The 144,179-nt window shown below is 37.0% G+C and overlaps 1 protein-coding gene across 2 annotated transcripts; it reads right to left on the minus strand.

Moving 5' to 3' along the window:
* Window positions 1-260: 260 nt before the first annotated feature.
* On the minus strand, window positions 261-72,202 carry LRP12 (LDL receptor related protein 12). Of its 2 annotated transcripts, XM_072774197.1 has the most exons (7): window positions 71,990-72,202; window positions 37,154-37,210; window positions 20,739-20,874; window positions 11,977-12,179; window positions 8,825-9,929; window positions 7,187-7,319; window positions 261-2,545 (listed from the first exon to the last, which is right to left on the minus strand). In XM_072774197.1, the coding sequence occupies exons 1-7, from the start codon at window positions 72,066-72,068 to the stop codon at window positions 1,679-1,681; spliced, it is 2,580 nt and encodes an 859-aa protein (XP_072630298.1). In that variant the 5' UTR covers window positions 72,069-72,202; the 3' UTR covers window positions 261-1,678. The 2 variants fall into 2 exon arrangements, with proteins under 2 accessions (XP_072630298.1, XP_072630297.1); XM_072774196.1 differs by lacking the exon at window positions 37,154-37,210 and having other exon boundaries at window positions 71,990-72,196.
* Between the last annotated feature and the right edge of the window lie 71,977 nt (window positions 72,203-144,179).

Below are 144,179 nucleotides of genomic sequence, written 5' to 3' on the forward strand. Positions count from 1 at the left end.
AAAAGAGAACTGACTGAGTTATTGCATCTTATAAGAAACAAGCAGTGTTCTCAAAGGCAAATATATTCAGTTCCTTAGGAATTTTTACCCTTGAACGCTGGTGTAAGCTACTACTTTACCATAAAGTAGTTAAAAAAGACTATCCACCACTTCAGTTTTTCTTCTAGACACATTGCATATCTTATGGCTGGAATCTGTAAATGCACTAAAATGCAACAAAAATGTATAGCAACTTTGATTTAAAAAGTACCTCAAGGCAATACAAAAAAGGTGATTTTAATTCTTGATACATATTAAAACATTTCAGTCAGTTCTTCCTGACAGCATAACACGACAAATACACAAGACCTCAAACATGCTTTAAAATGACATTCAGCAAAGTACTGAAAATTTAATAAATAGCAATAATCACACACAAATACATTTTTCATACTCAATCATTAAGCTACTAAAACAGACAGCTAAAGAATAAATAAACAAGAACTGACAATAAAAAAATACGCGGGGTTTGTAATTCATTCTACTTAAAAAACGGGGGGGGGTGGATCTGAATGATTTCTTAAGTTGCTTTTCAACATGTAGCATGATCCCCTCCCCCATGAATAAAATATATTGAGAATCACTCTTACAATAATGCAGTCTTTAAATACAACAAATAAATATGAAACCAGCAAAGCAATTTCACGTTGTAATAAAAATGCCCCCCCCACAAAGCTATGGAAATATATAGTCATTGTGATAGCAAATGACAGTATTTAAAGTGATAGTGCTTGTGCACTAAACTCATCTGTGACCTTGATATGATTTTAGTGCAAATCCCCAGGGTTCAATACAAGCATAACCCTGTACTAGGGAAGGATATTACCAGTTAGAACTTATCTTGTACAATTTTTGTACATATTTTATAAAGTTCAAGATTTAATGCATAGTAGAATATTTTCATCTGTTTAATTCTGTCCCTAAATAGAGATGAAAAAAGAAATGACTTGGGGTTTTACCATTTGGCTTGTACCATATTAGAGTATTAAAGTCAACATTAGAAAATCTATAAAAGTTTTGTTTTTGCCATTAATTTATCTAACTCTACCTAAATTTAGTATCACTGAATGTTAAACGTAAGAGAAAAATTTTTAGGCAAAGGTTTTTCCCTTTGACAAGCTCATATTATGATGAAACCCAATAATACTTAGACAAATGTTACACTGATAAAAACACAGGTGAATAGAAGGGGCTTTTTTTGTACATTAACAACCTTAACATCTGGTATATTAAGTTGCAAGATGTATTGGCAAAAAGCATAAAGTGTTCAATGAAAAGAAGGTATTATTTTGTACTAACAAATTCTAACATAGGAGAGAGAAACTGACAGTCAGATGAGTTTCAGCAGCCATACTTCTACTGTGAACTACAGTACCAGGATAAAAACAATTAGAAACAAATGGAAGAACATTATTGAATAATGAAAACATAATGCAATTTTAGCTGCTAAAATAGTAAACTCTAAAGTTCATAGAGTTACAAGTTGTTTAATTTAACCATGCAGGCTAACATATGATAGTAAGAAATCATCCTGCATCTTTTTTGTTTTTAAATTAAAACTAGTTTAATTGTAAAGTTACAAAACAACGAATGGATATTGCTCCAACTTGTACACAATCTCCCTCGCTGTGATTCGTACCTAACAAAGTAACAAAGCCTCATCATCACTCGTCTCATGTTTCAGTGTTGCTTCCAAGCAAGTGTCTGGAATCTGGGCAGTGTGAACAATACCACAGCGCTCACAGGGGCCATCTCGATTACTTGGCCTTACTCCAGGGTTTGTTGCACTAAATGGCTGTCTAAACCCTTGGCCTTGATCTGAAGCAAGATCGAGAAGAGGTCTGGAGCAGTCGTTCACATCAAAGTCTGAAGCTCCATCAGAAACTGGGATCAGCATTTCGACATCGTCGTCATCTTCTCTTCCATGTGCCCCATTGTCAAGCTGTCTCAAAGGACTCTGGCTCTGATTTCCGGAGCTGGATCGCCCTAGTGTAAAGCGCACCCAGCGCAGCCCCTGAGTCATGCGACTGAGTGCACTTGTGAGTTGTTGACGTGCAGGACTCACACCAGGGGGCTCCACACTGCTCACATCCCTTCCATTATCTGTGTGACCACCTCGGGTACTTTGAGTTGAGGAACTTCCACTTGCTCCCACTGTTGCTGCTACTGCTGTTGTGGGAGGGATTTTTTGGGGCAAAGGAGCTGCAACCCCACCAGATGCTCCTGCTGTATCTCTTCTCTCATTTTCTGTGTCTGTGTCATCAGACTCCACGGAAAACAAACTTCTGTGAGTATGATTTCTTTCAGGTTCTCTGCTGGTACTCTGACTAGGTACAACCTCATCTCCATCTGCTGATACCAAAGCCAATGACCCTGAATGACGTGATCTTGCAAAATTAAAAATACGACTCCAAATGTTGCTGGATCTGCCTGCCATTGGAAGCCTGATTGAAGTAAATCCAAGCTGGGATCGTACTGCTAGCCTCAGGTTTTCCAAAACAGAAGCCTACAAAAAATAAAAGATATTAAGATAGCTAACAAAGAGGTATTAAAATAAAAAACACCCTTCTAAATAAGAATGTGTTATGATGAAAGATGCTATTACTCATTGTTAGGGTCTATGAAGGATGAATTAACGTCTCTCATCTATACAGGTTCACCCTATTATAAAATCTAATCTATAACTTGTACCACTGTTCACTTGCTTTATTACTTTTTTATTTTTAAAGATTTTATGTGGGATCCCTGGGTGGCGCAGCGGTTTGGTGCCTGCCTTTGGCCCAGGGCGCGATCCTGGAGACCCGGGATCGAATCCCACGTCGGGCTCCCGGTGCATGGAGCCTGCTCCTCCCTCTGCCTGTGTCTCTGCCTCTCTCTATCTCTCTGTGACTATCATAAATAAATTAAAAATTAAAAAAAAAAGATTTTATGTATTTATATGACAGAGAGAGTACAAAGCGGGGGGGGGGGAAGCAGCAGGCAGAGGGAGAGGGAGAAGTAGGCTCCCTGCTGAGCAGAGGACGAGGGCTCAATCCCAACACCCTGGGATTATGACCTAATCCAAAGGCAGATGCTTAAAGAACTGAGCCACTCAGGTGCCTCTGTTCATTTGCTTTGATTTTTCTTGACATTTCATTTTATATATGCAATTTTAAAGTGATATTTAACATCAATTACAACAACTATTTTATTTCTTTTATTAAAAAAATATTTTATTTAGATATTCATGAGAGACACAGAAAGAAGCAGAGACAGGAAGCAGGCTCCATGCAAGGAGCCCGATATGGGACTCGATCCCAGGATTCCGGGATCACACCCTGAACCCAAGGCAGATGCTCAATCTCTGAGCCACCCAGGCATCCCAACAACTATTTTATTTCAAAACTGCACATTGTAATCCAATTCTAAAAGTGCACCAAAGCTGTGAAACAAAATTATCTGATACTTCTCCAGTTAGGAAGGTAAACTACACCCATTATCTGCTTTACACCTTTTTTTTTTTTTCTTAAAAACACAGAAAGACTGATTCATTTACAAGACTGAAACTTTCCAAAACATGTGAAAGTTATATTTCACAGTTGGTTCTCAAGGATTTGTTGAATGGACAGTAAAGGTCGGTTTTTATTGACATAAATAAGATAATTAATTTGTAATATAGCACAGGAAACAGAAGCTAAAAAACTTAATTTGTTTATAGCACTACACAATGGTATATATAGTGCTATAAGCTTTTCGGACATTTGGATTTGAGACATTTGGGCTCTTCTCAATCTTTAAAGATTAAGTTTTATTTTCTACAGCTTAGCGTTAAGCATAAATTGTCATATCCTCATTCTTTGAAGAGTTACTTTTTCTTAGATGGATACGTTTATGGATTATTTTTGAGGCATACAACATTTATTTCAAAGTCTTTAGCTCCATCTAGTGGTTATAAAAACAAGTATTCAAACTTGGAACAAATACATTTTCACTTATGGCATCTGGTACTTAAAACACAGTATTTCCAGGAAAGAATAGTGAGTTGATATACTCCCTTTTCAATGATGATGTAATTTCCTGATGCCAATATGAACAGTTAGTTCTTGCCTTTACCCTCACAGAAGAAAAGAAGGAAAGGAAAGATGTGATGGTATGTGTTCTCCATCTCTCTTCAAGATGGGTATTAAATTTACTTATAAAACATAAACTCAGGAATATAATTCAGAGAATGCAAAGAAACTTCTTTCATAAGAGTATTTAAAAATCTAGTCTTAGTAAAGCATATTGTCAGTAAGAAATCTGAATATCAGCATATACAGATTTGTTATACAATTTTCACCAATTAAGAAGTACCTAATTATAAATTAAAAAAAAAACAAAAACAACCTAAATGGTTCACATCCCTAAGGAACTTTTCCATACACATGGTCCTCACCACTCAGCATTCAAGTTCTAAGGCTTTTGTGTGAGCACTGTGTTACACCCAGCCATGAACAGAAGGTTCTGCAGATAAGCTTCTGCAGCTATCTTCCATTAAGATCAACAATGCTGACTTTCACATTACAGTCCATCATAGTAAAGTGAAGCTTTCTGCTTAAAGGTCTGTTTAATTAAAATTAATTTAACATTAGATTTCTATAAGGGGATCACATGAATGTTTAAGGAATAATTTTATACATGTCTTCAGTTTATGAAGCGTAAGAAGGCATTCTTCAGAAAGCATTTCTATTTTTTAATGGGATGGTAATTTGGAATATTATTTTTCTTTTTAAAAACTATTGTGAAAATATGAGAATTTGTTACCAAAAATTTTAAACTTGGAAGTTTAATCTTATAAACTGAATAAAATCTAGCTTACTATTCATAAACCTATTTTATTTTAAAACTTCGTTGAAGCAGAATTCCCTCCTAAGGGTAAATTATAAACCTCAAGAATGGTATAGTACGTAGTAAAGAAACCTTATCCAAGGTGAGGTCTGACTTTTGCCCTCTATTTCTGGGATGTGATCTCTAAGTCCTTACAATGTCATCTCTGACAGGGATGTCCTGGCCTGGGGCCTGGGGCCAGCCAGATACAGATTATGCTGTGTCTGAGGTGGAGGCTCCAAGCCACACCAGCAATGTGATGCAGGGCAGGTGCTTTGGATCAGCAGTATCAGTCAAACTCTGTAGGGGCTAGAGACTGATCAACCACATTTGCAATTAATCCACCTATGTGATGGAGCTTCAGTAAAAACTCTGGATCCTGAGTCTTGGGTGGCTTCCCTAGTTGGCACTATTCTGTGCACACTGTCATACACCTGACAGAGAGTAACACTACCTTGACTTATGGGGAGAGGAGAACTAGAAGGTCTGTGTTTGGTACCCTCCTGAATCCTATTCTGTATGTCTTTTCCTTTGGCTGATTTAATCTAGGTTCTTCCTTGTAATAAATTATAACCATGAGTATAACAGTTTTCAGTGGGTTGTATCTAGTAAATTGTCAAAACTGAAAGTCATTTTGGGAAGCCCTGAACTTGTAATTTCTATATAGATGAGAGCTGTCTTGTGTAGACTGTGCTTAACTCTAACTCCATAATTGGCTAAACTCTTGAAGGCAGCCATAAAGTATAGGGGTGGTGGGTGGCAGATGGTAGAGTGGGTGGGTGGGTGGAATTAACCACTGTTTGAGTTCCTACCTAAAAGAAACCTTCCACATATCAGGGTCAATAGAACATAGCTTTTTCCTATTTTGTACACAAAATTCCAACCAGTGGAACTTCTGAATGATTTACTTAGCAAATTACATCCGAAGAAATGTTTTTAAAACCACAAATTCTAGGGGCACCAGGGCGGCTCAGTGGTTGAGTGTCGCTTTTGGCTCAGCTCATGATCCTGGGGTCCTGGGATCAAGTACTGCAGCAGGTGCCTTGTATGGAGAGGGGGGCTGCTTCTCCCTCTGCCTATGTCTCTGCCTCTCTCCATGTGTCTCTCATGAATAAATAAATAAAATATTTTTAAAAACCCCACAAATTCTCACCAGATATTTCCTAAAAGACTCAAATAAAGGTGATAGACTATAATAAGAAATCTTATTTACCAGAAAGGAAGTGGTCTTCCATTTTGTACAGAATTAAATCACTGGGAAAACAGTGTTTATCGATTTTTACAAATATTTCTGGATGAATTTACATCTTGAAATATATGCATCCTTATGCATTTATTTTTTTTAATATTTATTTATTTGAGAGAGAGAGCAAGTGCATGTGGGGGTTGGGGGGTGGAGAGGGACAGAGAATCTCCAGCAGACTCCCCACTGAGAGAGGAGCTGGATGTGGGGCTTGATCCCATGACCTGAGATCATGACCTGAGCTGAAATTAAGAGTTGGACACTCAACCAACTAAGCCACTCAGGTGCCCCATCCCTATGCCTTTATGAACCCTGGTATAATTTATGCATTAAAAAATAAATTTTAAATTAATTAATTAATTTTAAGTAGGCTCCATGCCCAGCATGGAGCACAGTGTGGGGCTTAAACTCATGACCCTGAGATCAAGACCTGAGCTGAGATCAAGAGTCTGACACTTAACTGACTGGGCCACCTAGTCATCATTCCTGAAAAGGACTTTTTTTTTAAAAAGTACTAATAGAAATTTAAAGAATTCAGAAATATTAATAAAGAATGAGTTACTATTTAAAGAAAATGGTATGAATTCTTAAACACTTTAATATAAAATCTAGCAGTGAAGAAGTTTTCCCTCAAGTCGGGTGGAAATGTCAACTTCATTGCAATTACTTTTACTTATTAACTAGCTAATCTAGCATGTTAATTAATCTGAAAACAGGAACTGGTAATACATTACTAGCATACTAATTTTAACATTCATTCTTAATCTTTAGGTGTTTAGTGCAAATAGAAAATAACTTACTAAACTTTACTTCTGAATTTTAGTGTACCAAATCCTAACAGTAAAATGCTTAAGAATCACATAATCAAATCAGAAGAATGAAAGATTTTGTATTTTGTAGCATATGTTGAAATACAATGACATGATTAAAATTTCAAAATTTCAAAATTTCCTACATATTTAATCCTTGACTTGATTGCAAAAATTGACTAAAGTCCTTTATCATACATATAAATACAACATTCATTTTATGAAGCAGAAATCATAAACTGCAACATACCTGATTAGGTGAACAAACAGGAAAATCTTCAACTGGTGGAATTAAACCCTGAGCAATCAATTGTCCATAAGAGGGAGGAGCTTCTCTTCTTAGCAATTCTGCTTCTACTCTTGACAACTGTGTTTCAAATGACCTTTGAGGGAAAACAGGGGGATAAAAATGGTTAAAAAAAAAAAAGGCAAGTCAAAATAATAATTCTTTAATCACCAATGGAAACAATCTGAACCTATACATACTTGACCATTTTTAAAGCTTAGTCAACCAACATTTATTGAAAATCTAAACCATTTCTACACTGAGAATACAAAGATGCAGTAGACAGTCTATCCTCATGGGGCTTTACACTAGGACACTGGATCACTAAGTTTTAATGAATTAGAAATCCTCATAAAAGATAAAGGTATTAGATCTTTAAACCCCTAAGAACATAAGGGGTTAGGATTTTAGGTGAAAGTAATCATCAAGTTCAATACATTTAGTTTTATAGATAAGTAAAAGAGTGAAATGAGTCGCCAATACACTTTCTGACATAGCTTGTTCAACTCAAGACCTTGGACTCTTCGCTGAGCTCTTATGCTGCAAAGAAAAGATGCAGCATGATTACTTTGATACTGTGCATTTGTGTGCATCTATTAGCTTAGCCGTATGGGACATGAAATCTTTAGCTAAATCCGTTATTTGTAACTCTCCTGGAACATAGGGTCACTGTCTCCACAACAGCCTCCTACGTAAGAGACCTCTCGTCCATCATCAATGTCTCCCAGGTCCAGTCTATCCTGCACCACATGGAAGAAAACCCTCCCTGAAGGTCACCCTTTAATACTTAACCATTTCTTACTTGAGAACTCTGACACATGGCTCTCATGGTCCTCCACAATATGACACTAGCCTTATCTTCCAAGTTTTACCTTTTAGCCCTTCATATGTATCTTAGCCTCCAGACAAGCTGAATTATGTGCTACTTTTCCAAGCAATGCTGGGCATCCCTACTTCTACGCATTTTCCCAGGCTCATTTTTTCAACTATAATATCTTTCCCCTATCTACATTCTTACAAATTTCAAATGATACTTCTTCAATAAAAGCCTTTCCATATCCCCTCATCAGATTAGGTATCTTTTGACTTTTATACCACTTTGTTTTATAGCTCTTACAGCATTTATATTTTTGTCATCTTATTGCACCCACCAATGCCTTCCTCCTAACTGTAAAGTACCTATGAGATTATGCCTTATTCATTTTTCTACTCATCTGTTTAATGCTTTGAACACTGTAGGTTCTCAAATATTTGCAGTTGTTGAATTCATATTTATAAAAACACAGATTAAAAAATTACAACTGAGAACTGCAGCTTGCAAAGTTCCTATAAAACAGATTAATCTGAAAACAGGAACTGGTAAATACAGATTGGTTTTTCTCACCTCATAACTCTAAGTATTTATTAGTTTATAAAATGTGTTTAGCCTCTTGAGTCTTAGTATTTTCACACTAATTTCATAAATCATGAAAGATATTCATCTATTTCAAAAAACAGTATAAAACAAAGTCTATTGCTGATCATGCTAAAAATTCTGTTGCAAATACTGGGACCATGTTTATTGTGAAGTCACAACCACTATAGTTTTGTCTTGATACTGACCTTCGTTCAAACATTCTCAGAGAATAGAGCTTACAGGTACATCCCAACGCAATGACCAGTAACAGTCCACAGATAAGGCTCCCTATGACGGCTGCAGTTATGACTCTGGTAGGCACAATAACTGGGCAATTCTCCTCATCGCTGCCATCACCGCAGTCATCCTGAGAATCACACACCCAGCTTTCAAACACACACCGATTGTTTTTACAATGAAAATTTCCTGGCTGGCAAAAAAAGCAGTTTTTTTCATCTGAGCCATTTGGGCAATGATTCTGGTAGTTGCAGCGATCAGAACGAGGATAACAGACACCGTTTCGGGAACAGGGGAATTCTTCTTTTTGGCACATGGTGCAATTTATCTCATCCCTTCCATTTGGGCAATGCCAATACCCATCACAGCGCTGCTGTTCTGTGTAACACCCCCAGTTACCCCCACAGGGTATTTCCCAAGGCAAACAAAAGCCATCTACTTGGTAAGTAGCATTAAATCCCCTTGCAGCATTCACTTTGTCAGCACAAAAATGTACCCTGATCTGGCCAGAAGAAGAAACAACAGTAAGGGGTGCATGAGAATCAAAAGCGGTTAAGACACGCAAAAGCTTGTGTGGATTTTCCTCTAAACCGTCGTATATTTTGACATAATCACCATAACCAGTACCATCAAGTTTAAAGTCGGTAAAGCGCAGAATGACTTTACGATGATCACCAGTGTCTATTAACCAGGTGCAGTTGCTTCCAGGAGGATAGAAGTCTGGATAATTGGGGGAACTGAAAGTACCATAGAAATATTTTAGCCACTGCCCGCAGGTTGGCATGTCACAGTCGATCTCGTCTCCGAGGTCCAGGCAGTCAATGTTGCCGTCGCATTTTAAAGATTCAGGGAGGCAAGTGTAGACCTTGGTAAATCGAGACAAACACTGGAACTGGTTGTAGGCACAAGGTTGGAAGGAAGAAGATGCTGGGGTATCAGCTTCCCTGGCGCAGACCTCTTCGTCAGACCCGTCCCCACACTCGTCCATGCTATTGCATTTCCAGGCTTCGGGTATACACTTGCCATTGCCGCAACGGAACTGATCACAAGCGCAGTTGGCTTCTTCAGATTTCCCTGGGAGGGCATGGGGAGGACGGAGATGGAGAGGAAAGGAGAGGGAAAAACATACTCCTTAAAAGATACAGAACAGCAAGTGGTATTTTTATAATAAATATTAACTATTGAGCCCAAGTGATAGAAGTTTTAAAAAAATCTAAGAAACAGATTAGATTCTAAAGGCAAATTGATATTCTAAAGGCAATAATTTATTAAACACCTATTGTTTATTCCTTGAAGACCTCTGTATTTTGACTTTAAGTGAAGAGAGCACAAACCAGAGGCTGCTGGAGGGGAGGTAGGTGGGGGATGGGCTAGATGGGGGATGGGTATTGAGGAAGGCATTTGCTATGATGAGGGTGTTGTATGTAAGTGATGAATCACTAAATTCTACTCCTGAAGTTAGTAGTATACTGTGTATTAGCTAATGGGAATTTATTTATTTATAAAAAGATTTTATTTATTTATTCATGAGAGACAGAGAAAGAGGCAGAGATACAGGCAGAGGTAGAAGCAGGCTCCCCACAGGGACCCCGATGCAGGACACGATCTGGGATCCCAGGACCATGCCCTGAGCCTAAGTCAGACAACCATCCACTGAGCCACCCAGGTGTCCCAACTAATGGGAATTTAAATAAAAACTTGGGGGAAAAAAGGGAGGAGAACACTTCTGCTTTTGTAGAGAGCTATTTTACTGCAGAACATTTAATAATCTAAGATATACAAACCAACAGATTATACTGATTAAAAATTTAAAATTTTTATTGTATATACATCAGAGTGACATTGAAATAAAAAATTCACCCACAATAATCACCTTTTCAAATTATTTTTTCATATTTTTCATCTTTTCTAGTTCTTGTTTATGTATATACAATATTTTGCTACTTGTGTCATACAGCATATGCTATTTTGTAATCCTATTATTCAGATCCAAATTTCCGCTAAAATTATAAGATTAACTTTATATACAGTTGATGTAATGAAATGTTGTGTAATAACACTCACATTTTATAATTCTACTGTTTCACATAAATGCAAAACACTGCATGTAACTGAGCTAAAGGTATAAATTTATTCATCAAAATAGTAGGGAAAAAAAACTTGAAATGCCTATAGAATTCCAATTATTGTAGTGTACCATCCTAAATATACACCAAAAATGAAGCAGGGGAAGAAAATCAAACATTAGATCCTATGGTCCTCAAAAACTAACAATGTTTAGGACAATACTTCTCCATTAACAATTTATTTATTGGTAAATAGGGAACAAAAAATGTGCTTCAGAAGCTAAGTATTACAAAGACTTTTTTAAAAATAGTTTTATTTATTTATTTAAAAGATTTTATTTATTTATTCATGAGAGACACAGAGAGAAGGCAGAGACACAGGCAGAGGGAGAAGCAGGCTCCTCCCAGGGAGCCTGATGTGGGACTCAATCCCAGAACTATGGGATCACACCCTGAGCCGAAGGCAGATGCTCAACCCCTGAGCCAATCAGGCGTCCCTTACAAAGACTATTTTTAAGAGAGAAGAAAAAGCATATTTTCTGAAAGACAAGTACAAATTTTAGAAGACGTAAAATGATTTTTGGCAAAACGTATATATGATTCTAATAATCTGACTTATTCACATATCTATGATCTGGTCACACTTTTTGAAAGAAAAGATTCAGAATAATAAAAGAAGACTTCTGATACTAGAAACCATGAAGATGAAATGGAATATGTCTTTTCTGTGAAGCTGTAAAGACCATGGTAATTCAGACACAAAAATACATTCTGAACTAATTTTCAGGGTATCAGAAAACCCTTGAGGGAAAAATAAGTTACTTTTAAAATAAAGGTATTTAAATATTTAGAAAGAAAGCTGACCTTAGTTTATAAAAATAATCATTTTATTAGAATATACAAAACACCTTTTTGAGATTGTGCTCTAGGGCACCTGAACCTTCTTCAGTCTCAATTGCCAATTAAATGGATACTGTTTTAGAAGACTAGCCAAAGTGACTTGGTACTTAATACAACACAATTCTGTTACCTTTCTCCTTTTTAAAAAAACATACCTGAAAAATACGCCAGTCTGAAACCCTTTCTAGAGATACTGTCATCAGAATGGAACCTGATCCAGACATGATCTTGTGAAGAAATATATGGTGGTGGAACTGTTGAACCACAAGCTCTGTAACTTTCAATATTCTTGTATGTTTCTATCGTCAACCAGTCCAAACTGCATCTTCTGGACCCTTGAATATCAAAATCCTGAAAACTAGAAATAAAAAGTCAGAAAACGCTATTAATAAGGGTAAATTTGGAAAAAAAAACTGCATAATAATACAATATAACTGAGGACTTTATTATAAGCCTCCATATTTGCTGATTCTCCTGTGTTTTCCAGGAGATACAATCAGGTCATCAGCAAACAACACTGTTTCTATGTCCCTGATGTTTATATCTCTTTCCTAGACTCTCATATAATACTTCTTCATAAGTAATACCAGATTTTAAAATAATTCTAATAAAATCCCCAGTCAATATCTGGCACCTTGTGTCCTTTTCTTCTGTTTGTGTTTAGGAAAAATCACTTCTAATTCAGAATATCCTAACTGTCCTGTATTTGAACCAGAGACACCACTCCATAATCTGATAAACTAAAGTACACACAGAGAAAGTCAGCCTTCTCTTAGATTAGACTGGTTCATCTGCTTGCTTAGTGAAAGGTTACAGCTTACATTTTCAGAAGAGCAAACAGCACAACTCTGAGCAAAGTAAAAATGAACACTCTTTATCAGTGAAAAATCCCTAGGTTGGGGAATACTTTTTTTTTTTTTTTTTTACATAAGTTATGTTATCGTCAAACATTACCTTGTAGTTCACAAAATATGGGTCTCATACACAGCAAAAAAAGTCAAAAGCACATATAAAATTAGCTACTGCTATGAAAAAAGAGAAACTAAAATATTATTTTCCAGTATCATGTCTCTACCAAGAAGGGAATATCTGACTTTATCTCCTTGCCTCTGCCTTAAACTGTGATAATGAAATTAATTATCCAAGAATTTTTTTTTATCCAAGAATTTTTACATCAGGTTATTTCCCCTGTAAATACTCTGAGTTAACTACAACAAAGAATGACAAATAATTTGATTGTTTCCAGTTCCCCACTATTATGAACAATGCTTTAAGGAATCCTCATACATGTATCTCTACATGTGCAAATACTTCTCTAGAACAAATTTTTCTAGAAGTAGAATTGCTAGGTCAGAAGACAAAATTCCACTTGAAATATGACAGACACTGACAGAAATATTTATATCAACTCATTTTTTAAAATAAATTTATTTTTTATTGGTGTTCAATTTACCAACATACAGAATAACACCCAGTGCTTATCCCGTCAAGTGCCCCCCTCAGTGCCCGTCACCCATTCACCCCCACCTCCCCTCCCCTTCCACCGCCCCTAGTTTGTTTCCCAGAACTAACTCATTTTCAATGAGTTTTATAAAAGTATCTTATACTCCATGACCTTGGCAAATTGGGATAGTCAGTTTTTTAAAAAACTGTTGCATTTTGCATTTCCTTATTTACTGAAATTGAAATACCTTTTCCTATGTTTATTATTTCTTTTCCTATGAATTGCTTTGTTATATCATCCTTCATCCAACAGAAATTTTTCTTACTTAAAAATCCTCTATGTAGTATAAACATTTATCTATTTGGCGGCATGTCCATATGTAAGATATATGTATAGATAGCCACACCCACATTCTCTTCAGTAGCTGGTGATGTCGGTCCTCTCAACCTTAGCCATTAGTTAGTTGGTGTGAACTGACATCTCTCAATGTGGTTTTATGTGCATTTCCCTGAAGACTAACAATGCTGAATATCTTTTCATGTGCTTACTGGCCATCCTCATGTCTTCTGTGAAATGTCTGCTCAAGTCTTTTGCCCATTTAAAAAAAATTGGGGTTTTTTTTTTTTGAGTTATAAAAATTAATTTTATATTCTGGATGCAAATCTTCTGTTATATATATATGCTAATATTTTCTTCTAGTTTATATGGACTGCCTTTTCATTTTCTTCATGGTATGTTCTAATGAGCAGAGGCTTTTAATTTTAGTTTTGATGAAGCCTAATTTATTTTTCCCTTTATGTTTAGTGCATTTAGTGTCCTCTCTAAAATACCTTTGCCTACACCAAGATACTAAACAATGTTTTCTTCCAGTATTTTCGAGTTTTAGATTTTACATTCATATCTAGGATTTATCTTGAATTAGTTTTTGTGTGTTCTCAGGGACAGGTCAAGATTCTTACACTTACTTTGTTTTATCAAGCATGGAACATTTAGTCTGGTCATCCTGCACTTGTGGAGGTTTTGTTTAGCTTTGTCCTGAGTCTTAGGTGAATTCCTAATTTTAGGACATTGTCTTTACTTATAATGTATGACATTTCTGTGACTTCAATAAAATCCCAAGGTATTTACCAAATTCCTCAAACTCAGCAGGTTTCAACTCCAAACTCTGCCTCAGCTTTGGTGCACAGCCACTGAAATCTGGGGCAGCTTTTTCTACCAAGTTCCTTAGTGTCTCTTAGGCATGCACAGTTCAGAAAAGAGCAAAGAATTTGAGAATAATTTATATGCATAAGTAAGGGCTTCCTACACTGGGGCTCTCTCCGTTCTAGGATTTGTCTTTTTAATTTCCAGCTACTCTGACAGCCTCAAGTCCACCCTGCAATATACCACCTCAAGCCCATAAGACTGTGGCGGCCTATTTGAGTTCTAGCTACTGCATTCTGCATCGGGAGCTAAGAGGAAGCAAACATATCTCATCAATGTGGATTCCTTCTTTTTCTTTTTTAATATTTTATTTATTTATTCATGAGAGATACAGAGAAAGAGAAAGAGAGAGGCAGAGACACAGGCAGAGGGAGAAGCAGACTCCATGCAGGGAGCCTGACATGGGACTCGATCCCGAATCTCCAGGATCAGACCCTGGGCTGAAGGCAGAGCTAAACTGCTAAGCCACCCGGGCTGCCTGGATTCCTTCTTTCAAGAGTTTAATTTCCTCCAGTTTCTGCCAGCTTCTGATTAGTCTCCAGTACCTTTGAGTAGTCATTTAAAAACTTATATCCAAATTGGTAATTGTTTATGGGAGGGCTAGTCAGATTCAAGCTAAGGAATCCCTTTAACACACTTTTATCCACTAAAATATTTAAGATTGAGGGAAGCAGGATCCTTGTCCAGAACAAAAGAAATAATCAATATCTATTCATGTATACAGTCTTGGATTTGGTTTGCTAATATTTCATTTAGGATTGTTAAAATATATTTCAAAGTAAAATTAGTTTTCAGGTTTCCTTTTTTTATGGGTTATAGTAGTTTATGTAACAAAGACACTGTTCACATACCAATGCCCTGTGCCTGTTTAGAATACAGATCTAGAGTAGAAATTTTTAATTTCTTCATGTTTTTCATTTTAATCAGCTTTCCCTAAACTTTTTTTGAGTCACTTTTTGATAATTTAAATTTTAATAGAAAATCATTTTATTTTGATAGTAAAATTTGTTATAAAGCTGCAAAAGTACTTTCTTACATTAAAATTTTTTTTTCATATCTGTGATCTTTATATATATGCTTGGATTTTCTATGGAGATAAGCACAGTATTGGCAAATGAGGAGGGTTTTATCTTTTCCTTCCCATTTTTCGTATCACTAATTTCTATTTATTGTCTTGTTTCATTGATTCAGAGTTCTACTATAAGCAGTGAAAGCATGCATCTACATCCTGGTCCTTGGTACTAAAATTTTTTAACCGATACCTTTTGTAAAACTACTTGGGTTTAGAACCTTCTTCTGATGTAGATTCAATTTCTTTAGTGAAGAATCAATTCTTGAATCAATTTTGATACTAAGCATTTTCTAGAAAATGATCCAATTCATCTAATTGTGTAACAGTGTTACCATAAACTAATCATAATATTCCTTTATGACTTTAAAAATCTTTATTATTATATTTTTAATTCTAGACATTTTTGTTCATTCTTAGTAGTACCTTTTCTTTTTTCTTCAGTCTTGTCTTGAGATTTGTCTATTTTCCCAAGGTTTTCAGAAGGCCAGTTTTTTTTTTGTTTTATTGAATCTTACTATTTATTCTTTCTATTTAATTATTTCCTGGCCTTATGTTACTACTTTTTCTACTTAAGATTTACCCTGTAGTTTTCTTTCAAAACTCTTGAGTAAATGCTGAGCTCATTTATTTCCCATCCTGCTTATTTTTAAGCTAATGCATTTAAGCCGTAATTTTTTCGCTAAGTACTCTATCAATGTGTTCTAACAGTTTTGTAATATTTTCAATATGGTTATTACCAAAATATTTTATGAATTCCACTGTGAATTCCAGCATTAATGCAGGAGTTATTTAGGAATATGCTTTCAAACAGGGATTTTGTTGTTATTTCCCCATTTTTTATTGTGTTTCTAATTTAACTGCATTGTGGTCACAGAATACAATCTGAATGATGTAAAATCTTAGAAATGGAACTCAGAATTCCTTTGTGGTTTAATACATAATCAATTTTTTGTAAATGTGCCATATGTTTTTGAAAACAATTTATATTCTCTATTCATTGAAATAAATATAAACATACACATATATAACGCATGTTCCTACTTGTTAATTTTTATCAAATCTATCTTTACTATTTTTCTGTTTAATCTATTGAATTCTGATTAAAGGTATGTTTATAAACTTTCACTAAATGGATCAGTCAATAATTCTCCATATTTTGCTGCTTTACGTGTATTTTAGGCTGTGTTACAAGGTAAGCAAAGTTTACCATGAATCTATCTTCTTAGTGGATTATTTCATTTGTTACTAATATTTTGTGTCTTAAACTCAATCCCATTAATGTTAATCTTCCTAATCTTCCTACACTAGCTTTCTCTTTATCAGTATTTCCAAAGCTTATCTTTTTCTATCACTCTTTTCTAAACTATGCTTGTTTTGTTTTAAGTATGTTCTTAGGAGCCCTTTATAGGAGGATCATACCAGTCAATAAACCAATAAACCTGATCAGTCTGTCTTTTAAAGGTTAAACGAATTTTTTATTGAGCAGCCTTTCTATTGTAGGTGATTTTTCATTTTCCTCCTTCCTTGTGTTCTTTTGTATTCATAGGTTTCTTTCTTTTTATTTTTTACAGTTTCTTTTACTTTACCACATACTCAAGATTGCTATTTTTTCAGTAGTTATCTTTAGATGTTGTAGTTCAAACACTAAAACATACTTTTGTTCTAATAAAGTCCAAGTAAGAGTATTAGGTGTTTCTATTCTCCTCTCAAATTCCCAGATTTGGTGGAAACATTTACAATCTTATTTTCACTAATCTCTAACTGAAATTTGGCACTTCACTTACGAATATAAACAAACCATGATAGTATTTACATTACCTGTCACCAGCAGAAATCACATATAATTACACATTTAAGTTGTAATAGATATCTAGAATAACTATTTACACTCAAAATTACATTGAGATTACAGTTGTTAGAACCATCACCTACTAATATGTTAATAAGCATATATTACTATATTACATACTTGTAAAAATATCTGATAGCTATACTTCAATATAATTGGTTCCCTTTGTAATAATATGTATTATGATTTGTGAGTTTAAAAACATTTTAGGAAGGGATCTATAGGTTTCACTAACTACCAAAGTGTTCACAGCATAAAAAAGGCTAAGGAAAAAAAAACCCGGTCTACTTGTGATGAGCACTGGGTGAGGTACAGAACTGCTGAATCACTATACTGTACACCTGAAACTAATATAACACTGTATGTTAGGTATACTGGAATTAAAATAAATGAAAACTAATAAAGTTTATCATGTCTGGAGTAAATCTGTGTTTGGATTTTGTTGGCTGTTTTTGTTACTATTAATATTTTCCATACGTTCTGGAAATAAGGCTCATTCTGTAGAAGCTTTTCTGGTTCTCCCTCTCTCCTTCTAATTCACTGTCTTCTGTATTCCCCTGTCTGTGTTTCGTAGCCACTTCCACCTAGGTCTCCATTCCAGAATGGTCTTTACGTGGTGGTTCGGATGATTACAGATCCCTTCATGGAATCAGTAGGTAACCTGGTTATATTCCTATTTGTAAGGGTATGTCCTCCCACCTCTAAGCTCTCAGCCCCATACAAGTTCAGGTAGTGATCAGTGGTTAATGCAAATATTTTAGTCTTTTTATTTTTTAATTTTTTTTAAATTTTAATATTTTTATTTCAATTCAGTTAATATATAGTGTATTATTAGTTTCAGAGGTAGAATTGAGTGATTCATCAGTCTTATATAATATCCAGTACTCATTACATCATGTACCCTCCTTAATGTCTATCACCCAGTTACCCCATCCTCCCACCTCCCCTAAGTCTACTTTCTTGAGCAAAACACACTAACTCCAGTCCTTGGCTTTAAGCAGGGAATTAAAATCCAATCCTCTATATCCTCTTGATAAGACGGCTTTTGTTGATTTTGGTAAGTTTCAAGGGAGGAGAGTGAGGTAAAAATGCTCTCATGTTACCATCTTTAACCAGTTTCATAAAGGAGAGCTCTAAGTATTGCTCATATATTGTTTATATAATTTTAGTTTCCTTCTTTGATCTATATTTTAATTTGACTTTAAACTCAAGAATGAAGGTTTTTAACTTCTGTCTATTCTAGATAATCATATACTTTTTCTTTGACTTGTTAATATGGTAAATTTAAAATTTTCTAATAGTGACTCGCTTTTATGTCTAAATAAGCTGCATTTGATTATGGTATAATTTTTTTTGAACAATTTAAGATTATACCAATATTCACAAGTGAAACTTTGTGTGTGTGTGTGATCTTTTTAAAGTTTGGTATTAAATCACCATCTGATCTCATTAGGCTGTGTAAATCCAAATTCATTAACTTCTTCTGGAACTTAGGAAGTTTTCCTTTAGATGTATGACTTAAATCTAATTTTGTTCTCCATTTCAGTATTTTGCTTGGTTTTAGTGTTTCTCTGCAAAATCTCAAGGGTCCAATACATGTTCAGAATCAAATGGCAATATTCCATGTAGCCTCCTCCATGCTGGCAAGAATTGCCAAGTTTTATGGAATTGAGCTGGTAGGTGGCAAATTTGGGGGTGAGTTTTTAGGTTAAGAGATAAAAATCTCCAAAAACTCTAGCTTTATGTTGAAAGAAATCCAGTGTGTGGTATCCCTATGGTAAAAACGCTATTTTGTAAACATGTTTATACTTAGTCATATTCTATAAGTAACAGAAAATAGGCATACTGTCCCAGTTCCAACACTGGCACTGTTGCAGAAGGATAATCTTAATGGCACATGCTACCAGTTCATCAGGCAAGAGAATAACACTTCTCACAGACAACAGTTTCTACACAAGCTCAGCTCCAGAGTTCCAGAAGATGTGGCTTGGGGCAGAAAGGACCAGAGAAAAACAAACCAGTTGGTGGTCCCTGTTTTATGGCTTCCACAGAAGAAGGGGGATAGAACACAGTTGTGTTTCTCAAGAGACACTGGCTGTCTCATTAGTTATGGGATATAAATAAGGAAGATGGGTGAAATAGATAAAGGGGTTAAGAGGTACAAACTTCCAGTTGTAATATAGTAAGTCACAGAGATGAAAAGTACAGCATAGGGAATATAGTCAATATATTACAGTAACATTGTGTGGTGACAGATGGTGACATTATGGTGAGTACTGAATAATGTAGAGAACTGCTGATCAGTATGTCATACAGCTGAACTAATATAACATTATACATTAATCGTATTTCAAAAACCCCCACAGAAATAGGCTAAACTTAAAATCTTATTTTTAAAAAATGTAAGAACGGATTTGAGCCTATGACCTGCCAGGTCTCTTCTAAATCTGAAGTCCCATACTTCTTACTTATAAAAATGTTACCAATGAAAGAATGTTGAAGATGCCTTTGTGCTGTTACAGACACTGCCTCTGTGATAGGCATGACTTTCTAATTTGTGTTTCAGTTCCAACCATAGTTCTTTGTTGAGGCATAGTATTTTTTTTTTCCTCCCTTTCCGGAAAAATTTTTCTTCTAATAGCCTTGATATAATGTCCTTAGGCAAGCATTATCTAGTTCTACTGAATATTTTCTCTTTAATATCTTATTCCCATAATGCTTTTTTAGAATTTTAAATGTTTTTAAAATGAATCTTAATCTTATTTATATTTATTAGAATCTTAAACTTTTGTTTATTTCTCCTAGGAGTATCTTTCATTTTGTATCCTAGCATAAGTTCTTTTGTTTCAAAGTTATAAAAAAAGAGATTTTTCTAGACACATTATCAGCTTGTTTCAAGTTTTATATACATACATATACGTAGATAAACACTATAATCATGTTTTAGCTTGTTAAGATAGAGGACTCTACTAATGAGACTAAGGTTATGGGCTAGATCTCCAAATGGATTAGTGAGTTTTGTTTATTTGTCCCACAAAGATTACACTCTTGATCCTAACAGGCTATTGTGCAAATGTGCACCTTTTGTTAAAAGGTCGTCTAAAAGAATATGGATGGCTCAGTGGAAATCCATTACCACCATCAGAAAATATCCAAAACACCCACCCTTATAGTAGGGGAAGAATGGCTATTATTCCTACCCTTAATATGGTACTGGTAGCTATAGTTTATTACATTTTTAGAAAATTGTCTTTTTATGTAACTGCATGCTGAGTGATAATACTGGGAAACTGATTTTGTATTTTGTAATAAAATATTACATAGTAATTCAGAAAGGTATCAGAATTACCTTATAGTAATGATTTCCCCTGGATTTGCCCGTATGAACCAGCTGCAGTTGATTTTGGCAGGATATTCAGAAGGCCAGCCTGGGCTTGTGATTATACCACTTGGTGCTCGAATTTGTTCTGGAGTCTCTCCACAAGCTGGAAGAAGCCAAAGCAATCTTAGCTAATTATTATACTTTAAAACAAAGCAGTAAGTAAATCAGTGTTGATTAAAAAACAAACAAAAACAAACCCACACTGCAGACATCAAATCATATACAATAAAATACAGTATCATCAACCTTAAAGATCTTTTATTATTCTAGTAAGATATTTTATTTTCTTCCCTTTTGGTCAAATTATCTCATTCTAATTAAGTATACATTTTGGAGAGGCATGGAAGTTTTCCAACTGGACCCCTTTCAATAACAGTTTAAAGAGTCAGGATTAATTTACTAGGTTTAGCCATGGCTATTGATCAACTGATCCATCTATCTTTTTTTGAAACTCACCTTTTAAATTCATTTTCTTTATTTATTATAAACTATAAAGTTCCATGGTTACTAAACTACTGTGTTTAGATCCTTAAGAGTACCATTTTGGTTTTTGGATACTTTAAAATAGTCTTCTTAACAAAATAATTCAGGGAAGTATATACAAACACAATAGTAAGATGCTGGATTGTTAAGAAGTTAGTGGATGATTGGATAAAGACAGCAAAACATTATACTTCAAAATTACTGCAAAGTAGTTCTTTAACTTATTTTGTTCCTATTTTCAAATTTTATTACAGGGTGATAAATGATTCCTAAATTATTTTAAAAATAAAGGCTTGAAAAGGTGATTAAAATACCATTATGTTTAGATATCTGAATTTTATGAAGAAATACAGAACATGCTTAAACTACTACCAACACTTTTCTGGTTTATTCTCCTTGCACTACCTTGAACTCTCACACTGATACATACAGTGCACATCTGACCTATTCAGAAGTTAGCAGATAATGTGACAATTTATTCTCCCTCAATTTAAAAAATAGTCATTCGGCTACAAAAAAATACATGATGAATGTTTAAGCTTTCAAAAATTTAAAAACTTAGAACTTCTTACTTGATATAATTCAACATATTAGATTATTTGATTTTTAAAATAGCAGCAGATTAGATGCAGCAAATTAGAAGTGAGGAGAGTAGCTACTATGGGTATAGAGACGGTTATTAGAAGTAATGGGGGGCAATTTTCAGAATAAAAAAAATTACATGCCTAACTAAAAAAGCACATCTCAGAACTGTATAATACTGCCTATTTTCCAAAAAGAGAAGATTCTCTTTTCATAATAATTAGCAGTCATACCTAGCTAAAAGAGTTATTGAGAGAATACATGAATCCATGCAAGCAAAGTGCCTAGTGTAATATGTGGTCTGAACTTTGATGCTTTTTGAGTTCTGCTGTTTAAAAATTAGTTCACCCAATTTGTAGATAGGCAAGTATTCCTATTACGATTATAATTTGTAAAAATGGCCTTTATAACAGAGGTTACAGTCTATTCAATAAGGTTAGAATAATAAGTATATTATGCAATTTAAAATTTTTTTTATCTATAATGATCAAAATAAAGCAAGCTACATTGCTCAAAGAATCAATCTTCATTTCTGCAGAATAAACCATTTCCTGAAGAAAAAAATGTGATCTAGATTTTAAAAGTATACTTTACTGAAGAAAAAATGTTCATGTCTAAAATGGGTCTACCCTGGAATTAGGGGTACATTGCACCAAAGGGATCTTGTTTTCAATTACTTTTAGAAAATAGCCTCACAATACAGAATACAAGGATATAATATATCAAGAGCCTATTACACATATTACTGCACATCTTACTTCAACACTTAGAGTTGAAGCTTCCAATTTTTTTCTTGTTAAATTTCAATTTGAGTAAAATTTCCCTTACAAAATTTTTTTAAAAAAATTTTGATGAATGATAATTTAGAAAAGGATTGAATTTACCCTAATGTGAGCTTACTGACAATGAAGTGCCAGAGTTTTGCTTTTAACTTTGCTCTTATGAGTTATCATCATAATAATTAAAGAAAAAGATATCCTAAAGCACTTATAAGGACTTTTTTTTTTCTTCATTAGCTCTTGCCAAAGCATTTGGGAGTAGTATACTAAAACAAAACCAGGTAGGAATGAATAACTTAGAGCAAAGCAGACAATTTGTTAGCCTTTAAAAAATGGATAGAGCTGATATAGGAGAAAAGCTAGGAAGAATTTTACTAGGTTTTATTAGGTTTTGTTTTAAATTTCTCCCCCCTGAATACCTGAGAAACCCATAGGTGGTGCTCTTATACCAAAAACTAAGTATGTTATGTTCTGATAGGGATGGCTCAAAAAAAACTGTGAATACTTTACTTTCTGTATATACAACTGCCCAAGGATAAGATACACCACCCATAAATAAGAATGCATATTTTAAGATTTAGTACTTTACATTTCTAATTGAATAAGAGCTTTAAAAACAAAACTATAGTATCATGTTTCTCTCTTAATTGGTTATGAATACGTATTTTGACTTAATTTTGCACATTTGCAACATGACTGAGTTTGGCATTTTGTTTCAAATCCAGCTGGTGGCTTTTTATCAACACATTTTTTGCATGTACAATACATTGGGCATGTAGATAAATATACTCTAGAACAACCATTGCTTATTCCTTTCTCTAAGAAAGAATAAATTCAAATGCCAAGAGTAAGATTAACATTAGAAACCATTAAGAAAGTTTTCTGTCTCTTTTGGGTTAAGAATTTGCACATATATAGATCTACATATATACGTATGTTATGTACGTATCTATCTATATATATCTGTATCTGGGTAGATTTGGAATAGTAAGACCTAGATGCTATCTGTTCTAACTGCTATTCACTGGCTTTGTCATTGTATAAACTACTAAACCTCTTTGGGTCTTGGTTTCCTTATGTGTTAAAATAAGAAGTTGCTACCCTAAAGTCTATTTCAGCCCTAAATCACACCCACCCCCATCTACCATCATCATGATATATTTCTACTGCATTTCTGATGGCTCATCAGGATATACTCATAAATTTTTCCTTATTTTCTCACTTTTCATTTTTTCTTTGGCCTATTGAAACCAGACTTCCAATTCTTAACTCCATAAAAATCTTGCTAGCAGGCAAGAGCATCAATGACCTCACTGCTGAATCCCAGGGATGCTCAATCTCCATCCTACTTGATCTCTCTGGAGTATCTCAGAGTGATTTGTTTTTTCTTGATACCATATACTACCTTGACTTTGCTGACATCATTTCTTCTTGCTCTCCTATCTGTGACCATTCTATGTTAGTTCTCTAGCTCTAGATCATCCTCTTCAGCTAGCTTCTGGCAGGCTGGTGTTTGCAGATCATTCCCATTCTACTCTCCTCACTCTCTATGAAAGGTCTCATTCCCCCCTACAATTTCAGCTATAATCTATATAGTTCATGGGTTTAAGATCTTTAATCCAGAGATTTTTTTTTGTAGTCAAATGCCCACTGGACATTCTAACCTCAAATTCAACATGATCAGAACAGTGTATTTCCCAAATCTTTCTTTATCCTATATTCTAAATCTTTGTTGTCTTAGGCATCAGCTGGTTAAAGGAATAGTCACCTAATTCAAATAAAAAGGAAATTTAGTTTAATATTACAGGTGATTTCAAGGATTTCCAAGCATAGGAAATAAATCAGGACTTAACATAGACTAAAACCAGAAATTTCCAAATACTGAAACTGCCTTTATCACCACTTAGGCCTGCTTTGTCTCCCAACATCTACCCCAATTTTCCAAAAGATTTTCTCAGAGTCCTCTATTTTTTTTAAAGATTTTATTTATTCATTTGAGACACAGAGCTACCAAGAGAGAGAAAGATATGAGCAGGGGGAGGGGCAGAAGGAGAGGGAGAAGCAGACTCTTCCCTGAGCAGGGAGCTTGATGTGGGATTGGATCCCAGGACCCTGGGATTATGACCTGAGCTGAAGGCAGATGCTTAACCATCTGAGCCACTCAGGTGCCCCTCTGAGTTTATTATTTCAGTGTCTTCTAATGATTCCCCATTTCTAACTCATAGTAACCCTTCAGCTCAAATATCTACCATCACCTGTAATTTTGTTTTTCTTAGTTTATTTTATTTCTATTAGCATTATTCATTTTATATCTTTTTATATGAAAGATTTGGTTAAGTGTTTGACTCTTGGTTTCAGCTCAGGTCATGATCTCAGGGTTGTGAAACAGAGCCCCACGTTGGACTCCACCCTCAGCAGGGAATTGGCTTGAGGTTCTCTCTCTTTACCCTTTCATCCCTCCCCCCAGTTCACATGTGCATGCTCTATTTTTTTTTTTTTTTTTGGCTCTCTCTAAAATACATAAATAAATCTTAAAAAGTAAAAAAGTAAAATATTTTTTAAAAATTTTAAGTAATCTCTACACCCAATTTGGGGCTTGAATTTACAATCCTGAAATCGAGAGTGGCATGCTTTACTGACTGGGTCAGTCAGGTGCCTGAATTACACTTTTTATTTTTGATTAAATTGTTCTCCATTAGAAGTAAATGTCTTCAAGGAGTAAATATGAAGCCCAGAGGATATGGATGCAAAGTCTGGACTGATTTTAGGTATAAATGTCGGGGTATTTGACTGCATTAGCATTTGGATTGCTACTTTGTCAGGGCTATCCTTAACAAAGCTACATAGTTGTAAGTGATCTGTACCAATACTACTTTTCTCATAAGCCCTGTTAGTTTAGTGTTTAATTTTGTAGAATGTGAGATTTTCCAGAAGTGATTGTATTTGTGTTTCTTCATTTTGCTTAATAGATCTCTTAACAACCAGTATCAACTTCTGGTTCTTAGAATACAACATTTACAAAAAACATATACACGTAATTTACTCTGGTCAGTATCTTTAGGTATAAACAAGCATTCAGGCATTTTGGATGATGATAATTCACTATCTCTACTTTTGATAAATGAAACAGAAACTGCCTAAAGGGTTTCAAATGTTCATTCAAAAGACAGTAACTTTCCAATTGGACAGCATCTTCTCCTTATGATTATGTAGTAAATAGGTTATCTGATTAGCTCTAAAAAGCCTATTTAATTCATAGTGGTCCTAAGAGGGCAACTGGAATGAAAAAAAAAAATGAAAGAAAATGGCATTTTTATAATGCTAGTGGTTAAGTTATACTCAAAGGCTAAACTAAATATATACACTATTTAACTTATCCGGTTATCAATTGAGAAAGGGAGAATTAACTGAGGAATGAAGAGGTAGAGATTCTCTGATGGTGTTCTCAATAAGATTTGGTATTAGTTTTCAGCTGGAAAATACTAAGATCTCACTGCACAGTTTAGAAAATGGCAAAACTGAAATACTCAAGACTTCTTCATGTTTAACCTGATACTATTTCAATACTCTCAAAGAAAAGCAAAGAACTATGGTTTTAAGCAAGATTAATGCACCATAGTGATCAAATTTAAAGAAATCATTTCAAAATTAGGAAGTGTTAAAAAAACCTCTATTTTATAGGAAACATGGCAGAGGAGAGGAGAGGATGACTCCAACATAATGTCAAAGGAAATGCCCTTCAATTTGAGATTTCACGGTTTTAAAGCCTAAGAAAAAAGAGGCAGGCAAGGAAATGTATGATTAGAGCTGAACTACCTGTAAAGGAAACAAAAATGACAATTTCCTGTTCTACAGATGAAGAACTGCGTTTCTTTTCAAAGCTGACAAGAAAAAAAAAAAAAAAAAAAAAAAGCTGACAAGAGTTGACACTTTACAACTTCAAGTAGTTGAGACTACAAGTGACATGGAATCTTTGTGCTTTGGTTTTAGTAAACCACAAAACTGAGATGCAAATAAAAATCAACTATGCTTTACTGACCACTGAAGTACATAAAATACATATGGAAGGCACACAAGAAGAGCATTTAGAGAATTCATGTTCTCATGGAAATTGCAGTTTTGTAAGAACAAGATATGCTTATTCACTTAATCCAAGAAACATATAAACAGTTTAGAGAACATACAAAACAATATAGTCCTGAATAATATAATGCACTTTAATTTTAATGCATGACACAGGCATATGGCATTATTAAACAGACACAAAGAGACCCACACATACAAAAACACCCCTGCCATATGGAAGTATAGCACAGCGAGGGCTTACTTGACTATATTAACATAGCATTTCTTTCACAAAACAGAAGTAGGCAGTCATAGTAAAGAAAGAACACATTCCAAATCAGAAAAATTTAATGACCCAATTCCGTAGACACCAGTCAAGCCAAGGTAGGCTTCTATGAAAAGAAGTAATGTGATGCAAAGAAAGAAACTGGTGAGGCACAGAGGTCAGCTAAGAAGCAAATACAGAAGCTCCTCTAACCTGTAAAATTTTACTTCACAGAAATTTCACTAACAAGAAGAATAATATGTTCAGTCTGTTTATAAGCAAAAGATAGCATTTATAATCAGCGGTGGTCACTATCATTTGGCTGTCTCACTTTTCAGAATATGGTGTTTTTATAAATATTAACTCCATTATGGCTGATAATACAAAAGCAATTCCAAATGCTGAAATCACTATTGAGAAGAATTTAATTCCAATGGAAATGGATGTTATTAAAAAAATGCCATCTCCTAGATAAAGAAGCAGTAAGCAAAGGGGACTACGGAATGGCCACAGAGGATGTGAGAAAGAAGATTCTTAAGGCTGACGAGGAAATCACACGACACATGGAAAAAGACTGTGCCTGTGCGAGCAATACCAGGCGTTGAGACATGGAAAATTAGGATATGCAGACAGATGATTAGCATGAAAACCAGACACCTACTGGTCCAGTTAATTTAGGAGAAGGGCAGCAGTTTGAAATTTAAAGGTTAAGTATGATAACACAAGGCTAAAGATTAGATTCCTATTCCAAGTCAGAGGTTTATGGTTCATGAGTTGAAGGCCTGTGCATATAATCAAAGTGAAGAGTGTGTGATCAGGCCTGTGGATCCCATGACTAATGATAATGTTGCTGTCAGGTACTTCCCTTTAAAAAAAAATTATTTTAGAGAGATGGAGGGAGGGGCAAAAGGAGGGAGGGAGAGAATCTCAAGCTGACTCCTTGCTGAGTACAGAGCCCAACATGGGGCTCAATCTCATAACCCTGAGGTCATGACCTGAACTGAAATCAAGAGTTGGATGCTCACCCTACCTGAGCCACCCAGGCGCTTCTCAGGCACTTCCTTTTAACTCTTAGCGTTATTTAATTCTTAGTACTATAATTCTCTTCTTCTTATTCTGATTTAACAGACAATAAAAAAATGGAGGCACAGAGAAATCAATTTTCCTAAGACCACAAAAAAGCTAGTAGGTGTCACAACAGGGATACAAACCCAGGCAATAGGCTTCGGAGGCTGCACTCCTAACCAATATGACACACTACTGACCTATGAAGCTCCCTATGACACTTGGAATAATTATCAGGAAGATAGAGGGAGCTGCCTCAACAGAATTTCAGTAAAGATAAAAAGTAATCTATTTTGGAAAAAAGTTCTCTTGGTCCTGTATAAACAAATACTTACTTATAGGTAAGACATTTAGGGCATGGGGTAGAATGGCAGCGTAAGTGTAGTGAAGGCTTATGGAGATGTTTCAAAAGAAAGCAAAACAGAGAAGGGGGAAAGGAGGGAAGACTAGGGGACTAACAGAAGATGATAGTATTCTTAATGTCTATGGGCCATTGAGAATACCGGGTAAGTTATCAAGTAAGCATTAGAATCTGCAGATGAACAAAGCGCAAGAATGGCCCTTTGTCAGACTGTCCTATAGGACATAGCTAAACCCTGACAACCTCCACAGGAGACGAAACAAACCCATCATTACGAAGAAACGACTTCAGTTTGAAAGTTCTCTTCTTGGAACTTTACTAGGTTTGTTGCCCATCCCAGTGTTTTGACTTCTTTGACCTTTCGTTGCCCAGACTCCTTGAATACCCAGTATGTGAGCTGAGCTCTCACACAGTATAAATGTCAGAATAGTCAACACACTGAAGGTGGACAGAACTGGAAAGAGACAGACACTGGACATGGGGAGTATTCCCTTAGATGCACTCCACATTTCACTCCAATTTTTTCAGCAAAGTCAGAAAACTGAACTTCCTCTTTTTAAAAAAATATTTTATTTATTTATTCATGAGAGATAGACAGAGAGAGAGAGGCAGAGACACAGGCAGAGGGAGGAACAGGCTCCATGCAGGAAGCCTGACGCGGGACTTGATCCCAGGTCTCCAGGATCATACCCTGGGCTGAAGGCACTAAACTGCTGAGCCACCCGGGCTGCCCTGAACTTCCTCTTTTATGGAAACAATTACTAGCACTATAACAACAATATTTACTAGTCTAAGATGGGAAGGTTTTTAATTGTCATTTAAAAAATAAGAATCAGCACAAGCAAAAAAAATATATTAATCTATCACTCCCACTCAGGACTCTCATTATTTTCAAACCTAGTACTAGAAATCACACATTTCTATTTTGAGCAAGAAATCCTACATCCAGCTGCTTATAATTAAATGAATACTCCTTTGCATTAGCACAGATACTTAAGAATGAATGTAGGAAAAAAAAAAAAGAAGAATGAATGCAGCAATATATTTATTCCTATTATTTTAAACAATGTTTTTTGAGGACCAAAGTATTTCATGTGGTCTTTAGTTCTAATCAAGACAGGTAACTCTTTAGTTTCTTAAAGGTCACTAATGTTCAGAACAAACAAACATAATGATCCAAAGCTACATGGCAGTAAAATAAAATGTATTTTTTAAAAAGTCAAAAGAGGCACAAAATATAGGAAAAGGAGGAAAAACAGAAAAAAAAAAAAAAAAGCCATACAGTTTTTTCCAGTTCCAAAAGGGTCATAGCACAATATGAGTAAGATAAGGAGAGTAACCTTAAAAGAACCATCCAAGCAGCTTTATCCTAAAATTTCTAAGTTGTAAGAGTAATTTTGAATTTTGCCAGCAAAGCATAAGATAAGGTAAATAGAGAAGATTCAACCTTTTATACCTTTTTTTAAGGGCATAAAAGGGCAATTTTTTCCTGTAAGGACATAAAAACTATTGATATGGTACCTATATTTTCCAATTTAAGTACTACAGAAGACTAAAATGCTAAGCAAGCTACTACTTCTATTTCTTGAATAGGAAAAAAAATAATTTTGAAGCTTACTGTGCAATTCTTGCTAGAAAAATAGATGAGGTAAAGCAGAAATCAGCATCTGAGCAAACATAAATTGGCCTTGATGCTCATGATTTTCTAAGCCATCTTTATCAGTTTTGACATAGTTTTTTAGTATACTCACGTCTTTTTTTATAGGGTGTTTTAGTCTTAGTAAACTGTTAAGAGTGATACCCAGAAATAAATATACGATCCAGAATGTGTTTAGAAGAGGAGTAAAGAAGCATTTCCAGGGGTGCCTGGGTGGCTCAGTCAGTTAAACATCTGCCTTTGGATTGGGTCATGATCCCAGGATTCTGGGATCCTGCTCAGGCTCAGCAGGGAGCCTGTCTCTCCCTTTCCTTTTGAGCCTCCTCCTCACTCATGCTCACACACACTCTCTCAAATAAATAAGTAAAATCTTGAAAAAGAAGAAGAAAAAGAAGAAGAAGAAGAAGAAAAAGAACTACTACTACTACTACTACTACTACTACTACTACTACTACTGCTTTCATCTACTTTGTTCTGGATACTGTATTTCCAGTACTATAGCTTAAGATCAAATCAGCTTTAACTGACATGGAGCTATTAATCAACTGAAATTCAAAGTCCACTCTGCTCATCTGCCAAGTGACTGGCTTTTGCATAACAGCTGCATGGTACACCCAATTCAAATTCAGGCTTTAGCAAAAGCACAAATAATTAACATGCTATCATACTTTGAAAAATTATTCTCAAAGTAGAAAAAGAATTATTCTTTTTACAGTTACAGAGTAAAAAAGTTACAGAGTAAAAAAGAAAATGTCAAATGTTTGACTGCAATGTGTTAATACCTTCACTGGATCTGGCCCACTCACCCCAGTGGGTGAGATTCGCTTCCACCATCTAAGCATCACACACTTCTGTCATGTTACAAACTGTTCTGTTGATGGTCTTGGTGTTTACACTTCCTGTTCTGATGCTGAATTTATGCACTGCTTCTTATAATAATGTTATATAAAATTATACTATAAAATAGGCAATTTTGCAATTAAAGACTTTATAATACATGAAATATGATTATGATTATATAATATAGAACTATGCTTCACATAAAATATATTAGTGTATGATAAAACACTGTAATATTTAATTATATACTATGCAATGCTACATACAAAAGTACAATACATAAAATTATAATACTACCATTACTTAGTTTCAAAGAGTGCTCTACTCCAGAAGCTTAAGCATCTCATAAACTCTCTGAATACAGGCGATGCCTTTAAAAATTAATAGTATCCTAAAACATGTATTACTTTTTAAAAAATGTACTCTGTCTTGTATTCTCTATTCACTTTATTCATTTGAGGGAGAGTTTCTTGGCTTTACATTATGTTCTATTTTTTTATATTCTGAAATCCTAAAAATCCTAATGGGTTCAAAATCACCTAAAGTATAATAAACTTTCTTCCCTTTCTTCATTTAAAACATGGGTAAAAGATACACTATATAATATTGGTCAAAAGAACTGGTGAAATTCTTATTAGTAAATTTAGTAGGAAGTCTAGTATTTGAATAATTGAAAATATTAAAATCACATAGGAAAGGTACAAAGGACCACTCATACCTGCTTTATTCATGCAACTTCTCTATATTTAAAAAATAATTGAAAACTGCTATCAAATAATTATAGTTTAGGTTTTATTTTCTTTGAAAAGATCTGAAAATTCTAGGAAAACAGAAGTGTTTTCAGACTGGATGATCTTCCAGGGAAACTTGAATACGACATTATAGTATTTAAGCCTAAAACAGTAGCTAAAAACAAAAGCCACTTTACTATAGTGCTCTACACTAATGCAAAATATTACTAATTAATTTGTAAGCAAAATAATTGCAATTTAGAAAATAACATCCTAATTAAAAAGGCCACAATTAATAACTATTTGTTTTAAAGGCTTATAGGATCAGTAGCGTAGTAGGCCTTTGAGTACTAAAATACAAATTGTTAAATGCAAATACACAAAGGTGATGACTTTTTAAAAAAGATTTATTTATTTGAGCGAGAGCACATGTGTGCATGAGTGAGTGGGGGAGGGACAGAAGGAAAGCATCTCAAGCAGACTCCCAACTGAACAGGAAGCCTGAAGTGGGGTTTAATCCCACAACCCATGAGATGATGACCTGAGATTACAACCTGAGCCAAAACCAAGAGTTGAGAGCTTAATTGACTGAGCCACCCAAATGCCTCGGTGATGACTTTAATAGAATAAAAATTCTGACAAAACAAAGGGAGAAGAGTACTTAAAAACTACTTGAAGTCTATTTTATATATTCTGCTAATTCAGTTAATATGCGTATTAAGAAAGAAACTTCCAAACTTGATATTCTCTTTCTCAGCAATCAGAAATGTGGCTTTGCTTCACAAAAAATTCCATGTTAAATATAAAGTAGACTCAAGATCAAGCTAACCTCAGCTACAGATGTTATAAGGTAGGAACATTTAGAAGCTGCATCAATGATGAATTGGGAACAATGTGATAATCTTCACATGTAAAAACCTTCTATTTGAGAAAGCAGCAAGCTCCAACATCTGTTCCTATTAGCAACCAAAATCTTCTTTAAATTTCAGGGTAGTTTTGCCTAACCATAAAAGAAAGCCAATCTCATTCTCTCATTCTTTGCAATGTCACAACTCTAGGCCATGAGTTAAAAAGAGAAGTAAACAATTAAATTTCTGAACAGTCTGGGGAAAATAAAAGGTTAGGACTTCAATAGAAACATAGAAAAGTTAAATGAAAAAAAACATGATCATACCCAAGGTAAGTGTCCTCATTCACTGCAGATAGTTGTACAAATTGGTACAATCCTTTTTGAAAGCAATCTCTCAAAAGGTTTCTAAGTTAAATTATTTATGATCTTTGATTTGATAGAGTAATTTCCACTTCTAGAAATCTATGCTAAAAAACAGTCTCAGAATAAAAAAAGGGCTAGATATATATTAATATGTCCCTTGTAACATGACCCAGAGGGAGAATCCATTGGAAACAATCCATTGATATGTTTAAGAACACCACAACATAGCCACTGAATGGAAACTATACAGGCATTAAAATAATGAGTATGAAAAAAATGTAGTCTATAAAATGTTAAATAGAAAGGGCAGAAGACAAAATCAGTTATAATGCAATGCATATATAATTAAGATATGCACAGAAAAAGGACAAATACATTTAAATACTGTTATTAATTATACTAATAATGCAGAGTTAATGGGTGACTTCCTTAATCTTTTTGCTCCTTTTTCCATGTTTCCTAAATGTTTAATGAACCTGGTATAATGAATAAATAAAATTTGTGAAAAACAAGTAAAAATCTTGATTTGGAAGTAATTAATAGAGAGGGCATTATGAAATTATTTCTAAAATTACCCTGTTTGAAATAAGTATCACAGATCAAAAAGTAAAATTTAGTTTAAAGAAGATAAATTAAAAAAAATCAAATAGATTTAATTTATGTAAAGGTCTTGTTATAAATCAGTCTGACCTAAAAAATGTCTCATTTTATGAAGCAGATGATCGGGAACTTAGCGGTTTTAAAAGTTTAGACATTTAAAGAACATGAGACATTTGATTTAGACATTTTTTAAAAAGAATATTAAAATAGCCTTCCTACTCTCTCAATATATAAAATTAAATTACTTGGCAGTGTGTAGGATATAATTTCATGATTTTCACATATTATTAGATTTATAAAAATACCATTTATCTTTTCTCTTTATCATATATATGAAAGCAGATTTGAAATTCTGGACAATGAAAAGTTCTAAATAAAAAACATATAGAAAATAAAATTTTATCCAATAATTTTTCCCCATTTTAAAATCACGGAGTGTAAAAAAATAAAAATAAAAAATACATCACTCAATATATACTTTTTGAAAATTTATGTTTTCTTATGCCAAAACCCGTAGTGTAAGAACCAGCAAAAGGACTGACTGAACTCTCTTGGCAAAGATCTGAGAAGGAGGAAGACAAAAATGAATTATTAGAAATAGAAACAAATTATCCCAAGCATAAGAACCAAAAATATATTATCAATCAGAAATAATTCCCATAATTCACATGAATTCTCAAAATTCATAATGAAGAAACTAATTACTTGGTGCTATTCATAATAAAATAAGAAAAATTAATTCTGTCATTTACTACTCACTAGATATTATAAATGGGCCTTTTATAAATTCATCGTTTTACCTAATACGCTTATTATTCATCATATGATTTACCACATTGAGACATTAGAGGTACATTTTACACATACCTATTTCCTCCATTAAATAAGTTCCTTGAGACAAGAATATTTTACTCATTAGTTACTCCCACTCTTCTTGGTGTAAGGACGTTAGGTGCTTAATACCTGCTAAGTGAATATTATTCATTACAGATATGGCGACTGTATATCCTACATTGTCCAGGACCATCGTGGTTCTGTCTGTAGTGCCAGAGCAATTACAACTAGTATACCCTTTCACTTTGAAAGTGTACTGATTTGCACAATAAACTACCTGGAAACACTAACTGTAGACAAGTGAAAATTATTTCTAAAATTGTCAGTACAATTTCCAAAATGCACAGAATGACTGGACAAGAGCACTGAGCACGGTCAAAGAGAGTAGCCGAGGAAAAAAGAGACCAGGTGAGGAGCAGGAGCCACTCTGCTCCTCACCTGGACCTGGTGCCTCTGGGCTCCACCTGGGCCTCAACCTGGACCTGGTCTTTTTGGTCCCCACCTGAGCCTCATCTGGTCCTGGTGGCTCTGGGTCCCACATGGGGCTCACCTGTACCTGCTGACTGTGGTCCTCACGTGGCCCTCACCCAGACCTGGTGACTGGTATGTGAGGAGTCTGCTCCAGATTCCCCCTCTCCCTCCACCCCTCCCCACTGCACCCTCTCTCAAGTAAATCTTCTGAAAATAAAAAAAAAAAAATTGGGGTTGACGACTTCCTACACATCAATGTGCAACTGAATTGTCTTCATATATGTCAAACAAAATAACGTATTACAAAAGACTGAATGCAGAAACAGATATGAGAATCCAGCTATATTCACTTAAGCCGTTCCTTAAAGACTGCAAAATTATAAAACAATGCCATTCTTGATGTTTTTGTTTTGGAAAGTTCATTTTTTATAAAATTATTTTATGCAATATTCATGACTGTTATTTACAAATAAATTAATGCATTTTAAAACAATTTCCCAGTTTTAATTTCAAATACAGTAAATATCAGTAACTATAACCTACACAAAAAAAATGTCTTTGAAGTCCTTGTTATGGACTAAATTGGGTCCCTTCAAACTCAGTTTTTGAAGTCCAATGTTACTGTATTTGGAAATAGAAAAAAAAAAAAAAAAGGAAACAGAACCTTTAAGGAGGTAAATGAAGTTAAATGAGGTCATAAGGGTAGGATCCAATCCTATAGGACCTAGGGTCCTTACAAGAAGAATAAAAGACACCAGGAACCTCTCTGCATACTGATGAAAGGCCATGTGAGGACACAGAAAGAAGGGGGCCATTTGCAAGCTAGAAAGAAAGATCTCACCAGAAACCAATCCTTCTAGCACCTTGGTCTTGAACTTCTGGCCTCTGAAACTATGAGAAAATAAATATATCTGTTATATATACCACTCAGTCTATGGTATTTTGTTATGAAAGTCCAAGTAGATTTACATGGTCCTTCTAAGACCAAAATTTTTGAAAATCCCTGAATTAGATAATGTCATTTGATTGTGTAAGTTCAAATGTTTGTATACAATCTTCTTACTTCATAGTGACGACTTGGAAACATAATCACAATCCTCATTAGCTATTCAAAATAGAAAAAGGGAGAAAATTAAGGTTATCTTTCATATAAGCTTATTTTTGCTTGATGTGTAGAATCACACAACTGGAGGACAAGAGAACCGCGACATAAACTGTGAAAGGGTCTAAGCTGACTATGAAGGCACTTGCTTTCATTTTCAGAAAACCATACTTGTCCATGTGTTTGGCTCTGCAAATTAACTCTTAGAGGTTTTAAGTCTATTAACTTAGTGAATATAAAATCAGGTATAGGGCAGCCCCGGTGGCGCAGCGGTTTAGCGCCGCCTGCAGCCCAGGGCGTGATCCTGGAGACCCTGGATCGAGTCCCACCTCAGGCTCTCTGTATGATGCCTGCTTCTCCCTCTGCCTGTGTCTCTGCCTCTCTCTCTCTCTGTCTCTATGAATAAATAAATAAAAATCTTTAAAAAAAATAAAATAAAATCAGGTATAAAATAAAAAACTGTTTTGCTTCGTGTGTGGAAAAAATAACCAAAGTACAAGATGACATGAATAAATTAATCAGTACATTGATAAATACACAAAGTGTAATATTTTTTAACCACATAAAACTTACCAAGAGTAAAGGGAAATAATAATATAATGGTAAGAAACTCTATCTCAGTATTTGCAAAAATAAAAGACTTTGCTCCTCTAAGTAATTACAGTTGATACAGCAAAAATGGAAACAAAGCTGAGAAAGGCATATTAAGAATGAAAATTATAAACAAAACAAAACAAAACAAAAGAATGAAAATTATAATAGTTATAGGTCTATACATAATTAATAAGTTATACGGTCTTAGCCTCTGAGTGGGAAAAACACATTTATCTGAACAAGTTTCTGAATTTCATGGGTACAAATATGTTGTTGCATTGCTTTTTAGTAACATACAAATCGTGCACTCAAGAACAACAATTTTATGTATAGCAGTACTCAAATTAAAAAATCAAGCAAAATGCTTAATTTCTCAGGCTCTAGTACTAGAAATAGCATTTAAAATTACATTTTAATAAATTTCATTTCACTTAACTTTGTAAGGAAAGAAAATACTAATTCAACTTGAGATAACTTTTTTTTTTTTTGCTTCAATGTTTGTATGAAAAAATAATTATGCCATCTGTTTGGAAGAGTATAATCAATCCATGGGCATGCAAGTATCAATTTTATCTTATGAGAATTTCCCCATGTTCCAGTTACTTCATTCCTTATTACATGCTGCAAAAAGCAGTAATAATTTTTATAGCCAAATATCACTTTGTAAGATACCAGGTGGCTTTCAATATTTACCATATAAGTCATGCATGAAATTTAAACATTACAAAAAAATGACTTACCAGTTGACACTCCTGAAATATGCACATTTTCAGAATGTTCTGCAAGAGCACCATTTCCTAAAATTAAACATAATAATAAACTAATTTCCAAGATAAAATTTATAAAAGTTTTTCAGATTCTACCTCTGAAAGAAAATTATATAGTGCTACTTTGTAATATTCAGAAACTAAAGTCTCTTATAATAACTTTCAAAACAATACAATGAAGCGGCAAATTATAGTAGTAGCAGGGATAACAAAACATTTTGGAAATTGCAACAATGCAGCATGATACATATGAAGATCAAATATATACATCTGATTAATATCAGAAAAAAAATATCTGTATCAAAAGAGAATTCAGAACTATTATTAGGAAAGAGAGAATACTTTTTTTGGAGAGAGAAAGCATATGTGAGCAGGGAATGGGGCAGAGGGAGAGGGAGAGAGAACCTCAAGTAGACTTTGTACCTAGCACAGAGCTCAAGGCAAGGCTCGATCTTACAACCCTGACATCATAACCTGAGTCGAAATCAAAAGTCAGATGCTGAAGTGACTCGGCCATTTAGGGACTCCTAGAATCACATACTTCTTAAAAACAACATTCTACTAAGACCATGCATCAATCATTCTACAATGTGGTTACTGCATAAGAATGGTACATGTTGGTACATAAAAAATGTAATAATGTCTTACATTGTCTTCTAAATCTTTCAATCTCTTCTCAACCACAACTCTTAACAGGCTTAAGAGGAGGGACAGAATTGTACCCTACTCTGGTACCCACCAATTTCCTCTATCTCTTATCACAAAATTGGGGACATGGAAGCATGCAAATAACTGAAATAAGTTACTAAGAGTCACTTGAAACTACCATTTAAAGTGCTGAGGATATTCTCCTTCAATGAATGTGAACAGTGTCCCTTCAGGTATTCTTGCTTTTCTTGTACAAACTGCTCATCTTTACTTATAAAGTTTAGTCTCCCTCCAATCATTAGGTGAATTTGGCATTACAACAGCTCAGGAATCCAGCTAGTAGAGAAAGAATTCTTGCAGTAGGGCAGGGGAGGAAGCTAGGTGGGAGAAGCTTCAGAGGGCTAAGGGGAAGATTCTTTCTGATTGTTGAAAGAATAGAGACAATAGCAAGCATAGTAAGTAACAACTTGTCTTTTACAACCATGGCACTTCCATGAGTGCTTGATGACTATACAGCACCCCCCAGTGCACTCGGCTCTAGGAAGGCAGAACCTGTGTTTACTTGGCTCACCACTGCATACACTGTTCCTAGAGCAGAGCAGGTGCCCAAAGAGCTGATGAATGAATAAATGAGGGAGGTCATGATGATGAAGTCAAGTCATGTCAATTAAGCACTTGATACAGTGCGTGGCACACAGCACTGAACAGGTATTTACTTTTATAACTGTGTAAAATATGTTATTACTAAAGAAGAAAATAATAGCCATAAAACAACCTTTTAGTTCAACCACAGTGATGGCCTTCAAAATGAAAATAAATGTTTCCCTTCCATTAAAAATGACACAGTAGAAATGGTGACATAGATGTGTAAGCTGTAACAAGTACATAAATAAATCTGATTACAGGTAATTAAGTATTGTGCATTAATACTACAGAAGCCACGATTTATTTTTCCCAGCAATGTTAAATGCTACATACACAGAATTCAAACTAGAAACTACTCACCTATTTCTTTAGCACGTATAACTTATAAAAATTGGTGGCATAAATAAAATGATGTAATAACTGATTCAATAAAACAACTAACAAGATTTGCCAGAGGGCAGTATCAATTGCCAAAAGTTTTGCTATTCAACAAGCAGATCAGCAGTACTGGCATCATCAGGAACTTATCAGAAATGCAATTTCTGGCCCCACCCCAGATTATTGAATTTGAATGTACATTTTAACAAGATGCACCCCTATTCCCAGAGATTTGTATGCACATTAACATTTGAGTAGCATTGGCTTAAACCTTCTACTTGTATGTTAAATACAACCACAAATTATAGCTGCATAATCTGTGACCCTAACGTTTCCAATATCCTTAAGGTTGCATATTAAATTATCCTCAGGAAAGTTTTAATATTAAATATATTTCATATATTGATTTTTTAAAAATTTCAGTAGATAGACTAAGGATAGGCAGAAGGAAAAGAGTAACATAACGTAGTATTTACGACTGGACTCTGGACTGGATTGGCAGAATTTTAATATTAGCTTTACCACTTACTTGCTATGTAATTTAATTTAGGTCAAGTTACCTGACCTCTTTATGTCTTAACTTCATCTCTAAAATGGAGACTACCTATCTTATAATGCTTAGTAAAATTCTCTAAAATAGAAAAACAAAGAATTCAATTTAAACCTACATCAGCATTCAAACGAATAAACTAATATAGCTTTATAATAAAATATTCAGGGCAGCCCTGGTGGCTCAGCAGTTTAGCGCCGCCTTCAGCCCGGGATGTGATCCTGGAGACCCGGAATCGAGTCCCACGTCAGGCTCCCTGCATGGGGCCTGCTTCTCCCTCTGCCTGTGTCTCTGCCTCTATCTCTCTCTGTGTGTCTCTCATGAATAAATAAATAAAATCTTAAAATAAAATAAAATAAAATATTCAATAAACTGGATGGATTATCTATGTACTAACTTGGAAAGATATGTACATTAAGCTATATGTTTCAGAGTAACATTAAAATGTGATCTGATTAGAAATGTGATCTAATTTTAACGTTAAAATGATATATGCATAGTTAAATGCATATATTTATATAAGCAAATTATACACACACACATATATAAAAGAGTCTTAGGGTATACACAAATTGTAGAAGAAAAACTCTGGAACTGGAATTAGAGAGGAAGATCTAGTTTCTACACTTCAGCATTGACTGAATTTGTTACAACAGGTGTGGATTTCTTCAGTTTTTATTAATATTACTAAAAAATTAGGTGAAGAGAATATAGTTCATCTCCCACCATTCTAAGTAAACAAAGGTCTCATAAATATTGTGTCAAATAGCAAAAAATATTGTAATTTCATAAATGTAATATTAATGATTTTTAAAACTGATAAACAATAAAACATGATACTGCTAGTTTCCCGTAGATTTATTCTACCTTAAAAAAATCCTATTTGGAAGTTAAAAAAAATCAATGAAAATTTCTGTTAACATCAAACAACTATCCTCTTTCTTATGAGTATCACATCGAGTTAAGTGAGTTACTTTATTTATACTGCCATTCTAAAAAGTATTTTTACAAAGATGACAGTTATATAACACAACTATTTTGATATTATAAGCAGACTGCTCCCCCAAATCAAATTACATTCTAATGCCCTTCCTCCACCCCCCCCAAGAGAAGACAACTCCACACATATGAGGATATACACATACTATCTCCTTACTATACCTACAGTGTTCAAATGCAGCCATGCTAGATATTCTTTTAATTTTTTTAATTTATTTATGATAGTCACAGAGAGAGAGAGAGAGAGAGAGGCAGAGACACAGGCAGAGGGAGAAGCAGGCTCCATGCACTGGGAGCCTGACGTGGGATTTGATTCCGGGTCTCCAGGATCGCGCCCTGGGCCAAAGGCAGGCACCAAACCGCTGCGCCACCCAGGGATCCCCATGCTAGATATTCTTGCAAGGAGTCCCTTTTAGAGGTAGGTAACATGTACTAGAAAACATATAGTCTGATAAAACATTACTTCTATAACTATACAATAGTAACCAATTAATTAATGGATCAACAAATTAACTAGAAAAAAGTTTTCAAGTAAGAAAAAGTTTTATCATCACTTAAGTCAGAAAATAATGTATTACTACTTAAAATTTTTAGTTCCACTAACCAAATACCAAAGGTGATCAAGCTCCCTCTTTAAGTATTTTTCTTTCCAAAATGCAAGATGGCTTTCAGTTTCTGACTGCAAACAAATGGGAGAGAAAGAGTCTTCCAAAAGAGATACTGTTTTAGAAAAGAGGCCACACCACATACGATGGTGAGCCTGAGCTCTGGAACCAGAAATTATCCCTAGCTCTACTATTTATTTAGTCATGAACCTTAATTAAACTACTTCTCCTAAGATATGGTTTACTCACCTAAACAATCAGGATGTCCTTATTAAGAGAATGCCTAAATTTATGTTCTGCATCCCTATTACTTTGTAATGTTCTGTTTATTTATTCTTTTTAAGAACTGAAGTTCTTAAAGAATAGCTAATAAACACAGCTAAGATTTGATAAATATGTGCCAGCCAAATCCTAAGTGCTTTACAAACCTTCCCTCAGCTCATCCTTAAAACAGTTAATTTTAGAGATAAGAAAACCAAAACTTCTAGCAATTTAGAAATTTTTCAAAAAGCTAGTAATTGGATGAATTGAAAAGTCAAATCTACAGACACTAAGAAGTTTGTGTTCCTTACTTTTTAAAAAGAATTCAGAATGAATATATTTCTTGTTTACAAAAAAAAAAAAAATAGTACTTAGCTTTCAGAATGAAAGCCCACCTGCCACAGAGATTACAGTTTGTAAGTGGTAAAGTCATTGGTTCAAAAGTTAATGAGCAGCATTTACAAGGTATTTATGTACTTGGCAACCTACAATCTCATTTTCTATGTGCAGTTAGAACAGCTATCAAACATAAATACATACATACACGCAAAAGCAAACATCATTTCTATTTTGCAACTATACTAAAGGAAAAAGCCCAAAATCCTAATAGGGCTTACCAGACGCCACAGTCTGGTTCTTCCAAACCACTTCAAAAGCTTCATCTTGTGATCTGCTTTTCTATTCTATTTCTTCTTTTCAGAAACGGATTTCTCTTACAAAAGTATCAGCTGTCTCTCTCTTGTCTTTAGACTTTCCTTTAATACTATTTCTTTAGACAGGTATCTCCAGATTTCCCCATACTAGATTAGGTCATTCTGTTAATTGGCTCCTATAGTATCTAATACTGTTGCTTTTTGAAAATCTACCACACTTGTGTTATCTGTGTCATATCTGTATTTCCCACCAGATCTTAATCTTGGCAGCAGGGCTTGGGGGGTGGTGTGATGTGGTGATGGGAAATAGCTTGGGTTTGTTTTGTTTTGCTGACAAGTGACTAGCAGAGAATATAACATATAGTAAGAGATACCTAGTCCATATCTGATACGTAGTCCATATGGGCTCAAATAGACGAATAGGTCAGTACACAAGAAAGAGGCATAGTCCTAGTCTCAAAGAGTCAACAATCTATTGAGAAAATAACAAAAAATACATGAAACAGAAACAAATGTATAAACACGAAGTAAAATTAGCAAGCTTCTTATTCAAGTGGGAAGCCCTAGAGACTTTTCTACTAAAAATAGGAATGGAAGACAGGTGGATCCATCATAGTTATTACTATTGGCTAATGCAATTAGACAAGAAAAAGCAATTATAAACCTAAGAATTGAAAAAAAGGAGGTAAAATTGCATCTATCTGTAGATGACATAATTGTATATATCTATTTGGAAAACTGAAAACAGTCAACAGAAATATTTTTCTGTTTTCAAACAGTATTATTTTTCAAACAGTATTAAAAATTAGTAAAGTAGCAGGATATAAAATACAGCATACAGAAATCAAGAGCCTTTTTAATACAAACAAGAGCCAGTCAGAAGATAGAGACTCATTTTTAGTAGCAACAAAAAATGGTATTTAAAAACTCTGACCCAGAACTCCTGCTATTGTTCATGACAGAATAATTAGTGATGGGATCAGTAATTCTGCTATGAACAACTAAAAAAGTTGGAAAAAAACATGAAAAAATTTCAGACACTGGACAACAGACAGTATAAGACTATAATCTCTGAGAGAAGGGAAACAAATTAAAATGAGTCCTATTATTATACTAGCTTTCTGCCTGGAGATTTTCTGACTGCTGGTACATTTCAGGAGAACCTAAGTTCATTGTTCTAATATCCAGACCAAATTTTTCTAATTGTGCAAAGAGTATAAGACAATTTCAGGACCCTTGTAAAAATTAACAAGCATCTGTCTTCAACATTTCTACTAATTTGATTATTAATCAGAAAAGGAAATAGTTTCTCTAAACTTGTTCTTACAAAAATAATATAACTTAAAGATCTATTTCCTCTCCTATAGACTCTTCTATATTCTCCTATATTCTATTCTCTATTTATAATCTTCCCTAGAGCACTATAGCTTAATTGCTGGTTTATGGAATTCTCATCCTTTTCACTCCCTGGTTTGGAAAATCAAAATTGCATTTTCTGTCTCCAGTCTTCTGACCTTTCTTCCCTTTTCTCATTCCTTGGAATCACTTTCACATCTAAATCAGAACTCTTAAAGTTGTTTAGAATACCTGAAGGAACTCCTATAATCTCTGCACCTGTATCCTTCAAGAAGATTTTAAAAAATGGTTACTCAGTATTATCCTTTGGGATTAAAGAGCACATGTTGTTAGAGGGGATGTAAACATTACCAGCATTAACTATCTGCCTAAGCAATAGTTCTATATACCTTTCTGTTATTCTTTATTCTATAAATAAATGTCTCAAAGACCATTTTGTTGTTCTTAGTTATTTTTGCTCAACTCAATCCTGAGTTTTCTCTACATTAGTAACACTTACAATCTATTATCCTTTCTCTCTTGGGAATATGTTCATTAATCTGAAGTCATTGAGCAACCACTGAATTTCTTTATATTTCTTTGCCATTCATTACTTTTGGGACTGTTTGGAATTTTAATAACCAGAAATTATTTCTGAGATCTTAATAACCTCCCTAGACTATCTATCTTTCTTTCCAGATTTTCATGTTGTGAAGGCATATTAGTATTTTTCTAAATTACTTTTGTTTTCTGGTTTTTTTTTTTTTCTAAATTACTTTTGAATCTTTAGGTGTTAAGCTCTGATTGTGCTCAATCTCATGTCTTCTAACATAGGGCTCAAATTCATTACCCCAAGATCAAGAGTCGCATGCTTTACCAACTGAGGCAGCTAGCTGCCCCTCTTTTCTTTTTACTTAAGAAAAAGCCATTACAACATGGTTACCTTTTTTTTCAATTAAAGATTTTGAGAGAGAGAACAAGAGTGAGAGAGAGCATACAAGCAGGGGTAGGGGCAAAGGGAGAAGAAGCAGCATATTCCCGCTAAGCAGGGAGCCATATGCGGGGCTGGAACCTAGGACCCTGGAATCATGACCTGAGTCACCCAGGCACCCCAATGGTTACTTCTTTCAGTCTGGTCAAAGTAAGGTATAGACTAGCACACTGTTCTAAAACTGAATTATTTCACCCAAAATCTGTATGTCAAAGCCCCTACCCCTATGTGACAAGTGGGATAATTAGGGTTAAGAGTCATAAAGTGGTCACCTAATCTAAAAAGACTGATTTCCTTAAGAGATATTAGAAATCTCTCTCTCCATCTGTGCAGATAAGAGGTCATGTGAGGACATGCTGAGAAAGACACTGCAAGCCAAGAGAGAAACCTCAAAAGAAATGAACTCTAATGGCACCTTGATCTTAGACTTTTTTAGCCTTCCAGTACTGTGAAAAAAATAAATTTGTGTTAAGCCTCTCAGTCTGTGATGTTTTGTTATGGCAGCTCAAGCAAACCAATACACACACTTTTCCTAAATGTTTGCTAGACCAAGGTGTTTGTAAATTCCTTCAAAGTGTATGAAAAATTCAGTACATTCTTCTCAAGAGAGGCTCTATAATGTCTAACAAAGACCTATAATGAGATGTTTCATGGAAAAAAAGGTTAAGAATCCACTGGGAGATAAAGATGTTTTCCTGCTTTGTTTACTGGTATTTGGATAATATTATTTCAGTCTTTTTAATTACAACCATTCATTATGGATTTAATAGTCCATAATTAAAGGTAAAGGTAAATGAACTGGTCTGAACCTACCTGCTCCTTAAAATAATAGTAATAATCACTTATAAAATTACTTTTTAGAAAAAGATACTTTTAATTTTCAAACCACATTCTTAACAGACATTTGGGAATATGAAGTTTCTGTATGTTTAGACTTCCTGTGGTATTAGTAAGATCTTATGTTTGAAATGTCTTCAAAAAAGGGTATGATAACAATTAACTATTAGTCAAAGTATAAATACTAAACTAACACAAGTACTCAGTATTCAGAAAATGAATCAATCCCTTGAAGAACATGCAAGATAGTTATGAATCCTACTGTTGAAAATCTCAGTGACATTTGCTCATATAAATGGAAACAATTTTTATTCTAAAATAGCTTGAATCACTAATGTAGGAATTCACAAAATATACTAGAAAAGAACCCTAAAGATTATCAGAATTCAAAAGTTCCTACCTGTGACTCCTGTGGTTCATACGAGTAAATATGAAAATATGAAGGGATTCAGAACTCCAGGAAAAAAAAAAAAAGAAACAATTATACACCTATATTTCCTTTTTTAAAAATATTTTATTTATTTATTTGACAGAACAAGTGCAGGGAGAGGGGCAGAGGGAGAAGCAGGGAGCCTGACACGGGACTCAATTTTAGGACCCTGAGATCATGAGCTGAGCCAAAGGCAGACGACTAACCAACTGAGTCACCCAGGCGCCCTGATTTATACTTCTTATAAGAGACTGAGATATATACTTCATATACCATAAAATTCACCCTTTTAAAGTATACAATCCAGTGGGTTTTAGTATGTTCAAAAGCTATGCAACCATTGCCATTATCACTTGCCTGTTTTCCTTCCAAAAAAGAATCTATTAGCAGTTTTTCCTTTTTCTGTCCTCCTCTAGCCCCTAAGAACAACTAGTTTCTGTCTCTATCTCTATGGGTTTGCTTATTCTGGACATTTAATATAAATGGGATCATATGTGATTTTATATGTTGGCTTCTTTCACCTAGCTTAATGTTTTCATGATTTATCCATATTGTACCATGAATCGATAATCCACTCCATTATGATGGTCAAGCAGAGTTCCATTGTAGGTATAAACCACATTTTGCTCAGCCACTCATCAGTTGACAAACATTTGGGTTGTTTCCACTTTTTGTGAATAATGCAGCTATAAATGTTTAAGTTTTTGTGTGTACATATGTTTTTAGGTCTCAAGTATATACATAGAATGAAAGTGCTTGGTCTTTTGGTAACTCTACATTTACCTTTATAAGGAAATGCCAAATTATTTTCCAAATAGCTATACAATTTTACATTCCCATCAGCAATGTGTGAAGAGTTCCAATTTCTCTGTATCTTCACCAACACTTGTTATAGTTTGTCTTTTTATCTTAGGTTTCCTTATGGGCATAACATAGCATCACTGTGGTTTTGATTTGCATTTCCCTAATTTAGAATAATGATGCTGAGTTCTTTTCATGTATTTACTGTTTTTTTACATTCTTTGAAGAAATGTCTATTTCATATGTGACTGGATTTGTCTTTTTTTGTTGAGCTGAAGGGGTTCTCTATATATCATGGATATTAACCTCTTATCAGATACATGATTTGCAAATATTTTCTCCCATTCTGTAATTTGACTTTTCCCCTTTCTTAATGGTGTCCTTTGCAGCACAGTGTTTTGTTTTGTTTTTTTTATTTGAGCCAGTCCAATTCACCTATTTTTAATTTTGTTGCTCGCGGTTTGTTGTCATAACTAAGAATCAATCCATCTCCTAATTCAAGGTCACAAAGATTTACTCCTTTGCTTTCTTCTGAGTTTTATATAGTTTTAGCACTTACATTTGGTCTTTGGTCCATTTGTAGTTAAATGGTGTATGCAGTTAAGGAAGGGGTCAAATTTCACTCTGTTGCATATGGTTAACCAGTTGTTTCATCACAGTTTGATGAAAAGACTACTCTTTCCCTGATGAATTATGCTGGCACTGTTGCTGAAAATCAACGGACTATAAATGTAAGCATTTATCTCTGGACTTTCAATTCTGTTTCACTTATCATGCTGTCTTCATCTGGTAACTTTGCATTAAGTTTTGAAAACAGGAAACATGAACCCCCAAATTTCTTCTTCATTAAGATTGTTTTTGTTATTAGGGATTCCTTGAATTTCTTTTTTTTTATTTTATTTTTTTTTAATTTTTATTTATTTATTTATTTATTTACTTATGATAGTCACAGAGAGAGAGAGAGAGAGAGAGAGAGAGGGGCAGAGACACAGGCAGAGGCAGGCTCCATGCACCGGGAGCCCGACGTGGGACTCGATCCCGGGTCTCCAGGATCGCGCCCTGGGCCAAAGGCAGGCGCCATACCGCTGCGCCACCCAGGGATCCCCAGATTCCTTGAATTTCTATATGAATTTTAGGATCAGCTTGTCAATTCCTTCAAAGAGAATTGAAATTTTGATAGGGATTGCGTTAAATCTGTACATCAATTTGAGGAGTATTAACAATACTAATTCTTAACGAATATTATGTCAAATACATAAATATAGGATGTTTTGCCACTTTTAGGACATATTTAATTTCTAGCCACAAGATTTTGTAGTTTCAGAGTATAAGATCTGCACTTTGTAAAATGTATCCTTAAGTATTTTATTCTTTTTCATGCTATTTTTTAAAGACTTAATTTTAAGTAATCTTTACACCTAATGTGGGGCTCGAACTCAAAATCTTGAGACCAAGAGTTGCATGCTCTACCAACAGAGGCAGCGAGGTGTCCCTCATTATGTACAAAGTACGTCAAATCTATAAACTAAGATAGTGTTAATTCTCCTCTTCCAATTAAGATGCCTTTTTTTCCTTGCCTAACTGCCCTGCCTGGAACTAATACAACACTGATTAAAGAAATGAGAGTGGACATCCTTGTCTTACTCTTGGTCTTAGAGAGAAAGCTTTCAGTCTTTCACCATTAAGTATGATGTTAGCTATGTGTTTTTCATAGATACCCTTAATTAGGTTGAGGAAGTTTCCTTCTATTCCTAGTTTATTGAGCATTTTCATTTTGAAAATGGTGTTGGCTATTGTTAAATGTCTTCCCTGTGTCTACTAAGATTCCCCTATGGTTTTTGTTACTTATTCTATCAATATGGTGTATTATACTGATTGATTTTCCTGTTTTGAAACTTACATTCCTGGGAAGGATTCCATCTGGTCATAGTTTATAATCCTGTTTACATATTGCTAGATTTGGTTTGCTAGTATTTTGGTAAAGGACTTTTGCATCTATAAATAAGGGAAATTAGTAGTTTTCTCTTCCTGGTATCAGAGTAATGCTGGCCTCATAAAATGAGTTAGGATGAGTGTGTATACACACACATGCATACACAATGGGTGCTACAATGTATTTTATTCTCATTTATATAATGTTTTTGCTTCTAAATTTTTTGGTTAAGTTTCATAGCTTATACTCAACAGAAGGTAATTAGCTTGTTGGTTACATTATAACATTTTTTTTCTTTTTTTAAAAAAATTTTTATTTATTTATGATAGTCACACAGAGAGAGAGAGAGAGAGAGAGAGGCAGAGACACAGGCAGAGGGAGGAGCAGGCTCCATGCACCGGGAGCCCGATGTGGGATTCGATCCCGGGTCTCCAGGATCGCGCCCTGGGCCAAAGACAGGCGCTAAACCGCTGCGCCACCCAGGGATCCCCATTATAACATTTCTAAAAAGTGACAAGTGGCCTGCTTTACTGAATGTACCAGGCACAGTACCCAAATTGATAAATCCAATACGAGGTAAGTTTAATATAACAGAATAGTGACAAATAAAGGTAGTTCGTTCTTTCTTGTTTCTAAGCAAGTAAAATCTGCAATGTGGCGGCCTATGACTGGGGTTGCAAAGGGATACTAGGAGATAAACGTGCTGGAAACGTCTTATGTCAACTCTATTTTTAATAGTTGATGGAACTGAAGTACAGAGAGAAGGGAAAGGCAGTCACCTTTTTAAAAAGAATTGGCTTTGTTGAGGTTTAATTTGCATGCAAAAAGTTCATTAATTCCAAGTATACAGTTTGATGAGTTCTAAAAAACACATAAAGTTCTACACCCACCACTACAATCCAGACACACATTTCCATTACCCAAACAAGCTCTCTGGGCCCCTCTGCAGTCAATTCCCTTCCCACACACCTAAAGTCAGACAACTACTAATCATAGGTAGTCAACATTTATAAAGCATTATGTAGTGTACTGAACTCATGAGGTATTATTTTTAATCTTCCTCCTAAGAATAGTTACTTATCCCCACATTATGGATGAGGAAACTGAGTTTAAGATGTGCAAGATTTTTTAGCTAGTAAGTGGGAAGGATATGTTCAAAACAAGATCTACCTAATTCCAACATTAAAACTTGAGTTTTTACCTAAAAATAATAAGTATCTTGGCTTCCCTTGAAAACATTTTAGTGTCTGTCTATACATATTCATGCATGCAAACCTACTGAGCTGATCTCTTTTGGGAGAAGGACACATTTTTTTCTTAGGTAACCAACTGCCTCAGGACTTTCTACTATCATTCTCATGCTGTTACCTCATCCTCCTAGTTTGTGTTACTTTCTTGATCTTTGTTAGAATTTGAATTTGTGACCTCTGGAGTATTCTGTGAGTCCAAGTTACAGTGTAAAAAAATGTATGGAAGGATACAAAATAAACTGCTATCACTGTTACCCTACCCTCTTACCCCATCTCCAAGACAGAAAGGCTGGAAATGGTTAGTTTTTGTTCTTCATACGTTTCTTTGTTTGCATTACAGTATGTATTACTTTTCTAAGTGAATTCATGTGGATTGAATATTAAGTACTGGAATACTACCTTCTAACAAAAATTAACATAAAACTACATAGCTAGTTTCAAGTTTTCTTTATAATGTTATAATTAAGAAATGATTACAGGTGATGGTTTTTTTCTTAATACTATTGACAAAATGGTACAAGAACTATCATTTAATAAAATACTAAAGCATATACAGTACCCTCTCCTATAGCAACAGCTCACTTTCAAAAGTGTTCTTATACATAAGATTCAATAATGAGAAGGGTAATGTATGGCTGCAGCTTTCCTATTCTTGCTGACATCACTGATAACACTTTGAAATTTACCCAAAGACCAAAGCAAACAAACAGAAATAGTGTTGGCAATGGTAATAACAACAAAGATAAATGCAATTTAACCTGTCAGACTGCAGGAAAATAGCCTTTTAGAGGTAGAAATAAAAGAAAGCAGAATTCATCATCAGTAACCATTTACCTTTTTAAAAATGTTTTAAAAATATTTTATTTATTCATGAGAGATACAGAGAGAGAGAGAGAGGTAGAGACATAGGTAGAGGGAGAAGCAGGCTCCTCAAGGGGAGCCCAAGGGGGACTCGATCCCAGGACCAGGATCATGACCTGAGCCAAAGGCAAACGCTCAAACACTGAGCCACCCAGGCGTCCCTAACCATTTATATTTTTAAAGTATACTTTTGACAACACTTAAAAATTACTAAATTGTTAAAATCAGAGTATCTTTTATAGATTTAAGTTTTCCTTGACATTAACTCCATATTTTCTTTGGCACCAAATATACATACTGTTGTCTTTTTCTTACCTTTATTATTTATGCAAGATGAAACAATAAGTACTTCCCTTCTACTTCTAATATCAATGACAGAGAACATGACATTATGAATGGTTTTTCACTAACTGGGAAGATTATTCTCAAGTTTATTAGAAACTCCATCACAGGAGTTGAGGATACAATTAGAAACTCCATCACAGGAGTTGAGTGATCCAAAATCACTATGGATCCTGGAGTCATTCGTTAGAGCCCCTCTTGCCCTTCCCTTCAGATCCTTCCTCTCTTCTGGTTCCTTTGTCTCCTCTTGATGACATATGTATTGAGGTCTTCCTCATTCTTTTTTTTTTTTTTTAAAGATTTTATTTATGAGAAGGGTGCAAGGGGGAGAGACACAGGCAGAGGGAGAAGCAGGCTCAATGCAGGGAACCTGATGTGAGACTCAATTCTGGGTCTCCAGGATTACGTCCTGGGCCGAAGGCAGCGCTAAACCGCTGAGCCACCGGGGCTCCCAGTCTTCCTCATTCTTAAGAGAAAACCTTTTTCTTGCTAGTTTACCTCCCCATTTCTTATCTTACTTAGTCTTTCCATTTTCAGCCAAACTTTCTGAATTTATACTCACTAATGGAGCTTTCTTACCTATCATTTGCTCCAGCCCTTCCTCTGTCTAGTTTTTAGCCGTAGCACATTTCTGAAACTCAAGACAAAGATTATCGATGACCCAGCTATCAAACACTTTACCCTCAGAAATGTGAACTCTGAATCCAGTTTTCTGATAGTTGGAGAAAATCACATAACTATGAGGAACAGTGTCACTATAAATTCATGGTTTTAACTCCTCTGGATACTCAATGTTAGGAGCATAACCTTTTAATAAAGACTTATCTATCTCTATCTTCAATTCCCTCATGAACTACATGAGTCCTTCATTTTTCTCTTTGAGCCTCCAAACAACGTCCTCAACCAATACTCTTAGTAAATCATCATTCTTGCCAACCATTCAGAGGTCTTTTGGCATGTAATCCTCTTTCTAGAAACTCTTTTCAGCATACATGTTTAAAGGTTTAAGTCCTCCATATTGGTAGATCCCAAATTTTCACTCCTAATCAGAATCTTTCCCTTGAGCTGCAAATATTTGCCTGATACTCACCACCTCCCCAACATTCACTGAGCACTCACCTTATGTCAGTCACTGTGGTTGGTGCTTTTCCTACAATATTACTAATCCTTGCAGCATATTTGTAAAATAAGTACTATCCCCATTTCATATGTGGAGAAAGTGAGAATTAAAGAGGTTAAGAGAACTGCTCAAGGCTACACAACTAGTTAAGTAGCACTGCCAGGATTTAGGCAGATTTGTCTCACTCAAAGCCTATACTCTTAAAACAAAGACAGCAACAACTAATATGAGAGGTACTATTTGCCAGATGATGGTCTAAGCCATTTCCATGCTTCAGTACATTTAATCTTCATAATCACCCTGTAAAGGAGCTGCTATTATTTTTTTTCCTTCTTAGAACCTGCGTATTTTATTCCCAGTTTGGTGTTCTTTTTGTTTTGTTTTGTATATATTTTTTTATTGGAGTTCGATATGCCAACATATAGCATAACACCCAGTGCTCATCCTGTCAAGTGCCCCCCTTAGTGCCCATCACCCAGTCACCCCGACCCCCTGCCCACCTCCCTTTCCACCACCCCTTGTTCGTTTCCCAGAGTTGAGTGTCTCTCATGTTCTGTCATCCTCACTGATATTTCCCACTCATTTTCTCTCTTTTCCCCTTTATTCCCTTTCACTATTTTTTATATTCACCAAATGAATGAGACCATATAATGTTTGTCCTTCTCTAATCGACTTAATTCACTCAGCAGAATACCCTCCAGTTCCATTCACATTGAAGCAAATGGTGGGTATTTGTCATTTCTAATGGCTGAGTAATATTCCATTGTATATTGGAATATATCAATATTAAAAAAATAAAGATTATAACATTTTATATCTTTATAAAAAAAAGATTTTATTTATTCATGAGAGACACAGACAGAGGCAGAGACACAGGCAGAGGGAGAAACGGGCTCCCTGCAGGGAGCCTGATGCAGGACTCGATCCCAGGATCCCAGGAGCATGACCTGAGCCGAAGGCAGATGCTCAACCACTGAGCCACCCAGGTGCCCCTTCCTTATGATTTTCTTAATAACATTTTCTTTTCTCTAGCTTACTTGATTGTAAGAATATAGTATGTGATACATATAACGTACAAAATATATGCTAATCAATCATTTATGTTATTGGTAAGGCTTCCAGTCAACAGTAGGCTATTAGTGATTAATATTTTGGGTAGTCAAAAGTTATACATGGATTTTCAGCTGTGTAGTGAGGGAGGGTGTCAGCATCCCTAACCTCTCTATTATTCACGGGTCAACTGTATTTGCTGAATGTATGAATAAATGATTTAGCTTGCAAGCTTCCTATTTTTGGTCTTGCAGCTCTCTGATCCATTCTCTGATACATGCTACTAGAGACTTTTTTTTGAAGGCATATCTGATATTAATCTTCAGCTTATAAAACTGTAACTGGTTCAACTCCTTATATGTAGTAAGAGCCTCTAGGACCCACTGAAATCTGGTCCTTCTCATTCTCTTGACTTAACTTTTTCTATTCCTTGTCTGCTTTTACCTCATACATACATATTCTGGTTTTCACACACTGCACAAGTATTGTTTCTGAAACTGATATTTTTGAACATGCTGTTCTCTCTCCCTGAAACAGTTTAATGCACTGCCATGTTACTTGCCAAACTCCTTCAACTCAGCTTGAGAAACAGACCTCTACCAATGGCAAGATGAGTTAAGAATCCTTACTGATGTTTCCACAGTACGACACATCACTACAGAGTTATGAGCATATTACCACCACAGTCCTTATCATCTGGTTTTGGGTTATTAACTTCTTCCACATCAAATTTTAAGTGTCCTAAGAGCAGAGAAAATATCCTTCTCTTTCTACTTTTTCTCTTTCTCCCTGCCTTCCTATTTCCCAACAACTATCTTCCAGTTTCTGACACAGTTAGATCTCAGTAAATGTTGGTTTAATGAATCAAAATTATCAGATTTTGAAATGAAGCATGAAACACTCTATATAATTAATAATTTGGTTTCATGTTATAGTTTTCTCAGACACTAACAGGAAAGAAAAGGATGGAGAAATATGCACAGGAAGACAGGCATCCCTTCGTTAGAGAATGAAGTTAGAAAACCACAAGGGGGAAGCAAGATTTCAGATCCAACTGTTCACTTGGTGCTTTAGAGCACTATTCCTTATCATTGCCCTTCAATATGTAAAATTTTTAGTAAATGATGGTTCAAAGCTCATGAGTAGCTTCAGTTTTCAGATTGCAAAGGACTATTCTGTTAGCTTTAGCAACCTGTTGGGGAGGTGTGGGGAGACACCAGACCAAAGGCTTGATGCTTTTACCATTTTTGATCTTCAATAATTCCTGGGCTCTTAACAGCTTATAGCTCATCAATCTAATGAATATGTTTAAGGAATTCTTTTTTCTCTGAGCAAATGGTTAGCTCTTTATTTAAGTCCACAAAAGCTCATCTCATAACTTCCTCTTTCACAGAATCTTAGAATAATGCTTTGCAGTTTATTCAGTTTATTCTGTCAGCTTGGCATTTCCCTAGGGAAGTATCATACATGAAATTGAGGATTATCCTTTTCACATAACTGTAAAAAATTATGCAGCATTATAAACATCTCTGATATACTGGTATGGTATGTTTCTCCAAGGGAACAAAGACAAAAAAATATTTCTACCTAGTATGTATTAGTGGCTATATTATGTACTTTCACAAATTTTAATTTATTTAATCATCAGAACAAATATTTGAGGTAGGTATTACCTCTAGTTTACAAATGAAGGACCTACATTTTAGAAAAAGTAACTCACTTAAGGTGACACAGCTATGAAATAGTACCCAAACCAAGGTGTGTCTTATAAAGATCATACATTTAACTCCCCCACAATATTTTCCAAAATATAAATGGGTCCTGTTTTGGATAATAATTTCATCAAGTACAAAGCACTTTCTTAATATACATCCTTTAATTTTAAAACAATCTCAGGAGTAACTGATATTTTCATTTAATGGCCCAGGAAGTTGAGATTTAGCATTTAGCTGAACTAAAATCTCACAGCCACTGAAGAGTAGAATGGTGTATAGAATACCAGGCTCTTCTACTAAGACCAGAAGATACAGTTTCATCCTTGATAGATGCTCCTCTGTTAATGATGTTTAAATACAGTGGGACAGGAGAAGGCCAAGGATGTGGCAAGATACATTGACATGGATTCCAAGAGATGAGAGAATTCTAAAAAGATAGGTCAGTAATAGTTAAAAGCAACATAGAAGGCAATTCTAAAATCTACTGCAGCTAGTATATAATGATGATACAATGATACAGTGCAAAGTGTATGAGCCTTGACATCAGACTAGAGTTTGACTTTTCTGCCTTTGCTACTTATTTTCTTTCGCATGTTTGTGTGAAGTATGTTAAAATACATGCCACATATCATTTCACCTCTATATGCATCTTCAACATGAATCTCTAAAAATACAGACAGACATTCTCTCACCCAACTTCAATGCTATTACTTTAACAAAATTAATAACTCTTGGTATCATTTAATCTAACTAGGCCATAATTAGACTTTCCTGGTTGTCTCATAAATGTTTTTGTTTTTTTTTTACAGTTGAAGCAGGATTCAAAGTCTCAATGTTTCATTTGGTGTATTTAAGTCTCTCTTAATCTAGAGTGATACTCCCTTATTTTCCATAGCAGACTGGTTTCAGGAACTAGATCAGATGTCCTTTAAGAGGCTGCTATTCTATGGTGTCGCTTAACTTTGTTCATCTAGTTCAAGGATTGGCAGACTTCTTCTGTAAAAGGGCGAGATAGTAAATATTTTAGGCTCTGTGGGTCATACAGTCTCTGTGGCAACTACTCAACTCTGACACTGTGGCATGAAACAGCCATAGACAAGACTTAAATGCACCACACTGGTTGTATTTGAATAAAACATTGTGAAACAAAACAAAACAAAACAAAACCCAAAAAGGCAGCAGGCTGCTTTTAAACAGTTCAAAGGCCATGGTTCCTAACTCTCGCTATAGAAGGTTGATTTGACACAGGTTCAACATTTTTGGCTGGAATACTTCAGAGGTTATGCTTTATAGGTACCACGTTAGGACGTGCACACTATTTCCTTGCCTTTCTTTTCATGAGACTGAGACTAATCAATAGGTAAAGGTAGGGCAACCTGATTCCTCCATCATAAAGTTCCCACATAACCATTTGTCTAATAGTGTCATTTACTGATGATTAGACTAAACAAATTATTTTATCAGGGGCTGCAAAATGATTTTCTAATCCTGCAATTCTTTATACATTCATTACCTGAAATTCTGCAAAAAAATTTTTTAAAAAATGCTATTTGCTTAGCCTGAAACACAATTCACACAGAAAAAGTAATGAATATATACATATACATACATACATACATACATACATATATATATATATATATATAAAGCATTTAAAGCACTGACTAGCATATAGTAAGTACTCAATAAAAATTGGGTATTATTTTTATTTTTGACATTTGAAAACACTCCAACCTTTGACCCAGTAATTCTACTTTTATGATTTAACCACAAGGAAAATAATAAAAATTAAGATAAATATTAACAAAGACATATCTATTACAGTATTTATAAATGTGAACAAAACCACATACAATCTAACGTTCAACATTACAGAAATAGTTTATGACAAAAAGTGATATGGAAAAATGCCCAATATCTATGTCAAGTAATACCAATAAACCCATCAGCCAAGAACTACCATTTCTACTAGTCAGGGAGGAATGCTCATTTCATTGCACTCTAACCACTTGGTTTTTCTGTCCTTATTAAACATTTTGAACACTTAACAGAAGTTTGATTTTTACATATTTACTAAATTAGTATGTGATACTTACTAGCGATTTCTTTGTAAAGTTAATTTTAATTTCTAATTTTATTACCCATCCAATTACCATTTCTATAAACTCTGTTTTGTCCATCTACTGAGGAAAGAAGAAAATGAATATTTTATGTAGAAAGTATTTGCTTAAGTTATTTAATAGGCTCATAAAAAACCTTGAGGGTAGGTAGCATAAAATCCAATAATCCAGCATCTTGCCATTTAGAAATCTCAATTAATAGCAAGCCAAAATTAATTCAGAAAACACTAATGATCTGGTATCTTTTGCTCATCTATCAGCACCACAAGCAGATGAGTTCCAGTAATGAATTTAAAAGAGCAAATGTATCATAAATTAATCAGTTTGCAATACAGCACATTTACTTAAACCTTTAGAGAGGTTTAAGTAAAACTACAAAGAAGTTGCTGTAGAACATAACAGTTAAGAGCACAGATTCTAGAGCCAAGCTATCTGGATTCAAATCCTAGCTCTTCCACTTACTAATTATATGAACTTGGCTAAAATACTCAAATTTCTCTGTATCTCAGGTTCCTTATTTATCAAATGATAGTATCCAGGCTGATAAGGTTGTTATGAGAAGAAAGTGAGTGTGTGTATATACATACATGTACACACACCGTATATACAGATACACCGTGATTAGAATACTTCCCAGCACACAGTAACTGCTACCTATTTGCTACTGATACAAAAATGAGTTTATAAATCAGTCTCTTTGTCTCTTGCTATTTCATATAGTATAGCTTGCTATTCAAATACTATATTGTATTGCAACTATTTAAAAATATTTCTACTTTAATAACCCATTCACAATCTGGGTGATTGAGATATGACTTTTTAAAAAAAGACCCTAATGATGTATCAGATATATCTTTTAAAAGGGAAACAATCAATATAGATCACAAATATCACAACTTTATAGAGGTTTACAAGCTACTACAGCAGTGCTTCTCAAACTTGAATATAAGGAAATCACCTGTGAATCTTGTTAAAATGGAGATTCTAATTCAGCATCTAGGGTAGCCTGAGACTCTGCATTTCTAACAAGTTCCCAGGTAGTACCAATGCAGCTAGTTCACAAATGGCACTAGCAGGGGTCATGAATGAGACTTAAGGAATTTTGGAATCACACAATATCATATACGAAATCCTCTGTGAATGTGCTTATGTGGATTATTTTCTGAGGAAAGGACCCACAGTTCTTATAATCTCAGAGGAGGGATGTGAGTAGGGGAAAGGGCAAGTACAGAGTAAGAGAATTCACAGGAAAGGTAAGAAAGACAAATGTCTGTTCCAGAGCTAATTGAAAAAAACAAAAATTGTCATTATAAAAAAGTAAAATTATTTGTAAAGACAAATACTTTATATTTTGTACAACAGACAATTATTACTTAGACTATCTGAAGAATCATAGATCATTCTAAATTATAGACAATTAATTATATTGTAGACAATTATAACTTAGAAGACTACACTGAAGAATCTTTAAATTCGAGTATAAAAACACAAGGATATAAATCTCTAAGAAATAAAAAAACAAAGCCAAGATATATAATATTCACTTAATAGGAGTTCCAAAAGTAGAGACTTTATCTGATAATGGAGTTAAAATACACATATGTACATATACATAACATATACAACATATGTATAAAACTATCTTTCCAATACACATCTAGATACGTTCAGATAAAATGACTATACCAAACACCAAACAGTAATAATGACTGAAGATACATACATAAACACATACTGGTGAAAACTGTAAACTCCAAAAGGAAATTATTACAAGCTTCCAAAGGAACAAAGAAATGAGAATCAAAATGGCAACTTAAAGTTACAAGATGATAAAGTAAATCTAGATAGAATTCTGAACAGAAAATACCAAAATCTGGAAAGCCCTCCTCGAGGCAAGGCATTATTTAAGTGTGAAGACAAAATAAAGAAACATTTTCAGCTGTGTATACCTAAATACACACACACACACACACACACACACACACACACACACAACCAATACATGTTTCCTAAGGGGAGAGAGAATACAATTCAAGAAGCCCCTTAGCAAAATTTAAAAAACCAAACTAATTAAAGACTTCAAGAAAAATAATATGGAACAAAGAAAAGCAAAGGGAGAGGGAGAAGGAAACGTAAGAAACCAAAATAATTAAGAATGGGGATGTAAACTGTAATCAATCTGGGGAATATTTTAATATATTTTTGGATTTATTATGTAAAATCTCAAACATGCACAAAATAGAACAGAAAGAACAGTACGTTCTCATGTATCATTTTCCCATATATCTGATAAGGGGTTAATATCCACAATATATAAAGAACTCTTACAACTCAATAAAAAGATAATTCAACCAATTAAGAAATGGCAAAGGATTTGAACATACATCCACAAATGGCCAATAATGAAAAAAACCTCAATATTACTACTCATTAAAAAAATGCAAATCAAAGCCATATTAAGACACCACTTTATACCTATAGGGATGCCTATAATAATAAAAAGATGGTCAATAACAAGCATTGGTGAAGATGTAGAGAAACTGGTACTCTTTTATACATTTCTGGTAGGATGGTAAAATTGCACAACCATTCTGAAAACAGCATGGCATTTCCTCAGAAAGGTGAAGTAGAATTACCAAAAGACCCAGCTACTCTATGCATATACTCAAGACAACTGAAAACATGTCCACGCAAAAAAACAAAACAAAACAAAACAAAACAAAATGTACATAAATATTCAAAGCTACATTATTCTTAAAAACTGGAAACCCAAATATTTGTCAACTGATGAGTAGATAAACAAAACGTGGTTTATCCAATCAATGAAATACCATTTGACTGTAAAACGGAATGAAGTACTTATTCATGGTAGAACATGGATGAATCATGAAAACAAACTAGATGAAATAAGTCAGACATATAAGATTACATATTATATGATTCCAGTTATATGAAATGTCCAGATTATAGGCAAATCTTTAGTGACTTAAAGCTAATCAGTGGTTGCTAAAGGCAGGGGAGGGAAAAGTGGTGGTGACCGTTAATATGTACAGGGTTTCCTTATGGTTTTGAAAATATTCTAGAATCAAATAATGATAATAGTTGGGATAACCCTGTGAAAATACAAAAAAACAACTGAATTATACACTTAAAAAGTTTGGACTTCATTGTATCAAACTGTTATTTTAAAAAAACGTAACAAACCCATGCAAATATGATCACTTAATCTTTCACAAAGGTACAAATCCTAATCTTCCAGTTCAATGGAAAAAGGACAATCTTTTAAACAAATGGTGTTGAAACTGATTTTTATTTGCAAAAAAATGGAGCCTCTTAAAATTTGCACCTTATAAAAAATACATTCAAAATGAATTTTTTAAAAAAGATTTTGCTTATTTATTTGAGAGAGAAAGTGAGAGAAAGAGAGAGAAGTTGAGCATGAGGAGGGGCAGAGGGAGATGTAGACTCCCCACTGAGCAGGGAACCCGACGTGGGGCTCAGTCCCAGGATCATGACATGAGCCTAAGGCAGATGCCCCTCAAAATGGATCTTACACGTAAATGTATAACATAAAAATAAAACTTTTAGAAAAAAAATAAGAGAAAATCTTCATGATATGGGATTACATAAAGTATTTTAGAAATGACACCAAAAGCGCAATTCATAAATAAAAAATTGATAAATTTAATTTCACCAACTAAAAAACTTTTGTTTTGCCCTCTATCCTTCAAATGTGAATTCATCTCTGCTAAGGTATCTAATTGGCTTATTTAAGGACCATTTATAAGAAGGGATCTACTTCTTACAGGCTCATCTCTATTACCTTGCTAAGCGAAACAAAGCTTAACCACACAAGGAATGGAAACCTTTCTCCTGTCAGCAGGACAAATCTTTTAACTATCCCTTTTCTATTATACAGTTCATAAACACTCTCCTCTCCTAATCTTAAAAACTGAAATAATAAGGACCATAATAATGAAATCTTTTACATTGTTCCTGACCACTGAAATCAACAAAAACAAAAATGTTTACAAATACATCTATAAGATTAGGGATTAGATCTGAAAGTCGGGTAGAGGAAGAGAGGGGAGGTTAGTTTACAGGAGAAAGAAAAGGAGAGGAGGGAGGAAGAAATTTAGGACTATGCATTGATCTCATAAATATGAACACAAAGTCTAAAAAAAAAATTACTGAATGTATTCCAGCAGATTGCATCATTACCAACTTGTTATGGCCTATTATATAAATGTAAAAATAGTTCAACATTAGGAATCACATGAATGTACTTTGCTCCATTCATGGATAAAGAAATTCACTTACTCAAGTTTTATCTGGCATTATGCTAGGTATGTTTCACTTGCATACTCCAGCCCTCATAAACATCTTATGATCATCTTGGAAATGAAAAAACTTATGTGACAAAATTAAATACCTATTCTCAAAAACTTATTAATACAGGAGCTGAAAATCTCTAATTTGATTAAAAATAACAGAAACCTATAGTAAATATCACACTTAACAAAAAAGAAAAAAAAGAGGTAGAGAACCCTTAAAGGTGTAAAAGATCTCAACAATTGCAGAGTATAGACCTTATTTGGATCCTGATCCAGTGTTTAAAAATTCCTGTTTAAGTGACAACCATTGCCATATATACATTGCTAGATATTTGATGATAATTAGGAATTGTTAATGTTTTTTTTTTTTAATTTTTTATTTATTTATGATAGTCACACAGAGAGAGAGAGAGAGAAAGGCAGAGACACAGGCAGAGGGAGAAGCAGGCTCCATGCACCGGGAGCCCGACGTGGGATTCGATCCCGGGTCTCCAGGATCGTGCCCTGGGCCAAAGGCAGGTGCCAAACTGCTGCGCCACCCAGGGATCCCCAGGAATTGTTAATGTTTTAAGTGTGATAATGGTACCAAGTTTTTTTTTTTAAGCCCTCACATCTTAAAGATACATAGTAAAATATGAATAAATTAGATGTTTGGGATTTGCTTCAAAATCATTTGTATTTAGGGACTGAGTACAAGTCTAAATAAAACAAGGCTGGCCATATAATGATAATTTGTTGAATCTGGATATTGGGTCTACCAGGTTAATTACCACTAGTTTCTCTACTTCTGAATATGTTTGGAATTTTCAAAGTACAAAGTTTTAAAGCTTTTTATTTTATTTTTTAATACTTTATTTATTTGAGAGAGAGAGAGAGAGAGCACAAGCAGAAGGAGTGGTAGAAGGAGAAGCAGACTCCCTGATGAGCAGGGAGCCGCAAGGCAGGGCTAGGCCCCACGACCCTAACTACGATCATGGCAAACGCTTTACTGACTGAGCCACCCAGGCGCCCCTTAAAACTGTTTTTAATTAGCAAACCCAAAGGAAAAACAAAAAACAAAAGTAAAAAACCAAGCACTAGAGAGAATATAAATTATCAGAAAACTTTCTATAGATACCATTATCGAACACTGTTCTATTTTTAAAAATTTTTATTACTTAACTTTTAATTGAGACATATACATAAACGCACTAATTGAAAGTTTACAGTTCAATAAGTAATCGCGATAAAACTCCATTATCTGTGTTAACTACCACTTAGGTCAAGAAGTAGCACACGACCAGCAGCCCAAAAGCTACCCTGGTAATCAGTTCTCTCAATGACAACCTCCCCCGCCTTTCCCATCAATAGGTAACAACTCAATCTTGTATTCTAACTTCTTAGGTTCTAACAACATAGTATCTTAAAATTTTGTGTCTGACTTCTTTTGATCAACATGTGAAATCCACCCCAGCTACAGGTACCAGTAGTTGGTTAATTTTCATTACTTTATAAGCAAGTTATTCTCAAAATGTGGTCACTGAATTTCTGGGACTCTCCAAGACCCTTTCAGAGTTTAACAGAATAAAGTTCACTGAGTTATGATTTCAGATTCCATGCTGCAACTAAATTTTGTTTTTTCTTAAAAAATGACTTGTCAAGTTCTGGTGTAGCATCAAAGAATATTCACATTTACCTGAAAAGGCTACTAAAATGTTTCTCCCTTTACAATAACACATTTATGTGAGGCAAGATTTCTTCCTATACTTCAACCAAAACATGTCACAACAGACTGACTGCAGAGACAGACATGAGAAATCAGGTGTCTTCTATTAAGCCAGACATTAAATCACAAAAATGTATAGCAACACCATGCTTCTCACTAATTTTTGTTTGTTTGGGAAAATATAGTTGTCATTTTACATATTTTTATTTAATATATGCTATTTATGGTCACACGTAATAGCTTTCTTCCTGTCGTTTTAAATGTAAGTGTGGAGTCCTGAGATCTAAAAGTTTGAGGACTGTTGCTGTGTAGTTTTCTCTTATGCTAATGCACCATAATCAACTCATCCATTCTACTGGGGATGGAAAGAGGGGCTGTTTTTCACCTGGGACTATAACAAGTAAGGATGCTATGAATAATCTTGTACATGTCGTTTGGCACACATTATGTACTCATTTTTCTTGAGTTTATACCTTGGAGTAGAATTGCTAGATCACAGAGCATGTTTACATTCGACTTTAACAGACACTGACTTTTTTCCAAAGTGTCTATTAAACATTTGAAATGTGGTTAGTCTATTAAGATGGGCTATAGGTATAAAATTTATACTGGATTTTGAAGACTTCAATATTAAAAACTTTACAGAATATTTCAGTAACTATTTTCTATTGATTACATGTCAAAATGATAGTATTTTAGATATACAGTGTTCAGTTAAATACTGACATTAATGACATGTCTCTCTCTTTTTTTTTAAATATGGCTAGTAGAAAATTTAAAACTATGTATATGATTTGTATTTGAGGCTCACATTATATATCTACTGGGCAGTGCTGCTACGTGGGGAAATAGATGTAAAAGAGGCCAATATCAATACTGTATATAACAAGTCTTAGATGCTCCTGAGAAGGGCACCTTTTTAGGAAGACTGCCCAAAAGAAGTAACATCTAAAGGCAGGCCAGAGGACAGGCAAGAGTTAGCCTAGTGAAGAAAGTGATACAAGAAGGAAGGTAAGGCAGCCCCGGTGGCTCAGTGGTTTAGCACCACCTTCAGCCCAGAGGAGGATCCTGGAGACCCAGGATGGAGTCCCATGTCGGGCTCCCTGCATGGAGCCTGCTCTCCCTCTGCCTGTGTCTCTGCCTCTCTCTCTCTCTCTCTCTCTCTCTCTCTGTCTCTAATAAATAAAGAAAAATCTTAAGGAAAAAAAAAAAAAAAAAAGGAGGAAGGTAAAGCCAGGCAGAGAGAGGGCAGGGCACAGAGTATGCAAAGGCCAGGAGACAAGAGAAATATGTTTAGTATGGCAGAAATATGGTGGACGGTATGGGAGTGATGAGGAGAAGTAACAAGAGACAAGAAAGGAAAAACTAGTTTGATCATAGAGGGCCTAGTGAGTTATGCCTGTATTTTAGGAACAGGAAACTACTGTTGGGTTTTAAGCAAGAAAATTACATAATGATATCTGTACTTTAGAAAAGCCACTCTGGCTGCTTCTATGTATATGACTGAATGTGAACAAGACTAGAGTCAAGATTAGTTGGGAGCTGTTAAAATAATGTAGACAAAAAAACAATGGGTCTCTATAGAAAGAGAGAACTGCAATAGAGAGATATGAACCTTAGGAAAATCACTGCTCTCAATTTCAGTTTCTGCTATACTTACCCCATGGATACTCAGAATTCAAGCAAAGCATTTCTTAGTAAAGGTGTTCTGTATTCTAAGTCTTGGTAAAAAGCTCTAGTGTCAGTAGAACAGGCATTAATAATTTCAAGAAATTGAATTCTATTTCAGAATATACTCAATCCAAAGATTCCTCTTTTCTCCAGCTTATTAACGTAAAACCTAAATGATGCTTTAATGATTAGTGAAATTAAGTCAGATAAGAAAGGGCTTACTTTCTTACTTATGTTTAAAATGTAAATCCCAACTACTAAATATGGTACTGTGCTCCATTTAATCAATTCAATGTTAAAATATTAGCACCATTCCCTATTTCTCTAAAAATGGAAATGTAAGTGAATTAAGGGTAGATATCAAGTTACTCTCATTCAGTGGTAAAGCAATTTCACTTCTCACCAAACTCATCCTAGTAGAGCACTGAGTTATTGAATACTTAAGAGTCAACCAGAAAACTATTCTGTCAGCTTCATTTATTTTGAGGTTTCAGGATCTTCTAAAGTTGTATCTTCCATAAATAAACAATCCAGGGGAATAAAAATTAAAAGGGCACTTTCCCCCCAAATTTCTGACATTCTCTAATCTACCAATACATTCTTGCCTCTTCTAAGATACAAAGCAATCTTTAATTGACCACTTAATATAAAGCATTTAATTCGGGCAAAAATATAAAATATAACTTTATCCTACCCTTTGCTTCTTGCCTCAAATACTCTTAAAACACTGTAGAAAGTTATGTTCTATAACTTATTTCATTGACAACAATGATAGTCCTTAGAACTGAGTTTAACTTAAACTTTTAAATATAACTTTTATCCTACCCTTTGCTTCTTGCCTCAAATACTCTTAAAACACTGTAGAAAGTTATGTTCTATAACTTATTTCATTGACAACAATGATAGTCCTTAGAACTGAGTTCTCCGCAGGACATTTGTTAAGCCTCTCCCCTTATAACTGAAATCCTCATTCCTTCTTGCCATGTGTTGTACAGCTGTTCACCACAATATCCCTTCTTGCGTTGTGTGTTCTTAGCCTTTTCTTTTCTGGATTAAATAACAGAAACTTCCTAAGGGTCTAACCTCCTCTACTGAATTGTGGAAACCAATCACCCTCAACTTTTTCTCCCTCCCATTCACTCTCATCTGATCCCATGTCATAGAGGAAATCTCCAGCTTCCCACCCTGAAACTTAAAGACCTAAGTACACTGGCACCAATATTTCCTCCTCCTCTGTTGTGACAAGAGAGAAGTATCCTTTTCTTTTCCTATCAAAAAGGCAATCCATACTCTCCTATCTGTACTGTTACTACCTTAGTCCAAGATCCTGCGCCTCTCACTGGGAGCACAGGCAAAACCTGATCATCCCGTATCTACTCTTGTCTACTTCACAACAATCCTCCACACTGTGGACAAAAGTGACTGTTTTTAAAACCATAAATCTTATTATGTCCACTTAAACCTTTTCTATAGTTACACTTAAGTAACCCAAACTCTTTACCATGGTTTCCAAAGCCCTGAGTTCCTGCCTGATTCTAAGCTCACCTTGCCACTCTCCCTTATGATCACTGTGCTCCAGTACATTGCTTTTATTCATTTACCTGTGACACCAGTTCTTCCACATCAGCACTTTCCTGATTCTGGGTCTTTCACAGGTATTTCCCAAGTACAAGGCTCTTTTCCCAATCATAATATGGTCAGCCACCCTTGAGGTCTCACAAACAACTAGACAAAGAAGTCTTCTAATTACACTGTGTCTATTACTATCTCTGCCCCTTATGAGTTTCATATTATAGCTTATTTACTAGACTATCAACCTTATGAGAGCAGAAACTATGTTCATCAGGCTGTTGTGTCTTACACAGTACCAGATAAAAGCAAATGCTCAATGAACACTTGCTAACTGAATGATGAGTGAAGAGACAGGATGAGGCTGCAATCTGGCCGTAGTCTACTACTTCCTAGTGGTTTGATTTTAGATAAGCCACAACCTTTCTGAGCTTCAATTTTCTCTTCCATAGAAGAGAGACCAATACCTTATAGGATTGCTAAATGAGACCTACTGAAGATTAAATGGCAATGAATAAAGACCAAGCACAGTATCTGAACTTAATTTAATAAATGTTACAAACTTAATATAATAAATGTTAGTCTCCTTCCCTTCCTTCTATAGCTCCAACAGTGAGAATTCTTTAACCCAATTCAGTACTGAAACTAAAAATAAAGAGATAGGTCTATACACGCACCTATTGTCACATATACATAAAAACACTGATGACATGTATTTGAACAGACAGACTAGTAACTTGTATTTACAGGATCTAATCCTATGCTTTAGAAAATGGGAATAAGTAGTGTACATCTGTCACTTACTCCTCCCAAAACCAGTGGGGGTGGGGAGAGTAAGGAGAAAAAGAGAAGAAACTGGAGGGAAAGGTAACTTTAGAAATTAGAGATTAACTCAACTTCAATTCCCAAGTTTAGAACAATCTTCATTTACCTATAAAGACTTGCAGCAAGAAAAAGCCTAAACCCATTATGAAATAAAAACATTTTCCATTTGCTTAAATCTATATAAATCTCACCTATATTTACTTACCTCATTTTTACTTTTCATTCTTTAAACCATAATGGCATTGATAAAAGGTAAGAAAAAAAAAGAAAGAAAAAAATCTCAACTACAAAAACACCTCAGATCAGAAACACAAAAAGGTTTCACCGTTCCCTTAATTTCTTGATAAGCTTTAAATCGTCTAACCACAAAAGTCAAGTCTTTTCTTTCCATTCTCTAACTGCTGCTCACTTTTCAGCCTGACATCACTTTTATGTTTTTGTCAGAGATTTTACTTTCTAGGAATCTTCTAAATCATTTACCATATATCATTCAAATCTCTTCCATATTCTTAGAATATGGCTAGCCTCAGAAAGTAGTCATTTAAATACTGATGGTCTAAATGGTCTGATAACCATTTAGAATTTTATGGAATGTGCTGTGTACCTTCATATTCTCCCCAGGATAATTTAGATTCTAAACCCAAGGAAGGGTTTATGTTAAGCAATTAATTCAGTTTTATTCAACATATTTTATGTAATCAAGCTTGACTTTTTTTAGAAGTAATTGGAATCTGGTTTAGATTTTTTTTTTCTCATGTTCCAGTTATTTCTACAACCTTTCTAAAATTGGAACTTCTAGTCTATCCTTAAACTGGAAATTTATAAAATGCTACTGAATGTTCCATAAAATTCATGAGAAAATACTTACCCATTATATATAAAATGCAAGGATAAAGAGAATATTTTACGTTACTACAACCTCTAGAACAGTACTATGTATAGCAAAGACTTTTGACTATAATTAGCTGAAAACCAGTTTAAAGAAGAATTTTATCACAGGACAGTCAGTGGATGCCAGGAAGAGTTCTTACTGCTATCAAATGCTCTGGCAGTAAGTAGCCAGAAACTAACCATCTGCAACTCTCCAAGGCTATTGTAAAATGATCTACAAATATCACAAACATTTGAAATTACATGTTAAGGTCTCATCTAGGGCTGTATTTTTCAAACTAAGAATTTCAATCTAGGTCCAAAATTAATGAGTTCAACCAGCAAACGAAGAAAGGAAGGGTGAGAGAATGGGGGATAAATAGAAGATAACATGTTGGAGTGCATCACAAGTAGTAAGAGTATTATTTCACAATCTTTGTTTTGTTCTGTATACAGGGAGTAACATAAAATGTATTTTAAGGTTGGGTTTCAGTTAAAAACAAAAAAAGTTAGAAAGCAGTGATCTGGGACACAAACAGAAGTGGAAAAGGATAAAGCAATGGAACCATTACGATTACCAAATTATGGCTTGGGAGATGAGCCAACCAACAGCTTCTGTTAACTAGGAGACAGTTTTGGAAACCTCCATGCACTTGCAAAAGCCAGACATCTTTATGTGAGATCCGAAGAAACACCTTCTCTTACAGTACGCCTAAAACAATGCCCAGCAAAGCTCACAGTCACTCCCACTAATGTTTTTATCCCTTCAAACTTCCAGAAGCAGAGGTCAACTTTTACTTTCTCTTAGGCAATAGTTACAATAGCTAATAAGATATAGCAGCTCTCTAAAGATAATTATTGGTTTTTATTTATTTTTATTTTTTTGTAAGATTTTTTATCTTATTTATTCATAGAGACAGACACAGAGACAGAGACAGAGAGAGAGAGAGAGAGGCAGAGACACAGGCAGAGGGAGAAGCAGGCTCCATGCAGGGAGCCTGACGTGAGACTCGATCCCGGGTCTCCAGGATCACACCCCAGGCTGCAGGCGGCGCTAAACTGCTGCGCCACGGGGGCTGCCCGATAATTATTGGTTTTTAAATAACTACTTCTAGAAAACATTAACTATATTTCCTATCACAATTTAGCGTTTCAAATAAAGCTTTAACATTCAGAAAAGTAACATGGAAGTGTAAGTCACACTATTCCTCTAAAATGCTCAAATTTAATAGTCACATACATAGACCACTAAAATGGCCATATGAAGAGAATAAACACCAAAATAAACAGAATCTTTTAAAAAGATGTATGAAATGTTTCAAAGATTCAAAATGCAACTTGGAGCCATTTAATATTGTCATTAATGGATAAGACTCATTCTGTGAAGACTTAGAACTGCCTAAATATTGGCCAACCTGTTTTTTTCCACTGAGTCTATGCTAAGGGTTACTATGAACACTCAGTTGTTTTTTAATTTAATTTATTTGAGACAGAGAGAGAGAGGGAGAGCGCATGCATGTGCACACAGGCACCCATGTCCAAGCCTGGGTGGTGGCGAGGGTGGGGGCGGGGTAGGGGTAGGGTGGTGGTTGGGGGGGGGGGGGCAGAAGGAGAGGGACAAGTAGACTCTTCCCTGAGCACAGACCACGTGAGGCTTGATGCCCCAACCCTGAGATCATAACCTGAGGTGAAATCAAGAGTCTGAAGCTTAACTGACTAAGCCACCTAGGAGACCCTGAACACTCAGTTGTTTTAAGAAGGATTTCTAATTATTTTTGAAGCCACTTTAAAAAAATAAAAATAAAAATAACAGGGACACCTGGGTGGCTCAGCAGTTGAAGGTCTGCCTTCGGCCAGGGAGTGATCCCAGAGGCCCAGGATCGAGTCCCACATCGGGCTCCCTGCATGGAGCCTGCTTCTTCTCTCTCTGCCTGTGTCTGTCTCTGCCTCACTCTCTCTCTGTCATGAATAAATAAATAAATAAATAAATAAATAAATAAATAAATAAATAAATCTTTAAAAAACAAAACACTTTTTGATGCATAAGGAAAGGACAGTCTCTTAAATCCCAGATCATATCTGTTCTAAAGACCCGCAGTGATGGATATTTCTCTGGATGCATCCACTATTCCTCACAACTAGTGCATATTCAAGTTAAATGAACCCCACTACTGTTATAGAAGCACATCCCCCCATATTAGTATTATTGTTAAAGCTTTCTTCCCCCCCCTCTCATATAAACCCACATATGGCTGGAGAGACAGAAGAGGACAAAAGTGCAGCTATAAAGAGAATTTCCCCAGTTGCAGGGTGAAGGGTACCTTTAATCTCTGCTCACATAGTTTAATGTTCTGCCTGGCTCACTACCTCCTTTTTTCTTATACTTTGAAACTTGCTGTGGTTTGAGACATCAACGCTGGCACAATTACTTGCTAGTTTTATAACATGGTCCCACACTGTTGGAAAAGGAGTTTCATTCTTTGCCTACTAACAATTCCTCACTGAACACAAATTCCAAAAAGATAAATCTTTGATAAGCACCTACCAGAAAGTCGTTTTGTGTACAAGTACAAAAGAATGTACCAAGACAAATTACAGGGTTCACAGCCTCTTATCCCTGGAGGCAAAAAGACTTCTAGTTCAAACACTAATGACACAGGTTTTAATGAAAGAGCTAAAAGAGCTCATTTATTTATCCATTCTGATCAGACATCACACTAAGATTAAATTCTGACTATAGTAGAGGACAAAGCAGGTCACTTCTAATCACCCTAGACTAAAGATGCCTTTCTGCTTTCTTCTTTCTTCTGAGCGATTACACCAAACCTAGAGCAGAACTATACCCACCTTCAGGCTAGAATAAACAACAAAATAGCTTATTGATCTCTGGTGTAGACCCAAACCCACAAGTCATCAGGCAAGTAGGGATCACAACGACTTGATGCAACTGACACACAAAAGTCATGCACAGGGTTTTCTGATCACACAGAAGCACACCACAGGCAATTACCACATCGAATGTGGATCAAACCTTTCTCCACCCCAAACAAAAAGAATAATACGTTAATCGGGTCGGGTGGCAAGCAATACATTTTAAAGCACACTGAAAAACTATTTTTTGGTTGTCCGTAAATGTTATGTTCGTTAAATTCATTTACTGTGATTTCTCAGGTCTTAAAAGTAACCATCGTTCAATTCCACAGATAAATGCTTTCAAAAGAGGTAAGTACTTGCTGGTGAATTACATGTTGCCTTAACTCCATCACCACACCGTCAGTGGAAGGAGTGTTTGTGGCAGACGACTTGGACGTTTTATAAGTGAAATTTACCAAAGAATGATAGCTTCTCATTATTCCCTCCTGAAGAAATAAAAAAACGCCATTCTAAAGAGTAAAGGTTCACCGCGTTCCCCGAAACACCTTTTCAATGCGTTTCACTGATAAACTAAGAACGATGAAGCCAGAAGTGGATGGAACTCCAGTCTCAAGCAATGAAGGCTCTTTCTAATTAATTCCATTTAGCTCTAGTTCAGACTCTGATGTAACATAAAGCTTAGTCTTCACACACAGGCTTCAGCTTTCCCTTAGCCTCAAAGGAGTATGTGCAACGCAATCCACAGACTGGAATGAAGCAACAGTGACAACATCCGCGGCCAATGACGGATGAAATGACAAATGAACTAGGAGTCGGGGCAGACACGTACACCCTACGGGAGAGTCTGAGGTGGGGCTGGAAACTATTCTCTGGCCTTCTCCCGCGTGCTGCTTCTGGGGAAGGGACAGGATCCAGCACGCCCGGGCTCAGCAGAGCCTCGGCCTCCAAGTGGGAAGAGAGCAGCAGGCGGCTTTCGCAGGGAGTGGGGGAGATGGGGGTTGGCGCGGTGGGAATTTCACTGGGGAGAGAACTTCCTGACCCCGGCAGGGTCGGGGGTGGCAGGACCGTCCCGACCGCGGCGAGGGCGACCTCCGCCCCCTCCTCGCAGCCGCACATCTGTGTGTGCGAGGACCGCGCAGGGGCCGGCGAGCCCGGGTCGGGGAGTCCGCCCGCGCCCCCGCCCCGCCCCCGCCCCGCGCCCGCCCCGCGCCCGCACTCCCTCGCCGGGACGCCCAGAGCCCTCTCGCGCAGCCCCGAGGGGCTGGAGGCGGGCAGCGGGCGGGAGCATCTGCGCGTGCGGGCACCCCTCGGCGCGGCCACCCCTCGCCGGCTCTTTGTCCCGCCGGCGGCGGGGGCTCTCCCGGCCCGGGAGGCCTCGGGGCCCAGGGTCGCCCCAGCTTTGTTCGGTCAGCGGGGCGCAGGGACGCGGACACTCACCGTACACTCCGGAGAGGAACAGCAAGACCAACGCAGACCTCCACCGCGGAGACTCTTTTGTGCTCCAGCGACGGGCCATAACCACGGCGGATGGAGGGAGCGAGGAGGAGATGGAGGAGGAGGAGGAGCCGGGGCCAGACGCCGCCGCCACCGAGCCCCCGGCTGCTCCCTGCGCGCTCCGCGGCGGCGGGAGGGGGAGGGGAGGGGCCGCCGCCGCCGCCGCCGCCGCCGCCCGCGCTCCCTCCCTCGGGCCCTCCCTCAGCAGCGCGCCGGCTCCCACCCCCGGCGGCGCGAGAGCCCTACGCGGGGCGGCCCTCCCGGGGACACGGGGAGGCCGAGCGCGCCCAGGCGCGAGGCGAGGGGGCGGCGGAAGCGCGACTCCGGCCTCGCGCCGCACAGGCTAGCCGGCGCCGCCACCCGCCAGACGGAGCGCGAGCCGGGACCCGCGCTCATCCGTGCGATCGGCAATCGCCTGGCCCGCCTGCCTTGGTGCCCGCCCCGCGCTCCGCCGGGCTTTCCCAGTCCCGGGCCGGGTCCTCCGCGCCTGGAGCCCCCGGAGTCAGGCAGTGCCAATCGATGAGCGAGCACGCGAACGCCGGCCGCGAGGTTCCCGAAGAGCTGGGGAGCGGGGCCCCGCAGCGGAGCTCCGCTGCAGTCCGAGGCCTGCTGGGCGCCCCTGCGGGTGGCGCGAGCACCAGCTGGGAGGCTGGGGATGGCCGCGCCTGCGGGGAGAGTGGGTGAACGGAGGCTAGAACTTGGGAGTTCTCTCCGCTACCGCTGCGCGCCTCGGCTTAAATCGGCCGGGAGCTGGGGCTGGGGTGGGGTGGGGGTGGGGGTGCCAGTGAGCGCCGCCGTCCGCGGCCGCCGCCGTGCGAGCCCGCACGCCCCGGCTCGAGGTGCCCGCGCTTGGCCCGCGAGGCTGGCGTGCGGGGCGCTTCCAGTCTGGGGCGGCGGCGGCGGGAGGCGGTTTGCCGTCCCGGGGGCGGGCTGGGGGCGCAGGGCTGCGGGAACTCGGCCCGGGTGCGCGGCCGGAGGAGGGGGGCGTCTTTCTGCAACAGCCCGACTGCCCTAAGCACCTTCCCCGACCGCCGCGAGTGCGACTCCCCCCTCCTTTAGCACTCCGTAGCACTTTCTAAATACTTCTGTAGTGACACCCGCACGCCTGACCTTCCGCCGTGCGTTTTTTAAAGCGTTGTCTACGCGTCTTCCCTTCCTCGCTGGATTTATCGTTGGCCTTGACATGCACTCTCTTGGCTATTCGCTGAAGACCTTCAGTGCTGTCCCATTGACCTAAGCTCTGTCTTTCTAATCCCTAACAACCTTGTGAGATAAACATTATCATCCGCATTTTATAAATAAGAAAATGAGACTCAGGTTAAATTACCCGTAATGATATAGCAAATAAACGGGTTGAAACGATTTTTCTCATTCCAAGTGCAAGAATGTTTCCCCTATATCACAGTTAACTCTGTAGCACAATGCTTAGCGCATTAATAGGTAAATGTTAAATTTTAAGATATACCTTTTGGAAGGCACATTAGGCTATCCCATACCGATTTGTATACCCTTTATAGATTTCCCCCCCAAGCATTGGTATTTCAAAGTATTAAAAGTTTATTAACAAACAATAGAACATCCAATAATTAGTAAATTTTGTATCAGCTGACATAAAGAAAACACAAAAAAACAACCAAACTCGAAAAATGTTTTCCCTTCTCATTGGTGAAAAAGGGGCAGCTTCATTTTTTTTCATTAAACCTGAAGTTGTCTTACCCAGTTTTACGATCCTAGACTCTATTTTCTTGTTTCTTCAGATCTCTTTCTAGAAATTGTGCAGGCATGATGACTGCTTAGGACAGGCCACAAACAACATGAAGAAAGCCTAGACTGCATCTTCCCCTCCACTTTCAGTGCCATTCAAGGAACAGTATCCCCAAGACATGACACACAGTGTCATCAGTCCCTTGACAGATGCATTCACATCCCTCCCACCTCTGCACTTGGTCATCCACCCAGACCTGTCTTCTGGGACTTACCAAGTTCTCAAACTGGTCTTAGGGTCCATTTGAAAGCACTTTAAATTTGGTGAGCACCCCAAAGAGCTTTGATTTATGTAGGTCATAACTAGGGATATTTACCATTTATAAATTAAAATTTGAAAATGTTTGTAAATTTATGTAAAATAAAAAATTTGTTACAAGTTAACTGTTTTCCAAAACAAAACAAAACAAAAAATTGATGAAAAGTGTGGCATTCTTTCCATCTTCTTAAATCTCCTTGATATCTGGCTTAATAGAAGACAGCTGGATTTTCATGTTTGCTTCTGCATCCAATCTGTTGCAATATGTTGTCTTGGTTGAACTATATGAGAAAAATTCAGACTCACAGCTATATAATTGGCAAAAGGAGGCTCTCATGTACCTCCCCAGGGTTCTCAGATAAAACTTTGAGAATGCAGATCTAGGTATCTATCTTAACATCTTCAAAACTTGAGTATTTTGTTTCTCATTGCAAAGAATAAATACCCATTCTAAGGTATTAGAGACTGAGCACTTCAATGTTCACCAGCCAAAGATATTTATGTTTCATGAAGGAACGTTTTTATTTGTACAGAATCTAATTCCAATAGAATATCAGACATTTGGCAAGCAACACAGGGCAGAATAGTTATTTAATATTACCGCTTTGCTTACCTAATCTATCTAATCGAGCATCTAAATGTCTACTGGGCTAATATGTCAAATAACTCATATACAAAAAAGCACTTAAAAACCTATAGTAACTGTGTAATGTGGTAAGCATTTGTAACATTTCTATCGCAGTTGGACTGCTGGTTTGGCTTGGCCAGGGTTCTGATCTGCACCCTATGAAGCATATAGTATGCTCCTAAGACCCTTGTGGTTCTTAACCTGGATCCCTGGATCCACAGATGGGCTTTAAGGGGTCTCTTAACCTTCCTGAAGTGTACAAAAATTTTGTGCTCATGTCTCTTTATAGGCAGAATTTTCCTTATTTAAGACAAATTGAGTGAAACAACTATTTGAGTTGCCTCTTAATACTTTTCCAGTAGTTCTCAAACTCCTCAAAGACATACATTCAGAAGTGGAGAAGTACATGGACCGTTTCTTTTTCTCTTGACATATTCTGAAAAGGGCCACAATTCTTCATTTTATGGAGACATGCCCTTAAATAATGCCATTTTGTTTTGATTTTAAACTTCGTTTTCCTTCTTGTTCAGTTAAAACCATATACAATGGTTTAATTTTCACTCTTGTCACCAATAAAAATTCATTTCTTCCTGGTATAGACGCTGCTCCATTTAGTAGCATTTGAAAATCTCATCAACACTGTGAGGTTAGACTGGGAATTTAAGTCTACCACTCTGAGCATCTTCTTTTATTGGAAAGAAAATTGATGATAGTGGTTTTTGTACTTGGCATGCTTCCAGCAAAGCTAAATCTTTTAACTCCTCCTCAAAGGAATATTATGTTTAAGAAAGAAAAACAAACTAGATAAACACATATAACTAAAAGGGAAAGAAAAATTTCAACTTGAAGTTAAATAAATGAGATATCTTTACAAGCAAATTGTAATTTCCATTGGAGTTGAGTAATATAAGACAGCAAATGAGATCCATCAATCTAGGCAACTTCTCTACCCGTTCCCAAGCACATTTATTGTGGTTATTTTTTATTATGTTCTGTACTCTGACAGCATACCCAGCATTGTACCAAGTAGTCAAAGACATAATCCTGGCTCTAAATTTAAGAACCCACTTCCACACAGATTTGCCCTCACAAACCCAACTTCTTAATTGCAAAGCCCAACTGTAGAACATGCATTTATAGTGCAACAACATCTATCTCTTGTAGACATATATAACAGTTGCCCCTACCAAGAAAAATGGAGGGAAGGTGGAATTAACTACAGACAGTGATACTTATAGATACTCAGAGCATTTTTATTGTTTAACTGCTAGGTTTCCAAATGCACTTCCCTGGTTTTTTTGTTCTTCCTATGATTGATTGAGAATGTGAACTAGAAATGCCCATGGAATGGAATCTTATCTCCTGGGAGCCCACCAGAAGTGATTTTGGCAATTGTGATGGCAACCTAATGGCTTTTTATTGGCTAATTTCAGATGTATATAACTTATTTGTTTATACTTTGTCCAAGTCCAAAAAAGAATTTGTGATCCCCAGCATATTTGTAATAGACTATAGTTGTTAAAAGTATATCTTAAGAGTTTAACAGAGCTGAGTTAACTTTGATTAAGTAACTTAGCCTTTTGTATCTCTTATTCCTACCTACAAAATCTGGAGGGAAATGAGGTGTCATTAAATTACGTACATGCCTTAAATTGGATACTAATAATTGCTACTATATATTGAGTACTAATGATATGCTACACATTTGGTGCTCAAAGAATCCTGTGATACTGACACTATTATTACCAGCATTTTTCAAATGAATAAACAGGCACAGAGAAGCTCAGTAATGTTCTCAAGATCACACAGATAGTAAATGATCAGCATTTAAACTCAGTCTAACTCCAGAGCACACACTCTTAATCATTCTGCCATGTAGACTTAATACAATATATGCACTTAATACAATGCCAGGTACTCGATAAATAGTAAGCTACTATTATTATACATATAAGTGACATAACAGAGGATCCCTGGGTGGCTCAGTGGTTTAGCACCTGCCTTCGGCCCAGGGCATGATCTCAGAGTCCCAGGATCGAGTCCCACATCAGGCTCCCTGCATGGAGCCTGCTTCTCCCTCTGCCTGTGTCTCTGCCCCTCTCTCTCTTTCTCTCTCTCTCTCTCATGAATAAATAATTTTTTTTAAAAAAGTGACATAGCAAAAAAAAGTTTATTCTCTCATAGCATAAAATTTAAAATAAAATGTATATAGTTAGTCACTGTCTTCCTTTTATTCCCTGGAAGTAGCTGATGCTACCTTTAGTTTGGTTTAAGTTAGACATAAGCCTGTTCTGCATTTCTTTTTAAAAATAAAAGTCATTTTAAAAAAGTTTTACTTCCTTGAATTTTAGAAAACATCAAGTATCAGTTAGATAAAGCATCCATCTGGCTTTTTGATGCTTGTACTAATTTTTTTTCAGTGACCTTGTAGTCATTATTTATAGTTTCCTTTGAAGATCAGAGAACCTTAGGTTGCTTATTGCCCTAATCTTTAGAAAAGATCTGTGACAGATTTTTCTGATCCCAAAGAATACATCAAATCATATGAAACTGCTCAGTTATCAGGCCATGAAAACAGAGGTCATTTCTACTAAAGAATAGATTACTCCAGCTTCATCATGAAAAGAATATTCTCCTTGGAAATACCCAGGTGGGTTTGCATTTTGAATATGTACCAGCTGTGATGGAAAAGAACAGTCTAATCCTTTCGACTCCTGTAGCCCACTGCCTCACTTGCAGAGCAGGGGATGTGAAAGAAATAGTGTCAGAAAACATTTCAATATAAAAATTTTATACTCATACTCAATGAAATGAATTAAGTAACTGAAGAAAAGTTAAGCACTTAGGAACATTGGTTGGTTCTAGTCACCAGGTCATTTAACTGCAGTCACCAAAACTCTTTCCCAGGTTATTATTAGCTCGGCTTAAGTACAGACACCCCTGAGATGGAAACCCCAACTTACAAATTCTCATCTCTGCAAAATTGCAAAATTTCATAAAATACTTTTAGCCCTTTCAATTGGGGGACTTAAGGGTAATTACTGGCAATTAGTAAGTAAAGAACTAGCTCCACGGAAGCCGCTTCTGCTACTGTATGAATGAGAAAAAGGACACAGTCCCAGAGCAGGTTGTGCTGACTTTGCTGTCTCTGGATTAGATTCCTTCTGTACTATTACGCGCTAACCTTCAGTACTCTGGGGACTAGGTTATGTAGGAATGAGGCTGCTTAGGACATTTTGCCCTTTTTTTCCCATGGCGTCACACAGGCAGAGCAGAGAGAGCCAGGCTGCCTACCATGCACATTTATTCTTTCCCACCCTCTTCCTCTCTCTCTATTCAGTGGACGATGTCTTCCAGAAAATCTTTTCTCAGTGTCATTCACCCTCATCAGAGCAGTTAACTTGTTCCCTCAGGAGACTCCATCTAGTACAGGCTTCAGACCTGTTCTGGCAAGCCACCTCATAGGCACTCCTCATTAACTCAGGAAAAGCATGCGAAGAATTGAGACTTGGACCAATCTCTGAAGATGGGAGAAGCACTGTGAATTGGCTAATGCCATCTATGGCATATGGACTGGTGTGCATTTGTTAATAGGAAGAGTAGAACTAGCATATTCAGATTCTCCTGTCTTCTCTGAGGGAGGTGGAAAAGAAAGGAAGAGAAAGCTCCTGTGAGACTGGGACTTTTGTTTGTTTTGTTCACTATTGTATCCTCATCCCCTAGAAGAAGGCCCTTCTCCTAGTAGGTGCTCACTAAACATGCGATGAGTGAATGAATTAGGGAGTCTAACAATGAAATAGATCCTCGGGGAAAAGGAGAAACAAAGCTGTTAGGGTAATATGGAGAGAACCAATACTTGTTTTGACATTAGTGCCCAGGTGGCCTGCAGAGAAGGCTGCTTGTGTTGGAGCTCACACACAAATGGAGTGATCCATCAATTCTTAGTCTTCTAGGAAGAGCCAATAAACCTCACTGCAGGATGAAGCCCATATCACCTTGTGTGACAATGTTTAAAATACTACTCAATGAGGTTTTGAAAAACTATTCTGGTGTTGATGCCATAGTTTTGTACAATTTTATTGCCAAAGTTTAATATTTCTGGTATACCACAGATGAAGTGGGTTTTTAATGGCCTCAATTGGCCTTATAATATCTGTAAGTTGAGCACTACTAATTTTGTTAATTATTAAGCAGGATCTTTGTTCTCCAACCCAGTAGAAACCCTCCAAAAAGAACGCTTTTTAAAATCTTCTTCAGAAAGACGTAAGCTAATACCTTGCTTCAGGTGTACAGATTCTAATTCTAATGTCTAAGTTAAGCTGAGTTAATCAGTCTAAGTGATGAAATCAGTGCCCAGTGGGATGTCAGAGTCAGAGAGCAGAGAAGGGAACCCAGATGGCCAGACCCTCACAGTATGAGTTCAAGATTTGTTCAATAGACCATGAATTTCTGGGTCCTTAGTCACTGTCATATTAAAATGTAAGTACAAGGGTGCCTGGCTGGTTCAGTCCATAGAGCTATGGCTCTTGGTCTCAGGGTTGTGAGTTTGAGGCCCACACTGGGTGTTGAAATTACTTAGAAAAATCAAATCAAATCAAATCAAATCTTTAAAATGTTAAGTACGAAGAGAACTTTCCAAGTTCCAAATAAGTTATCTTTATTTTTATCATTTGCTATTTTCCATATTCTCTCCATTAATACGAATTTGCTAGTTGTTCAGCAAAATAAAATCAATTCTCTAAGAATTAACTAGAATATTGTTGGGATTTTCATAATAATTCACTTCATATTTTTATATATTTTGAAATATGCTAAAGTATGTGAAATGTGGAAGTTCATATTACCTAACTCAATCACCTAATGAGGGAGGATCTACTCTGTCAGGCTAGTCATTGCAGATACGAAGGAGCTTATAATCTAGTGGGGAAGCAAATGTACCAATAAATATAAGCAACCCTCATTCATTACGCAAATATTTACTGAGCACCTAATAAGTGCCAGTCATTTTTCCAGATGCTGGGACTGCTCAGTGAATAAACATGGTGCCTGCCACAGTAGAGGTATACACACAGAAGACATACCACAGGGGAGAATTAGAGAGGTCCTTACACACAGAGGAAAAATACTTGATTTGAGAAAGGTGGCACTAGTAGGAGATTGACAATAAAATGGAGGTAAGCCAGGGGTGACAGAAAAATGTTCCAGGTAAAAGAATATCGAGTAGAAACGGGAGAGAAGAGTAGGATGTGATATGGGAATACAAGTAGTTTGATTGCGACATAAAACTGTGCATGTATGTATATGTGTGCGTGTTGGGGGTAGGCAAGAAATAAACATATAATCATAAATTATAAAGGGTCTTAAATCACATGCCTATATGTGTAGATTTTATACTGTAAAATGAAGAGGATGGGGAGTCTTGAAAGAACTGTGAGCAGAGGAGTCATGTTACAGTTCAGGCAGCCCCTGGAATGGGATGGGGGGAGAGGAGGAGGGATTTGGAGACAAGTCAGGAGGATATTACAACAGTGAGAAATTAGACTGCTGAGGGCTCAGTAAGTAGGAATGGAAAATAGTTAACACAACAAATAGTTGTTTGGAAGGTAAGAATCTATGATTCCTAGATTTGTAGTTTGAGCACCTGGATTCATCATTCCCCATGACAGGGAAGATGGGGAGAGGATGTGAGATGGGAAGGAGAGGACAAAGAAAAAGGTGAGTATAACTTTGGGCCAGCACATTCAGGGAAAGAAGTCCAATAAACAGTTGAATATACTGTATATCCCAGAGGAGAAAAATGGGCTAAGATAGAAAACTATCAGCATTGATAGGATTGCTTTTGGAGAGGCTGAGTTTTCCTGTAGAGAATATGAAAGCATCAGTGTTTCAGAGAATAGAGGTAGTAGAGGGAAAACAAATGGCCAGAGGGTAGGAAGAGATGCAGAAAAGCTCCAGGTCACAAAACCCAAGCACAGAGAATGTTAAAAACAAAGGAGAGACAAAGAGTGTCAATGTCAAAGAGAGCTCAAGTGATAAAAGGTCAAGATATGAAGAAGAACGAATAGAATTGGCTGCAAAAAAGTCTAGCATACATATCTGGAGGCTTCTACCAGACACCTGTGTGGCCTTTCATTTAGATCAAAGGAATTCTTGGTGACCCATGTATTCTTTTCTTACTTCACCAAGCATTTTAGCATTTCCCTGCCTCGGACTGTCATGTCATAGTATTAACCGTTTTGATTTTAAACAAGAATTTCCAAGTTCAGAATGGGCCCTGGATACAATGTAGAAGGACAGAGTTCATCTTCCTCATTTGATATTTCCTTATTTTGTTATTTCTTGTCTTCCGTCCCAGCCTTGCTCACATTCTCTTCTTCTGACCTCAGACTCCTGGCTTGTTCATGCTTTCTGACACTCACCTTTCCTGCGTCAGAAATGATTCTCAGGAAAGGCCTTCATAAGCGAATCCATCTTGAAGCCAGATATGGTTTCTCTGCCGGGAGTACAAGGGAGAAAACGTTAAACATCTGTAGCAGACGTTTCAGGGTGGAATGTCAGTGGATGGGGGAGAGATTTGGGCCAGGAAGTTTTCCCAACGCGCCTCTCAGGTGACCTCTTACCACAAGGCAATTCTTGCCTGAGGTAGAAGATACAGCTGTGCAAGAATGCCTGATTTTTCCTCCTGGAACCATGCTTAATCTTTAGAAGACTTAAAGGTCACAAACATTTATTATATCAGTCATGTTCCTTTTGGAAATTATATTTTTGGCTGATAGAATTTCAATGTACTTAGTTGCTAACATAATAGCCAAAGAACACATATCCTTTATCTTGTTTAATGCCAATTACTCTGTCACTATTTTGCTCAGAGCTATTGGAATAACTTCAAATGCGGTTTGGGACAGACAAGTTCAACTCTACAGAGGCCATGTATCCATGTCCACTGAATCAGCTATTTCCTGTTGAATTTTTGAAAGCAATATTAATGACTGACTTTTGTACAGCCAAGTAGCTTGATCACGCTTTTAATTTAATTCAGTTGTTAAGGAAAAGGAAACAATCTCATTAATCATTCTTGAAGATTCAGTTTATGTGTGTGGTACAGCTATTGCATTTCCTGCAACAGTCTCTGCTCAAGTTCTTTGAAAATAAGGTGTATCTCAGTGAGTGAAAAATTTTATTGTTCTGCACTTTGTTTCTAAAAGCAAAGGTGAATAACAAGAGGATTTGCCTATTCTGATATGCAATAGAAAACCAGATTAACTTTTTCTCAGTGTATCATTTAAAATGTGTTATGCTTTCATGGATATGTTTGTATCTCATGTAAATTAGTTATGCTCTTAATCCTCTATTTATACTTAAGCTTCAGGGAACAAGGTTCCTAATAAACACATTGTGTAAAAATATTTCTTTAGCAAAAGAGAGGAGGAAGTGGACCAGCCCAAACATATTCTCACCAGCAAAGGCTCAGTACCAGTGGCATGTGCAGATCCTGGCCAGAAAGCTCAGTGGCAAGCTTCCAGGGGCCGGAAGCAGTAGATTAGCAATGTCTTCCGCTTAGATTCAATTTGTGTTGTGTAAGAAACACAGAAGGAAAATCTTTAGCACATCCCTTGATGGTCTGACTAGAATAAATTGGGTGAACGAATAATGACTATAGTATTTAAGGAAAAGTACTCTCTAAGAAATAGAAGCATTACTCAAAGATGAGAAACTTATCATCAGAAAAGAGAGCTAGGCATAGAAATGTCAGAATAAAAATAATCTACTCAGGACCTGGTGTGATTTTATTTTCTCTAAGGTGCTGTCAAGGACCATTAAATAGAAGAGGCATTTATAGAATCATAAGACTGTCAGAGCTGAAAGGGTCGTTTCCAATCTCCTAATTTTACAGGTGAGAAAACTCAGGCCCATTTGTACAGGGTACTAATACTCCGTAAATCATGTGAGAGGATGGGCCTTCTGGGAGCAATGGGGACCTAGAACTAGACCTCACATTTGGGTGGAGGTGGGAAGAGAAAGAGGGACTGTCTTCCAAAAGGGGAGCCCAATTTCATGAAAAAGGCATGCGAAGGATATAGCAGCTGAGAAAAGGTCTTATCCTGGACAAGCAGCCTCAGCTGGAAGGGCTGGGGCAGCAGGAGGATTCTGGCAGAAGTATAGCACACCGCTGGTACTGGAGGGGGTATTTAGGGACTGGGACATCCAAGCAGATAGTGGATCCTGAGCAAGCAACTGGGTCTTAGTTATCCCTCTTCAGTTCAGAGGCAGGTGTCCCATCCCTGCCCTGGAAAGAAGGGAAGTCTAACAAAAGCAAAACAGGGTTCCAATCTCAGAAAGATACCAAACAAGGGTGCCAGTTAGGCTAAAATATATAATCAGCATTGAATTAGACTGGATGTTCAAAATGGATATTTTGCAGCTCTGGAACAAAGAGAGATTCCTAGTACCAGTGTTCAGGGCAAGATCTGATAGAAGCCAAGCAGACAAATGGTGTGTTGCAAGATGCAAATAGGGTCTTCCAAACCCCAAAGTTCTTCTTAAGGAAAAGATTATTCTAAGAACCTCTGGTATGTGGAAATCCATGATTCTAGCTGTGAGGAGAAGAGGGCTTCAAGTCCTATGAAAATACACTTAGTCACTTCTAACATTAGAAAATCAGCTTCATTTAGAATACTTCTCTGCAATATCAGGTTACTTTTCACATTTAATTGATGAACCCAGTCTAGGGATTTTACCTTAGCAGTTCTCAAATAAAACTGATATTATTAGCAACATAGAGGTGGAGAAATAGAAGAAAATTTGCCCTTTCCTTCCTTATTAAGAACACTGATCATTCTCATGTATGAATTTAATAATAGAACTTTGGATTATGGCTCTTGCTTTTGTTTTCAGCAAAAAGAAAAAAGGGAAGAACTATATAATTGGAATGGCACACAAAATTTCAAGTGAGTGGGATAATCCGTGTTGGTTAAGAATTAATGTTCCTTCGTTCAGCATCTACTGAGATCTTACCACGTGAAGGAGCTTTGAACTGAAGGTTAACATGGTGTAATAGTGTTGTATGTCAACGTGGCTAGGTTATGGTACCAAAATGTTTGGTCAAACATAAGCCTAGGTTTTGCCATGAGGGTATTTTTTGGTATGTAATTAATATTTAAATCAGTAAACTTTGACTAAAGCAGATTATCCTATGTACTGCTGGGGAACCTTGCCTGATCAGTTGAAGGCTTTAAGCAGAAAGACTGAGATTTCTTGAGAAAGGCATTTTCCTCAAGACTGCAACATTAAAAACCCTGTCTGACTTTTCATCCTGCTGCCCTATGGAATTTGAACTGCAACATCAGTTCTTGTCTTGAATTTTTAGCCTGTAGGCCTGCTCTATAGATTTTGAACTTGCAGCCCCCACAACCACATGAGACAGTTGCTTAAAAGAAATATCTAGCTAGCTAGCCAGCTATCCTATTAATTCACTTTCTCTGGAGAACCTTGACTAATACACATGGCCTGCTCTTACCCTGAGAGTCAATAAAATGCAGAAAAATCTTGAATATCTCATGTAGTTAGCTCTGATTAGGCAAGTAGCATTTGCATTTTTAAAAAGCAGTGTTAAGAAAACAACACATCTCAATACACTATACTTCAATTTCCCACACCAAGACTTGATGAGTTTTGTCCAAATTTGACTCACAATAAATCTTGCATCTGATGAATCTCTGCCATTTTTCCTTTTAGCGACTCTCCAAGCCAAGTTTTAGTAGGGACATGTGAAAATATCTGTGAGGTCATGGCAAATAGAAGAATCTGAGAATTCAAAGGACACTTTGATGAGCAGCCTAGATCATCAAGAATGAACTGTTGCCAAGCACTTATTTAAAAAAAAAATAATGTCAAGTTAAGCCTTTGATTTATCTTTTGTCGTCAATCACAAAACATTTAATTAAGCCAAGGATTAAAAAAATCCTTTTCCACTCATATTTGTATGATTTCTTAAAAGTTGAAGCAACCTAAAAGGATCTCTAATCTGGTTTATTGGTTTTGCAAATGAGGTACAGAAAAATTAAATAACCTTGAATAGTGATTTATTTTCAATAGCAGCTGAAGTGAATTTTTAAAAACACATCAAATTATATTACACTTAGTAATGTCTAAGGACTTCTCAACTCACTCTGAGAAAAAGCTAAAGTCTTTTTCAAGATATTCAGCCAATACTTGATCTCTTTCTTTCCTCTACACCTCCTGGTTCACACTTTGACCTCATCTCCTTCTGTTGTCTTCCTGCTCCAACCAGTCACACCAGACATTTTGATGTTCCTTGAACAGATCAATGACTCTTCCACTTCAGACAGAAATGAACACTGTTAATAAAATATTCAGAAGAGCCCATTCATGTAGAAAAGTTGTACATATTTGGTATAATCTAGATGGCAGGTGATTAGGGAGGGGCAGAAGAATGTTCAGAATCAGGGAAATCTCTCACCAGATTTTGAAGACCTCAATATGTAGGAAAATTGAACAAGGAATCTTAGTTTCTCTATCACTGGGAGAGTGGGTAACAAAGCTAGGCAAGATCATTCATTCAGCAAGCATACTGAGCACCTGTGAGGTGTCTAATGTTTTAGGCTCTGGGCATAAAGCAGTAAACAAAGAGGACCCTGGTTCCTGTTCTTATGGAATGTAGATTTTAGTGGAAGAGAATACACAATAAAACAGATGAGCAAATGTGGTATATGATATCATGATAAATGTTAGAGAGAATAATACATAGGAAAGAAGGGTGAAATATGGATTGTGTTGGAGGAGGTCATCAAGAAGACATGAAGGTTGACCTGAGAGCTGAACCTGGGCAGTCAGAGGCTCCTACCCTCCCCACCCTGTCCTTGGACTATACAGTCCCACACCAGCAGCCCTTTCAAGGACATAGCATTGAGAGAGAAAGTTTGTTGAGACCATCTGGACAGAATACATGACTGAACCTACTTAAGTCCTCTATACAAACTTCTAAGATTCTTGGATGTGGATGGGGAGATCTATTTGTCTTGCTGCTGCCTAAGACAAATCTTTTATGTAAGTTCCCTTGTTACCTACCATTCAGTGTTGTCTGTTTCTCACTTTGATCTCTCCTTGACCTCCAGGTGCAGGGGCCTCATTTCAGATTTCACCCAGGAAGCTCTTGAGGGTGCAATGTAATAGATTATCAGAGCTGGGAGTGATGGAGGGGAAGGTTCAACTTTATACAGTGAAAGTCCTACTGAGAAGGTGACATTTCACCTTCTGAAAAGAGATAAACAGTGAGCCACATGGGTATCTGAGGGAAGAGAGAAGAGGGTTGGGTCCTCAGGGTCAATGAAATTATCAAGGAAGTGAAGAAAAATAAGGAAGAGAGGGCCCCTTAGCCTTGGGGTCCTTCTCATTTTGGAAAAGAGGAGGAATCAGCAACAGGAAATTGAGAAGGAGAAGCCAATCAAAGAAGACCAGGAGGATGTCAGTACCCTGGAAACCAAGAGACCTTCAAGTTGGAGCAAACAATGAACTGACAAAAGGTGCTAGTAAGTCAAGGAAAATGAGGACTGAGCATTGACCAGTAGAATTACAGCAGGTCTTTGGTGACCTTGACAGGATTAGATTCAATGGAATGGCAGGGATAAAAAGCAGAAGGGAGTGGATCTAAAAAGAATAGAGAGGAATGGGAAATGGTGAGTGTAGACAACTCTTGAGGAACTGTGTTGTAAAGGGAAATAGAGAATCAGGATGTGATGAAAAGGGATGCAGAATTAGAGAGATTTTTTTAAACTTATTTTTTAAGATGGGAAAAGTGACCGTATACTTGTATGCTGTTCCCACTGAGCCCAAAGGAATGGGGGGAACTTGATGAGGCAAGAGAAAGGGGCAGAATTTCTGGGGTGAGAAGGGATGGGTTCAATGGGTAAGTGGAGGAGTTGTTCTCAGACAGGGGTACACTGGAAGGAAGGCAGGGTATATGGACCAATAGCAGATAGGTGGAAGAGTTGGGGGAAGCTTGGGGGATTTCTGGTTGCTTTTATTTTCTCAGTGAAATAGGAGGCAAGATCCTCAACTGAGTAAGGACCCATTTTCCAGCCTATTAGAGTTCTTCACATATTTTGTGGCAGCGAGTGAGCAAGAGGCCTTCTCTTGAGGAAGGAAATGCATTATGGAGATAAGTGGAGATAGGGATCTGAATTGGTTGTTTTTAAACAAAATTATGTATGACCTAATCATGGGCCCTGACTGGACATATTAGTCATGTTTCTCCAGAATAACAGACAATATGTATATAATTATATCACTGCTCACACACACACAGAGGAAGAGAGAGATTTTAAGCAATCTGCTCATGTGATTGTGGGAGCTAGCACGTCTGGAAGTTAATCTACAGGGCAGTCTGGCAAGCTGGAGACCCAAGGAGAATTGATATTGCAGCTTGAGTCCAAAGACAGTTCAAAGGCAGAATTCCCTCATTCCAGAGAAACTTCATCATTGCTCTTAAGGCCTTCCACTGATTAGATGAGGCCGACCCATATTTTGAAGACTAATCTGCTTTATTCAAAGTCTTTTGTTTTATATGTTAATTTCACCTAAAAAAAATACCTTCACAGCAATGTCTAGACTGATGTTTGACCAAATAGCTGGACACCATGCCTTGCTACATTGATACATCAAGGTAGTATAGTCTGATTTAACCAAATTAACCATCATTGGTAAACCATATTTACCAAACTAGCCATCACAGTGATATAGTCTGAAAAAATTAGATTCAATGTGACAAGGACAGGGAATGGAGGAGAGAGGGTGAAAAGTATGGAGGCAGCAATTGGGAGGGAGCAAGGAGGACACCCATACCACATTCAGTTGGACTCAGTGCTGGATCAATTAGCTACTTTAAACTAGAGAGCTTTACTGTCCCCATAGGAATGGGACTGGTCCTAGAATCAGGAACCAAGGTAACCCAGCAGGTAGGTATCACATGGTCTTCAATGGTTACCGCCAATTCGATTGCTGTGGTCATTGACATTCTAGCCAATATGCTAGATATACTTACCTAATAGAGCACTTTATCTCACTTTTTTTCATACTATAAAACATTAAATAATATATTTCCCAGGGAATAGGACAAAATAATCCTCTATGCTTATTTTTATTCGATATGTATTTTCATATTTTCCCTATTTCCTCATTTTAAATTATAAAATTTGTTTTAGAAAAGTGTCATGTGATAATGAACACTGGGCATTTGATTTTAATAATAGTAACAATGGTTAAGATTATGAGTAGTTTTCCTAAGTCACCACAAATACTATCAGGCACTGATTAATGGGCGATTTCTAAAGTGAGGTCCTATTTAACCAATTTTACTATGATAAAGAAGACTGGATATCTCATTATATAATCTCCACCCTAGCCTAGCATGCCAGACTAGGCCAACCAGAAGTTAGCATCCTGACTTTTCAGAATTATGTTATGCTACATATATATTTCCATTTTTAGCTCTGAGTGGCCAATAGGTTTGTTATGATTATGCTGAAGACCACACATTGACTAAGATTCTGATTTTCTTAGAAATCTATGTATAACTTACCAGTTGCTATTTGGCAAATTTACCAAGAAGACGACTGTAGCTCTGAGTTCAATGACCTTTCTCTTCATTTTGTGAATTTTGCTGACCCACTCATTACTTTGTTATGGTCACAGATTTGTTCCATTTCATTGTTGTTTCACTGCTGTTATTGTTTTTTTTTCTGTTTCTTTATTTTTAAAATATGTATTTATTATGCAGAGAAAGATGGAGAGAGAGAATCTTATGCAGGCTCCATGCCCAGAGCAGAGCCCCACACAGGGTTCGATTTCACAACCCTAAGATGATGACTGAGCCAAAATCAAGAGTCAGACACTCAACCATCTGAGCTACCCAGTAGACCCTCTGTTTCTTTAGAATATGCTTTCTGCTTATTCTTTCTGGTATTGACTGAGACAGGGATTTCACATTATCTCTGATATTAGTAATGTCTTATAAATACTCTTTGAGTAATGATGTATTTTGAAAATGACTTCTGTTTAATCTCACAATAACCACTACATCTTGAATACTCACTCTACTCTTTATGCATGCTATTGTTAATATTCACAATTTTGCATTTTACAATAGAGGTAACCAATGCTTAAAGAAGTGGAGTGATTTATGTAAGATATCACAGACAATAGATGGAAGGTCATGATTTGAACCCAAGTTTGTTGAACTGTGGAGCCCTTCCTTTTTCTACTCTGTCATATAGCATATACTAGTTCATTTTACCTTTTCAGGAATCAAGACTTGATATCTTTTGAACAATTATCATGTATCTGTTTTATACATTTGACAGGTATTATCTCATTTAATTTTAAACCAACCTTAAGAGGTGGGTGGTATTACTACTCTTATTTTGTAAAAGAGGAAGTAGAGGCACAGAGAGATTAAGTAATATGCCTGCCCATTTAAACAATTTTTATTACTGGTGAACTTCGGATAAGTAAATGAGATGTTGAAATGATTCCCATTTTACAGATAAGGAAAGTGAGATTCAGAGATATCAATGATGTTTATGCTTACAAAGGTGGCAAATATACAAAATTTACCCAATTCTGTTCAAATCTCATGGCTTTAATGGGAGTGATATAAAACTTACTTTTAAAAAAGGAGAGTTCTAGAGGGCTTTTGGAAGATGTGAGAACTATGTAATGAAAACTCTAGGCATTTACCATATGTAAAACTCCAGCAAAGTGAATGCAAGTAAGGGGTGCAGAGGAGACATTAAGAACACAGAAGAACCTTTTCACACCATGAAGGGTAACTGTGGACCATTGAGAAAGAGTAATAAAAAAGAGTCCAGCTAAGCATGCCGAAATCAGAAATTGGATTGCTCTTTGGAAACAAATGCCACTAGCAATTGCAAATATATTTTTTAATTTGTGAAATAAGTATAAACATTTAAGCCCACGTCTTTCTTGTTCTCTTTTTCTTTAACAGACAAATCACTGGTCAGTGATTTTCAACATTTGAAATACAAGCAATCATGACTTCATCAATATAATGCTATGAAGTTTGTAGGCCCAAATTTAAGGACTTAAAAGAGTCCATTTCTGAACTCCAAATTCTTAGCTTTTTACTTTTTTAGAGATAGGTATAACAATTTAGTATCATTATTTACTGACAACAATAAGCTTCTGCAATAAAGAACATTATCATTCAGGCAGGACTTGATCTCAGTCCTCATTAGCTGGGTAATGTGCTACAATTTCCAGCAGCCATGGAAATTTGCACCAATTCATGCACATGTCATATGGAACAGTCACAACAAAATGAGACAAAGGAAAACTAACAAATCTATATCTTATGGGAGTTCAGATTTCAATTTTAAAATTCTCCAAATAGGGATCCCTGGGTGGCGCAGCGGTTTAGCGCCTGCCTTTGGCCCAGGGCGCGATCCTGGAGACCCGGGATGGAATCCCACGTCGGGCTCCCAGTGCATGGAGCCTGCTTCTCCCTCTGCCTGTGTCTCTGCCTCTCACTCTCTCTCTGTATGACTATCATAAATAAATTAAAAAAAAAATTAAAACTCTCCAAATATTATAAGCATTTTTTTTAAAAAAGGAACTGATCAGTCTGGTAAGATATTAATGCAGTTGAAGGATTCATATATATTGTCCCTCAAGAATACTTGATGTAAATTTAGCAACATTGAGTATTCTTGAAGGACAATGTATATAACACCGAATGTATTTGAAAATCTCTGATCCTGCCCTTCCTTTCTTTCTTTCTTTCTTTCTTTCTTTCTTTCTTTCTTTCTTTCTTTCTTTCTTCTTTCTTTCTTTTTGTAAGATTTTATTTATTTATTCATGAGAGACACAGAGAGAGAGACAGAGAGAGAGACAGAGAGAGAGAGAGAGAGAGGCAGGGGGAGAAGGCTTCCCGAGAGAAGACTGATGATGGACTCGATCCCAGGACCCCGGAATCATCACCTGAGCCAAAGGCAGACGCTCAACCACTGAAGCACCCAGGTGCCCCTGATCCTGCAGTTTCTACGTGGAATCAATGATTTGAAATTCTAAATACAAACATGACAAAAGTAAACAAAGTTCTTGTTGATCTCTTCTAAGTTCCTTCAGAGTGCAAGTATGTGTCTTTTGTGTAAGTCTGACAAAATTCTAATGCTGTTTTGTTTCCTTGCATGGTTCTTATGATAGGACATTTATTTTTAGTAAAATCCTTCAACCTGTAAATGTTTCTCTTTGTTTTATTGAATATGCTAATAAAACAGGTTTTATGTGTGACTTTTGGTGTGTATTTATAGGAAACAAAGCATAGCTACTACTGCCGCAGTATGTTGGTAAGAAAGATGTTGGAATTGATCCATTGTGGATATTTAGCAGAATGTCAGAATTCTAAGAGTTTAAGGTCAAGTGGAGGAAAAGAGGTCTGTTGAGGACATTGAGAAGGTGTACCCAGAGACAGTACCAGAGCTTATCATCAAAACAAAGCAAAACAGAGTCACTCCAGAGTAAGGACATTTTAAAATCAGAGTTATTATTTAAATACTGGATAAGTGCTGAGTATACCAGAAAATTCTCAGCACAAAGAAAGATTCACAGTGGAATTCCTTAGGAACAATTACAGTAATCCATCAACATCTTTAAAACTTCATAAGGAAGATGAGCACAATGAATTTACAGGGTTTGAAGAACATGAAAAGCTTCTTCGGATGGTGAAATTTTAAACCAATTAAGATAAATATTAGGTGAAACAAGTGGCTGATGACGTAATGGGGTCGAGTGTGAGATACTAATGGTGGTATGAACAGTTACCACATCCTACAATCCAGGTGCTGATCTTCACCAATAAATACCTTTGATGGTTTCTCTTCCCCCGAGCGGCCTGAGGTGACCTCCAAAAATGGTTCGCTACTCGCTGGACCCAGAAAACCCTACAAAATTGTGCAAATCGAGAGGTTCAAATCTTCATGTTCACTTTACAAACACGCGTGAAACTGCTCAGGCCATCAAGGGTATCTGAAAAGCCACCAAGTATCTGAAAGATAGCACTTTGCAGAAGCAGTGTGTGCCATTCTGTCGCTACAATGGTGGAGTGCACAGGCCAAACAGTGGGGCTGGACACAGGGTCGGTGGCCTAAGAAGAGTGCTGAATTTTTATTGCACATGCTTAAAAATGCAGAGAGTAATGCTGAACTTAAGGGTTTAGATGTAGATTCTCTGGTCATTGAGCACATCCAGGTGACCAAAGCCCCCAAGATGTGACATGGAACTTATAGGGCTCATGGCTGGATTAACCCATACCTGAGCTCTCCCTGCCACATTGAGATGATTCTTACTGAAAAAGAGCAGATTGTTCCTAAACCAGAAGAGGAGGTTGCACAGAAGAAAAAGATATCCCAGAAGAAATTGAAGAAACAAAAACTTATGTCCCGGGAGTAAATTCTGCATAGAATAAATGCCAAAAAAAAATATCTTTAATGGTTCAGGGGATGTGTCCCATTAGCACAGGCTTGGGAGTCTGACAGTGGGCTTCCTGTGTGACACCACGTGAGCCTATTCCTGGGAGTGAGGCCACTTTTTGAAATATCTTGCCTCTAATTCTGACATGTCTCCTCTCCCATCTCTACTTCTGAAGCTCTACCCAGCGAATTCCCCCTTGAGTCAGGTAATCTTTGATTCCAAGGAACGAGATCTGAGACTGAGCTGCTTCTGCAAGTAGCTCTTCATGATCCTCATCTCTGACCTCTGCTCCTGGGGACCTCATTTCTGGCTCTGTTTTGTTATTCTTGCCAAATGCCAGTGAATTCCTCTTTACTGGGGCTGCTGTCTTCCTTTGCTTATAGGATATGGTGCACATTCTCCTGGAGTTAACTCTGAGAAAGAACTAAAGGTCAGGGGAAAAAATGGGTCATATTCAGGTAGTCAGACTAGATTTGGGAAGGAAGAGAAAGTTAAAAGAAAGTAAGGCAAGGACATGAGCACTGGATAACTTCTTCAGTAGAACCCCAGTATGAGCTTGGCTCCAGACCAGGGCTGCCTTCAGAAGCACAGGGCATCGATATAAAACAGTGCTGTACCTGCTCCTTGCAGCATATATGTAGATGGCTTGGGGCCCACAGGTGTGTAACTGCAACTGGAGAGAACTCTTCAAGGTCAGCAGAGGCACATGGTTTCTACAGAGAGCAGGAGTAGAGGGGTTGCAGTTAATGGAAGGGTCTTAGTGGATTGCACAGCAAATCTCAAGGCTATCATGAAAATCCATGCTGTCCATCTGCCCTGGAACATGTTATTCAGTGAGTATTTAATAGTTCATTATTATTAGTTAGGATTGTAGTTTGAAGCAGAATTAAATTTTGAGGTAGGGATGAACGTTGATGTAGTCAATTTTTACTGTGCTATATTAGTACCATTTTTAGACAAGGGACTATCCTTTGTGACGGTGTTTTTATTCTCCTGACAGTGTAAGGGCTACCAACTCATTCAGCAAGCTTATTTTCTTGTCAACTATGTACTGCACATGGTGATTGTGCTGAGAGTAGAAAGGTAAATAGGTTCGAGTTCCAACATTAAGGAACCTATAGAGATTTAGAGGAACTTCGAATATAGTAGAATGAGTTCTAAGTGCAGTGACAGGTTTGGGGTGGCATGACATATGTCAGCACAGAATGCAAGGGGAGTGGAAAGATGAGTCTCAATTTTATGGAGTTGGGAAGGCTAAGAAATCTGCATGGAGAAGGTTATCCTTAACATGTCCCTGAAAAGTGAGTAAATGCTCTATTAGTAAACAGGGACTAAGATGCTCCAGACCAAAGAATGTAGGTGAGTAGACACAAAAGTAGGATGTGGAGCTCGAAGTTTGGTTTGAGAAAAAATTCCAACAATAACATGGTAGATGGATAAAAGTGGTGTTATGGAAGACAGAGAGAGCCTGAGAATACTGTTTCTGTGGAATTGAATAAGGCAGTAGCCACAAGGATGGAAAGAAGGAAGCAGACTGGAGAAATAATTTTGCAAAGGTAGAATGGCCAGGCCTGAGTTGTGGATTAGAATTAAAAACAGGGAAGAGTCTAAGATGATTCCCAGATTCCTGGTTTGGATGACTGGATAGATGGCAGGCCATTCACTGAGATGGGGAAAGTTCAGAGGAGGAGCAAATACAGATTGGGGAGGACTTTGAGCTGTCTGTAAGTAATTTAGGCAATGCAATAAATACTCTGAACCACAGGAGACAGGTCTCATCTAGAGACATGGATTTGGGTGTTACTAGCATGTGTTACTAGTGTCTGGCTGTTGGAAAACAGTACAGAGATCATCACTGGCAATTAGCAACACTAGAGGATTGGGAAGGAAGGGCATCTGGAAAAAAACACCAACATGGAGTGAAAAATTAGTAGCATGGGACTCAGGGAGAGCTATTTTCTGTTACCAAAGAAGCGTTGTTCCAAGAAGGGCAGTGCTAACATGGTCAGGTGATTCAGAGAGGTCAAGATGTTGAATAAAAAGAGAGCAGTGGGTTAGGATGTCAACAATGACCTTTGCCAGAGCAGTGTGTCAAGGGAGTAAAAAGAGTAGAATCTTGACTACAATTCACTGAAGAGTCAATAAGGGAAGAAAGACTACTCTTTGGAGTATCTTGCTGAGAGGGGACAGGAGTTGCTAGTGGGGAATTAAAAGCCAAAGAATGTATATTTTTAAACAGAAGAACTTGAGCTTGTTTAGGCTTCTGAATGAAGCCTATGGAGAGAGTAAGAGGTTGAACACCCAGAAGAAGAAAAAACTTTTATAACAGGTTACCAGAGGAGATGGGAAGAAATGGATTCAGGAACCTAGGTAGAGAGTCCAGAAAAACATATCTTCTTTAGAGACTTTGGGGAAGGAGTGAGATTTGGCCTAACCACAGTTCTTTCTAGCATCTTGCAAAGCATCCTGTGAAGCATTCTGGTCCTCATTTTCCTTATTGTTTTATTAGGAGATGTTGGATCATTGGAATGTTTTCTTCAGGTTTTCATTCTTCCTCTGATATTTAATCAAACATTGATGTTTGTTTATTAGTTATGTTTTCATGTTTTTTATTTTTTTGAAGATGCAGTCTTTCTGGCATAAGCATTTGCAAATTAAGGGTTATTAAATCCACAAGAGCTGAAAAATCCTGATTGCCAGCCTTAATTATCAGCTTTAATTCTCTCAGTTGTGTGAGTATTGGTGTCATAAGGCAATTCCCAAATGTCTGCTTACAGACAATCTTATGCTATAGGCTTTAAGAACTACAAAAACTGAAGCACTCTCCTTATGTAATTTGCTCTGATGCTTTCCTGAAAATCAAACCCTTAGTTTCTAGTCACTTATAGTCTTTCTCTCTTTCTCCTCCTCCTTACCTCCCTTTTTTCTTTTCTTTCTTCCTTTCTTCCCAAATCACAGATTTCTCTCCTTTATATGTTGCAAATAATCCTATAATCAATAACCCAATGCTAATTCCTTCTTTCAGACCCTCAGCATTTCTTTTTTATTTTATTTTATTTTATTTTATTTTATTTTATTTTATTTTTTTTTAATTTTTTTTTACCCTCAGCATTTCTTGCTTTAATTGAGGCAACAATCCCAATGGTACTGCTGCCACAAGTCTCGATCCTCTTTGATCAACCTGCCATATGCTCCACCATCAGTATTTCTTTTAACACTTTATTTATTTATTTGTTTATTTATTTTAAGATTTTATTTTTAGTAATCTCTATACCCAAGATCGGGCTTTAGCTCACAACCCCAAGATTAAGACTGGCATGTTCTTCCAACTGAGTCAGCCAGGCACCCCATTTATTTTAACATTTAAAAAAAATACTTATGTAACTGTGTGACTTCCACAATCATAGTTTTATAGTGGAGTAGGGGCAGTTTTTACTGTTGGAAAGGACTGAGTTAATAAGTCATCTTACTCCCTTATTTTACAGTGACCAAATGCATTTGAAGATTTTTTTTACAATCTATCTCCAACTTATTTTTTAAGACCTGACCCCTGTATCTATCTTTTCCACATAGGTATATAACTGAAATTCTATACTTGCTATGGGAAAGCAGTTTCTTTTCCCAGGACATTCTATGTTCTCTCATCCTTATGTCCTATTTTCCTGAAATGCTTCCCTTCTTTTTTCTACATTAATAAAAAGCTCCTACTGTTCTTTTTAAAAAATATTTTTGTTTATTTTTATTTATTTTAAACATTTTAAAACTTTAGATTAAAAAACCTCCTACTTATGCTTTAGGACACAGTTAAATATTTCCTTTGTGCTCCCATAATCTACTATTATAATTTTCATCCTATTATGAAGTCATAGGAGTTGCCAGTTGTCATTTCAAAGAACATGAAGTAGGATTAAGAGAAGGGATTCTTGTGGTTTCTATCCTGCCTTATGCTCATGATAAAAACTTTTGCTGACTTCATTTGAAGGAAGAGAGGCGTTATCTCAGGGTTCTATTGTGGTTGTTTACTTGTCTACTTCTCTTGCTATGTCTTAACTTCTTAATGGCTGGATCTGTATCTTACTAACTTTTATATTCCCAGGACTTTGCTCACTAAAGATACATAACTACATAAATAGGTAGAATGAATAGCATTTAACTGCATAAATAGGTGATCTCTAAGGATGAACTTTGTTTACATACGGCAAAAGATGAAAAGGAAGAGCCAAGTAGATCAGCTAACTCTAATCAGCAAGGTTGTTTAGTTATATTTTCAAAGTTATAGTGAAATGTTTAGTAATATGTGGAAATGAGTGGTTTCTCACACTAGTCAAACCTCTCTACTGACCTAATTTTTATTGAAGTGCACATGTGATTTCTGGGCTCACAAGTACAGCTCACCAGTTTGGGGAACTTGAGAGTCCTATAAAAGACTCTGGCTCTGTTCACCTTACTCAGAGGAGAACCACTCTTTAAATCATATATTTTAAAGTCTTTTAAAATTTGCTACTGTGTGTGTGTGTGTGTGTGTGTGTGTGTGTGTGTGTACATGGGGAGCGGGAGTGGAGTGGATGTTAGCAATAATTTTGCTCACTAAAAGAAGATTAGCTATAATTCCTGGACATGTTTGTTTTTTACTGACAAATAAAAAAACTACTCTACATAACACAGACACTAAATGGACAAAAAGTGGTCTTTATTTTTAGTTCTTCTTTAGAATTACTAAAAATGGTTCTATTTATACACACTTATGGATCTGTGACTATCCCTTCTGCTGTGGAGAGACCTCTGGAGTAAATTCATGTTAAAAGAATATGAAATTAAAAAAAAGAATATGAAATTATTTTAAAATAGCTTTTGAAAAAAAATAGTTTTTAAAAAGCTACTGAAAGTGATACCTGGGTGGCTCAGGGGTTGAGTGTCTGCCTTTTGCTGAGGGAGTGATCCTAGGATCCTGGGATAGTGTCCCACATCTGGCTCTTTGTGGGGAGCCTGCTTCTCCCTCTTTGTATGTCTCTCTTGTTTTTAAAATTTGTTTTTATTAAAGTTCGATTTGCCAACATATAGTGTAACACCCAGTGTTCATCCCATCAAGTGCCCTACTCAGTGCCCATCACCCAGTTACCCCAAATCCCCCCACCTCCCCTTCTGCAACCCTTTGTTGGTTTCCCAGAGTTAAAAGTTTCTCATGGTTTGCCTCCCTCTCTAATATTTCCCATTCAGTTCCCCTCCTTTCTCTTATGATCCCTTTCACTATTTCTTATATTCCCCAGCCGTCAGAAAGGACAAATACCCATAATTTGCTTTGATGTGAATAGAACTGGAGGGTATTATGCTGAATGAAGTAAATCAGAGAAGGACAATCATCATATGGTTTCTTCGTTTCTCTGCCTCTGTGTATGTGTGTGTGTGTCTCTCATGAATAAATAAAATATATATATTTTTTAAAAAATAAAAACTTATTAAAAGATTAGAAAAACAAAGAGACACTTCAGAAAGAAGAAGTAATATGGATGGGGATGAGACCTACCATTTTGAAAAATTTCAAAATACAGTATCTAAAACTGTATGATAGTAGTGTTAGAATAGATGGTAGGATCAGAGTAATACAATGTAGAGGTCAGAAATAGATACCAATATATATGAGAATGTAATGCATAACAAAAGAGGCATTACGAAACAGCGGGGTAACAAGCTGGTTATTCAAGAAATGGTGCAACAATTGGCATTGTTGTATTGTGAAAACAATCAGTTTAATTATTCACTGTGCAGCATATACAAAAGTGAATTTCAGGCAGATAGAAGAGTTAGACAGAGTCAACCCACAGATAATCTAACAGAAAATAGAACTACCTTTTTATCTGGGTTCTAGAAAGGGAGGACTTTTTAAGTTTAAAAGCAAAAGAAAGTACCAAGGAAAAAAATTAAAAAAAAAAAACAAAACTCTTATTCCTTCAGATAAAAGTTTTGCACAGTCCCTTTAAAACAAAAAACAAACAACAAAAAACAACCCCCCCAACCTAAATCCAAATAAATTGGCAAACAACTGAGTAGGAAAAGTATTTTTAGCAAATTTAAGAAACAAAATTAGTATCTTTACTATAGGAAGAATATATACAAAACTCTCTTAAAAAATTAACTTCATGCACATACCAAAGAAATAAAACTGATAAACAAATATGACAAAATATTTGTCTTCATTAGCAACCAAAGAAATGTAAATTAAAACAAGATTGATATACCATTTCTGCATGTCAAGATAACATTAGAATTAATGAAAATATTTAGTGATGAAGAGGGTATGGTGAATAGATATTCCCTTACTTTATTGGTGTTTATATAAATTGTTTTTGGAGATCAATTTAGTAATCTTCATCGAGCCTAAAAAGATGGTCATATATTTTGACCCATAATTCTGTTTCTAGGAATCTATCCAAAGGAATTAATTGCTGTTATGGAATGAATAAGTCATGGGGATAAAAGGTACAGCATAGGGAATATAGTCAATGATATTGTAATAGTGTTTGTATGGTGACAGATGGTAGCTGCACTTGTGGTGAGTGTAGCATAACAAATACAGTTGTTGAATCACTATGTTGTATGCCTGAAATGAAAGTAACATTATATGTCAACTATACTTCAATTTAAAAGATGGCCTAATTAAAAAAAAAAAAAAAAAAAAAAAAACAAGTTTTGAGATAGATAAAAAAAAAAACAAAAACAAAAACAAAGGATTAATTGCTAAAGGCAAACTCAAAACAATCCTTATGGAAAAAGCTAAGTGTAGTATTTGTATTAATATATGTGGCTGCTATAACAAATTACCACAAACTCGGTGGCTTAAAACAGGAGAAATTATTCTCTCACAGTTTTGCAGGCTGGAAGTCCAAAATCATTATTACTGGGCTGAAATCAAGGTGTTAGCAAGCCTGTGCTCCTTCTGAAGTTTCTATGGGGAAAATCTGTTCCTCACCTCCTCCAACTTCTGGCAACTGCTGGTATTCTTTGGCTTGTGGCTGCATCACTCAAAGCTCTACCTCTGGGGTCACATGACTTTTCTTCTTCCGCCTGTAGTCAAATCTCTCCCTGTGCTGCTCTTATAAGGACATTTGTGATTGCATTTAGGGCTCACCTGAATAATCTAGGATAGTCTCCCCACCTCAAGATCCTTAGTTGATTTGCATTTGTGAGTACCCTTATTCCCGGTAAGGTAATATTGACAGGTTCCAGGGATTACGATTTGGTTATCTTTGGGGCATATTTTTTAGTTTACCATAATCTATATGCATCAGCCCCAATGAATATTTGTGCAAGACACTGTACAAGCTATGGAGATGCAACAGTGGGCCAGGTAATTGCACCTGCTCTAAGGAGTTTAGAGTTTGGTTGGAAAGCCAGAAAATAAATCAGCAATTGTAGTCTGTAGTGACAAGAAACCCCTGACACTAAGGGGACCCAGTTTTGAGGGTGTCAGAGAAGGGAGGCAAGGCAGTAACATGCCTTTCACAGCTTGAAAGATGAGTGGGAGTTGGCTAAGGGGTGGTTGGGGAGGAAGGAAGTTAAGCATACTTCCATAGTTTATATGTACCTTAAAATACAACATATTTCAGTTTTCCTTGTGCATGCTGCACTCTCTTAATTTTTAGATGCTTGTTTGTCTTTGGGTCTTTACCTGTGCTGTTATCTCTTCATGGAACACTTGCTAACTCCTCTCAACCTCTAGATTTCTCACATATGCTTTGTTTTTCCATAGCACTTTCTGCTTCCCCTTCCACAACCTTGAAACTGATTCTAACTGCCTACTTGTGCCATCCTCCACTAATTTGTTACTTCTGAGAGATCCTGGCTATGTCTATCTTGGTCATTGTTGCAGTCCTAGCTTCCTACCTCTCAGTTGAGTACCTGGCACATAGTTGATGCCAATAAATGTTTGTTGAGTAAGCAAATGAGCACAACTGGTGGGGAACTTCCATTTGGGCAGCATTCACTTACCAATCCTCCTTCTTTCATTGGACGTCTATTAAGTATGAATCTATCAAGGTAGGTTAAGATTTGGCATACATCAGATAGATGCAGGTTCAAGATTTGCTTTTATTCTTAATTGTGTGACCATGTGCCACCTAACATCCCTTGGCCTCATTTTCATTCTTGTTTTTTGGTGTCTGAAATTCAGAGTTTAAAGTACATCTAAGAGGGGCACCTGACTGGCTCAAACAGTTGAATGTAGGACCCTTGGTTTCCACTCAGGTCAGGATCTCAGGGTGGGGATCCTCTCCTACACCTCAAGGGCTCTGAGCTCAGCAGGGAGTGTGCTTGGGATTCTTTCCCTCTTCCTCTCTCCTCTGCCTCCCTTCTGCCCCATCCCCTTGCTCACAGTCACATGCACCTATGCTCTCTCTCAAGTAAGTAAATAAATAAAAACTTTTAAAAAATGTATGTCTAAGGTCTCTTTCTGCCCTGCATTTCCATGATTCTTGCCATTTCCCAGTCAAATCATTTCTTTGTTTGTCTACCTTTCTCTTTTTGAAATGCCTTTTGTTCTCTTGTCTCCCCTGGAGAATTCCTAATAACCCCTTAAGGCAGGGCTCAAATGTCTGCTGCTCCCATTTCTCCCCTGAAGCTGGTAGGACGCTTCACTTTTCTTTGCAAGCATCACTGTTATGGGATGTACCACATTGTATGTAATTGTTCATGTGTTTTCTTTTTCTTTTTTTTTTTTTTTAAGATTTTATTTATTTATTCACGAGATAGAGAGAGAGAGAGACAGATAGACAGGCAGGCAGAGGGAGAAGCAGGCTCCATGCAGGGAGCCGGATGTGGGACTTGATCCCTGGTCTCCAGGATCACGCCCTAGGCTGAAGGCGGTGCTAAACTGCTGAGCCACCCGGGCTACCTGCTCCTGTGTTTTCTATCTCACACCCCTCCTCACCCCTTCACCCCCAACTAGGATGGCAGTTCCATGAAGCAGGTATGATGTTTTCATGTTTTAAATCTATCTCCCTATTCCTGAGTGCAGTTCCAGCATCACTTAACAGGGAATGCAATTGAATTGATTCATTTATTGGTTCTCCCATGTTACATATGAGCATTTTGGAGTATAAGGTAAGAGGAAGAGAAGAGTGACATAAATATCCTGGCAAGTCAGTAGCAACTGGATACCAGCAGTACACTCCATCCTATAGTTTATAGGACTGCTTTGTTCAGCTATATAAGATCAGTCCAGTTGGTTATTCTGTGTAAATAGAATTTTCAATATCTTATAAGCAGTAGATGAACTTGGCTGAGTTGTTAAGAGTGAAGAAGAGACATAGCTAACCTCGTAAGAGGAAGTGACAGGTATTAACCTTTTTGAGCTACCTGGATCCATTTAGTAATTTACTTATAGTAAATGCTTAAATAAAACCTTAGTGGCCTAGAAAGTTAGCACATCTGCTTAAAAGTAAGCAATTTACTCTTCTCTCAGTTATAGGATTAGTCCTTAATGGCCTCTTTAAATCTTAATGACTTCCTCAGAGTGTGGAATGGTGTAGTGCTTTATGGTATTCTAACTTAAGCATTTCAAATCAAACACATATATTTATTGAGCTCTATGCAAAGCATGGTGTTTAGCTGTGGGGCACACAAAGATGAATAAGATATAGTTGTTGTCATCAAGGAGAGTACTATCTTATTGGGAACACAAGGCAGATGTGTGATAAATTAAATAATAATACACTATTTAAATACAGTTCAAAAAATTCTTTAGAAAGATTTCACAAGGTGGTAAGTCATTAATTCGGCAGATTAATTATTCAGACTACATACAGTAGGCATTCCAGAGAGTGGGGATAACTCTTTGGGTAATGTAAGGCTTTAGGAAAAAGAAAGTATTTTAGTTAGGCCTTCAAAAGTGTAGGGGAAGGGAGAAGGGGACCTAAGTGTGAATGACCTATTACCTGGTGGGACAGGTAATGCTATCAGGAAGTGGTAGGTAGTGGGTTGTCTTCGTCCATTTGGACTGCTATAACAAAATACAACAAACTAGGTAGCTTACAGACAACAGAAATTTACTTCTCACATTTCTGGAGGTTGGATACTCTGAGATGGGGGTGCCAAGAGTTGAATGAAGGTCTTTTTCTGGACTGTGGACCTCTCACATGGTTGTGAGATACATGGGTAGTATCATCTTCAAATGGTAGATAGGAGTGAGGGAGATCTCTTGGGCATCTTTCTTTTATAAGGTCATTAATCTCATTCATGAGAGTTCACCTCCCAAAGCTTCACCTCCTAATACCATCACACTGGGTATTAAGATTTCAACATATGAATTTTGGGGAACACCAATATTCAGATCATACTGTGGATCGAACACCAGGATGAGACATAGAGGTTGGTGGGAGGGAGTTCAGTTTGTGATATAACATCTAGAAGGAAACAGACAACATATGAAATGGGCTTGGCAAAAAAATCCGTATAAATAGATCCAGCATAAAAGAAAAAGATGCAAAGATAATCCATTGTACACAGATACTAGTTAATTACAGCAACAATGACAGACAACAACAACAACAACAACAATGGAGTCAATAATAATAACAATTTGGGGGTGCTTGCCAGCATATCCATTATCTCTTAATTCTTTAATCCTCACTAATTTGTAGATTAGTTACATTATAATTCCCATTTTATAGATGAGGCTATGGAGACATCGATCCGCAAGTAGGTACTTACCAGTAAAATGGCATAAGGAAATTCTGCCCACAAATAGCACTAGTATCTAGGCAAAGCCCATCTTGGCAAAGTCCCAGCCCCATGGGGGTCTGAGAATTAGACTGGCTATGAGGAGATGGGTTAGCAAGGACCTTTAATCTAGCTTGAATCACCCATTTACTGTGTACCCAGTAGACCATGGATTTAAGTCACAATTACCCAGTGGTATTTGTGCATTTGGCCTGAAATTGCCCAGGACTTTGTTTCTTTCTTTCTTTTTTTAAGATTTTATTTATTTATTTATGAGAGACACACAGAGAGAGGCAGAGACATAGACAGAGGGAGAAGCAGGCTCCCTGTGGGAAGCCTGATTTGGGACTCAATCCAGGGTCTCCGGGATCACACTCTGAGCTGAAGGCAAATGCTCAACTACTGAGCCACCCAGGTGTCCCTGCCCAGGACTTTCTTACTTGGACTATTTCCGCCTGTTTATCCTTCCAATTCTGAGACTCTGCTTTGATTGCGGCCTCCAGCTTCTGCATTGGTCTTTGAACTTGCTCTCTTCAGTCTTAAAATATGTTTACCACTAGACTTTGACTTGACTATTGTCTCGATTCTTGACCTGTTAGACTGTCTCCAGCAGGAAGTTCTAGTTTTCATTCCAACCCCCAAACTCCAAATTCTAGTTTCCATTCCAACCCCCAGTCTTGTGGGACCCAACACTGTCCTCACTCAATATTCCACATAGGTCAACCCTAGGGCTCACTCTTATTTCCCAAATAGTGGGATATGGTGTGTAGGGATATGGATGGGTTCAGATATGAAAAAAATTTGCTCTGTGTTTAGGAGTCAATGAGTTCAGCTGGAGGAGAGTCCTTTGAGGTAACAGAGGAAGACAAACTTGGCACAGTCCATTGAGATCAAGATGGGAAGGGCCTTTTATCTCAAAATACTTGAAATGTAGCATTTCTAGCAGTAAGATTTAATGAGAAAATAATTATAAAACCAATACAGCATTGTGTTTTAGATGCTCCAACTCTGGGCTATGTTTGCAAAATTAAAGTCGCACATAGGATCTATATTAGATAGATTTTTCTTTCCAGTTTCAAGGAATGTTTACAATATTAGGTTATCTTAATGTTTCTTAAGGGGTGATTCATTGGAAGATCAGGCTCAGATATATAACATGAAGATTCCAAAGTCATGCCCTTGATCTATTAGATCAGAAACTTATTGGACTTGGAGGTAGTAGACTTTTGTTTCACATCCCAAGCGATTGTTGTGCACACTGAATTTTTAATGAAAGGATGACCAATAAACACTGCAGCCACACAATCAGGCTTCCAGAAAACTAAGAACTTTTGTGATTCAGTGTGATCTGGTGATAGTTTTTGTCTCTAGCTATTGTTGCTTATCTTAATAGCTCACCATTATGACTGCTTTTTTATCCTCAGTCACAATCTCTTTAGCTCTAACAACTAACATTCTTTAATCTCCTACTTGCTACCTCCTTATTTTTTCTTAGTCATGGTTCTACTACCTTACAGCTTCTACTGCCTCATGGCTTGTGCTCCCTATCTTTTCTCTGGATTTCTGTCTCCCCTGCCTTTTCTCTCAACTGAAAATTGTGTCATTGTCCAGGCAAAAGTTGGTGCATAGGGTCTTGAATCAGAGATTAGTAGATTTCTGCCTGAGATAATGCTTTTGATTTTCATTTGTTCTTATTTTGATCTTCATGAATAATTTTAATATTTTCAGGATTATAGAAGAAATAAAACTGTGATTTACATTTTCCAAGTTATGTAATTAAAATCGTATATTCTATCATGAATCCTCCATCTTCTTCTAATGCTACATATGCTCTGCATTTAAAGTCTGCGAGAGAGATAATCTGATTTACTCCGTTAGTCACTTTCCCAAGTAGAGTAGAGTAGTTGGGCTGGCAAAGGTCTCATGCTATTTCTTATGCTCTGGCCTGCCTTTAATCAGGCACCCAGCCTTGTACAAATGAACTGTGGCCAGGGTAGTAAGGTCATATGGTCATCACTCCTTAAGAAAAGAAACTAAGAAACAGTCAAGAACTTAGAGCATAAATATACCTCTCTATTATGTGGCCATGTTGGAATTTGGTCATTTGAGACTTCTGGGATAGCCTATTGTGCTTTTATTTTTTCTTTTGCGTGCTGTGAAAACACAGCCTAATACATCATTGCCTTCCTCAAGTATTTGGATTCATATGGGGATGGCTCCGGATACAAAAGGAGCTCATGGTCAGCTACCTCACAGGGTGTTTTGTCACTGTGACCTTACAGTGGAAATGCAAAGATAAGGGCTGAGCATATTCCAAGAGTCACACACTACTACTTCTCTATTCAAGAGAGGCCAGATGCACAATAAAGATTCATGAACCTTTATTTCATGTGCTAGCTAAAAACAAAACAATAAAGTTGGTTGAGGGATTCCATAGATATCAAAAAGCCACAGATCAATAGCTTCTTCAGATCAGAGAATCAATTACATGCTAGGTTCCTTGAGAAACCATGCATTATTATTTATAGCAGGCATGTCAATTGATTATTATAGACTGTACTTAAAAAAATAAGAAGACTTGATTTATAGGCACATGTTTTCTCACTGTGGATATGAAATGCTGGTGTCCACTTATATTCATGAGACTGGAAAAACTATTCAACACGTCATGATGGCCATATTACAGGAAAATCTAACTGGATAATTATTTTCCCAAACACTGCCTATTAAATATATTAAATGGAGCATGAAACTCTTATTCAAAAAGCATTGCTCCTTGCAAAGAGGAGAGTCAAATTTTATACTCTGTAAAGTCTTTTCTACTAGCATTATTGTGAATATTTATGATATACAGGAAGTTCCCAACTATTCACTCAACAAATATTTATCAAGAGTCTATTATGTTCCAGATATTATGTGCCAGTCATGGGCAAGATAAAGTCCTTCTCTCATGAAGGAGAGCAGAAACAAAAGAGATGATTTCATATGGTGAGAAGTAGCTTTAAGAAAATAAACTAGAGTAATGGTCTAAAGAGAAAGGGAGTTGAGCACTTTAAATAGAACAGCTACTTAAACTAGAATGACCAGGAAAGGAGGCACAAAGAGATAAAATTTGAGTTGAGACCTGAAAGAAGGGCAAGAGAGACATTTATTTAATGCTGGTGAAAGTGTATATTAATATAACACCTTGTTATAATCCACGCAAAGTTGGAGACACATGCTCTATGACTCAGGAATTCCTTGTCCAGGTATATACTCTATAGAAATTCTGTTGTGTTTGTGCCAGAAATTATGTACAAAGATTATCTTTCTATTTACATCCTTAATAATGATGCTTACATCTGGGCTAGCCTCACAGTTCTCAACACTCAGGGCATGGCGTTGGGATGTGTTGTACATTCTGCTGTTGATTTACTGAAAAATATATTGCTCCAAACACCTACAGTGTTTCACATTTTCATGGCTGCAAACTCTAAACAACTCAATTGTCCACCTACAATAGAATGCATAAATAAATTGTGTCACCTTATACAATGAAATACTTTACAGCAATGAAAATCGATGAAAATGAATGAATTACATCTACATACTCATCATGGATGAATCTCACAAATAAAACAGAAGTGAAAGAAGCCAAACACAAAGGAATATGTGGTGTATAGTTCCATCTCCATAAAGCTCAAAAAGGAGGAAAAGCCAAACTCCAGTGTTTCGGGGATGCAAGCTTAGGTAGCAGGGAGGTGATTACTATCTAGTTGAGGTTAGTTGTTACCTGTGGAGGAGAGGGTTAGGACTCAGAGATGGGAGGCTTTCTGGTGCTGACACAGTCTGTTGACTTGCAGAATAATGGCCTATCCTGAAAGTCTGCATTGACCTGGATTATAGTTAGATAGATCTTCCCTCTGCAGTACTTCTTTGAACTCTACATTGTTATTTTGTGCATATAACTATTTGTTATATTTCACAGAAGAAAAAAATTAATAAATGCAAACCCATACATAAATGAGTACTACTTGTACAAATGTATGAAAACAAATCAAAGCTTACTCTTCAATATCTGAAAAACGAGAATTATGAAGATGCAATTTAAAAAGAGTATTAATGATATTTTTATGTTGTGCTTATATGTTTAAATTATTAAATACATATATGATTCTTGTCCACAATAGAGAAGTCTTTTTTTTTTTTAAGATTTTATTTATTTATTCATGAGAGACACACAGAGAGAGCAGAGACACACAGAGGGAGAAGCAGGCTCCATGCAGGGAGCCCGATGTGAGACTCCATCCCAGGACCCCAGGATCATGCCCTGAGCCGAAAGGCAGATGCTCAACTGCTGAGCCACCCAGACGTCCCCACAATAGAAAAGTCTTAGATTTTACTAATTTTTTATTTACTACCTTATTGCTGTTGACCTGTGATAGATGCTGAGTGATTTTTTCTTACTTTAAACCATATCTGAAGGTGTTTTAGCTATTAGATTAACAACAGAAATAGAAACTAATATTTTGTATGATACCTTTTGTGCTGAAAATGCCTTAAGGCACTTAACAGAGTAAACACTGGTAGTGAATAACCTTGAGCAAATTTTGCTCATTGTTATGCATTTAAAATTCTATACATATCAAATAAGGAAATGTTGACCAGAATGGAAAGGTTTTGTTATCATTAACATTTATTTCCAAGCCTACTTGGGGTCTATATTAATTAAACACCATGCTGAAATAACAAAGGTCAACAATCAAAAAAGATTTACCTGTCTACTTACCTACTTGGGAATGAGGCTCACAAGCGTGCTAACATCACAATGCTTATTACTGAGTGTCAGGAGTTAGGATGTATTATGCAATGTTACCAACAACTATTGATTCCTGAATAACTTAATGCTTAATCCACTATTCTGCATGGAATGCTTGCTAGGTTAACAGCAATCTCATTACAAAGGGAAACTGCATGTTTTTCCTTTGTTCTACTGTAAAATATGCAATTTCTTTTTTCCTGTGTGTGTGTACACGTGTCTTTACAAAAATGTATTGTATTATTAAATAGAGTTTTTCACCCAAATTGATAAAATCTATTAATGGCCTTTAGTCATACGTGTCTATTTCTGGCACCTCAAACATGGAGCATGAAGGTTGCTATGACAAGGGAGACCTAAACCACATGAGAAGCCCAGGGACCCTCGACGACAGAAGATGAGTGTTAAAAAAAACTTACAGAAGTAGCCTAGTTGGTCCTAAGTAAGGCCCAGTGGCAGAGTAGTGATAAAAATGTCAATGATAAAATGATGAGAAAAATTACTGTAGAAGGTAGAAAGACTAAAAACATAGGATTGGCCTTGGTGACAAGACAGATGGTTAAAGAACCATGAGTTTTCTAGGGTCTGTGAGGCAGTAGACATCAGAACCTCTCCATATCTACATTCAGGTAACAGACTTGGGTCCTGGGAAAGTGTCTGAGTGGCTGATTCTAAGAACTGCAGTGCAGGGAAGCCAGCCCAGAGAAGGATCTTCCTCCCTCGTCCAAAAAGAACTAGTGCAGTTCGGCCAGTAGTCTCCACCGAGGTGGTGGCTCAGCCCAGATCTCTTGCTTTGGGATGGGCCAGCAAGGGTTTATGTCCTTAGAGAAGCAACACAGAAATAAACAGAAAATTTCTTTAGACTCTCTTGGAAAGAGGCTTCTCTAAGTACAGACTTCCACAAAATAGCAGCCTTAGAGTCACCCGGAAACTGGCTAGAAATGCATGTTGTTAGGTCCCACTCCAGACCTATTGACTCAGTCTCTGAGAAAGCATTTTGTGTTTCAACAAATCCTCCAGATCTCCCTGGAAGTGTCAAGGGTTTGACAACAGGGGGAGAACCACCAGGAGTGGCCCTTTACAACTCTATCCTTGTGACTACGAATTCTGGTACCAGTGACAGTATCAACAATTAGTGACATTAGGGGTCAATGTGTTGTCTTGATCATGGAGGCAAAGCAGCATTGTGCCAACTTCTGGAGAAACCCAACCTTCATTACTGTTGGGTTTCCATCAGCCTGAAGGGAGTTCTGGCTTCTGTGTGATCTGAGAGTATATCAGTTGTAACTTTGGATTCCAGAAAGCAGTTTTAGGGGCTTTTTGAACTTTTAGGAAAGAGAATTCCAGGAAGAAGAGAGACTGAACTCTTTCTAATCTCTGGTGAGGAGGTTTCGTCATTGTACAGTGCAGTACTGGGGGCTGTCTTTTGCACCTCCATCTATAAAGGGGGGGAGGGGTCCCTAGTTATGCCAAGAGGTATTTTTCTTTATTTATACTTTCAGTCAGTTTTGTTTAAGATGTTAAAACTTGATTTTTATTGATTAATTCAAGGATCAGCATTTAACTTATGGTATTCCTGACTCCACGTTAGCATCTCTAAGATGGCCTTCTGTTTAGTAGATGTTAGCAAGGAATAAATCAGTGCTCCTTTCTGGAAGCAGCCATTTGGAAGGCTAATACAGAGTACTCAGGGGAGATAGGCTGCCTTTATTCCATCTGGAAAATAGAACTAAAGTGAACTTCACTCTCAGGAAGAAAACTTAGTACAAGAAAGATGACAGGTCCTGCATATCTACAGCTTATGTTATAGAAGTTAACATTTTAGAAAATGCAAAATAGTGTGAGGACATCATTAAGATCTAGCAAAAAACAGTGCAGAGCTGAGATCGGAGAAGGTTGAGAAAACTTTTTTGAGTTGAGAAAACAAAGGTTGAGAAACAAGTATTTATGGAAGGCCTCCTCTGTCTTTGTTTTTAAATACTTTGCAATTTCTTTATCCTTTAAGGAAGATTGAAGAAAAAAATTAATTCTTGTACCTTAATTATAAAGCTACATCTGATGGTAAAGAATGTGGTTATGGCTAAGCCTAGCACCATTATTTTATATTATACATTTTTGTAAAAGATTTTATTTATTTATTCACAAGAGACACACAGAGCGAGAGGCAGAGACATAGGCAGAAGGAGGAGAAGCAGACTCCATGCAGGGAGGCCCATGTGGGACTCGATCCCGGGACTCTAGGATCACGTCCTGGGCCAAAGGCAGATGCTCAACTGCTGAGTCACCCAGGAGTCCCATATTTTACATTCTTATTAATTTCTCTCATTCTCCCCCAGATGAGAAATACATTACATCATCTCCATATTAGAAGACAGGAAGCTATAGATTCTCTGCAAAATTTTCAAACTGTGGAAACAGCTATACTCATAAATCGATGGTGTGTAAAATGATCATGAGCTGTAAAATCGTACTTTAATGGTTCTTAGCATTTAAATGAGAGCAGAATTTGTTCTAAGTAAGTTATTGCTACTCTGGCACTTCTTCAGTGAGGTTGTTGGATTCTCTGACCGTGTATGATTGGCTATATGTTACAGTGTGAAGTAAGTTAATTGTATCTTTCTTTATCTAGTCAAAGTCTAGATGGTCTCACAAATAGTAAGTGATACTGACTTTTTTCAGAATCAACAACATGCAGGAGAGCACTATGAATAATTCTGATCTGAAACGTGGTGGGATCCCAAATCTAGCTAACTTCAAAATAAGTGAAAATCTTTTCATATATGCATGGATATATTTCCCCACCCCTGGAGATGTTCCTTTTATAGGCCTAGGAAGGAATCTGAGAATTTGGGTGAAAAATAAATTTCCATATATATCTATTATTAATCAAGCTTGACCACCAATGAAGCACTCTCACACTCTATCATCTATTGATATATATCTGTGTAGATTATATCTAAAACTTGTTCATAACTTTATAGATTACTAAATGTATTCTGAAGTATTTAATGAGCCTCACAAAATCTTTTGAGGCAAGTAGGGAAATTTAAGGAGAAAGACCTAATATTCAAAGAGGGTCTCAAGTTGAGGTTTTTTTTGGTCTATGATGTGTAGCCACGAGATTCAAACACTGATCCTCTTGTTTGAGAGCTTGAGCTCTTTTCCTGTATCACTTGGGGCTATAATAACATTGTGCCACCAGTTAAATGTGATTTTTCTCCTTCAAATGAGTATTAACCGCACAACCTTTTGAAACTGGGAGAAGTGGAGGAGATGGGCAAGGAAGTCACTACTTTCCTTCCTTATTCCACAATAACCTAAGCATTCAGTGAGGTGATAACAAAAATATATATAGTAGTTAGGTTTATACTAGGGGTTCTTTACCTAGTGGGTACAAGAATCCCAGAAGATACACATATGGGTTTCAGAGGGTCTGGGAACTTTTCAAAATTATATGTAAAATTTTGTACTTAAGTGCAGTTGAAACATTAGATTTTTTTTTTTTTTTGTACTCTAGGATGCTGCATTCCACATTCTTTTAATACTAGCAGCCTGATTGATTTTTGGAGTATGAGTTCTTCCTCACTAGATATACTCTAGTAAGCTATTAATAAAGGTACCCCATACATCTCCAGTCCAGGCCAAGGCATATGGCCCATGGTAAACTTTTGGAATTTAAATCATGAACCAGGAAATGTAAGACTGAAATCATTTGGAGTTTATCCATTCTAGCAGATGTGCCCCAAGTAATTCCTATAACTGGGATGCTTTAGAATTGCCTGATTCCTATTTTAAGTCAATTTAGCTGATAAATTCCCCATTGTACCTGTAAACTCCCTCATAGCTTTCTTAAATTATTTTTGCTTAACCAAAGTGGTCCATGGCTTGCAAACAAAAAGTGCTGGTGACTGTGTAACTTTTTTCTGAGAAGAAGGTTCAAAACTTTTATTAGATCTTCAGTTCAGCTTGTGACCACAAGAATGTTAAGCATTGCTGGTCTGGAGCAAATGGGAAGGGATTTGGCACTGTTCTAGGAGAGGGTGATGATGGGCAGAGGGCTGAAGTATGCTCTCTATAGAATTTGAGTGGTGGGAGCAAAATCTCATTGTACTTTTTTCTGCTTCTGAGTCACATCTCCGTTTTAGGGATGATTCCAATAGTCCAGGTTGCCCTTAAGTGGAGCAGTCCTTTGTGGGGTCCTTTTGCTTTCTTTCACATCTCCTTCTCCCTCCTCATCTCATGTTGATGCATGAATGAATCTATTTTCTTTCCTTCCCTGTATTAAAAGTGCTTATCTAAATTAGTATTTCTCAAAATGTGGTTGGGGCCCACATCGGAATTACATAGGGTCATGAAAAATCTATATTCCTGGGCTTTTCCTTCTGCTGTGATGGATGAACTGTCCTTGTTACCATGTAAGGCAATTCTTCCACTTGTGTACTGGGTCTTGTCCCTTCTAGCCCACCCAAGAGCTGTGCCTCACAATTCTGCCTTGAATCTCCTGCATCATCAGACTCTGTCTATTGGACTGTGCCTTTCAGTATGCAAACATGTTGTATTATCTCAAGACTTAAAATAATCTCTAGACCTCTTATTCCCACATAGCTTCTGACCTGTAACTCCCCTTTTTAGCCAAACCCATTAAACTCTTTATGCCTTCTCTGCTCACTCTTTCCCTAGACAATTTTAATCAGGCTTTTGTTCCCACTTCTTCAAGAAACTGATCTTTTTAGGATTACTAGTTACTAACAGCTTAAGTCTTGTCAAACCTGGTGGTCAATTCTTATCTTCCCAACAACCTTTCACCCTGGCTGATCACTTTCTTAGTCTTAAAAATCTTCCTTCACTGTTTTCGGACACAACATGCTGATTTGGTTTTTCTCCTAGTGCACTGGTTTGTTTTCTTTGTTTCTCCCTCTTTTCCTTATTTATAAATTGTGGAGATCCAAAGGACTTGTTTCCCTGCTGTTTCAATCTACTCTCACTTCCTAGGTGAACATTTTCACTATTGAGTCCCTTTAATCTTTCCCCTGAATGCCAATCTTTAATATTTGATCGCTTCTTCAACATCTCCACTTGAATATCTAATACACACTTCAAACATAACTTTTCTATCCATGTTTTCTCTTAAATATGCTCCTTCCTCAGGGTACCCTGATTCAGGTCAATGGCACCACTAAGCATTTAATTGCATGGGTTGAAAATCTCAGAGTCATCTTGGTCAATATTTCTTTCTTTTTCTTTCTTTCTTTTTTTGCTTACATACCCCATAGCCAGCCCATTAGCAAATCCTGTTTATCTTATAAAATATCTAGGATGCAATCATTTTTCATTCACAACACTAATAACCAATAGTCTAGAATATTGAAATAGCTCCCTAATTTGTCTCCTTACCCCCCCATAGTATCTTCTGTCAATTCCTCAGATAATGACTTTAATGATCATTTCAAAGGTATATAAGATCAGATAGTCTCCTACTCAGAATCTTCTAGAGGTTTTCATTATATTTAAAATAAAATCTAAACTCCCTATCATGGTTTATGATGCCCCATGATCTGTTTGTGCCTATATGTGACTTTATCTTCAACCACACTTCTCATCCATTCTGCTCTAGTCTTATGGGCTTTCTTGTGGTCCTTATCAGGATTTTTCCTATTTAAGAGTCTTTACCCTTACTGTTATTTTTATCTGGAATGCCATCCCTCCCAGATCTTCACATTTAAATCAGACTTCTCATCCAAAGTCTTCCCTCAGAGAACCCTTCCCTGACTGACCTGATAAGTCTTCCCAGACTTCTAACATGCTGCTGGTGTTCCAGTTCTTCACCTAAGTAGTGGACACAGAGATCCTTACTTATAAAATAGATGTTACATTGTAAACTTATGGTTTTAAAAAAATATTTTTATTTATTTATTCATGACAGACACACACAGAGAGAGGCAGAGACATAGGCAGAGAGAGAAGCAGGCTCCATGCAGGGAGCCTGATGTGGGCCTCAAGCCCAGGTCTCCAAGATCATGCCCTGGGCGTGAAGGCAGGCGCTAAACTGCTGAGCCACCCAGGGATACCCTAAACTTATGGTTTTTAATTGATATCATATTTCATAGTAAAAATAGATTATTAAATGGAAGGGAGGCAATTAGAGAATTATTTTTTAAAAATTTTCCCGGATGGGGATCCCTGGGTGGCGCAGCGGTTTAGCGCCTGCCTTTGGTCCAGGGCGCCATCCTGGGGACCCGGAATCGAGTCCCACGTCGGGCTCCCGGTGTATGGAGCCTGCTTCTCCCTCTGCCTGTGTCTCTGCCTCTCTCTATCTCTCTGTGTGACTATCATAAATAAATAAAAATTAAAAAAAATTTCCCCGGATGTTCATAAATATTTGTTAAATGAACAAATGAATCTTAGGATCTCTGCATGATTGTGTTCAAATATTTCCTATCATTTTCTTCTTAAGCAGCACAAAAGAAAGGGGCAAAATTTAGTCATTTGTATCTCTCAAGGGACTTTCTGTTTTACACATATGCTGTTTTACTGTTTTTTCTTTATATGTGTTACATTTATAGTAAGCAATAAAGATACTTCCATTTAAAATAAATATCACTCAGTACTCCACATTTATTTAGAAAGCTTATTTTCCTTTAATAGGACTTCATTGACTGAAATTATATCATATATTGATTTGTTTATTGCATGTTTCCCTGTCTAGAATGTCAGCCCCATCAGGGCAAACCTTTGTCTTGTCCATGGTTGTAACCCTTGTGTCTAGAATAGCACACAGAATTGGCACCTGGAATTGGCATACAACACACACTCAGATAAAATTTCATTCTCATCTCAAACTTAGAACTGAATTATAATTTCTGTGATGATACAAAGAAAAAATTTTACTAAACCACCACAGATAATAAGTTTTAAAATTTGAGAAGCATTTGTTAAAATGATTATTACTAGATCCATAAATAAATATAGGGCTACCATGTATTGCTGAATTTAGGTAATAGTTTCTGTTTCTATTCTTTTAACATGATCACCTTATTTGAAGAACAGACTACAAAGACAACTACTGTTATACATATGTATGTACCTCAGAGCGAGAAGTTTCTGTTGCCAGTCTTCAGATCCTTCTCACTTTGGAAGTCGAATTAGCCCTTCTTCCATAGTGCTAAGGGAACAAACAGTCTTGGATTCTCTTTTTTACTGCCCCTAAGATGATTGCTTCTTGAGGGGAACCCTCTGACCTATCTCAGCTTTTGCTTATGTATTTGTCTTTCAGTCAAATCTCTCAAGACCCAGATGTCTATCAGAGAAAATGGAAAAGAGGTTTTGCTCCTTTTTGATGTATTCTAGAGATTGCTGGTTATGGTTATATTTGCCACTTTCTGCTTGGTACACCAAAATGAAAAAGTATATCCCTTTGCCTAAGTCAAAACCACGAAAGTGATTGGGAGAGTTTTAAAACATGTCTACAAATTCTTTGACACTTCTCCCATCAAGAGGTGGATGCTAATTCCTCTGCCTTCACATATGGAGTGGCCACAGGGGCTCATGTTTAAAGAATAGGATGTGGTAGGAGGGCACCATGGGAATAACTAGGCTAGGTTAGAATAGGCCTAAATTTCTCTCTTGGAACTCTCACAATGGAATCCAGCACCATTTTGGAGCAAGTCCAGGCCATACAAAGAGGCCTAGTTGACAGCTCCTACTGAGATCCCAACCAATAGTTAGCAACAACCATCAGGCATGAGTGAGAAGGCTTTTGAGGTGTCACTACCCTCAGCCACTGTTTGACTGCAACTTCAAGAGAGACTGGGACTACAGTTGGCTAGCCGATCTATTAATCCTCAGAACCACAAGAGATAATAATGATGATGACTGTTATAGGTTGACACCACTAAATCTGAGCTCGTTCATGATCTAGCAATAAACCCAGAAGGCCATGATACTGTTTAGGTAAAGCTTCAGTGTATGCTGAGCTTCTGATCCTTTTACTCTGTCAAGCCTGTACTTTTTTCCTCTCTGAAGTTTATGATGCAAAATGCTGACTCCTGTTGAATTATGTTTTTAGAGAATCATGCGTTAGGCCTGACAGAGAATTCAAGACCACAAAGGAGAAAACAGAGTGACACCATGTTTCAATATAAAAATAAGTGACTTGGGAACTGCAAAGAATTAGGTGAGCAGAGAGCTCAGGGGAAAATAGTGAAAGAGAAAAAGTTGGTTATTGGACTGAGGGCATGGCCCCAGGAGGTGGTCTCTCCCCTCATCTCTCCACATTCCAATCCAGTGTTCTCCCTATAGACTTTCTAAAGCAGCAGTCCCATTACTTACCCACTTGAAAGCCTTAAGTGCTCCTTAATGCACTGTCTTTAGTATAAAATCCAAGCTCCTTTGCATGGCATACAAGGATCTTTATGAAGCCCTGCCCATGCCATCGACTGTCTCTGCAGCTTCAGGATTCCTCCCACCCCCAATCTCTTCCACTCTGTGGTTCAATTATAGCCATTACAACTACACCTTCCCTGCATGGGATTTTGTACTTGCTCCTTTTTCCTCCCTGCAGTGCCATAGTCAATTCCTGTTCAGCCTTCAAGTCCAGCCTCAATGTTGGCATCTTCAATGTTGGAGATATTCCATACACATTCTGTGTGTTCTCTAGGCCCACGTAGTTACTTCTGTCCTAGGGCTTTCTGCCTCAGATTGTGTTTGTCCATCTGCTGGTCAGGCCATGAGCTCCTTGAAGCCAGGGTTGTGTCTCTCTGAATCCCAGAGCGCATCTGCCCAGTAAGTGGTTCATGGTGAGCACCTACATATCTCCATAATGAACGGATTATAGCAAGACAGTCAGGCAGGGGGAGGGATGGAGCCTGGTGGTAAGCTATTGTTGCTCCTAGTAACTAGGAGGAAAGTGTCATTGTGATATTTAACACTTGCAATCTGACAACTTAAAAGTTTAGAATAAAGTGAGACACATGGGTCTAAGCTATGAAACTGCCTTGGAGCAAACTCTAGATGGGAGAAGAATGAGGAAAGCAAGTGATTGCAAAATCAACTTTATCATAGTAAACTGACAGAATATGTTTTTTGGATCCACAAGTTATTTTTCTTTTCTTTTCTTCCGTGGTATGCACAGAGCATATCCTTTAAATATGAATTTAACTAATTTATTCTGTATTCCCTCCACCTGTGTGTGGGTAATTTTGTGAAATGATATAGTCTGTCGTGTGCTGGAGATGCTTGTCTGGGCTTGTAAGAGACCCAACCGTTAATTTTCCAGGAATTTTGCAAGTCGGTTATTAAACACAGCTTGAAATTGGCCAGGGAGGGAGTATTTAAACACATAAACCTGTAAGTGCCGCAGGTCACATCTCTCCTCCCGCTATGCCAAGCTGCTTGTTAAACATTTACTAGTTCATCAATGGATGCAGTTCTGTTTTACTCAGTAGTATTTTTTGTTCAAAAACTATACAAACTATTACATTCTTCATAACCTCATGAGAAATGAAAATGACCTAATGGGATCTGTCATGTATGTAGGTAGGTCCCTGAAAGAACTAGAGAGTTTCCTTAAGATATAGCCAAAACTCAAAACTTTTAAGCATAATAGAAATATCACCCTGGTTTTGTGTCACAAACATATTCTCTCTATATTGTCAATTTGGGGGGGACTTTTATTGAGATGACTGAAAAGGAGAAAGAGCTGTGATTTTGAGGTGGAACTTTTGTCACTATTTTCACTGTTTTCTTTGTCTTTAAAAAAGTTGGGGGGGGGTGTTGTAGGGGGGCAACGAGCCTAGGTGGCTCAGTGGGTTAGGTTAAGTATCCAACTCTTGATTTTGGCTCAGGTCATGATTTCAAGATCCTGGAATCGAGTCCCACGTAGGGCTCTGCACTCAGTGTGAGTCTGCTGGAGATTACCTCCTTCTCCCTCTCCTCCTGCCCCTCCCCGTACTCTTATTCTCTCTCTCTCTAAAATAAATAAATGAAATCTTAAGATTGTATTATTTATTAATGACAGAGAGAGACAGGCAGAGACGTAGGCAGAGGGAGAAGCAGACTCTCTGTGGGGAATCCCATGACGGACTCGATCTTAGGACCCTGGATCAGGCCCTGAGCCAAAGGCAGAGGCTCAACCACTGAGCCACCCAGGTGCCACAATAAATGAAATCTTAAAAATAAATCTACAGGGAAATGCTAAATGATTCATATGTAAGCTTACTATTAAAATATTCTTTCTTTAAATATTAATTGAGTGCTGAGATCTGTACAAGAGGTTATTGTGGTAAATGTGACTAACATAAACCAGCCATCATGGATCTCAGAGTCAAATTGGGAAGGCAGCAAAGAATTACCTACACTGTATTACCTGGTATGGAGAAATCCAGAGGGAAGAGGAGAAAGTAAATGTGCTGCTAATAAAGATTAAGCTTCAGGATACAGTCTCCATTCCTCATGGATATGGAAAGACCTTCAGGTGAAATGGACTTTGGCATGTTTTAAAAACTGAAAGGGGGCCCAAGTGTCTTGACTAATAATGAGACAAATGGCACAATGTGAGGCTGGGGAGTTAGGGAAGGATAAACTCAGGGAGGCCCTTTCAGAAAGTTAAAGATTTTGGACTTTTTTCCTGAAAATAATAGGAGGCCTATATAGGGTTTGAAGCTGAGGAGTGACACATTTTAAAAGATTGCCTGAACTGCTGTGTAGAAAATGGATTGGTGTGGGGGGCAGGGAACATAAAACATAATGAAAGATGGTCCTGTTGTGTCTTGAGGGAGCAAGAGGTTGTCTAAGAGATTGCTAGTGGGATTATTATTATGAGGCCCTTACATTGGATGTTCTTTTTAATGACCTGGAAGGAGTGATAAAAATAATTTGATTACTCTTGCAGGCAATAATAGGGAATTACCCATAAAAGTGGAAAAACATGTAATTTTTAAAGCTCTAGAAAAATTATAACTAGTTAAGAAATAAAACCATATGAATAGTGAAAATCTGTGTGCACATACATAAAGCATCTAGAATTCATCAGGTATCCTGGAACAATACATTAGGAACAACAGCACATCTTGTGCAATGTTGTTTTGATTCTGAGAGCTCTATCTTGTTTGGTTCAGCAAAGTGGCTATTTCCAGTTAATTCCTAGTGCTTTTAAGTTCCACTTCTGCCAGAATGACTACCAACAATCTATTTAAAGAGCTTGCTGTAGGAAGGCCATCCATGTTAAAAATTGGTGATAGCTTCACTCCTGCCATGAAAGAATCAAAGAATTCTCTAATACCATAATCAACAGGAAGCTCTATAAACAAGATGTCATCAAGAGTCTACACAGAACAGAAAGTGAAAATAATTATTGAAAAACCTAATTGGCCTTGAAAGTCTTATATGTTTGTTGATTCTTATCACAGATGAAGCATGAAAGGGTGATAAAATGCAACAATTGAATGTACAGGTCACAGAAGTGTGAATATTCAGCTTTCATTATGTCCATTGGAGACGAAACCATCCAAATGAAAAATCTACTTTAAATTGTTATGAGAACAAGCGTCAATTTAAGTTATATCCCTAGAGAACATTCTGTTCAGTCCCTCAAATGAAAGATCATTTACCTTCTGTTACATAAGTTTAAGTCGTACTGGCTATAAACTGGCTGCTTCCTGTCTTAATGCCACTTATCAAATCAAACTGAGCAGATGGTCATCTTAATGCAGCCCGTTTTATTCAGCGTCACCAACAAATAACAACACGGCTAGTTTGGCATAGAGGGAAATTAATGTGCTGATGACTAGTCATTAGGTTTGTAACCACAGTTTATTAATTTTGATTTTTACGATTATTGCATTTGTTATTGGGAGAGTAAGGTAATTGCCATAGTGAACAGTATCTATTCCACCCTCAGCCAAACTAAAAATATTAATGCTGCTACATTTTCTTTTGCTTAAGTAGAAAGAATTAAAAAAAAAAACAGGCTATGTCTGAAGATAAGTGATATATAAGTAATTTGTGATGCTGATGGTTTGTATGTGGTACAATGAGATTAGATGCTTATTTAGAAATGTGTCTAATCCTGCACAATCATGTGATTTACAATCAGACTGAGTTGGGTGAAAGACTTTTCAAATGCTGTAGTGAATTGCCTCTCTGAAAAATAGTTTCCTTCAGGCTTTGTAGCTGAGAGGCCATGCAACTACTAAATAGTATCCCCTCACGAGTTGGCTGCCAAGGACCCAGGCTGATACCTAATATTTTAAGCAGTGAGTGAGGCGGTTTCATGGCTTTGATATTTTGGGGGTTCTTTTCAGGTAGTATTTGGTCTGAATTCTTTACAGTCCTTGGGTAAAGTGTGGGAAGGAATAAAGGAGGGAGAAATGCAGACAGAGGGAGGAAAGAAGGGATGAGGGGAAAGACCTTCTAGATAACATGCAGGAGCAGCAAACTTTGGAGCGTGAATACCGGAGGCTAGTGATGCCACTTTAAATTCCGTATTATCTAGAACGGAGTACTAGCAGATAGGAAGATATATAGGTAAAGCTATGAAAATATCAGAGATAGTAAACTGAAATGTACACAGGAGCCGAGCAAATAACATAAACGTAAACAGAAACCAGGAGGGTCCTATACAAGTGTGAAGCAGGCTGTGAGTTAAGATATTGGTACCTTTATTGCCACCAAGCATAATACCCATCAAGTTATGATGCTTTTTAAGATACAATTTGAGCTAAAAGAAAAAAAATGGCCTTATAGAATACACTGAGGTTGATTTGCGACCTCTAAGATACCGTGCTGAGTTTCAACTTGAGCAATTGCGTGCAGTGAGAGAATTTTCTACAATGACTGTAAAAGCCCCGAAACCAGAAATTGTTCCTTCTAATGGAGGCAAGCAAGATAAAAGAAGAATATATAAGAATCATATTTTAAAAGCATGCGTGGCTAAAGGATTTTTTTCCCCCCCAAGTTCCAAGTGTGGAGGGATTGGAGTTAATACCAAAGTTTATTTTATGTTATTTATCCTGTGTGTGTGTGTGTGGGGGGGGGTGTATATTTGCCTGAGTTAGCACTTTACTAGACTTTTCACAGTTCATTTCTTAGCACAGAATCAGTTATTGTCAACTTAGCTCTTTTTTTTTTTAATTTTTTTTTTTAACTTAGCTCTTTTTTGTGGAGTGTTACATTTCCAAGTTTAGTTCATTCCCCATCATTTATGGTTAGAATTCTTATAGTTTTGCCCTTATCAGTTTTCTTTGTTTTTTGTGGCTTTTTTTTTTTTTTTCTTACAGTTTCCAGTTCCTCTAACTTACCATTTCCAGCTACTCCCTTAGGGCAGTCCTGGGACTAGGCCAGTTGGAATTTCCGTCATGGGGCCTGTGGTGGGAGCAGAGTATAGGAAGGAAAGACCAGCAGACATGCCTGTCAAAGCTGATCTAGAAGTGGAGGAAATAGGCATGTTGAAATCTGAGTCCTTTGGGGGATGTGGGAGATAAATATTGAAGCATCCATATACTAAGGCCAAAGCGCCAAAGATAGGTTTGAAGCTGGAGGATGAGTGAAGAATTTGGAGTTGTGTAGAGCTAGGTCAGGGTGAGCTCAGGTGAGGAATATATAAGGATGGTCCATGGACCATGTCTTTGGTCAGTGGGTGTGTGAATGGTGGTTAGAGTGTCAGTCAGGGACTGAGACGGGGCTATGTTGGTCTTTTCACTATTGTTGAAGGGGATTTTCTAAAATATGCCTAGGTTTCTACTCAAACCCCACTACTGGCTATAATGCTCTTCAACATGGGGTCGTAACATGTTGATGTATTGCGATCAATGGGGTGCACGCACTCACATTTAGGTGTGTCTCATGTAATTTGTTGCTTATAATAAAGGGCTGGAGTTTGTGTATCATTTTCTTCCCCAATATAAATTAGGGCAGATTGACTTTCCAATTCATATTTTGTTAATTTCTCTTACATTTGGGGATATTTTCTTGAATGGAAATGAAAGGTACAGTTTTACGAGTAGGTCTTGGAAAATTGCATATAACCTGAAGTTTATCTTGGATATGCTAAAATCCTTTGTGAGCTATTACATTTCCTAATGTGCTGATAGTTATTAGCAAAACATGGTTATGAATTATTAGAGTGCTAGGCTTCATCAAACTGTGGTGTGTGTCTACACGTGTGTTTTTTGAGTGAAAATATTTGCGAAGTCTTTTTTGGAGAAAAACATGTTGAAATGTGCTAGCAAAATCCAAGTTTGGTAGTTTGTACTGTCCTGTACAGCTTTACCTTTATCTCGCCTTTTTGGGTGTGCCAGACTCATCACGCTGCTGTAGGCCCACCTCTCCATGCTTTCCTTTGCCCTTCCTTTATCTAGAATGACCAATCCTGGGCTGTTGTATTGTGTAATTCCAGAAAGCACCATTTATGTTGTATTCTTGACTTGTGCTCTCAGAAGTGGGAGGAGGATGGCATTAACACAGGTGAGCTGCGTCCCTAAAGTTGTACTAGAACATGTTTTTCGTTATGGTTCCTTTCCCTCATAGGTGTATATATATATATATATATATATATATATATATATATATATATAATTATATATATAATATATAATATATATAATTTCTTTTAAGAGGAAAAATATTTCTTTAAAAAATTTGTTACTAAATTCCTCTTCCAAAATCATTGTATGAATCATATATGATTACTTAACTTTTGAAATAAAGGTTACTAAAGTTTAGAAAATATCGTGATATACCCTCGTCATGTTTCCATTTCCATCCTCATCATCTGAGATTGTCAGTGTAAACAACCTGGTGCAAAATAAAAATTATTTTTCCAACAACTTTTTACAAACTCCTATAAATATCTAAAAGTGCGTATATCTATATGTGTGGCCATTGTTTATTTTTCCCAAAATGAGAACCTATAGTATAACTTCCCTACAATATCCTAGACTTTGCTATAGCTCAGTGTTTATAGATATAATTCATTGTTTTGAAGGGCTGCCTTTAGAGTCCCTTGAAGGGAATCGAGAGTTAAATGTTAGGATGACCAAGTACCAGGAGCCAAAGGGCTAAGGATAGGATCAAAGGAGGGGATGAGCCAGGAATTTAGAGCTGAGTAAAGTTGATCAATGTGAGATCAGGTGAAGAACATACAGGAATGGCCCATGGCTTCTGTGTGCTGGTCAGTGGGTGTGTGTGATGATTGCAGAGTCAGACTGGTCTAAGGGCCCAGGTGTTCCTGCAGCTTAATAATTATTGATGTAGCTCATTCTTTTAAAGGGCTGCATTCTTAGCCTGAATGTGCTGTGATTTATTCAACTCTTCCCTTCTGTAGGCTGTTATAAGTATTTGCCAACTTCCGCAGTGCTGTAACAAATATTCTTGTTTATACCCGTAGGCTCTGCAGCTTTTGTCTCTGTAGAGTCCCAGAAACAGGGCTGAGGGGCTAAAGGCCTTGTGTCTATCAAAATTCTTTCTATTACCAGACTACTCTCCAGAGTAGCTGCAGCAATTCTCTCCCCTTGGATGTTTTCTCAGTAACAGAATGTACTTTTAAATTACATAGGTCACAATCTTATCTTTTTGCACTCTCATTTATGCTTTACATTTGTAGATCAAAAGCCTGAAGTTGAAGCTTTTTACTATAAAGAAAATCTCAAGACATTTTTTTTCTCCTGTTGACAAACATATCCATTAAGCCGTTGCAGGATTACACTGAGCACCTTGGAGCTTGGTAAAGGTTAATTTCAATAACTTCAGCAAGATAGAGTAGACTGGGAGATACTAGAATCTGGAGAGCCCTCCCAGGTGGGGGGTAAGCAGGAGAAGAAATCTAGCTACAGGTTCCAGGAGACAATTTGGTACAGATTATAAATCATGGAATGAGGAGTCTCAGAATAGCAGTAGTCAGAGTGTGGTTGCACCAGGAAGGCCCCAGGCTAAGCCCAAGAAGAGGGAATTCAGGAGTAGAGGATATGTGGAGACCCAGGAAAGCAGTAAGCCTGTGGTTGGCGTTGAGAACAAGCACTGGAAAGAAGCAAGGACCCAGGCAGAGGACTGGGCAGTGGGGAAGCAAGAATCCCTGGGTGAGCTCAGGTTCTCTGGGCCAGATAGACTTACTTTCAAATTCTGGCCCTGATGCTGACCAATTCTTTGACTTGGAAAAATTATTTTATCTTCACGGGTCTCAGTTTCTTTACCTGTGTTGCATGTCAAGGTCTTGGTTTAGTGTGCAGCCCATGCAATATACATACACAATGTTTGCTGGCATTTTGAAGACTGCTTAATTTTTCTATGACAAAGGGTGCACTAGCAGGTGGTGTGTGAGATGAATGGACAATCGCAAATCTAGTTTCCAGGATGCCATGAATATCTTGCCTTCCAGAGTAGCAGTCCAACTGCCCCACTGGAACTGGAACTGTATCTAAATCTTAGTCTCCATTTCCTGGAACCTCCTGCCAGTGTTCTCTTTGGTGGTTGGTTAGAAAAACTATAGGAAACCTTGAGGCTGTCATTTTCCTGTCTTCAAGTACCACCAGTGCCTGGAATGCCCTGAGGTGTGGCTAACTTCCCGGATTACCTCCTCTTGGATGTCTATTTCAAGTCATTCTCTCCGACCAGTACTTAGTTCTGATCTATTGACCTGTTTTCATAATGTCTTAAAATGCTCCCCAAACAAGCATACCTGTTATCACCCCAGCCAGGAAGGAGGCAGAGCCAAAACCAGACTATGATGCTGAACCCATACCCCTGGAAACTCTTGTCTAATGATCTTGTTTGGTGCTTAGGTAGGAAGTGGTTGAGCCTATCCCTTAGAGGGCCACAGACATTGGGAACCATTCCAAGCTTGGCAATATCAATGTTTATAACTAGGCATTCATTGCCTGAAAGTTAAACTGAGTACTTCTTGAACTGGTTAGACTGAGTTGACCCTAATGTCCTGAGAACAAGAAGATACTTTTCAGGAAAGTATTTTATGAATCTCTACTGTCTGTTAACAGCAAATAAACAACAAAAAAAATCAATGGCATTACAACAATAAAAGTAAGAACCAGGCAGTGTACATAGTTGCTATTTTTGTCTCGTGAAAATCAATTTTCCTCTCAAAAAAATTATCTCGATTTCCTTTTGGAATGCCCCTCTTACTCCCAACCTTGAGTCCACTGGATGAGCAGGTGACCCAAGTCTTGGCAATTGGTGTATTTCGGTTATTAGTCAGTATACTTAGTTCAACAGTGAACTGATCCAATGACATTCAATCTTGAGACTTTCACTGGAACTATTAGGAAACAGATGTTCTCCTTCTGCTATGGTTATTGAGAACATAAGCCTAGAGGTACTGGTGGTCATCTTGCCAAGATGTGGGGAGAGCCTATTTAGCCAAGCTGTACCTGAGATCACACTGCCTCTGGACTGTTTTAGTTACATGAGCCATTAAATGTATTGTTATGCTTAAACCAATTTCTGTTGTATTTCAGTCACTTGCAATCAAAAGATTTCTGACTAATTGAGATGAGTTCCTGAAGTTTTTGAAGTCCAAAACTAAACTCAATGCTCTTGAACTGATGATTCCTCTAAATTGCTGAAAAGCCAAATAACAAATATGAGGACTGAATGTAGTTCCTGTCGCAATTGAGATGGAAAGAATTCTGAGCTAAACACATCACAATATTCCTTTCAACATTTAAAATGATACACTATGTAGCAAAATTATAATCTTCTATAATATAGAAGATTATAATCTTCAGTATTATCATTACCTTTGAGCATTGAAGATAAATGCCATAAATTCGTCTGAGATAAGATGTTTAACCAGATTATTTATAGACTCCCTTCCAGTTCTTTACTTTACACAAACTATGTAGACAATGGGGTAGACCACAGTGGCCATAGTGTCAACACATGGGGAGGATTGAAAGGGAGCCATACACAATATGATTAGTATGACATTGTACACTATATATGGATTTTAGAGCCAGATAGACACGAATTTGAATTCTGGCTAAATGACCTAGGAAAATTTTCTTAACCTCTCAGCATTTCAGTTTTGTTGTTTATAAAATGGGGATAGCAATAGTTACTCCACTATTAAAGACCAAGAGAAATGAAATACCATATACTAAATCTAATGTACTTCATGCATAGAACTTCAGCTTTTGTCATAAAGTTCTATGAGAGTGACTTAGTTACAAAGATTCAGAAATTACTTGTTATGTTTTTGTGTAAATAATTCCCTGATTCAAACCTGGAATGAATCTTTTTGTTACATCTCTTGCACATAAGATTCCCTTTCTCCCCAAACAGGTACATTTTAGTAGTGATCAGAGTTTGGATTTGAGCAAAATAAGTGGCAAAGATGGGAAATTGTTGTTTACCAAAGACTAATTGGAAAAAAAATGCAAACTCTGACTCAGGTGGAGAATATAGCCATTTAAAACGCAGACACAAAGACCAGTGGAAAGAAAGCTAAGGCATTTGTAACGCATAATGTTGAAATGGTATATGCTTTATCGATTTCACTATTGAGTGGGTGTTTTGCTTTTTGATATGCTCAATGTTCTTAAGGCTTTTGTAATGTGAATTATAGATGATACCAAAATATTTGCTAGGCCCCAAATAGCATTTTTTCTTTTCATTTGAATTTTATTTTTGCTGTAAATACATGTTTTGATGATGCTAAATTCATAAATCTTTGTTGACAGTGCTCTGTTAGTTTTATTAAGTAGTAGCCCAGGCTGGCTCTCATTTACAGTTGTTGCATGTCAAACAACCTTGAAAAATGTTAAGTTGTTAGATAACTGACTAGATTTCTCAGAGCTCCTCTGGGAGGCTGCGAATTAACAAGGCTTCTTACTTCCTTTTTCACACTCCAAAGGGAATATGGTAATTCACTATTAACTTTAAGGCAATGGTGTAACATTCCACTTCTTCTAATTCACAATTCACTCAGGATCTCAGGCACAAGCACCATGTAAGCTGATTCATTCAGCTGGGAATTTGCATCCTGAAGCATTGCCCTCCCAACTTCAGAGCCCCGCATGATACCTAACATAGAAGAGGGGCTCAGTGGATCTTTGCATAATGAGTGAAGAATAACCAAAATTCTCTGTCATGTTTCTGCTCACAAAACATCCAAATCAAAAGAATCTGAAGGAGATGGAAAGTAACGTTGTATATGGGAAAACATGAATCCAGACTTATTAGTTTTTCTAGTAAGGCCCTCCAATGTATCTTTTGGGAACAAGTCCCGTGAGACTCTGTGATTCAGGAACATGGTGCTTTTCCTGGATGCAAGAGAGCATCAAGATCCTTCTGGGACTTGCATTCTTTTTTTCTGGAGGCTTGATGTCACTATTTTTTGTTTTTGTTTTTATCCCCTTCTTTCCTGACCCTCTGGTGCTCATCTGATTTCTTTTTTCTTATTTGGTCCTATGGTTCTTGTATTTTTGTTGATATTAAGATCTCAGATATGTAAGGGCTAGGGGAAAAAATCCCATATAAACATTCTTTAAACATTAAAAAACCATCACTCTGAGTTTCTCCTATGTCTATTCAAAGCCACACAAATTTGTCATTATTTTCTCAAGTGGATTGGATGTATAAGCTCTGTAGATGGCTACCTTTGCTGACCAACTTCCTGTGGGCTAGGTATTTTGTGTACATTTTCTCTTTTAATCCTCAGCACAAGCCCACAGAACACCTCAAGGCGTTGTTATTGCCATTCTACAGATAAGAATACAGAGGTTTATAGATATAAAAGTCCTTTTCACTCAAGGACAGTATTTTGATCTTTAACAGAAATGGAAGGAAATATAAGCAGGCAGAGTGCTATGTCTGGACAAAATACTTTACAACTGGACACATCATTATGGTTAACTTTCCATCTATGATATGATTCACTATGAATATACTTAAATGCATTTATTTTATAATGCTCTAACTATCTCTGAGTTACTTCAGGGTCTTCTGTAGTGGTTTTTGTGTAATTTGATCTTTTAATGCTTACCTCCCTTTCTTCCTTTATCACCACTCATTTTCTACAGCATTTACATCTCAGCTCAGTTATTATCCCCCAGATCTGCCTTCTGAGATGACTCTAGACCCTTCCATTGTGGAGGCCGAGAAAAATTAAGGCCATTCCACCTCAAGTTTAGCATTAGCACAAGTACAGCCATCTTAGGCCCCTGGGAATAAGAGCTGAACTTCACAGGAAAAACTGCAGAATGTCCTAGGCAGGGAATCTCATATCAGATCTTAAGAAACTCCCTCACCCTTTCCCCCATATTGGAATGGAAAAAATTCCTCCACCCCTTCTGAAAATCCCCTAGACCTGCCCATAAAAAAACCCAGCTGTATCCCACTTAGGGGTCCAAGCCCCTGCTCTGCTGTATGGAGTATACTTGGGCCCACGCTCGAGCTTGTAAATAAACCCTCGTGTGTTTGCATCGGTGTCAGTCCTTGGTTTCTCATATTCGCAATCTTGGGCACAACACCATCACTCTCTATCCCAATGTCTTATTTCCTTTCCTTCATAACTTTTATTGCTATTCAGAATCATATTTTAGGGGTGCCTGGGTGCGCTCAGTTGGCCTAGGCTCAGGTCATGATCTCAGGGTCCTGGGATCAAATCCCATGTTGGGCTCTGCTCAGCAGGGAGTCTGCCTCTCCCTCTCCCTCTGCCTCTCACTCGTGCTCTCTCTCAAATAAATAAATAAAATCTTAAAAAAAATAAAATAGTATTTTAAAGATATTCAGCAGTATACTTGACATACAATATTACATTCATTTCAGGAGTACGACATAGTGACTCAACATTTATATGTATTACAAAATGCTCACCATAAGTGTTGTTACCATCTGTCACCTTATCAAGTTAATACAGTATTATTAACTATATTCCCCAAATCAGATTTTTTATCCCTTTGTACCCTTAACTGGAATGGGAGTTGCTTAGGAGAACTGTCCTTGTTTGTTTTATTCATCTCTGCAAACTCCCTAAAACAGTGCCCTGATGAATTATTCCATGTTCTCCAAGATGCAGACTAAGGTAAATGGCATGATGTTGATCCTTACATAGTGAAGGGTTGCCAAGTGCAAGATGCTAGCAGCCCCAGTCACAGATAGGAGATATATGGCAGCACCCCCTTTTTGCCAGCTGCTATATGGTCCATCCAGCTCAACTAAGGTGGGTATAATTAGCTTGTAGTGTCTGTCTAAACAAATACCCAAGTCCCAACATGAAGAGATCTTTATCTAGGTCCCTACAGGCATTGCTGGTTTGTGTGAAGCCAAGCAACCTCAGTAGTTTTTCATAACTCCTGGAATTAAATCGACCTGAGCTAGTCCTGGGGATTTCTGTTTCAATGTAAGTATTTGCAGATTGCTTTGAAAATGACCTAACTTCTGGATCCTTACAAATGACTATACATACTGAACCAGAAAAAAACCCTACAATTCACCGGGCACTCCGCTAATTATTATAATACCATTTCATTTCATCTTCAAATACAACTAGACATAGATGTTGTGATTATTTTCATTTTTCAGCTGAGGAAACAGTGTATGACTTGGCTAGGTCCCACAACTTGTGGGGAGGAGATACAAACCAGGCTGACTCTTCCCAATGTTGATACTCACTGTCTAATTGGCAAAGATCAGACAACTGATTCTGATGTGGCCTATAACCTGTTGGGAAATTGGGTTTATCTGCTATGAATGAATACTCACAGTTTGGGATGTGTGCCTGAGGGACATCGCTGGCACTTGCTTTAGAAGCTCAGCAAAAAGTCAAGTTTTGAATCATCATATTCAAGTCCTAAGAAATACAAATCTTATGCAAATCAAATTATGAAAAGAGCTGATCTTAACTGATTATAACTTTGAATTATATATGTACTTTGGAGATAGACCAAACTGGTTCAAAGCCCAAGAGTCATTTAACACCTGTGTAAACTTCATTTTTTTTTTGTCCTCTGAAGACTTACTATGGGTTCCAATACCTATCCTATGAAATTCCTGTAAGGAGAGTGGCTGATTCAGTGCCTGGCACAGAGGACAAGGGGCAAAATATGATTTCCCTTACTTAAAATAGTGGGAATTTTTTTGGTTGTGGTTTTATTTTTTCCTAAATTTGATGTTCTTCCAGTTTTCATGTTAAGATATTATTTCTATTCTTTTCTTTTCTTGCCTAAGGTACAGTTTAAGATCCTAATTCTTTTCCTAGGAGTTGTGCACCACCGGTCTGGAAAATCTGTTGGCCATAGAGTGGCTGATAGGTTCACTTTTTCTCTTCATTGATTCTTTTCAGCCTTCATCCCTGACCATAGTCTTTGTGTAATGGCTTACATTTCACCACTGCTAACTCTTCATAAATTAATGCCATAGCTTCTTCTGACATTATCCTTAAAGAGTTCTTTTTAAGCCATAGTTCTAAAAAGTTGGGGCATAAGACTTTGAAAGAACATTCTTAATACCTTAGGAAGTTGGAGTTGGTTTTGAATCATTTTTCTAGTCATGGTATAAAAATATTGGTGGTAAGAAGTAGAAATAGAAGCATTCAAAGGGTTGGTCATGGTCTATCTCAATAGTGAAAACAAGAGCCATTAATGTGGTTGAAGTATATAAATCTGATATATCTGAAGTATTAAACTATTCATATAAAAATATCTGTCTTTCTAAGTCCAAGCAAGGCAAGAAGCTACTTCCACAATGAGAAAGACAATGTGAATTGTCTGTAATATCTCCCTTGGAATAAGATCACTTTCTTTATGCTTGACAAGTGACATCTAATGAAATTACCCACAATTTTTGTTCCATTTTTAAGGCAAAACAAGTTGGATAGTTTGCTCATCTTCACAGATTTTGGGATAATGACACAAAATTATACTAGACTTACCTGGTGGGGCTCCTGGGTGGCTTGGTCCATTGAGCATGCACCTGCGTTTCAGCCCAGATCACAATCTCATAGGTCCTAAAATCGCCCCCCACTTAGTGAGGAGTCTGCTTGAAGATTTGCTCCCTCTGTGCCTCTCCACACTCATGTGCACTCTCTCTCAAATAAATAAATCTTTTAAAAAAATAGATAAACTTACTCTTCTTTTTAGTCTTCCCCTGTTTTTGAAAGCTTGATCCGCAGGCCATTTTTGTACTGTCCAACTCACTTCTAACTTATCAAGAGTGCAAGAGGCTGCTATGGGTGCTTGAATCTGAGTACTATTAATCCCTCTGCACCTACTACTACTGCCTAATGAAGTATCCCTCAGGCGGCTTTCTGCATTCTTTTCTTAGGTGTGTGATTCTGAGGCAAGCCCCTGCATCTGTGTAGGACTAGAACACTAAAAAGTACTTATGATCTCCTTTGACCGATGATAGGTAAGCACTATTCCCTCCATTTTATATAGATGAGGATGCTGAGCAAATGACTCAGAGACGTTGAGTAAATAGGTGACACAGTCAGTAAGCTGCAAACTAACTGGAAGCAGACTCAGGGTGACCATCTGTCCCAGTTTTCTCAAGACTTAAGGGTTTCCTGGGATGTAGGACTTTCAGTGTTAAAATGAAGACACTTCCAGGCAAAACAGGACAGGTGATTGCTCTAGGTGTCTGACTTTTGAAATGCTATACTCTTCATCTGTTTTACTTCAGACCCTAAAGTATTTAGCCCCCCATCTCCTCCAGTAATCCTCACTCATCCACTGCCCTATCTTTTTCGATTAGTTAAAGCAGCCAACTGCTCACTCTTGTATTCACTGTGAGACTCTCACTACAAATTGCAACCTATTACCCTCTTTTGTGGGCCACAGGAAATCGAAAGGCTGACAACTCAGTGTCTCCATGATTTCCTGGGCCTTTAACCCTATTGGATTTCCAGGCAGAAAATTGTTATTCTTCCTCCTGGTGAGGACTGTGTTGAGAAACTCAACAATTGCCCTCATTTCAAAGATGATGAGGTCTGTAAAGAGGAAGAAAGCTAAAGGCTTCTGGGCATTTAAATCTCACTATCCTGTTAACCTCAAGTCATGTCAGGTATGCCTCAGCTGCTCTTGGCAATTTCTCTCAGCAGAAGAGATCCTGAAGGTGAAGGCTCCTGGCCACATTCTTCTCATCAAGGACTCCTCCCTTTGGCTGATCCTATTATCTGTGACAGCTTTGAGAGACAGCATTTGCTTCTGTGGCTTCTTTGACTGATGGTAACAATCTTCCTAACAACTGCTTTTTAAAGATTTTGCTGGAGTTTTTTGTTTTTGTTTTTTCCAGAAAGCTCCATGCTTCCTCTATAGCTAATAACTGAGTTTGATGCTTAGTAGGTGCTAGAGTCCTTAGATCCTCCAGTGAAACCATGATGCTTCACCATGCTCTAAGACAGTGCTTTTTATTGAGGATCCTTACTTATTACTGGGATAAATCAGTGTCATTGGTCAAGATCAGTCATTTTGAAAAAAGAAATTTTAAAAGCCCACACTACTGCAGAATAGAAAAATAAGAATACATTGTATAGAGAAAGGATTGATATTATTTTATAGAGGTTTGGTTTCATTATTTTATTTTTATATATGTGTGTGTGTATGCTTGCACATGTACATATACAAACCCACACACATAAGTAGGAAAGTATGTACTTGTGATAAAAAAAATGTATTCTTTATTAACCTAGATTGTAATTATTAAAAAGCTTCTAGGATGATTTTTTAAGTGATTTTATTTATTTATTCATGAGATACCAAGAGAGAGAGGCAGAGACATAGGCACAGGGAACCTGATGTGGGACTCAAGGACCTAGGACCCTGGGATCATGACCTGAGCTAAAGGCAGATGCTCAACCACTGAGCCACCCAGGTGCTCCTAGAAAGATTTTTTAGAAAGACAGTCATAAAACTGTTTCTTAAAGCAGTAAAACATCGCAAACAACCAAAATGTTCAACAAGAAGGAATTATAAGCTCCATGCCCATAATATCTTCAACATATCACTACAGAGTTTAGCATTGGTGCCTTGTATGTAGGTAGATTCTCATTAAATGTTGATTATTATTGTTGCTAACAGATTGTGTTCTGAGGTACCACGTGATAGAATTTAATGCAGTTACTAAAATTGTTTCCATTTATTTTGTAAATGTATGAAAAATGCTCAGAATATAATGTTAAGAGAAAATAAGTTTTATAAGCATATACATATCATTGTATGAATGTATATATGAAAAAGATTGCAAGGAAAAACATTAAAATGTTAACTATGCATATTTCTGGTTAGTAAGATTATGGGTGATTTAAAAATTCTTCATTCTTTTTACTTTTGTTTCCTACAGTGATCAGGTCTCACTACTTTCCTAATCTAAAAAAATAATTCATTTGGCATTGCATCAGATAAGTAAACTTACTCAAAACCACATGGTATCATAGCTTTGACTGCCTGAAAAGTCTGTTCTTAGGGCCTCATGGCAAGGAAAATTTCCACTGACTCACTCTTGTTTGAGGGGAATCTGCCATGAACAATCTACAGAGGGATCTCTTATGGGTATATCCACTTAGTCAACAAAACTATATTAAACAACTTTGTGGGACCTGTTTAGGCAGGTTCAAGAGATTCTGAGATGGATAGAATACAGGCTCTCTTTCAGAACTTCATAGCCTCTTGGGGCAGAAAACAAGGGAATAACTAATTCTTGTACTATTTATGTGTTGAAGTAAAGATGACACTGTACTCCAGGGGATGAGTTCTGTGCTCATCATTCTCTTTTGACAACGTCTTAAGCACCAATAATTTATTTGGAAAACATTCTAAATTTCTCTTCCCATGTTTTCTGCTGTTTGCCTAAATCCTGGGGAAAGCCTTGCAAACCAAGTCCCAGTAGTAAAGGTGGTCATTTCCTAGTCCCTCAGGTAGACATGTTCACTAGAGGCAATATAACACAGTGGTTAAGAACATCGGTCTGGGATTTAGCATATGATGATGTGGCTTCTAATATCGCTGCTCAATGATCTAGGCAAATTACTCAATTTATCCAAGTCTCATTTTTTATACTTGTATAATGGGATAAGGATATTCCATATATCCTTAATTTGGGGGGATTAAAGCACTTAGCATAAAAGTCTGGCACACAGTAGGGCTCATTACATGACAGCAATTCTTATTCTGGGTCCTAATGGTTCTAAATTGTTGGCAGGGCCTGTGGACTAAGCTGATGTTTCGCTTCTGAAACATATATATATATATATGTTACAATATATATATATTACAAGCACCAAAAAAGTTCCAATTTCTTATCCATTACTTTACTTTTTAAATAGTGTATGAATTTTGCCAGAGAGACTGGGTAGGTTGATAGATTGAGAATCTTTCAATCTAATTGTGAAATTGACAATTGCAAAAAAAATTCTGCATGTATTTTAAATAAGTCTTAAAGATTTGAGGAGACATCGACTAACCATGATTGCTTGCTGGATGGCAGCCACTGAGAGGCAGTCATTTTACGAAAGGAAAGGTCATTACTGGAGATCACCAATTTATTGTTTCCTTTGCTTCTCTCAGAAGATGCAATCTTCTGTCACTTCTCCAAAATTTGGAACGTTCGTGTCTTTTTAGCTCTGATCCGGGAAGACTGATGCTTATACCTCGGGCAAGCAAACTGACAAAACCATACAATAATAATTTGTGGAAATCTTGCATTTTGTAAAGAAAATGTGCCATTCTTTAAGCAGCTAGGAATTTATGACTAACATTTATTTTCCTCTTATTCTGATGCTCTTTCCACAAGTATGTGTATTAATCAGAATTTTTTTCAGTTACAAGTGAAAAGTCCAGAGGTAGTTTCAGTTTTGGGCACAACTTGATCTGATAGACCAAGTGATGCCCCCAAGAAGCCATCTTTTCACCTCTCTGAACTTTTTCCTTTGGTGTTAACATCATCCCAAGTCAAGCTCTCCCCTAAGATGAGACTAAGAAACAGCTTCAGACTTACACAGTCCTCCAGCTTAGCAGCTACAGCTAAAAGTGGGTGATCTTTGCTGATAGCACGTCTTTGGACTGACTTTTATTGGCACAGATTGGAGTCAGCAGGTGTGCTCACTGTGGAAAGGAGAAGTGTTATCCCACCTGATCCTCAAATGAGATTGGATACTAGGCAGGCAAAAACGAAAACAAATGAACAACCTCCCCTCCTTCTAAGAGAAAACAAAGATGAATGCTCGCTATATCATTAACTGAATTTGTTTATTTAAAATAAAGACAAAATATAGAATAATGGCACCTCCAAGGCACTCTCTCCTCCCTTTATGTTTTCACTCACTAACATATTGTCAATTGTTAATTCTATGCAGATGACTCCCTACTGAGTCTCTCCCACCTCTGTCTCCCTACTGAACCTCTCACCTTGACTCTAAAGCCAAATATCCCACCACTTGTTTGACAGCTCTAATTCAACGTCACACCCTCATCTCACTCAGAAAAACATCTTTCTCAAATATACAGACACAGACACACAGAACATTTAAGTGTGTGTGTGTGTGTGTGCGTGTGTGAAAGGGGGAGAGAGAGATGATATGTGTGAGTACTTGATATTTTTAAAAGGACAGTGTTGACATAGAGCTACTTAAATGAAAGAACATTTCCATATCAACTGATTCACTGGAAAAACAAAAAATTCACAACCAATGTGTGGGCTGATGAATGTGATCTTTCACCAAAATAATCATTAAAGGCGTCGTTATGGATTGATGCCAATAAGCAATGAGAAACAATATGCTTTTCTGCTGGGCCTTCGTAAGAAAATCTGTTAATGTACTTCTGGACTTTTGTTCAAACTCAATGTGCTGCCGATTCCTTTGAGAAGAAGGTTATTCAGTGTCACCCTGGCCCAACCTCTGGTATGTGAGTCTGTTGGCAAACCACAGCTAGTCAGTCTTCACAAATGAGCTGGGTGAGATAGAAATGCCAATTAGAACAGATGTATACTCCTGTTTTGATTCATCAACTTAAGTAACTTTATGATTGTCACAGTGTGCATATTTAGGTAAGTGAGTTTTAGGTTTTAAATATGAAGATGTCTTGTTTTCTTTTCTTTTCTTTCTTTCTTTTTCTTTTTTCTTTTTTTTTTTTTTTTTGATGTCTTGTTTTCTATGAAGCTTTATGAGTGTGGTTCCAACGAGGGCAATACCCAGCTGTAGACCTCAGGAACAAGAAATGAATGGAAACTTCTATCATGACAGTCCTCTATCAAAGTTGCAATTTTGAGTGGAATTATTTTGCTGTGCTCTCATTTATTGAATGTCTCAAAATGCAAACTAAAAACTTATTTTTATAGGTGTTAAGCATTTCAATTTTTATTTTGTTTTGTGTTACAATAAAACCTAAAACTGAATAGAGAATGAGAAAAGACAATTTACCAAGAGAGTGCTTTCCTTCCATCAAAAACAGCATTGCCCAAGGCCAAACTCATCTTCCACCAAGACCAGCTCTTTTCTCTTTGTTTCTTCTTTCTGTTCATAGCTTGATGATTTTTCAAATGTTTGCCTCTGTCTCAGTACAGTGGTCTAATATTGATTGTGCTTTTGTTTGTGAGGATGTGATGTGGGAATTAATCATGTTCGTGCTTAAAATGGAAAGACATTCACTTGTTAATGTTTGGTTATTTTCACACTTAGGAAAATCCTGTCATTGGCAAGATATCTGGTATTGGTATAATTTTGAGGCTCTTTGAGCTAAGGATGGTCAGGAAAAATCGTTGTTTAAACTCCTGGTTTGAGTTTGGGGAGGAAAAAAGTTTTAATTGAGAATAATTCAAGTCCATAGGAAGAACTCTAGATTGAAAGTAGCACCTTTTTTTTTTTTTTTTTTTTTTTTTTTTTTTAAATGTTTCTATTGCTTTTTGTTTAAAAGGTGCTTCCAAGAATCAGGTAAAGAACAATGGCTGTTCATCTTTATAAATATATAGTGCTAGTAGTATTATAGTAAAGGGGTAGTTTTCCTTTCATAATGGCTTTTCATATTGGTCTCTTACATTCTCTAAGCACTTTCCTTGCAATGGTTCCATTTATTCCTTAATTCTTTGGGGCCATCAGAGGTTCCTGCTTGGACCATAAAGCATGGTACTTAAATGAGCACCGAGCCCCCTCTGTAGCTTCTCATCTACTTTTTCCATGTGTTGTCACAGCCTTTCTCTTATTTATAAGCTTTTTTGCCTAATATTATTGCTGCTATTGCTGCTACAGAATTTTGCTGATGTTGGAAGTCATCATTGTCAGACCAGGTTAAAAGACATTGAATTTCAACAGTTCAGATAGACTTCACATCGAAGTGATGTGGTTATACACCTAAGTGATAAAAAATATGGGTCATGACAAGGGACACAACTTTAAGTTCAAGGAAGATCTGTATCACTTAATTTATAAGCAGTTTGGCAGCATCAGCCCCAAACAAGATTATGGGGCAGCCGAGGAGATGGTGGCAGAACAGGTGAGTGCCCTCCCCTCAATAAGTGAGGTAACTGGCACTATATAAGCCCCGGCTGGAAGGTTTTCTTCAGAGCTATTCACAGGACTCTATGAGATCAATCAATGAAGTGGTTGGTGGTCCATTTCCCTACAGTGCTTAGACGGCTTCACATTTTGGTTCTTATTGACATGAATTTGCTTAGTCTCCCATTATGTCATAGCTGCATAAATACACATTTTCCAAATGGTCTCCTTGCCTTCCAACTGACCCTTAATCAAACCTATGGTTTGCGTTGCTGACCGAGTTATCTTTTAAAGAACATTAATTTATTAACCCAATCTTTCAAGATCCACTCAACTTTGTAGTGAAGGCCCCTATGACAAGTCTAGGCAAGGAGACAGATTTATACACAGAAAATTCCAAGCAAGGGGATATGTATTTTATCTGATTAGAACTTTTTCATGCTTCTCTACTGTTAATAAGAATAAAAGTTTAAGTTTTTTCCCCTTAAGTAAAATATCATTCACAGTTTGAATCTATTCTAATGACACAGCTTTATGTCCAGGCCCTTCCTCCATGTGCACCCTATGTGTCAACCACATAAAATGTGCTGATGTTCCCAGGACCTTCACCATTCCCTACAACTGGCAAATTCCTACATATTATTCTAGATTTAGATCAAGTGTCATTATCTCCATTTTGACTCTGATTTCATCACTCCAAAGCAGTTAGTCATCCACTCCTTTGGGATCTTGTGGAAAATTTTATATATCTCTTATTCTCATGGCTTATAAAATAGCTTATTTCATTAGAATATTCATTGGACTGTGAGATTTGGAGGCAGGAAGTGTATTTTGTGCCTTTTATTTTCCCAGCGTCTCGTTCAATGACTGGCACAGAGATGATGCACAATGTATTTCTTTGGAATGAGTAAATGAATGAATGAGTGAATGAACAATGAAGCCAGCATTTGAAGTCACCATTGGATTTGTTTTACAATCAACAATGTTGAAATACTCTGTACTGTTAAGCAATTATCTTCTGGTAGAACACCTGGTAGAAATCTATAAATATGTTGGCCAACAACTCAAAGTGATTAGTGCACCCAATTTGCGGCAATTAGAAGGAGGACCACACTCCATAGAATTTAAAAGGTGCATTGATTACACACCTGTACAGCATAAAAGGGATTATGACTACTGCAATAATCATGAAAACATATCACTCTTCAACTAATTAGTTAAATAGGCCACTAACATTGGTATTTTCTGAAAATTAAGTCAGATAAAAGTAAAAGGTGAAAAGCAGCCTCCAGAAAGTAGATTTGATAAAATCACCAAGACAAAGAATTTTTTAAAGAAGATATAATTTCACATACATATTTGCTCACACCAATACAATCATCTTCATGTCATGTAGGGCATTTTTAGGACAAATAGAGGATGCTGGATTAGAGCAGGTCAAATTCTTTGGAAAGCAATGTGCATACAGCTTCATTTTGGAGTGGAATCTTCACCAATGTAATATAGTGTTAAGAGCCTGAGTTCTGGAAAGAGACTGCCTGGGTATGAGTCCCAAGGCTACCTCCTTTTGCCTATATAATATTAAGAAAGTCATAAAACCTCTTTGCTTCTCAGTTACCTTATCTACAAAATGAAGATAATAATAACTATCTCATAGGATTGTTAAGAGTGAATAAAATACTAGCTTTCCTTATTATTCATCAGTTTCTTCTTTAGGCTCTTATCATATCCTACCTTTACCATTTTAAAAAAAGATTTATTTATTTATTTATTTATTTATTTATTTATTTATTATTTGTTTATTTATTTATTTAAGAGAGGCAGAAAGAGCACAAGCAGGGGGAGTAGGTAGGGAAAGTGGGGCAGAGAGAGCAGCAGACTGAGCACAAAGCCTGATGCAAATGCAGGGGCTCAATCCCAGGACTCTGGGATCATGATCTGAGCCTATGGCAGACATTTAACTGACTGAGCCACCCAGGCACCCCTATCGTTACAATTTTAGCATGTATTCTTGCTGGGACTTAGTTCTTCCCTGTTTTCCATATTGTATATCTTTCATGTGTTCTATAAAGTTGTTACATCCAAGATAATGGTTTTTGGTTTATCTAGGAAATCATAATGAACATTGGTGGCTGCAAGAGAAATGCCAAGTCCATTAGCAACCAAAGTCATAAGTTGATTACATCCTTTTACTCTTATTGTTTGCTATATATTTCTCAGAAATCCTTTATGTTGCCCATAAAGGCTGTGAATCAGCTATCATCACTGAATTTAGGGCTAAAATATGCACATTTAATTATAACTGAGTTAACAAAAACTAAGTGCTGAAAAAAATTATTAAAAGTTTTTGTGTAACGATGATTATATTCCTGGCCTCATAATTAGGACGGGATACAATAATTATTGTATTGATTAGAGCTATATCCTGCTTTAGTTTGACAATCAGAGCCAAAGACATAACAATCTTCCTTCAAGTATATAAAAGGCCTGTTCTGTAGAATGACTCATTACAATAGTTCAAATAAGTTCTTTTATGCTCAAACTTGAAAAATAAATAACTATGCAGATAATAAAGAGTTGATAAAAATAAATTCAATTAATGAATGCCAACAAAACAAGGCATTGTACATATTAGGAAATATAAATTAAGATGTTAGGTCTTAATACTTACTATTTTGATCTGAAGCATTGGACTGTTGACTATGTACTGCTAGTTTAGAAAGATTTACTCCATTTTAGATGGGCTATTTATAGACAACTTTAAATGGGCCATTTATGTAAAATTAGCAAAAAAAAATATGTCAGTAGAACTGATTTTAATGTTGCTAACTAGTCACATCTCAAAATTGTTTTGTATACTAACCTGTGGCTAAAGACGCTCAAGGACTTCCTATTTAAGAATACCATGAGAGAGTACAATTGGAGGGTAAGATAAAGAGAGACATAGTATTTCCTCTTTGCAAGAATCAAGAGTAAAAATATGTTTCACATGGAGTTTGAGTATCATGATAGTGACTGCTTCCTTGACTAGCAGGAATCGTCATAGACCAAAAGCTTTGTCAGCTGTGCCTTGGACACAGTTATTATTTTGTCAAAATCAAGTGAATGGATGAAAAAATAAATAGATACATTTAAAACACTAAGTTTTGATGTGATATCTGTGCATAGCTCTATTGTTCCCTATTGACCAAGTCTCATATGGAGAAAGCAATCAATCAAGAGTTCCAGGTAAAGATGGAGGAACATACGTGAACATACATGTTTAAGTTTCAGTCCCTAAATTCCCACTTAATAACAATAAATGGGTTTTTAAAAGGCTATATGAGTTAGTTTTTGTGGCATAACAAAATGCCACAAAATGTAGTGGCTTAAAATGACAACTGATTATTTAGCTCATGATTCTTGAGGACAGCACAGTGACCTAGGCTCAGAAAGCTGATTTGCTGGTTTCAGTAGGCCTCCCTCAGTCGACTGCAATTCAAGTTCAGCTCTCCTCATCTTGGCTGGGTTTTCCCATCTCTGGGGCCTCCACTGGGACCACTGGGCTGACTCAGGCTACCATACTCCATCAGGCCAGACTGAGTTTGTTCATATGGAAAAGGAGGGGGCCCCAAGAAAGTGAATGGAAATGTATAAGTTCTCTTAAGGTCTACCTTTAGAATTGACACATTGTTACTTCTGCTTCATTCTATTGGTCCAAGCAAGTCATGAGTCCTGTCTAGATTTAAGAGATGGGAAAATTGGCTCCATCTCTTAATCAGAGGAGTTGCAAATTTACATTGTGAGGAACATGAATATAAGGAGGAGGAAAATAGAGATATTTATGAAATCAATCTACCACAAAGGTATAATAAACCCACAAGAACAAAGAGAACAGAAGAGAACAGGAATGAAATTTTGGAAGCTGGAAGGAAAATACATGAATGGAAATTGACTTAAAGACACCTGAGAAAGCTGAATCCTAACCTGAAAGAAAGACAAGAAGCAACCCAAGGTACTGGTATAATTCAGATCTTTTCCAAAGTTTCAGGAATTGGTATGTCTGGTATATATTCTAGGCATTTATGGAAGCTGAGGGTGGGCAGTGAGGTAGGGATAAAAACAGGAGTATTCATAGAAATTCTCTTTAAGAACTACTGTAGTTAGACCTTCAAAACAGATTCCCTAGTCTTCCTAGTTATTAATTGCCACCCTGTTACATCCAGCACAGAGAAAATAGATTTAGTTTATAAAGAGGATGAAACCAAGAGTTCCTAGACTTGTTGTCACCCTAGACCCTAGGGACAATTGAGCACTGAGATGACATGGTAGGCAAAATAATGGCCACCAAAGGTGACTACATCCTAATTCCTAGAACCCATCAATATATTAGGTTACGTGGCAAAAGGGAATTAAGGCTGCTAATCAGTGGACTTTGAAATGGGAAGTTATTCTGGAGAAGCTGAGCAGACCCAATGCAATCACAGTGTGCTTGTAAGGGGAAGAGGGAGGCAGAAGAGGAAATGTCAGAAGTAGGCAGCATTAGAAGGACTTGACTACTGGTGTTGGCTTTGAAGATGGAGGAAGAGGGCACGAGCAAGTAGTGTGGGTAGCCTCTAGAAGCCAGAAAGGGCAGATTTGGAAATGGATTCTCCCTAAAGGCTCAAACAAACAAACAAACAAAACAAACAAACAAACAAAAAACCCAAAACACAAAAACCTCAGCCCTGCTGACAACTTGATTTTATTTCTGTGGAATCCTTTCAGATTCTGAACTCTAGAACTATAAGATAATCAATTCATATTCTGTTAAGCCACTAAGTATGTGGCCACTTGTTAGACCAGCAATAGGAAACAAATACAGGTGCTTACTGAAAATGGAAGGGTAGAGCAAATACTTATGTATTAAACGCTAAGACTCCTATTAGTCTTGGTCTGTACGGTTTCCAGAATGCTGGCAGCCAGACCTTTACCTTTTAGGCAGGAGCCTGGAAGACTCTCCTCTGGGAGACCTGATCAGTCCAGACAGATTACTTAAGGATGCTGATATCTGGCATTGGCCATAAAATGGCTCAGTCAGATGGCTCTATGGTAAAGCTCACAGTTGACAAGTACTACCATCTACTTGAGCTTACTAAAGCTTTCGAGTGTCTCATTCCTAAGGCTCAATTGACATCTGAGGAAAGCATGTAAAAAGAAATTCCCAGACCAAAAAGAATAGAGTCTGAGGGATGCAGAGGAAGCTTCTTGAGGAAATAGTGTGAGGTAATGATGAAGAGAATAGTAAATAATTAAGCAAAGGTTGGTGGCAGGCGGTGGGAAGGAGGTCCTTCCAGTTAAAAAGAAGCACATGTGAGGCACCTGGGCAGCTCAGTTGGTTAAGCATCTGCCTTCAGCTCAGGTCTTAATCCCAGGGATCAATCCTGGGATTGAGCCCCATATTGGACCCCTGGCTCAGGGGAGTCTGCTTCTCCCTCGGCCCCTCCCACTGCTCATGATCTCTCTCTCTCTCAAATAAATAAATAAAAATAAAAATAAAAAAAAAAGAAGAAGAAGAAGCACATGTTTAAATCCCTGGCGTGGTTTCAGTTTAGTCAGCTAGAATGACTAGAGCTTAGAGAGGGAAAGAATAAGCAGGAAAGTGAAGAGAAAAAAAAAAAAAAAGAGTAGCATGAAGGAATAAAGCATCAGTGTAGTCAAGGGCTTATTCAGGGGCTTCTCTCAGTCCACAGTCTAATCAGAAAGAAAATGTTTATAGGCCTACAAATACACACGTACAGCTTACACACACATCTTAGACATCGACATAGTATGTACGTATATATATACGTACAGAATCTGTGTATACATATATAAATAATATATACATATATGTTTATGTAAATCTCAACTTCTAACTAGTATTTGACATTCTTTATGTTTTCTGATGGAAGGATGGGAGAAGATGATCACCTTTTTGCACACCGAACATGCATGGGGAGGAGAGGTTGTAAGAATTGTTGACTCTTTGTACATAATGGAGGCAAAGAGGGCCAGGCCCTTGGGGGTGGGGTTGGGATTCGGGGGGTGCCAGAACCTAGAAATGAGATGTGGCCAGATTGTCAGTTCTGTTTGCTGTTCCCCAGGTCCTATGACTATCATGACTGATGAAAACCTGTGACAGGTCTATTGACTATTGTATCTTCCCCCCTAATGTTATAGCTTGTGTCATACCCACTCATTCCCAGGATGACTAAGAAGCAAAAATTCAACCTCATGGCATTTCTGGAGTTGGATGACCTGGGAAGTTTAGGCTTTGCTACTTTTTCCCTGAAATTTTTCCACCTTGGGAGCGTGATATCTGAGAGAAGGGAAAGGATCCCCTCTTTGGCTCTTTGGCAGCACATACGTCTGTGAATGAAAAAAACAAAATAGAACTTGCTTTTGCCAAATGAAAAAAGAACCTTTAAATTCACAAAAAAGGGAATCGCGTACGCACACACACGCGCGCGCGTGCAAACTAGGCCATGTTGTTAACTGTCCAAATGTGCAATTAAGAGCATCGGAGTTTTAAGTGGCCTATAAAATGGTTCCTGAATAATCTAGTTAACATACGGCAATGGCTTCACATTAATTGTGACTCTTCAAATGGAGTAACTCTCTCCATGCCCTTCTCTGGAGAACACACTGGAAAAAAAAAAATTGGCCCTTCTGACTCACTCTGCTTGTTCTTAAAACAGCAACAGCAGCAGCAAAATGCTGGGTTTAGCCTGTTGTGTTTCTTGATGCTGCAAGAGTTGCTGAAGGGGGCTGGGATCTGTAGCTAGCCTGAAGCTGTCAGCTTCATTCCCCACAGCTTGACAGAAAATACTGGTTAAGTTTGAGCTTGCCTACTCTTTTTTTCTACAGCAGTCTAACTTTTCTTTATGAGCATCCATCTTTTCAGAGCTGTAGGGAGAATTTTACTGAACCTGTGCTGTGGATGCCTAGCATAATGATTTGTACAGGGTAGGCCACTCAATAAATACAGGTTGAAGTGGACTGAGTAAGATTTAAAAGGTGACTGAAAGGGTG

The sequence above is a fragment of the Canis lupus genome, chromosome 14 (genome assembly GCF_048164855.1).
Source record: "Canis lupus baileyi chromosome 14, mCanLup2.hap1, whole genome shotgun sequence".
NCBI classification, from domain to species: domain Eukaryota; kingdom Metazoa; phylum Chordata; class Mammalia; order Carnivora; family Canidae; genus Canis; species Canis lupus.

Excerpts from the sequence above, each read along its gene's own strand:
- LRP12 (XM_072774197.1), bottom strand. The coding sequence starts at position 72,068 with ATGGCCCGTCGCTGGAGCACAAAAGAGTCTCCGCGGTGGAGGTCTGCG. Across the intron at positions 20,875-37,153 it reads TATTTCAGGAGTGTCAACTG|CTTGTGGAGAGACTCCAGAA; the intron begins GTAAGTCATTTT and ends GGCTTCTTCCAG. Across the intron at positions 9,930-11,976 it reads CAGACTGGCGTATTTTTCAG|GGAAATCTGAAGAAGCCAAC; the intron begins GTATGTTTTTTT and ends ATGCCCTCCCAG.